Source organism: Amblyomma maculatum, chromosome 8 (genome assembly GCF_055883805.1).
Source record: "Amblyomma maculatum isolate TAMU_Amacu chromosome 8, ASM5588380v1, whole genome shotgun sequence".
NCBI lineage: Eukaryota > Metazoa > Arthropoda > Arachnida > Ixodida > Ixodidae > Amblyomma > Amblyomma maculatum.
In genome coordinates, this window is record NC_139351.1 from 109,314,551 (window position 1) to 109,458,729 (window position 144,179).

The 144,179-nt window shown below is 47.6% G+C and overlaps 1 protein-coding gene across 1 annotated transcript; it reads left to right on the forward strand.

Annotated features, from left to right (window-relative positions):
- The first annotated feature begins 17,207 nt into the window (after positions 1-17,207).
- Hil (peptidase hillarin) lies at positions 17,208-115,588 on the forward strand. Its single transcript, XM_084577169.1, has 7 exons — positions 17,208-18,165; positions 104,883-104,999; positions 106,195-106,482; positions 107,213-107,353; positions 107,605-107,687; positions 112,014-112,157; positions 113,721-115,588. The coding sequence occupies exons 1-7, from the start codon at positions 17,653-17,655 to the stop codon at positions 114,823-114,825; spliced, it is 2,391 nt and encodes a 796-aa protein (XP_084433295.1). The 5' UTR covers positions 17,208-17,652; the 3' UTR covers positions 114,826-115,588.
- Positions 115,589-144,179: the final 28,591 nt, after the last annotated feature.

Here is a 144,179-nt window from a genome sequence, read left to right on the forward strand (position 1 = left end):
CTTTTCAATCACAACTGCTGTGGACATGATTTTGCTGACGCGGCCTGCGGACGCGGTCTGCGGACAGAAATCTGTGAACATAGCCAAGTAATGCTTTCGCATTAGAAACAAAGCTAATATCCCCAGAGAAATCCTAAGGATATTGGGGCTATGGTATTAAGAACTGGTAAGATCAAGTCCCAAATGCAGACACCTACAGGAGACACCTACGTAAATCTGGTACTCAAACACATGCACCACGAGCGGCACTGAGGGCAGGCGGAAACCATAGTCCAAGGTCTCCCAAAATAGCTATCCAAAGAAGCGGTCCGGGGTCTGCGCACAGCAAATCATGTTCACGGTAGCTGCAGTTGATAATCAGAAGAGGCTAATTATCAGAGCTGCAACCTATGATTAGCATCCTACGGAAGCAAAACTCCTGCCATAGCCATCACTATCAAGAATCAAGATACAAGGAGAGTCGGCGAATGTTGTGATGGGCTCGCGACAAGCCTGCGGAAACTACCTGGCTGGAAAACCTCATGGAAGGGTGAGCACACTAATAAATACACTCCCACTATCATACAACATAATCTGGGCACCATGGACACGGAGCCCATGAGAGAAGTGGGGTAGCAAATGATCTAGCCCGAGCTCTTACAAACCAAGTGGGTCCCCATCTACTTCCACCCCTCACTGAACCGTTTGGTGACAGGCTAGAGTCTTAGCCTGGAAAAAAAAATTTTCACCACCACTCAAACAAATATCCTCCTCTGACGCTACCAACTGGAGGCGAATACATTTTTTATAGTCCTATTTTAAACAAAATCAGTCTAACAAAATACGCCAGTCACAGCCCCTGCTGCGGGGCACGCCCTGCACTCTATCATACTTCTTGGGAATGCCAGGACCAACCTGGCAAAGTTTTGCCACATCTGACACTTCATTTTCACTCCTACCTTCCTCCCTTCTATTATGGCGCGATTCAGGTGTCCACATAAACAAGTGCGACAGATACTGCCCCCTTCCCTACCTGTGAACCAACGATTAATACTGTTACGGGGAACATTATTATTATTATTATTATTATTATTATTATTATTATTATTATTATTATTATTATTATTATTATTATTATTATTATTATTATTATTATTATTATTATTATTATTATTAATATTATTATTATTATTATTATTATTATTATTATTATTATTATTCGACACACGAGCAGTGAGAAACAATCTGGACCAGCAAGCCTCGATCATCCAGCTAGTCCGTAAGTCAGCTGCCGCCAGCGGAGCCCTCGATTAGGGGTGTGGTTCATCTAGCTGATGCTAATTATTATATTTAATAAAAGTTTCCTCTCTCTTTCTCTTTCCCTCCGCTGTAGCCACCCCAGGTTCTTCCTGTGGTTGGTACCACAAGAAGAACCGCTCATACCTTCGCCCTCGCCATGACCTCCTCTTTCTTCCTCGGTAGCCACCCTCCGGGCTCTTCCCGTGGCACGCAACCGCCGTCACCGCTCTTGCCACAACCTCCTCTTTGCCCAGAAGCCACTTTCGGTGTCCTCGTTGGCCAACCCCCAAGTTGCGCATTCCTCCACATGTCGCCGTGGATTTCTCCTTCAACAGTAGCCACCCTCGGGTTCTTCCAGTGGTGCCATTCTCAGTTTGCATATTCGTTCGCCCTCATCATGACGTTTTCCTTCCAGTGTAGCCAAAGCTAGTCGCCGCTCTTGCCGTAATCTTCCCCTTTCACAGTAGCCACTTTCGGTTATTTTTTCTCGTGAACCAACCCCCGGTTAAGCATTCCTGTGATCTCGCCATGACTCTTCCTGCACGGCAACCACCCTCCGGGCTCTTCCCGTGGCACCACCTTCATAGTGCGCATTCCTCAGCTCTCGTCGTGACCTCCTCTTGTTCCACGGTAGACAGCGTCCGGATTTTTCCCGTGGAACGTAAAAACCCTATGGTATCGCGGTCTATTGCTCTTAGCATAACCTCATTTTTCCCAGTGGTCACTTTCGGGCAGTAATATACGTGCACAAAAAGACGAGACAAAGAGGAGAAGTGGACAACGACGGCGCAGAACTGACAACTCATTTAATCGAAGAACGGAAGAGCCTATATATGTACACACACTTGTACCCACATCATGGTTCACCAACTCGCCCAAACAGCCGTTCTGCCGCTTTCGGGGTTCCCGTTGACCAACCTCTGTTCGCGCATTCCTGTGATCTCTCGCCATGACTTTCTCCTCCCACTTTAGCCGCCATCCGGGTTCTTCCCAGGGCACCACCATCAGTCCGCGCATTCTTCCGCCATTGTCATGACCTCCTCTCTGTTCGGTAGCCATAATCATTGTTTTTTGTCTGTGGCAGCCGTCCGCTCTTGGCGTAACATTCTCCTTCCATGACAGCCACTTTCCGGGTTCTCATGCAGCAACTCCGGCAACGCTTTCTTCCGCTCTTGCATAACTTCCCAATCCACTATATTCCGTCTCAGAAGCGGTTCGCAGCACTGTGAAAGGCAGAGGCGAGCTGTCCCGGTCAAGATTATTGACACTATATTAGTTAATTGTGATCCTATGCGCATCCCCCCGCCGAATTGGAGGGGCGACAGTCGGGGCACAATTTTCTATAATAGTGCGCATTGGCGAAAGGCGCCACGATTCGGCCAGGTCGCCCCTGCTTTAAACAGTGCTCCAGACAGCTTCTGAAATAGAATATAGCTAGGCCCATCTCGTTTCCCACACTCATTCTATTTTCTCTTCAAATAGCTGACCACCACTTCCTTACAAGCGGCAAGAAGGGTTTCCTTTTTATTCCTTGACACGTGCCTACGGACGCGCGGACGCCGACAACGAAGGTGCTAAACTGGAAAAGGAGCTAGGAAGCTAGGAAGAGGTAAGACTCGGAAGAACTCAACTGTTCCTCAGCAACACTGGATATTGAAGGTTGTAGCAATTCTATGACGTTGGGGTAACTAAGCGCCACTCTAATTAGACAGCATTCAGCGATGCCACTTTCAAGCACCACGGCAACGCGTCGTTGATGGGGCTGGGACAGGTCGGTCACCGCCACTTGCGGCGGGGGCTGGCCTGCCACCGAATGTTTATCTGTTGTAGGCCGTCATTGCACCCGCCACCGCTTTGGTGGTGGACGATGGCCGTTGTTGCGGCGCGCGTCTTTCTCCCCGTGTTGTGCGATGTCAGCGCACGTTAAAGATCCCCAGGTGGTCGAAATTACTCCGTAGCCCTCCACTACGGCTCCTCTTTCTCTGTTTCCACTTTCACTCCCACCGTCCTCCCTTCCCTTACGGTGCGGTTCAGGTGTCCACAGAAAACAAGTGAGACAGTACCGCGCCTTTCCCTTCCTATAAAGCAATCAGTTTTTTTTTTAAATCTCTTCTATCTGCACGAGGTAGCGGAGGTGGCTCAGCTACAGAGCCAGTAGTAGGCCCGTGCATTTTCTTTTCCGAATTCTTCATACAGCCACAACAACAACGGCAACGCGTCGCGTAACACTGAACTGTCTCCAAGCAGTGTCTTCGTGAGTGTCTCTTCAACAAAGTAACGTTCCACGCTGAAACGTCTGAAAACAGTGACGTCAAAAGCGCCAGCATGAAGATGTGACATAAAGTCTGGCCGGGGAGAAGACAAACGGTAACGGTTATATGTTGTAGTACTAGTATAAAACATTTGAGTTACATGAGTTATGGGTTAAGGGCGGCGTTGGTCGGGTCCTTATAGTCTGGGAATCTGTTGGCTGAGGCCGCTGCCCGAGCTCTCGCCAGCAAGGTCATTTGTGCCGCAGGGTCGGAGCTGGACAGGGCCACCTCCCAATTCGCCCACGCCGGGTTTTCTTTGCTAGGTATGGCTTGGCTTTCTTGGTAAGATGTCATATGGCAAAGGTCTGCTTCCTGGACGCAAAATGTGCATTCAGGTGAGAAAGTAATAATAATAGTGGGTTCACAGGAGGGAAAGGGGCATTACCTGTGACACTTGTTTCTGTGGGTTGGTTGGTTCATAGGAAGGGAAAGGCGCAGTATCTGTCACACTTGCTCTGTGGACACCTGAACCGCGCCGTAGGGGAAGGGATGAAGGTGGGAGTGAAAGTGGATAGAGAGAAAGGGGGGCCGTAGTGGAGGGCTACGGAGTAATTTCGACCACCTGGGGATCTTTAACGTGCGCTGACATCGCACAGCACACGACGCCTCTTCGTTTCGCCTCCATCGAAACGCACTGATTTATTTATAGGAAGGGAAAGGCGCGGTAACTGTCTCACTAGTTTTTCTGTGGACACCGCAACCGCGCCATAAGGGAAGGGAGGAAGATGGGAGTGAAAGTGGAAAGAGAGAAAGAGGAGCCGTAGTGGAGGGCTACGGAGTAATTTCGACCACCATCGCACAGCACACGACGCCTCTTCGTTTCGCCTCCATCGAAACGCAGCCGCCGAGGTCGGGTTCGAACCCGGGTACTCCGGCACAGTGGTCGGGCGTCTTACCACTGCACCACCCCGGCGGGGCACTCTGTGGGCACCCACCTGAACCGCGCCGTAAGGGAAGGGAGGAAGGTGGGAGTTAAAGTGGAAAGAGGAGCCATAGTGGAGGGCTACGGAGTAATTTCGACCACCTTGGGATCTTTAACGTACGCTTCATAGGACTGGGACAGGTAGGTCACCGCCGCTAGCAGCGGGGGCTATCCTGCCACCGAATGTTTATCTGTTGTAGGCCGTGGCCACCGCTTCGGTGGTGGACGACGGCTGTTGTTGCGGCGCGCGTCTTTCTTTCCCTCTTCCTTTTCTTTCTTCTCTATTTTCTCCTCTGTCTGCACGAGGCAGTGGGCCCCGCCGGGGTGGTGCAGTGGTAAGACGCCCGACCACTGTGCCGGAGTACCCGGGTTCGAACCCGACCTTGGCGGCTGCGTTTCGATGGAGGCGAAACGAAGAGGCGTCGTGTGCTGTGCGATGTCAGCGCACGTTAAAGATCCCCAGGTGGTCGAAATTACTCCGTAGCCCTCCACTACGGCTCCTCTTTCTCTCTTTCCACTTTCACTCCTTCCTCCCTTCCCTTACGGCGCGGTTGCGGTGTCCACAGAAAAACAAGTGAGACAGTTACCGCGCCTTTCCCTTCCTATAAATAAATCAGGCAGCGGAGGTGGCTCAGCTGCAGAGCCAGTAGCAGGCCCGTGCATTTCCTTTTCCTTCTTCCTACAGCCACAACAACAACAACAACGCTGACATCGCACAGTGCATACGGACGCCTCTTCGTTTCGCCTCCATCGAGGCGCAGCCGCCGAGGTCGGGTTCGAACCCGGGCACTCCGGACAGTAGTCGGGCGTCTTACCACTGCACCACCCCGGCGGGGCAAGGTGAGAAAGTACCCGGACTAATTGTCTTACAACAGCCCATGCAGCTAGACTGCATAAAATTAGTCCGGGTGAGAAAGTACCCGGACTAATTTTGTGCAGTCTAGCTGGGCTGTTGCGGACAATTTTGTAAACCCCTGATTGATTGAGTTATAGTAAGGGAAAGGCGCGGTAACTGTCTCACTTGTTTTCTGTGGACACCTCAACCACAGAAAACAAGTTGAGGTTATATGCAGCATTCTTTCCGCGCTTGGAATGCTGTTCCAATAAGCTAGTGCTTGCCAGATATTTCCGTATAACGTAGGTTAAATGCACTTCCCCTGCACTCCGGCAACGGAGTATTACGTGGATTGTATGGGTGGGGGAGTGCTTTCATAACGCGTTGGCTGAACACGGCAATTCATCTACCGTGCGTGCCTTTGACTGGCGGCTATGGATTGTCATTAGCGTTCCATCGATCGCCATCGAGGAACGCGTTCGGTTCTATCGGGCGAGCTTTGCGCGGAAGTGCGTGCTCATTTGTACCGAGCTGCAGCCGCATAATGAGGGAAGAGAGGCATTCGCTGTACATGTATTTGCTGTCTGCGTGCTCGCCCGTATGCTTTGTTCCCACGGGGAATGCGCGCGCGTGCAGCACCCGGCGCACGCACTCGTCAAGGTTGTACGGCACCGGACCTTTCGCCATCGGCACGGAACGCTCCCAAACAATGAGAAACGCGGTAGGCGACTTCTGATCGGAAATCGTGTATCGCGCGCTGTAGCCGACGCGACGGTGGGACGTACGTCCGCAACCAGCGTTCGGGGATTGAAATCCGCGCGCTGGTGCCGGTGGTCGAAAATAACCAGGAGCCCTCCAGAACGAAGTATCTTGGTAGTCTACATTGTTTAATTATCTCACAAGGCTCGTTCGACAGGGCTGGATGCGTGAAAAAGAGACGCCGAGAACAAATTGAAGTTGATATCATGATGGTGGTGATTTGGGGTTGTGCCTTTTGTACTGCGTGAGTGCACGACCCGTATTCCGAGTTTGTGTCGTTTTCAGAAGTGTCTTTTTTTTTTTTGCAGTTTTCGCCCGCATCTTATTGGTGAAAGCGCTGTAAGCGGAAGTGTGGCAACCGAACAGACATCCGGTTCCGGTGTTTGCACCAGTCAGGGTCTCTTAGATGTCTTTTGAGAGGGGAATGACAAAAGCTTACCCTTCCTCTCTTGTCATTTGTCTCTCATTGTTTGCCTTTTATCGGCGTTCGTTGCAGTGCTACATATATTTATAATTTGTTTACAGGAAAGGAAAGGCGCTGTATTGGCAGTATCTGTCACACTTTCTCCGACAAGCGTGCATTTGGACGGTATACACCATCGCTCCTGTCGCGTGGCGTTCCTTGGCTCGCGTTCAAAGTGTGGGATTGCAGATGGCAGGAACGCTAGACAAGGAGAGACTTCTGGTTGGTCACTTCGAATTTGGCGGCTGGTGACGTCACTTCTCTGTCGACCAATCAGGTGCGCCGCTCACGCGGACAGCTTTTGTCGACGACAGTATCAACCATTAAAGGCTTTCGCCTTAATATGCATGGTTGCTGTGTCTTTTAATGCAGCAGAAATCCGGGAAGGCTCTTTTTTCCATTCCTAGCGGCAAGAATGACGACAAGCGGCGAGCCATTAAACTTCAAAGCCTGCAAGTTTGCACCATCTTTCAATAAACTGTGTAGTGTCCGGTTAGATTTCGTACATTTTGGCACTCTGTACATGAAAGAAAAAAATAATGGCGGGATCACAGAAAGGGGGCTGCATAGTCTATTGTAGGCAGTGAACGCTGTAGATATGTAGGGTTGTTCGTTTTCGGGTAAAACCCGATTTTACCCGCTTTTTGCACGCCGAACATGTTTCTAAAATATCGGGTAAAACTCGATTTTTCCCAGTGTTTGGAGCAACTGTTCCCACGGAACTTGTTGAAAGCTCGTATGAAAGTATGAGAGCACCAAAGCAGAATCTATTCGAGCGATACTTTCTTAAAGAGAGATTCTTTATGCGGAGGCTGTCTTAATGAGAGGTGCACTCGAGCCACTGTTATAGATGTCCAGAAAACGCCTGAAAGCAGAAAACTTTTGATGCCAAGCTTCGATCACCTCGTAAACGTCAAGCTACAGCAGACTGTCAAAGAGTTTTCCACGGTGATTGGTAAAAGCGACCGAACAAAAGGTGTTGAATGCATACATTTCTTCCACAATACATTCATATGGATTTCTTTCTTCGTCTGATAATTTTTATTTAGAAATGTTCCCCGAAGATTCTCGAAAAGACAGGTGTCCGTGATCAGCGTTTCGAAGTCAACGGCCGTGCAGGCTAGCCTCAGAGCTTCGTGCCGAACGAAAGATCTCAACACGCCGTAGTTTGTTTGCGATAATGACAGCTAGAGGCGACGCCTGTATATTTCATTAATCTGCCTTGAGTGGAGCATAGCCAATTAGTGGCTATAACGCGGTAATCTAGCGATTGTAGCAAATTTGTTGTTATAAAGCGGCGATCTAGCGACACAGCCGCCCTTCAATTCGTTCTAGTGCCTGCTTTGACATACATTCGTTTCGGGAGGATTTCCTCGTTATCTGAGTCGGGTATCACCGAAACATCTGACTGACTTTTTTTGAGATCCACATCAGGAGCACCGTATAAATGTTGCTGTTGTGTAAACGCGTAATTAAAGTGATTGCAGCGTATATCAGATTATCAGGCGATTAAATTAAATGTAGTTACACTTGCCAAGGCGGCACATGACTGGTGCGAGACGTCACTGCGTTTGTTCGGAGCAGGACATGTAGTGCGAAGAGAGGATAACCGATGGTCGCTTAGGGTAACAAACTGGATTCCAAGGCAAGGAAAGCGTAGCAGTGGGCGGCAGAAATTTAGGTGGGCGGATGAGGTTAAGAAGTTCGCAGGGGTCAAGTGGATGCAGCTAGCACAGAACCGGGTTAAGTGGAGAAATATGGGAGAGGCTTTCGCCCTGCAGTGGGTATAGTCAGGCTGATGATGATGGTGATGATGATGATGATGATGATGTTCGGGGTTGATTCATTCCTTCAGTGCACACAAATCGTCCAGCGACACTTGGTTTAGGATAGAGGTGGGATGGTTCAGCGGAATATTAATGTATACCATAAGCACTTTTGCAGCACATAAAATAAAGAAAGCAGACCTTGGCAGGAATGGAGACGTGAGGCATTCAGAAGGACAGTGAAACACACTAACACGTACTATAACAAACATACACATGTCAATTCTATGCGAGACGGTAAAGCTGGAATGAGGGAAGTGTGCAGGAAAATAAAGCAATGTACTATTGCAATTATTTTCACTTTGCTTTATGTTGATGTAACTATTGGGTTTAGGAGGATGCTGTACTCAATGCTTTGAACGTAAAAAAAAACACATACAAAAATGGGATACCTGAAACACACGTCGTTGACAGCAAATGTTCAGTATTATAAGAATGTAGTCTCTTCTGGAAAACGTGCAGAAGTTTTATTTTATTTTTATTTCCGCAATACTGCAGACCCTCATTTCGGTTCAGTCAGGGAGTGCAGAAAAAATATATTTACTCAATACAAGAGCAGCTGCATCGTAAAACAAAGAGAACAATAAAATTGTCTAATGTAGTACAAGTATATTCTAAAATAGCCGACAAAGTGCTTTGCCAAAATCAGTAGCCGATATCACTCGTAGAGGCAGGGATTCCAATCATCAATCGTTCCTGAAAAAACAAAAAAAGGAAGAAAATGTAAAAGCGTTAGTATGCACGAAGTATGGCACGAAGGTGCGACTATGATAACGAGGAGTTCTACGCGTTTCTTAAAACTGCACATAAGGAGCTGGAGAGATGTTTAGTTTTCCATGAATTAGTGATGAAGGGAGGATAGGCGGGCTATCTTACGTTTGACGTGGAGAGGTTTAATATTGTTTGCTGCCATTAAATAAGATGGGGAATACGTTCTATTGTACCTATTAAGTATAAAACGTACTGCGTCTATGTAAAGCTCATGCTAAGTGCCAGGCTTAAACCGTCGTTTATAAACGTTACACCAATTTTTGTGGTCTGAACACAAGTCTCAACTTACGGACGCTGCTGCACTTCGCTTGCATCCCCCCCGCCCCCTTCCCCTGTGCTTCTGTTGTAAATGTCATACTTTCCTGTAGTACTTCATTTGTTGTCTAGTTTCTGCATGTTCTTCTGTTGTAACTACACAAAATTCTGATGTTAATCATAGGTCGGAAAAATCACGTGTGCTCACTAAGGCTCACTCAGAAAATTTTGGTCCATCTGCGGGCTCACTCTCACTCACGAACTCAAACTCACGCAAGCTGGTGACTCACTCGGGCTCACTCAGACTCATGAACTCAAACTCGGGCATGATGACGACTCACTCGGGCTCACTCAGACTCATAACTAATCTGGGCTCATTTACTCATTTCAACTCACGACTCATTTGAACTCACTCATCTCGACTCACTCATTTTTGACACGCGACTCATCTGCGCTCACACACTTCGACTCACGACTCATCTGAACTCAGTTATCTTGACTCACTCGTATTTGACTCACGACTCATCTGAACTCAGACTCATCTGGACACACTCCTTTCAACTCACGACCCATTTGAGCTCGCTCATTTCGACTCATCGGCACTCACTCATCATGGACTCACTCATTTCCACTCTCGACAAGCAGCGAGTGATAGTCCTAAAGCTTTTATAGATAGGCGGAAGCAGTACAGAGAAAAACGCGGGAAATAAATAGAAAAAAGTGTAACATTACATGATTACACTGTTTTCTTCAGTAATGAACGAGTTGAAAGGTTACAGGAAAAGAAAAAAAATATAGTAGGGATTATCTCTTTTAAGCTGACTATAGTGCGAAAGCACGGTCTTTTAGTTACATCACGGGCCAAATTTTGGAAATGCCTATGGCCGATTTGGTGTTTGCCGTCTTGTCGGGCACAGTCAATAATGGTTCGTCACCAATTGTAAAGGTGAAACTTCGAATGTGGCCTGTGCCAAATTCTGGAAATGGTCATGCCCAACTTTAGAGGTAACCATAGTGTCGAGGATGGTCAGTGCAATTAGGAACTGATCGGTTTTGTTGCAAATTGCCCACACTCAAATTTCGAGCGTTGATAAACAGTGTGTGCCCAGAACCAAAATTTGGAGGTCACCATCGTGTTCGCCATAATCGAATTGTGTTGTACGTTCATCTTGGTCCGAAATCGGCCGAGGTCAATCTACTGGGGTGAGTGGACCAAATTTGAGGGTGGGCCGGTCATATTTGGAGGTCACCATCTTGTTCGCCATGGTCATATTAAATTGAACAGATTTTTGCCAAACTCAGTCGGGTTCAAATTTCGGCGGTGGGTGGATAAAATTTAAGGCGGCCCTAGAGGTCACCACCGTGGTCGCCGTAGGTGAATTATGTTGGACAGGTTTCGGACCAAATCGACCGAAGCAAAATTTCAGCTATACCGGAATGCGTTTAAATTACCCACGTACATAGCCACGTATTTGTGACCTCAAGTAGCCTACCCAATTAGAGCAATGGCACACAAAAAGAAATATCGGACGAGATTCTTGGTCTGCGGTGGTGAGCCTATGACTTCTTTCGCAATAAGAACATTTAAAAATGTGGTTACACAATGGTCTCTTCGAACTTCATTAGCCTGATATAATTAGTTACGCACTGCTAGCCTGGCTCGCTCGCATCGCTGTGTACCAATGAGCAGCTAACCTGTGAAATCATTTGCGAGATATTCCGAAATAAATAAACAGCAAAGGAAGAACTATATAGCCACCGCAATACAACATGCCAACGAGAACAAATGTTCGATTGACCTGCATTAATCGCCATAGTCAAAATAATTGCGTAGCAAAAAACAACGAAATTGATCTACATCATCAGCTCACCAAGAAGCTTATTCATTATTAGAACTACATAGGAAATTAGAGTTCAGTTCACTTCAGTCGTTCAGTCGTGTCCGACTCTTCGTGACCCTATGGACCATGTCACGCCACGCTTTCCGGTCTCTCACTATCTTCCTAACATCGCATAACTTCATCTGCAGTGCCTCGAGGATGCCATCTAACCATCGCGTTCGCTGCTTACTCCTTCTCCGGCGACCCTCAACCTTTCCCAGCATCAAATCTTTCTCCAGCGACTCCTCTCTTCTCATCAGATGACCAAAGTAGCTGAGCTTTAACTTTAGAATTTGACCCTCCAATGAGCAGTCAGGGTTTATGGTCGACAATATCGACTGATTTGATCTTCTGGCAGTCCAAGGAACTCTCAAGAGTCTTCGCCAGCACCACAATTCAAACGCGTCAATTCTTCGGCGGTCAGCCTTTTTCACAGTCCAACTCTCGCATCCATACATCACAACTGGAAAGACCATAGCACGAGTTATACGGATCTTGGTTGGCAGACTAATGTCTCTGCTCTTTACTAGGCGGTCAAGGCTAACCATTGCTCTCTTTCCCAGAAGCAGGCGTCTCCTAATTTTATGGCTGCAGTCTCCTTCCGAGGTAATCTTGGAGCCCAAGAAGATAAAATCTGTCACCGCTTCCACTTCTTCTCCCTTGATGCTTTAGGACTTGATAGGGCAAGACTTCATGATCTTTGTCTTTTTAATGTTCAGTTTAATCCCAAACTTCTCACTCTCTTCTTGAACGCGCATCAGACGTCTCTTGAGTTCCACTTCACTTTCTGCCATTAAAGTGGTACCATCCGCATATCTAAGGTTGTTGATACGTTTTCCAGCAATCTTCACTCCAGCTGAAGACTCGTCCAGACCGGACTTCCTCATGATGCACTCTGCGTATAGGTTAAATAGGCAGGGCGACATTATGCAGCCTTGCCTCACTCCTTTCTCAATCGGAAACCAATCAGCAAGACCATGCCTCTTGCCCTTCATACAGGTTCCTGAGGAGACAGATGAGGTGAATTGGAACTCCCATCTCTTGGAGAGCTTGCCACAATCTGCTGTGATCTACGCAGTCAAACGCTTTCGCATAATCAATAAAGCAGAAGTAGATGGGTTTCTGGAACTATCTTGCTTTTTCCATGATCCACCGAAGGTTGACAATTTGGTCTCTAGTTCCTCTGCCCTTGCGAAACCCAGCTTGCACGTCCGGAAGCTCCCGATCCACATACTGCTGCAGCCTACCTTGGAGGATTTTCAACCTCACCTTGCTAGCATGCGAAATAAGCGCGATCGTGCGGTAGTTGGAACAATCTTTGGCACTGCCTTTCTTTGGAATGGGGATGTAAACTGACCTCCTCCAATCCTGTGGCCACTGCAGGGTTGCCCAAATTTGCTGAGATAATGTATGCAGAATGTTAACAGCGTCATGGTTGAGGTTTTGAAGCAACTCAGCTGGAATGCCATCAATTCCGCTAGCTTTGTTCTTAGCAAGGCTGGCTAAGACCCATTCAACTTCACTCTTCAGGATGCCTGGCTCGAGATCAGTAATCACAACCGTCTTAAGTTGGGTTTGCACATTCGGGTCCTTCTTGTACAGTTCTTCTGTGTATTCCTGCCACCTCTTCTCTATCTCTGAGGCTTCAGTGAGGTCCTTGCCTTGCTTGTCCTTTATCACGCCCAGCTTAGCACAGAAGCTTCCTTTGATATCTTTGATTGTCTTATACAGAGCTCTTGTGTTCCTTAATTGGCTGTTGTCCTCAACTGCTTGGCACTGCATGTTCAGGAAGGCATTCTTATCTCTCCTTGCTATTTTCTGAAAATCCGCATTGAGAACCTTCTATCTTTCTCTTTTCCCCATAGCTTTGCCATCCTCCTTTCCTCAGCTATTTGCAAAGCCTCTTCAGATAATCAGTTTGCTTTCTTGCATTTCTTTTGCTTTGGAACTACCTTAGTAGCAACTTCTTGTATTATATCACGAATATCAGTCCACATGTCTTCGGGCTCTTTGTCTTCTAGATCTAATTCTTTAAATCGATTCCTCACTTCCACAGCATATTCTAATGGAATTCGATCCAGCTCATACCTGAAAGGCCTTCTAGTTTTCTGTGTTTTCCTCAATCGAAGCTTAATTTTGACAACAAGAAGCTTATGATCGGTGCCACAATCGGCCCCAGGCCTTGTTTTTACTGCTTGTATAGCGCTTCTCCATCTCTGCCGGCAAAGAATATAATCGATCTGATTTCTGTACAGACCGTCGGGTGAAGTCCATGTGTACAGGCGCCTCTTGTGCTGTTGAAAATGAGTATTCGCTATGGCCAGGTTGTTTTCTTGACAAAACTCTACTAGCCTCTGCCCAGCTTCATTTGGCTCACCAAGACCGAACTTGCCTGTAATTCCGGATATTTCTTCACTCCTCACCTTAGCATTCCAGTCTCCTATGAGAAAAAGGACGTCTGATGATGGGATACGGTCTAAAAGGCATTGTAGGTCCGCATAAAATCTCTTAACGTCAGCTTCTTCAGCAGTAGTGGTCGGTGCATAGACTTGGATAACTGTTATGTTGAAAGGGTGACCTTGGATCCGAAGTGAAATCATTCGGTCGTTTATGGGGTTGTACCCTAGCACTGCTTTGCCCATTCTTCTGTTTACTATGAGAGCGACCCCATTCCTTCTTTTGGATTCGTGCCCACAATAAAAGACATAATGGTCGCCGGAGTTAAATTCTCCCATTCCGGTCCCCTTGAGCTCGCTGATACCCAAGATATCAATGTTCAATCTGTCCATTTCTCGTTTGACGACATCCAGTTTACCTTACGTCATAGAACTTACATTCCATGTTGCTATGTGATATATCTCCTTGCAACATCGGACTTTCCGGTCGCTTCCCAACACATCCACAACTGAGCGTCCTTTTGGCTTTAGCCCAGCCGCTTCATTCGTCCTGGAGCTACTAGGAACCGCCCTTTGTTCATCCCCAGTAACATGTGGGACGCCTTCCAGCCTGGGGGGCTCATCTTCCGGCGCCATATCATTAATGGTATTGTGACGGGCCATAGGGTTTTCTTGGCAGGAAATACTGGAGTAGGTTGCCATTACCTTCTCCAGTGAATCACATTTTGTCAGAACTCTCTGCCGCGACCTGTCTATCTTGGGTGGCCCTACACAGCAGAGCTCACGACTTCATCGAGTTTCGCAAGCCCCTCCACCACAAGGCAGTAATTCATGAAGGGGAATTAGAGTTCGCTAGGATCTAATTAGCGACTTGTGCCCATCACTTACTCGATCACATCAGATCATGATTCTTCAACCTCTGAGCAAGAATTCGTTTGATTTCTTAGGAACTTTCTAGGTCGGACTCAGCACGACTCAGATCATAATCTGAATGCGAGTCCGGACTCACGACTCAGATCATGATCTAGCTGAGTCTTAGTCAAGACTCACTCATGACTCAGATCATGATCTGAGTGTGAGTCCGCAGACTGACTCACGACTCAAATCATGATCTGAGTGTGAGTCCGGGCTCACTTACAACTCAGATCATGATCTGATTGTGAGTCCGGACTCACTCACGACTCAGATCATGATCTGAATGTGAGTCGAGACTCACTCACGACTCAGATCATGATCTGAGTGTGAGTCCGGATTCACTCACGACTCAGATCCTGATCTGAGTGTGAGCCTGAGTGAGCCCGAGTGGGTCGACTCATGAGTTAGTTCGCCGACCTATGATGTTAATACAGAAAGTTCTGTTGTCCAACAGGTTTGCTGTCTAAAGCCGCACAGCAATCCTGTCGTAACAACAGAAAAATTATCTGCAATTTTTTTCAATTGGACCACCTTAACAAAGTCGTGCGAACATTCCTACGTAGCCTGTTGGAGCAGCGACGTGCATGACTCGGAATCAAAAAGCCCCGTTTAGATTCGATTCCCACTTCAAATGTGGGGCCCATGTTGGCAGCCTTGCAAATTTTCTGTCACGTGGCTTTATGACGTCACAGAAAACGCCGACCAATCAGTGTTCGGCCTGTCACCTGCCAACTACCACCTGCCAAAATCATGCTCGTGATGTTCATAGCTTGCGTGGGATGCCGGATTTCCTACCTTGGGGGACTTTGTTTTCGCATTGATTCAACGAATTCGTAGGTGGTGGTTGGCATGGAGTGTTAGTGACGCCGAGTTTCCTCTGTATGACGAGGCTTTTAACGCTTTCGCAATAGATTTATTCAATTGGCCCCCAACCCCATCCGGCGCCCCTATCATTACCCTCTTTTATTTCCTCCTTCTACTCATTGCCTCCTTGTTTCCGTCACCGCATGCTCAGCTGCCTCCGAAAGCGATCGCAGATACCGAAGATGCACAAAACTTTTCCTTCCTTATTTTCGTCATTTTCTATAAAACACTTGATGATGTCTGTCTGTGTTGGTCTGCCTCTCTATATGCCTGTCTCTCGGTCCGTCCGTCCATCAGCTCCTTCCGACAAGCATGTATCTGGCAGGCGGTAGCTGGAAGGTGAAATGGCCACACCCCCATGCCTGCAATCCATGCACGCCATCGACCGGAGGACGTCTGCTGGAAGCATGCTCTTGAGTTTCGTGCCATAGACGCCGTGCGGCGCCAGAAGTCGTGCTAATGGGGCACATCGCTTTTTCTTTATTAAGCCTTCAACGCTTTTGACAGAGAAGTACGGTGTCTGTCTTTTACATTCCGTGAAGACATATTGTGAAAGGGCCAAGGTAACTGACCCCACACTCCATGCGGCAGTTTCGACACCAGGAGCGCATCGTCAGGCGGTACCGCGTGCTGTGCGGCATATAAGCGCGGCAGCGGCATTTGAATACCTGGGGAAGGGAGAATGGGGGCAGTTACTTTTGTCCTGAATTGTACCATCTGGGTATTTACGAGTGACAGTGCGAAGCGTCGGTTTAAAGCTGTACCTCTGCTGTAGAAGCTCTTCCAAAGAAAAAATTGAGACCTGGACTTCATTATCTCGCACAGCGGTAGCGTTCCTTGATACGTGACTTGGCGGCATGAATATTGCTATATAGGTTGATTTAAATAAGCAAATTCGTGAGGCGCCCCTCCAGCTGTCTATACAGAGTTCCAATTTCGTGTTGTGCTTCGGTGTAGATCCATGACAGCTGCTCACGTTCGTTTCAAAGCTCGTCATTATAGTAGTCGACGTACACTATATAATTTCGTCACAACTAGTCGGTGGTTCTTGAGCGTTGCGCAAGCACTTAGAGTACGTTAGTCGTGACTCATCTGTCCCGACTCGCATTAGGCTTTCAACAGCGTTGTCGTTCCTGGCTCGTCTATGTGCGCACTCACTGCATTTTTTCTAATCATTATGAGTCATTACGGTATGGCCCCTGATTGCTTACCGGCCTTGCGCAAGCTAAGGACCTCATGCGTTGAAAACAAAACCTGACATACCCCTTCACCCTTGCGCCGATTGTAATGAATGTAACCTGCATAAGAGGAAAATATTTCCTTTCAATATAAGTAAGCATTTGTTTGCAGTGCTCTAGAAGGCTTCTAGAAATTCGTTGAAACAGTCTATTTCGTTATAAAAGAAATTTTACACGGGCAGCCACGGCTGTATTGCGATGGGTAGAAGGGGTAAGTACATCCACCTGCCCATGTTTTAACCCTTTCCACTGTACCGTATGCGGTCGTGTAGGCCGTGACTGCTTGTGACAAAACCCGTTGTCCTACGATGCTTCCGTTTTAAGCCGCCCCGTAGCGCGACGATCGAAGTGCGTGTGGCAACTTTCCGTCCTGTACGCGGTGAAGGCGGCGGCCCCCCGCTTTCCATTCGCGAATGGTTCCGAGTGGACTCGTCCATGGTCGTATACCAGCGGCGAGGAGGGTGCCCAGGTGAGGGGAGAGGGAAAGAGGCCGTGACGTCAGCGGTAATCATTCCGGCTGCGGGCGGCTGGCCGGAGGAGGCGACCGCTGCGGCGGCGAGGGGTGTGCGAGCGAAGCGAACTCGCAAGCCAAGCGCAGCAGTAGCGGCAGCAGCGGCGGCTAACTCTCGTCGTGCTCGGGCACATACACACACACGCCGGTGCGTCGGCCCGAGAAAGCGGCGGCGAACAGGTTTGGCAATATGGCCGCCTAGGCCGCTCGGCTCGAAAACGCGGATGCGAATCTGCTCTCTTTCGGTTTTTCTACCCGTTGTCCAAGGATGCTGCTGCCGTCGTCCCGTGGCCGCCCTGTGCGTCTCGACGAGTGATTGTTCGGGCACGCACGCGGTGTTGTTGTGCCGCCCGGAGTGCGTCGTGCCGTAGTTGCAGCGTGTGTGCACTCTCCTCTCTGGAGGGGAGTGTCTGACCGACCGGCAACCATGAATTCCTACGAGAACACCTGCCTCCGATGCGGCCAGACTGTGTACCAGGTGGACAAAGTCGGACCGCTCAAGGATTTCACCTTTTACCACCAGGGATGCTTCAAGTGTCTGGTGTGCGGCACGAAGCTAACTCTGAAGACATACTTCAACAACCAGCAGAGCCAAGAGGACAAGGAGGTGTACTGCCAGAACCACGTGCCCAAGACCGGCCCGGGCCATCTGGACGGCATGTCGGTGGGCATCAAGGCAGCCCTGAGCGTGCCCCGTACCAACAACCTGGTGAACGACCAGATCCGCGGCTCTGGCAAGGGCACGTTCGACGCCGACGCCCTGGGAATCAAGTCGGCGCTGACCAGGAACCACCACCACCACCAAGAACAGGAGTACAAGCATGCGGTGAACAAGGCGGGTCGCTTTGACGCCAGCGCCTTGCACATCACTCACGCGCTGAACGCCACCAAAGTTCACCGTGGCAAGATCACCTACGAGAGGAACATGGACGACTACCTGGTGAGTGGTGATCCTTATCGCACTTTCACTTAGCGACATTGCTGCGTTAACCCTTCAAGAGCTTCTGCTGTCCTACCAGTGCTAGTTCATCTTGAACTTTCACTGGCGCATGCACTGAGACGCGCATAGCTCAACAGGTGGACGCAGTGGAAAACACGGCTGACCCGCGTTAGTTAGTGTGCCCCTTCCTGCGACAGATGCAAAGCCGGCCTCTCCGTCTTCGACACCGCTGAGAGCGTGAGAAAGTGGTGTTATGTCAGGTTCTGAAAAGTTAGTTTCACATCGGCCTGCCGACTGTAAACCGGTCGTCATACGCTCTTTGAATATCGCGCAGACTCCGCATGAACTCAGATATCGGGCATCTTAGTGATTCTGAAATACACATGATTAAACAGAAAGGTGGTTAATCATGGCGGTGCATTAGAAATTATAGTTTGCAGTTGTAAATTTCACCTGAAACAAGTTCGGTTTCTAAAGGGAGATGTGACGTACTCATGAAGACCATTCATTGAAAAAGAAGTGAGCTGGAAAGGACCTATAGCATACTACGTTCCTCTAACTAAGGTTCCGGGCTCAAGGCATCTAGGGCCGGGCAGCAATAGTAAAAACGTAAGAGCATTACGTCACCGTATACGTTATTCTGTCATTAGAAAACGCATTACAAGACATGACTGGGAGTGGTCCGGCTGCTATAAAAGTGCGTGCGCAGTAATTTGGACAAGGACAGGCACAGGCTGTGCAAAGGCGCTGTGTGCGTTTTCATCCAGGAAACATACAGTTTCCTTTTAAGTCGCGCTATATTATTTGACCCGGCAAGAGGGCCTTTACCGGTCATTTTGTGCTGAACGTGTCCGCGTGGGGCATAAATTTGTCCGAGTGCGTCTCGTCATGATGACAGGCCGCGCCAGCGCGCTCTTTTCTTGGAACTGTGACCTTGACCAGTGCGGCGCTGTCCGGAAGTGCTCCTCCTCTCGTAGGCACGGTCGCTGTGGCGGAAGCAGCCGAAGTGAACTGGCCGCCGCTACGTCACGTGGGCCGTTTGCACTTTGGGTCGTCGAATTCCGCCCGCGGCGGTTGCTCAACCCTTTCTCACCTCACGCCGTTCGCGATGATGAAACGGCACTTATCGATCCGATGGGGGGAATGCAGATCACTACCCTCAGCAATACGAATGGACCACTAGGGGTCTCCCTGGACTCAGCGGGTAGTTCTCATGTCCCCCTTTTTTTCTGTCGTGGTTGCTGTATAACTTGGAGGGCTGCGTGCATTAGTACACATGAGACAATAAAGCCACGTTATTAACTGGTAATGAAACAGAAGGGTCTGCAACTCGGGGCAACGAAGACGTGTAGTATATTTCGTCTTGTCGTGACGCTGGGGCTATGTCGACCCGGCCTTCACTTGGTAGCGTGCAGAGACTCGGGGTTGAAGTAGGATTGAATCTTCGAAGTTGGTGAAATATGTACAAGCAGGTTTAATGGCACTTTGAGAAAACTTATTTACAATATTTACACGAAAAAGAAGGGTACATCAGCAAAATGGCAAGCGTTAAAAGTTCATAGCGAGAAGCGACTGGATGAGCCGTTTACCCAGGGCCCAGAGCGACATTTCGTGCTCTGCAGCGTCCTTAAAAACCCCCTATGTCCAGCCCCTCTCTGAAGATGCTGACCAACCAAATCCAGGGTACGCCCCTCAGGTATCGGCATCCAATCGAACACATCACTGCACTGATGATCTGAAGCACTGACTGGTCCGGCATTCATTCGTTGGGCGTGATCACTTGTTGGCGGGAAAAGCTTGGAAACGGCGAGGAGAGGAGGTACATTTCTATTCTTCAGCAAAGAAACCACAGGCTGGTTCTGACAAGGGGTTTTACTTCTCAGAAACCCGAGTGCACGTGGCGCCGCATAGGGCTCCCAACATTGTCCCTTTTCGACAATTGCAAATCTTTCCTGCATTCCCGGGAAATCACTTAATGGCCGTATGAGTCATGCTCCTTTCTTGTCCTGCACGTCAGTGGACATGTCACTCTGTCGTCTCCTTTGGATAGGAGGCATTCATCACTGGAGGATAGCACTTCTCGACTGGAAGGGTGAACAAAAGAAAGAAAGCACTTCCTGCTAATTCCCTCAGGGGGACGTTTCTTTGTGTTTTTCCAGACGTTCTCTTGACAGGGTCAATTTGGCATTTGCAGGTTGTCCACAAAGCAAAACATGCTTACAAAACAGGATTCCTGGAAACAGGCTCACTTAGAGCCATTGGACCATCACCACATATTCACAAAACTTATCCATGCCCACAGGCGAACAATAGAGTGCGCAATTGCGGATGCTTGGTCGTAACAGCCTCCTCCCCCGCCAGAAGAGTCTCGGAGGGCAGCAGTCCCAGCTGCTGCATGAAGAGACGACTTAATGGCCTGCACGTGAACGCTTGAAGCTCGCTGTTGCTTGTCGCGTTGTCTTGATTGTTGTAGGCCAAATTGTTCGAGCTGTCTGAAACTCAACCACATGTCGAAGCAAGCACTCGGCTCCCGTCTGAAGAGACCAGGTCAAAAGAAAACTGCCATTGTTGTTCGAGAAAAGCCCACTCTCAAGACGTTCAGGACCCACGTATTCCTAGAAAACCAAACGTGCTGCTTTACATAGTCACACATATACAAGCGCACGAAAAAAAAAAAAACCTGATTATCAATTTGGATACATGGTGAGGAACATCTCGGACCGCTTAGAAAGAGCGGCTAAGCGCGTCCGCATTCCCATTTAACTTCCCCTTTTTGTATCTTATTTCAAAATTGTACTGCTGTAAAATCAAGCTCCACCTAAGAAGGCGACTGTTCTTCGATGTCGCAGTTTGCAGCCAAGCCAGGGGACAATGGTCCGTCTCTACGGTGAATTTGGCCCCTCCAAGATAGCACTGCAATTTTTGAATGGCCCATACAATGCAAGCGCATTCTTTCTCTGACGCGCAATAAGCCCTCTCTCTAGAACTCAGTTTTCTGCTCAAGTAGAGCACGGGGTGCTCATTACCGTCGTCATCTCTCTGGCAGAGAACAGCACCTAACCCTCGATCACTGGCATCACACTGGACCGTGAATTCTCGGCCATAGTCTGGAGCTCGCAATACCGGACGGCTAATCAGCACAGCCTTCAGGTTTACGAAGGAGGCTTCCTTTTGTTCGTCCCAGACTACATTTGTCGGTTCTGTCTTGCGGAGAGCGTCGGTCAGAGGGCTAGCCAAAGCTGAATAGTTAGGGATGTAGTGATTGTAGTACCCAGTCAGACCTAGGAATGCTCGAATTTCCGTCTTCGTGCTCGGCCGCGGATAGTCTGCTACCGCAGAAATCTTAATCTCGCTGGGTTTCCTGAAACCCTGACCTACATTGTGACCCAAGTAGTCCACGGTCGCCCTTGCCAGGCAACAATTCTCGGCCTTTACGGTTAGTCCAGCTTGACGCAAAAGGCTCAGTACAGCTCTTAGATGTACCATATGGTCCGCCCATGAGTCGGAAAAAACCGCAATGTCGTCTAAATAAGGCACCGCGAATGTTTCACACCCCTTTAAAACCCTATCCATGAGTCGGGAAAAACAAAATGGAGCATTTTTGAGCCCGAAACTCATCATTGTTGGCTGGTAGCTGCCCGTCGGAGTGACGAAAGCCGCGTATCTGCTGGCGCGTTCAGTGAGCGGTACTTGCCAGTATCCTCGAGTAAGGTCCAGCGTAGTCACATATGCCGCTCTACTGACCTGTTCTACTCTCTCCTCAATATTCGGAATAGGATACACTTGATCCCTGGTGAGAGAATTTAGCTTTCGGTAGTCTACCACAGGCCTAGGGTCTTTACCTGGAGCTTCTACTAAGATCATAGGCGAAGCATAATCGCTTTCCGAGGGTTTAATTACTCCCAATTCCAGCATGCGAGTTACTTCCCTATCCAGAATTTCTCTTTGCCTTGGAGAGAATCGGTAGCACCTTGATCGCACTGGCACGTCTGAAGTCAGCTCAATATCGTGCTCAGTCAAATCAGTTCTGCCTGGCCTGTCCACGAAGCAGGCCTCAAACTCTGTTATTATCTCGCCCAGATCGGACAGCTGGGATTTCTTTAGTTCTCCTCTCTGCTCTGTCTTTTTGAGAAGCTCCTGAGCGTTGCTTCCTTTTCCGCTGAGGCAAATCAAGTTATCCCCCATCTCCTCGGGAAGGTTTAACGTTAGATTTACCACAGCTTCCCTCTGCACATAAGGCTTCATAAGATTGCAATGATAAATGCGCACTGCTTTACGCCTATCGGGGACTTTCACTGCGTAGTTAGTGTCAGAAAGCTCTGCAACGACTTTAGCAGGTCCTTCCCCCTGTACTTCGAGCTTATTCTTGGGATCATTGGCTTGCTCCATAGCTAAGTCCTCTCGGGTTCCACTTAGAAGTCTCGTGAGATTATTAGACACTGGCGGCAAGAGGTTACTTTCAAGAACGTCCTCATTCCGCGTCTCATCAAGCTCCCTTTCAAGTTGACTTATCTGAGATGCCTCGCTCTCAAAGTTTTCTGACCTGCTATCTTCCGCATCGACCACTGTTTTAACTGCTGTTTCCTCCGCTGTGGATTTTTCTGGAATGAGCAGTGTAGCTAGTTCTCGCGCCTTTGAACGTGTTAGGGCTTGCACAACTCTGTCTCCGAAAAGGATGCCCCTCTTTCTCAGTAGCATGTCCGATTTGTTGGAAAACAAATACGGATAGCACTTAGGAAGCTTTCCTGAAACGGCAGCCTCGGTTGTTAACTCGCCGAAAGGGCCCTCGATGACCACGTTCGCGATTGGCAAGCACACACTCTGTTCCTCCACTACCTGGCGGATCCATGCACGCTGTCCTGTATAGTCGGAAGGCGACACATACGCCGGATGGACAACATCCATCGTTGCGGCCGAATCGCGCAGTACCTTGCAAGGCTTCCCGTTGACTACTAGGTCATGCATGTAAGGTTCCAAAAGCTGCATATTTTCATCGCAGTCACTGACATACGAGAAAACAAACTTTTCTTTCCGGCAGTTGACGGCAATGTGACCCTGCTCATTACACCTAAAGCATATGAGCGGCTTCCTAGCCCCAAGCTTGATCTTTGTGTTCTGCGCGTTGGTCACTTCCCCACTTTTCTCACTGCCGTCCTTTCTAGGGCGTTTGCCTGAAGAAACCTTCATTTCTTCGTTTCCAACTCTAGCAAAGTGCCTTTCCTGACGGTTATTCACCCTCAACTTGGGATCGCGGGGCCTATCCACTGCTGGGTTGCTGAATTGTCGGCGCGAAGCATACTCCTCAATAAGTTCGGCAGCTTCAGTTGCCGACTTAATTTCGCCTCGGTCCTGTAACCAATTTCTTTCTTTTTCTGGGAGGCAGTTATAAAACTGCTCCAAAAGAATTCGCTCGACTACAGCGTCCCTATCACTGTAGGAATCAGTGCTCTTTAGCCACTCGCCCAAATTAACTCTTAAATTGTACAGGAATTCAGGGTAACTCTCGTCCCTGGACTTAGTAGCGTTCCGAAAACGTTGTCTGAACGCCTCGGCGCTAAGCCTATACTTTCTCAGAAGGCAAGCTTTGACCTTCTCGTAGTTGTCCGCGTCCTCCTTGCTTAGCCGCGCGACAACCTCCGCTGCCTCGCAGGGCAGAACCGTCAATAATCTCTGAGACCACGTGTCTCGCTGGAAGGACAGTTTTTCGCAAGTTCGCTCAAAGTTAGCCAGGTACAGACCGATATCCCCTGATATCACATATGGCTGCATGTACTTTGACATCTTGAAATCTGCCTCCTTGTTGAGACGAGGTACCGCTAGCTGGGGACAATCGCCCGACCTCTTGCTCAACTCTAGTTCTAATTTCCGGAGCTCAATGTCTAGCTTCTTTGCCTCTCTTTCCCTCTCACGTTCGCGCTCCTTTTCCTCTTTTTCCCGCTCCTTTTCCTCTTTTTCCCGCTCTTTCTGCTGTCTGAGCTGCTCCTTTTTTTGACCGATGAGGTTCCATGCTTCACTGAGCTCCTCATCATCGGTTCCCAAATCTGTGATTGCCTTTATAATCAAAGGTTTTCGTGCCAAACCACTTGTATCAATTCCCAATTCCTCACACAATTGCAACAGTTCCGGTTTCTGCAGCTTTTGTAGGTCCATGATCGCTCCGAGTGTCGGCTACTTCCAAAACAACAGTGCAAACTACCAAACCTAAAGGCGTTTCAACACTTTTTACCAGTTCTAAAATCTAACCCTGTTCTAGAACCTGGTCCACATCAGAAGAAAAGCCAAGCACTCACCCACACATGCGATCGATGTTCCGAGCTGCTCTCTTGTTGGCCGATTGTTGCTCCTGCTTGTTGCTTGAGATGCCACCTCCGATCACCAGATGTTGTGGCTTGCAGATTCTGATCCACCTCCAATCACCAGATGTTGTGGCTTGTAGATTCAGATGCCACCTCCGATCATTAGATGTTGTGGCTTGTAGATTCAGATCCCACCGCTGCCACCAGTTGTCGTGACGCTGGGGCTATGTCGACCCGGCCTTCACTTGGTAGCGTGCAGAGACTCGGGGTTGAAGTAGGATTGAATCTTCGAAGTTGGTGAAATATGTACAAGCAGGTTTAATGGCACTTTGAGAAAACTTATTTACAATATTTACACGAAAAAGAAGGGTACATCAGCAAAATGGCAAGCGTTAAAAGTTCATAGCGAGAAGCGACTGGATGAGCCGTTTACCCAGGGCCCAGAGCGACATTTCGTGCTCTGCAGCGTCCTTAAAAACCCCCTATGTCCAGCCCCTCTCTGAAGATGCTGACCAACCAAATCCAGGGTACGCCCCTCAGGTATCGGCATCCAATCGAACACATCACTGCACTGATGATCTGAAGCACTGACTGGTCCGGCATTCATTCGTTGGGCGTGATCACTTGTTGGCGGGAAAAGCTTGGAAACGGCGAGGAGAGGAGGTACATTTCTATTCTTCAGCAAAGAAACCACAGGCTGGTTCTGACAAGGGGTTTTACTTCTCAGAAACCCGAGTGCACGTGGCGCCGCATAGGGCTCCCAACATTGTCCCTTTTCGACAATTGCAAATCTTTCCTGCATTCCCGGGAAATCACTTAATGGCCGTATGAGTCATGCTCCTTTCTTGTCCTGCACGTCAGCGGACATGTCACTCTGTCGTCTCCTTTGGATAGGAGGCATTCATCACTGGAGGATAGCACTTCTCGACTGGAAGGGTGAACAAAAGAAAGAAAGCACTTCCTGCTAATTCCCTCAGGGGGACGTTTCTTTGTGTTTTTCCAGACGTTCTCTTGACAGGGTCAATTTGGCATTTGCAGGTTGTCCACAAAGCAAAACATGCTTACAAAACAGGATTCCTGGAAACAGGCTCACTTAGAGCCATTGGACCATCACCACATCTTCACAAAACTTATCCATGCCCACAGGCGAACAATAGAGTGCGCAATTGCGGATGCTTGGTCGTAACAGTCTCATGTCTCTTGTGCCATGGTCGTCTTTTGCTGTGCAACCGCGCAAGCACCTGATTGCTTCTTTGCTGTCGCATATTAGTCTATTTTCTGACCTGGTTAAAAAGTTTCTACACCAGTTATATCATTGCCTTCTACTAAAAGTTACGCAAACTTATGGCGTATTTCAATCGGCAATTCGGAGGAAGTTTTGTTTCTCCCCCAAAAATGTGTGTTTCAGTGGTCGATTCGAATTTAGATCTTAAGTTCTGATAGGGCCATGGCGAATGTTGTGCTTCTTTGCGGATTCAAGGCGGTGTTTTGAATCGTGGATGGAATGTGCCATAAGAGCTTGATTGAGGCGATATCTCTTTAGTCGAAACAATTTGTTTTAGTTGATGAGATCACTCAAATGAAGGCAGTTGGTTGTTTATTCGCATCAGGTTAATCTCTACCGGCTTGGGATACCAAATATTTATTCGATGCTTTCTTTGTTTTTTGCGGTAAGGCCAGTGACGGCCAGTTTAATTTGTTCGTTCGTTAACTTTTTTTTTTTCCTGTAACAAATGGTTCGCCCGCTTGCATATTAATAATGCGTGTATAGATTCTGACAGGCGTTTACCTCTAGCCTCATTTCGTACTAGTTATGTAAACTGCCACTATGATCTGACCGACCACAAAATTAAGCAGGAAGCTTGCAGGTAAAATGGTAGGGGCTAGACACTTTCGTTGTGTGTGGAGCTTAGTATATGCAGGCACTCGAATATTGGCATCGCTTGGTGCAATACGAAGCGAAAGAATGAAATCTAATTGGGAAAGGAATCAAACCCTGTGCACTGAGCGGAGCTGAAAAGTTATCCCGTTTTCCTTTATCAGCAGATATGTTTAGTCCTGACGATCTCTTTTCTGTTCGTGATCGGACGACTTGTGAAGATATCTGCGGGTCACGGGTCTTTCGTTGCCGGCTGACATGGAGTAATCAACGAGGAATTGCACAACTCAGCTGGCTCACAGTTCCGCAATGTGTGATGGCTGGAGTGATTTTCCTGTACTCGGTGCGATTACAGCTCCTGTAACAGTAATAATAAATGATGGGTATCTCGTGCAAAAGGTCATTATTAATTTCAATCGCCGTAGATTCATCAGTGTCTGCATATAAGGGCGTTTGTGCATTTCATCTTTATCCAATGCCACTAATCTCGGCAGCATGGATCTAATCTCCAATCTAGTGCTTTTCAAAAGCGGAACTGCTCATGTCCAAGGGCTCCAGACCGTCGTGTAGGCGGGTAGGTTGACGCCTACCCTGTATCTGTTGGAAATTAAAGTTTTTACCACCACCACCACCTGCTTATCCACGGAGCCAGCGAGGTGGGGGGATCTCATCTGTCACGAGTTAGTTACTGTGCAGGATAAGGTTAAAAGAATGCGTTTATATCATTAGTTTCGGTTTCACCGATATACAGTATATAACGGCGAATAACGGGCATTGTCAAGCCTGTGCTCATGCAACGTCTTTATCGAAATTGTCATAATTTACCACTGGAATACGGTCATAAATTTTCTTTCAAGGGAATGCTTGCACAAGAGGACACAGCAAGTTTAAGGTTTACTGTTTCATTGAGTGCTGAAATGTTTTTGAAGCGAATATTTTCCTCCTCCTAATTCAAAAGTCAAAGAGTGGCCCAATGTCAAAAAGAAAGAAAAAGCAAGGCTCAGAAATAAGGTCTTCAGGTTCGTTTCGTGGTGCACCGTCATGATCGCAGTTAATCACACAAGATAGGGGCCACGTTCTTTGCTTTGCATAGGAACGATGAGCTGCCAGATTGGGTTATATATATATATATATATATATATATATATATATATATATATATATAGTGCCATCGAGTAGGGAGGGAGCGCATCGGAAAGAACGGTTGCCGCTTTCGCCCGAGAATTATGTGAAGTCAGTAACATAAATTAAGTGGAATGTCGTCGGCTCTGGCACGCGCCAATCGCGTGCTGGCTGTCGTAGTTGGCCAAATTGAACGCGTTACGCCGGCTGATGCCACCTGGCTCGGACCGTCGACTGAACGAGAACGCATTTCAAGGACGCTCTCCTTCCGATAACGGCATTGGGGGCAGCTACGTGTTTCACTTTCGCCCAGTGACTTCCAAGAACTGAAGGAGGAAGGGTTGTTACCTTATAGCTCCGCTTGGCGGCCCAACAACCTCCTCGCCTTCGAGCACAGCAAAAATTGAAAACAGTGTCACTGCTTCCAAAGCAGTTGGTCCTCCCAGTTGCTGCAAATACGTCCGCGAAGAGAAAATGCAAGCGTCGTAAGGACTGATTTGCCGCAAACTTTTTGTTCTCCGGAGCTGGCGGGCGCGAGTGCTTTCACCCTTATCATCTGCTCTTAAGACTTCTCCGCCCAGATCGCGAACGCCGCCTCTAGTCCCAACATGTGCACGACGGTCTCGCTGTCGATGTACGCTGCACGGAGTGGCCTCGTCTCTCGTGCCAACATCAGACGCAAAACGGTTCTTTTTTCATCACTAAGTGCGCTCTCGTTCAGCAAGCGAGGAACGAATCGGATTTATTGTTTTTTTTTTTTTTTTTTTTTTTTTTCTTGTAGGAAGATGTTACATGTGCGAGGTTCATTCCTTGGGGTATGCTGTTCTACGTGGTTATATGTGTCTACACTGCTTCTATCCCACTTACGTGCCCGTTTTCTCACCGCCCTTTGGCCTCCTCTCCTTTTTTTCAAAACTTTCCTCAAGATCAGATTGAGTGCTCGGCGAAAGCGAGACAGCTGTGCAGCGTTCACTGCAGTACATCCCGCAATTTATTACCATTCGTAGGCTGTAAACTGTCACCTCGGCGAGAGGAAATTTTCCTTCTGAATGCAGTTTCGCCGCAATCGGGGATGCGGTAACGAGGACATTTAAGTGTCGTTAGGCGTCATTCTTCGTGCGTGTAAGTCGGAAAACCGGTGTTAACTCCGTGGGGGGAGGGGGGGGGGGGAGGGGGGGGGGAGCACCTAGTTTGTACGCGACTAAACCTGCACATATACGTAAGAGCTAGTTCTTAATAATGGATCAAGAGAAGGAAGGAAACTTCAGCATGCGTCCAGCATCCAGCAACGCCGAGCGGACATCGATTTTATCGCCACGCCGCGGGTCCCTTCTTGCGGCCAGTGCTCGGTGGTGCGGTCTTTAAATCGTCGTCATCGGAGCGTAATAGGGCCAATACGGCCTCCCCCGTTCACGGGGCACGCGTCGGCGCGGGAGGTAAAAGAAGCGCGGTCAGGCGACGTGTGTGCCCACACACACGAGATGTTCTGCACCACTGGGTCGGCGCACACCGGTGCGGTCTCGGCCTGTTGCGGATTTCGCAAAGGATCTGTTTGACTCAGACAACAGCAAGACACTTTGAATAACCGCCGGCAAGTAACCAGTGCTTGTACAGTCTTTGTCAAAAGTTTAGAACCCAAATGGTTTACTTCTGAGCTGTACCGTACGATTCGTGATGCATTTCCAGCCTTCCAAATAGGATGGACTTCTATGAGTGCTAAAACAGCGCCACTACATGGCTTAGAGGCAGACTCCCTGGGTTCCAAACTTTTGACGAAGGCTGCGCTTACGTATAGCACCGGCCTTCCATCTGGAAGAAGATACATAATAGCTTTAATTTACTGGCCTTTTATTTGACAGAAACTGGAAGTTAACGCGAAAGTTTAAACGTAAATTGACATGACGGCGAGCTGTGGAGAGGAGAATGACGGGTTGCAGCGTTAAGAGATTGGAAGAGGCGAGGGTGGGTCAGGGAGAAAACGCACGATACCCTATAGCGCATTTGGCAAGCACTTGCAGATCATGACTAGCAGCTTACCGGTATCGCTCAAGAGGAAAGTATACAACAGTTGCATCTTACCTGTACTCACCTATGGGGCTGAAACGTGGAGGCTAACCAAGAGAGTTCTACTTAAGTTGAGGACAACCCAGAGGGCTATGGAATGAAAAATGGGAGGGGTAACATTAAGAGATAGGAAGCGTGCAGAGTGGGTCAGAGAAATAACTCAAGTTACCTATATTCTAGTGGATCAAGCAGAAGAAATGGGCATGGGCAGGACATGTAGTTCGAAGAGAGGATAACCGATGGTCGCTTAGGGTAACAAACTGGATTCCACGGGAAGGAAAGCGTAGCAGGGGGCGGCAGAAAGTTAGGTGGGCTGATGAGATTAAGAAGTTCGTAGGGGTCAAGTGGATGCAGCTAGCACAGAACCGGGTTAAGTGTAGAAATATGGGAGAGGCCTTCGCCCTGCAGTGGGTATAGTCAGGCTGATGATGATGATGACCCTATAGCCGAAATCAATAATGAATGCTGTTAGCCAGATAATACTAAATGAACTCAATTGATGCAGGGGACGGCTGGCAGCGATCCAAGTAGGCGGGTGTGGTTAGGAAATTTACGGAGGTATAGCGGCTGCAGACGGTGCACGACAGGCAGGAATACGAGAGATACATTTCACTGTTAAGAAAGGGATAAGCAACGCTGGTAAAGGTAACACTGAAAGAAAAAAAAAAAAACGGAATTTATAGACTAGAAAATATAAAGAAAAATTAAGCACAGGCACCGCCATTACTGGTTGTTTGCGCAAGCGATCTGCAGTAACGCCGAGAGCTTTGAGGGTATACTCACTTTGAAACGCTAATCACCGGAGTAAATTTCTCTCTTAAAGTCACGAGTTTGAGTCCAGTAATGAGGGGAAAAATAAATTTCCCAGACTTTTTTTTTTTTTAAGAAAAATTTCAGCAACAAATGCGCTAAGAAACATCGGCGTAGTAACAAACCACCATCAGCAACCAATTTCTACAAGGATCAGAAATTGGAATCGTTGGCATTATTAACTTAAGAACTATTTTTTTTTTCGGCTTCATAGATGAGTTTTCCCGCTGAGCCCCGCCGCGGTGTCTCAGTGGATAGGGCGCTCGACTGCTGCATACCCACGGATGCGGGATAGAAGCCGTGCCGCGGCGGCCGCTTTTCGATGGAGGCGAAAAGCAAGGCACCCGTATGCTGTGCGATGTCAATGCACGTTAAAGAACCTCAGGTGGTCGAAACTACCGGAACCCTACGTTACGCTGTGTTTCATAGCCTGTGTCGATTTTGGACGTTAAACCCAATAAACCAAACAAATGTCTCCAAGCTTAGCATCTTTTCCTTTCTTAATCACTTTTTAAGTATTACATCCAAATTTACTCTGAGAAACCGATTCCAACTGCCTTTAGGTCATACCGACTTTTGGAGTACTGGAATCGGCGATTCAGAGCATGCTTTCTTGCTCTGGGCGAGTTAGATTTAAGTCGTGAGTACATATATTGGCCGATAGGGGTTCTGTTCTCCATGACAGATTCAGGGCTCTGCTCCGGATCGCCGATTGGAATATGTCGTTTGCATCGCTACTTTCTAGCGGCGAAAAAGAGCAAGCAAGTGTCAAGAGAAACAACAGCTGTTAGCGGGCAAAGCAGTCGCGCTCACCAGCAACAAGGGAAGAGGGAGCTGATGAAAAATTGTTCCCCGCGACGCAAGCGCATTTCCCTTGCCGCTGCCTTTGGCGCAGCCGCCGTCCGAATCGGTGAAAAGAACGCGATACGCATGGATGCCCAATTGGCAGCAGTGGCTGTGCCATTATATATAATGCCGCTTTTTGTCCCCCTTGCTGTATACAGAAATGTGAACAGAATGGGCGACTAAGCAATACTGTGCGTGGTATCCTGTTGTCTTTTTTACGAATGCAGCTGCACACTTCGTGAATCGCGAATCAGTTCCGCTGCACCATAAAATGACCGAAGGCCGCCGCACTTACGAATATAGCGTTCATATGCAGTTAATTGAGTAAAAACTTGAAGGTTAGAGTAGAGGAAAGCCTTAAAGTTACTTTGGGGACAGCGCAACGGACTATGGGAAGGTTAAGCGAGAGGGTTTGGGTGACACTGAGGGCTAGAAAGAAAATAGTATAGATTACAGACTCTACTCTTGCAGGAAACAACGCAACCATGGATTTTCACGTCAGTCATAGTCGGATTTAGGGCGGAGAGCCGCAAGCTGATGACTCATTGCCATGATATATGGTGGATTCCTAGCAAAGGGAGGTGGCTGCTGGTGTGCTTGAGCGTTAGACAGAATGGATCTGAGTTTAGCATGTTCGCTTGGGGTGTGGATTATGCAGACAAGGCTAATCGAGGATGGTTTGGGGAGATCATCATCGCGCTATATCTGATGATAGTGTTGCTTTAGTGTTGGCTTTTTATGCGATGAAATTCACACGTGCAGTGCACGCTGCGCTTTCCATTATCTCTGACCTGATCACATCTGTGCAATTGTAAGAGTGTCGACGCTGGTTTCGAAAGATGAAATAATCATAACTTTCATGGAGGTTACGTAACGTACTGTGCTTATAATATACCGTATGAGGTTGTTATTCAAGAGCTCATTGCCACGCCTCGATGGTGCAGTAGTTTCGACCCTAGGCCGTCGAAATTTCCGAAGTCCCCCTCTACGGCGTCTCTCATAGCCTGAGTTGCTTTGGTACGTTAAACTCTATAAACCAAACCAAACCAAACCAAGAGCTCATGTGCAGTTCACAGCACTTCGTTACGGCGCCGGTGCGACGCCTTTGTTTTGACACCTCTTGTCTTATGTGGTTGGTGGAATATAAGTAGTATCAGAAACAAAAAGTAATAAAAAAAAAAAACTCCTTCGTAAAACTCGCAAGTGTGGAAGAACGGGCTAGTTGGTAAATCATCTTGGAAAGCAAGCTAGCGCACTTCAAAACACGGACACAGGAAGGGAACGATAACACAGCGCTGACTTCAACTGGTTTTTTATTAGAGAGTGACACAATATATATGTACGAAAAGTGGGCGCGAAAGAATTGATAACAACTGCTGAGTTTGCACGTGGCGTAAAACACCGAACGTAGGGTTAAAAGTCGCACGATAACAATATAGGTCAAAGCAAGGCAGAACGGCAGGGCTATGAAAAATAATGAAGCGAAAAAGGGGGAGGCCAATAGGTAAAAACAATTAAAGATGGCACGATCCGAAGATACGTAAACTAAAATCAAAAAAAAAAAAAGCCAAAAGGGGCGTTAAGAGCGATAAAAGCTAAAGGGGGCATTAAGAGCGATAAAAAACACAAAACGGGCATTAAGAGCGATAGAAGAACCAAAAGGACAATTAAGAGCATTACAAGACCAAAAGGGCATTAAAAACAGCGCTGTATTATCGTTCCCTTCCTGTGTCCGTGTTTTGAAGTGCGCTAGTTTGCTTTCCAAGATTCTGCCCCCCCCCCCCCCCCTTCTATTTTTTTTTCTTTCACCCTCTGCGTCCAAGTATAGGTAGGCTTGACTACAAACTTAAGCTACTGACTCGCTCTCGCTACTTGTTCAAGCATCCCGTGTTTGTCATGCTTCTTATGAAGAACGCATCGAGCCGAGAGCGGTTCGCTGACGGTTCGCTGACGGTTCAGTGACGGTTCACTGAGGCACGGGCAGACAGGCATTCGAGGTGCGATGCTTCGGTGTACGAGTACTTATACATCCTAACGATGTTGACAAAACCTATCTGATGACGTCGCTCAGGTCCTGTATAGCTTAGTCATAACTTCATGAATATCTTATCAGCACCTACAAGTTTCCTTTCTAAGCATCTACTCTTCAGCGAATGTGTTTCTCGTCAGTCAAGCATACGAGCAACCAGTCAGCCATGTCGTATAAACGCGCCAGTATATACGGCATGCAAAAGTATCCCACTCGTGACGTGATGCTTCAGACTCGGTCATCGTCCCGCGCGCCTATAAGCGCAAGATATTTTCACGTAATACGTTCTGAAGTTTCCTTCCAGTTTACAAACACTGCCACCCTTATGACGTTTTGTTTGTACTAAGGCAATAAATATTTTTGATTTTATATCAAAACTGGGTCTGGTCCTATAAGCAGCATGCTGAACAGGTAGGCTTTGCATACTCTACAAGCGGTCTAGATTAGCAACGTCTAGCCGGACCAAGATCACATGTAGCCGTGTTAAAAATGTACCTGAACCTTTTTGGCGCAGGGGCAGAAAACTAGAAAGTGCAGAAAAGCTTAAGTTCTTGTTATTTTTTGTTTTTTACCTAAGCGCACACGGTGTTTAAGTAAACATGCCTTATGGAAGCTCAGTTGAAATTTATTGAACATTATCATTGTCAGCGGTGATGACAGCAAATTCTATAGGGAAAATAACCAAAAAACGGCAAATAATAATCACAATGAAAACAACGATGACAGTGATAATAACATTGATGTAACCAAGTTACTTTGTCTTTCTCAAATGGCCCAAGTAAATGGCGTCGCTCCTGCGCCGTGCATTTCAGAACTACTGGAGCCATAGAAAAATAAAATAAAAAAAGACCGGCTAAGTTACACTTCTGCAGAATCGGTAACGAAAAGAGTTCAACTTAAATTGCGGACCACGCAGAGTGCTATGGAAAGGAAAAATGGCAGGTGTAACGTTACGATACAGGCCTATGGGTGTACGTCGGCAGAGGGGTGCAAAAGAGACACTTGCCTCCTCTCCTTCCCTTCCCTGAGACAAAATATTACCAACGCCATTGGATACAGGATGCTTGGCGAATTGACCAGAGAACAAACGAGAGTTAATGACATTCTAGTTGAAATCAACAAGAAATGGGCATGCACAGGTCGTGCAGTGCGAAGACAAGGTAACCGATGTTCTCTAATGGTGAAATACTGGATTCCGAGGCAGCGCAAGCGTACCAGGGGTCTGCAGAAAATAGGTGGGCGGATGAGGTTAATGAGTTTTTAGGGACCAAGTTGATTGGTCTAGCACAGAACCCGGTTAATTAGGCGGATATGAGGCCTTCGCCCCGCAATGGTGGTGGGAACGAAGAAGATAGTAAGTTTGCGGCTTATCTTGGTTTAAATTCAGCGCGAGGAGAAGCTCAACCAATCATTCGCCTAGCTGTGAGGCGCCAAACGGGTCTATGAGGCAGCACTGCCGACCTGAACTTTATATGTCCTTCAGAAGAACGGGAAAAGGCGCAAACGCAAAAATCTTGCGCACAACTCTTCGAGCAACGCCTTCGACCCTTTTGATACGGATACCGAACCCAATCCGGCCCTCACTTTTTGAGAAATTACTGAATTATTTCAATTTGGCCATGTAATTTATCCCAAGCCTTGTATAAGGGCCTTACAAAGGCGGAGGAACGCACACTCCCTCGTCTTTACACCAAAACGCTGCTGTGCCCGGCAGTTTTAAAACACTTTGACCCTGCATGTACAGGAAAATGCCCGCACTGTGCGGAGAAGTCTTCGGACATCTTCCACATGGTGTGGGCATGCCAGTCAACCCTGAATCTCGTCCCCAAAAGCAGCCCTACTCGGGAGGAATGGGAGGCAGCCCTGCTCGGCTGCTCCAACCTGGCAAGTCCGAGTCGCGGCGATCGCCAGTGGGCTCCTGTGATGAGGAGCCCACGCACATAGTGATTGCGAGAGGTTGCCCCGGCTACCTCAAGCTGCCTTCTTGAAATAAAATTTCACACACACACACACACACACACACACACACACACACACACACACACACACACACACACACACACACACACACACACACACACACACACACACACACACACACACACACACACACACACACACACACACACACACACACACACACACACACACACACACACACACACACACACACACACACACACACACACACACACACACACACACACACACACACACACACACACACACACACACACACACACACACACACACACACACACACACACACACACACACACACACACACACACACACACACACACACACACACACACACACACACACACACACACACACACACACACACACACACACACACACACACACACACACACACACACACACACACACACACACACACACACACACACACACACACACACACACACACACACACACACACACACACACACACACACACACACACACACACACACACACACACACACACACACACACACACACACACACACACACACACACACACACACACACACACACACACACACACACTCTAGTTCAAATATCGATCCCATTTCGAGGTGGGCAGTGGTAAAACAGGCTCTTAATAAGATAACTCCACAGTTGGTTGAAATTCTTTTTTCACCATTTGTGCGAATAAGCAACGTAAAGACAAAACCACCGGCTGCGCGCTCCGGCCGCAGGTGCTGACAGTCGTATAGCGGACACTTCGGTCTCTCAGCGTCAGTAAACGTACCGCAGATCTCGCAGTAAAAGTAGGACAATTCTAAGCTGTCTGTAAAAATACTGCACGTTAAAAGGCCTGCGTGGAAGCTGGCGCCCTGCAAAGTTTTTCTGGCACGAAACCCCAAACGCGGAAACTGTAGCTGCGGGCGAGACCTGTGCAAAGTACACCGACCTCGACGTTGGATCAGTGACAGTGAAAGCCTAAGTAAGCATCGACAGCCGTTAAAAATAAGAAAAAAAAAAAGAATCACGAGAAGGGGAAGTGTGAGCGTCAACGTTGGCGGCGCCCGTACTCTCCGCTGCTGTCTGCAGCGAAAGTGTGCTCCGTACCACCTTTTTGTCTCTAGCTCCTCGTCACGTCCCCACCGTGGTCCAGACACGGCGAACTCGGCCGGTTGAGTGCGACAGTCGCGGGAGCGTGAAATATGCAAATTGACTCCCGAGCGTCTTCTACGCCCCGACCGATGTCTGGCGCCTTGTCCTTTCCCCTTTCTATTGCTGGCGGCAAGCAACGTCCCGCGCCACTGGACGAACGCTTTTCCGGGCTCGTTAGCGTCGATGACAATCGGCCAGACGCTATATGCTTGGCTTGGCTTGGCTATATCGCTTGGCTTGGAAAGGGGCCCAGACTGTCGGCTTGTTCCCACCGCAAGTTGCCCAGTCCGTAAAAGTCGTGTGCGATCCGCATACGTAAGTCGTGCTGGACCCCTAATCTTCGTTTACTCATTCATGCCAGTGGTCTGGCCTAAATAAATTGCGTAGAGTTGATGACCGGGCTCGTTTATCGTTTTTTTTTTATTTTTTTTTTTTTTATGGCGCAATAAAAATTCGCCCATAAATCGGTATCGTGCTAAAGCTCCTTTTGCGATATTGCTTTCGTAAAACTTCCCGCACGAATTGGCACACGTCAGGTTTGGAAGGGATCTACTGCAGTCCCTGATGCACAAATGATGCACTAGCCAGATGGAAACGAGGAATAGGAAGCTCGGACTATCAGCGCAATCGCTTTCCTAGAATGGTGGCGGTGGCAAAACTTAAATCTCCAGTAGATACAGGATAGGCGCCAACCTATCCGTCTATACAGCGGCCTGGAACCCTTGGACCCGGGCGGCCTGTTCGGCAAGTCGGATTACATCAAGCTGAGTGTCAGGGTGTTAGCTCAAGAGTATAGTCTCCCAAAATTCTTCAGATTTTGTCTGGTGATTTATATTTTCGATTTCTGGACACGTCCATATCATATAAACCAGATCCGCCTTATCCTAGACATAGTTTGCACCTATCTGAGAACTGTTCCGGGCACCACTGGCTTAGGGTAGCTGGATTCCGTTAAAGTCCTTAATTGTAAGCGCCTTCAAATGCTTTCTTCGATCTTGTTTAGTTTGGTTTGGTTTGTGGAGTTTAACGTCCCAAAGCGACTCAGGCTATGAGAGACGCCGTAGTGGAGGACTCTGGAAATTTCGACCACCTGGGGTTCTTTAACGTGCACTGACATCGCACAGCACACGGACGCCACTCCGTTTCGCCTCCATCGAAAGCGGCCGCCGAGGCCGGGATTCGATCCCGCGTCCTTGGGAACAGTAGTCGAGCCGCCGTAACCACTGCGCCACCCCGAAGCCGGTGCGGTGGGTATCGAATAGTTAAAGAAAAATGCCGAGTTCTTTACTTTCGTGGTCTTCTTAAAACATGGCGGCAGGCATGTTTTCCGCTTTACATAAGGTGCTCTTCACACAAGCGCTGATCAATCATAAGCGTAGCTTAGCCGAGAGTATAACGTAGCTCCATGGCATCTCCGCGGCGACATCAGTTGACCTTAATCTGACCTGAATAATTTACAACGGATTCACGGTAACAGAAACAACTTGTGCAGAAATTATTTATCTCCGCTGCCTGCAACACGATAACTCTGAGGAATGCAGTGAATTAATTGTTTTTTCGTCATGAAATTCTCCCGTCACTCCGCCGCCATTCTGAAGCTCCTCCTCAAAGCGGTTATGGGGTTATGGGCGGTTATGGAGTTCGGCGGGATTCTCCATGACAGTTCAACATCGTGTGCAAAGAGAGTCTGTTCCAAGCTAACAATGTTCAAGAAACGGTCTTAGTGCTCCAAACATTGTATCCGAAGTTCGATCAACGAATCCAACGGCAACAAAGACGCAATCGAGTTTGAGACATTGCGCAAAAGACACTATATTGCTTGCTGTGATCTGTAGGCGTACAAGATGCACGCTTTTTCAGAGATTTGTTTGTGGCCTTTCGAAGGCCCCGACGTGTGCTGTCAAGAAACTGCACATTGTATAATTATAGCTATTATAACTGATGATCTAGGGCAGTTGAGGGTAGAAGATGTAGGTTTACTGTTGGTACCAACAGTCACCCCCTAATTCGTATAGCTGGATGGTGACGGGGTTGCCGTCACGTTAGGCGTCTTATTGGTTTCTTTTTGTGGTACAGAACTCAAAGGAACGCTGCATATGCATTACGTAACACTTCGGGTTTGCTTAGCAAGCTGCTTAAACCGGGCGTACCACGTAGCCCCCCCCCCCCCCCCCCCCCCCAATAAAATATAAATAAAACGAGCGGTGGTGATCTCAGCTCTTTCCTAGGCTGCGCAATCGACCTTGGTTCACCTCCACTGCATGAAAAGCAGCCCATAATTCACATCTTGTCATCGAACGTCTTAATTCAACTCATCTGGCATCTCTAGCGAGTTTTACCGAAGGGCGCTAAGCTCGACACCGCAGACTCGTTTCTTTTCGCAGCTCCGGACGGCATCTATATTTGTTGGCGCTTGCCAGATGCAGAAGCCAAGTCGCGACATCCTATATCCGCCGGCGGTCGGCGGCGGCGAGCTTAGCGTAAACACGGCCTGGCTTGCCCGCGGCCCTCGCAGCTGTTTCCACTTGCTAGTGTCCGTCTCCAACCTGCTCGGAGACTCGACCGGGGGGTGGACTTTGTTCCGGCCCGTTGGCAGCATGTTTTTCAGGCCGGCGTTGAGCCGTTTCGTTTGTCGGGCGTCGCGAACGTCAGACTAGAAACTTGAAGCTGGCGTTACGGCTTCGATATCAAGCTCTTTCTAAGCATAAATGGCGGGAGGAGGGAGCATGTTTTGCCGGTTGTTGCAACTTCCAACTTGTCACCAGTTTACAGTTCGAGGTGTCACTTATCTGGATAGTATACATACCGTGTTTCAGGTAGCTACGATGGGAAACAAATCAAAGGTCTTCCGTGACGGCTACCACAATGGCGACCGCTAGGAAAGCGTTACTGTTGTACCTTATGCATAAACAAAACCGGCCACACCACGATGTTCTTGCACATTATTTTGATGGCTCACTGGCCGTGTGTGAAACGAAAGCATCCGCCTTATAATCATGTTAACACCGTTGTGAGGCTATGTATGGACTGCAAGGCTGCCTCGCTAAACGCAGCAGACGCGTCACGATTAGGGGACACTGTCGATGAAGAGTCGAAGACTCGTTCCTCTGGCTGTCGACGCTCGTCAACCATGCGAAAAGCGAATTCGCAGCGCTCTTCTTCGTAAGCTGGGCGGTGTACAGTATAACCCGGATATATCTAGCTCGAAGGAAATCGCGAAGTAGTTCTCTGTGTCGATCCTCGATACTTAAAACAGCGATATATAAGCTTATCCGTATCATAGAAGTTAGAATGTATATTATAAGTTTACCGTTTTAAGCCAGTGCCGCGCGTCTTGCGACATGTGCTGCACGGCGGCGTGCTGGCCGCAGCACACCACTTAGTATGCGTCTATAGTTACCAGTACACTATATATAGAATCATATATAAAAATACTTTTAATTACATTTAATTAATTAATCACGTTAATTTAAGGCCTCAGCTACAGTTATGTAATGCCTTCCTCAGCGAAACATCTCAGTCGACGGCCGCCACATAGGCTTAGGTTCGCTTCGTCCAATGAGAGCGACGCGGCTCCAAAGGAGTACAGGCACCAGAAAGGCGCGCACCTTCGAGCCCTCCGCGTAAACCTCGTCAGGCTGTTCCAGAGCGCTATATTTCCGCCAGCAGGTTACCAAGGCCGGCCTGCCTACACGTGCGAAACGTGATTGCAGAGTGCCATTAGGAGAAGCAGCACTTGCAAGGGCGCGCCGCGCTGATCTGTATATCGAATGTTACGCTGAACGAGAGTTCGATGGACCCCAGAAATAGTATACTTTCTCACAGGATTCTGAAGGGCATGATCTGACTTTTCGATATAAACAATAATTCGATATATCGGGGCTCGCCTGTAGCCGTTCCATGCTGGCACACTTGAATTTTGGCAGGTCATCACGCCTGTGGTAAGAACAGACTCCGCTGCGGGAGTGCCGTCCAATCGCAGCCTCCGGCTCAAGTGAAGCGCCTAGGGCTCGGTCGTCCTTCAGTAATTTGTTGCAGCAAATATGGCTGGGTTTATAGCTCAGGGCCTCGCTGCAGTGTCTAGGTCGGGGATGATCCATCAGAAAGCTGCTCCATGTGCCTAGTTATTGGAGACAGCTCAGAACAACATTGCAGCTGCAGTCTTCTGGGCTTGGTGATCCTCCAGAACACCTCCGCGGTGCCTGAGGCTAGGTCATCCCTCGCAACGCCCGAGTGCGTCGCATGTGTGTGTTTGCTTTCGCGTGAGATGTGCGGAGGGAGAGAGAGAGAGGAGGGGAGAAAGGCGCCGCCGCATTCCTCGGCCGGCGCAAGTGCCCGGTCCGGACGTGTAGCCCGGGGGCACAGCGCGGCCCTCCTTCCTGGATAAGCGCCGCGGATGTATGTATGCCCCGTGTGTGCTGTGCGGAGTTGACGCGGAAAAGAGGGACGGTGTGTTTGGCCGTTGCTCTGCGGGTGCCCCCTTTGAGCGTGGGCCCCTGCCGGTAGAGATGGGAGCCGAAAACCGTTAGACTGCTGCATTTTGATTGGTTGCCTGATATCCCGCCGAAAGGAACCCTGAACTGGTGAAGCATTAAAAACAAGACTGGAGATGATATCAACCAGTTTTATATAATTCGTTACAAGTTTTGCATCTAGCCATTCCTGCAGGATGCGAAAATAAATTAAGTAAATGCAGCAGCCACAGATGCGGCGCGCTCGCAAAACGACACAATTGATAAATACAGGACAGCTACAAGTCACGTGCGCTCCAAGATGATGACAGAACAAAATAAAAAAATTGTTTTACGAGTGCATGTCCCCTGTTTACCGATATTTGATGTCACAGATACTCAAGTCGAGATTCAGCGCTGTTACGAGCTGTTTAAAACACACTGTGGTGTCAGAGCCCGCAGAAGCCGAAAACGAAGCTCTATAAGCGGAGGTCGGCACTGTTACGAACTGTTTAAAACGCATTGAGGCATATTAATTGTCATGTAGTTCTCAAACTAAGATAAGATACCGTGAACACTTGTACGCGCTTCTTTATAAAGCTTATTTTTTTTTTTAAGCAAACAATGTCTGATAACATCGAAATGTTTTGTATTGACGTAGTCTAACTCGCCGTCAAAATGTTCGGTCTATTGAAACATTTTCGTAAAGTTGTGCACGGTGCCAGCTCATTGTCAGCGAGACTGTGTAGTGACAGCTAAGAAGTGAACATCTAAAATAGTACTGAGTAATAATCATAATAAAAAAAAGTTCTGCTTTTAATGAATGCGTGAATCAAATTTTGGCAAGCAGTCCTGAAGTAAGCACGACTGTGTCCAAAAAAAAAAATGATAGTAGTCGAAAGAAAACGCTTACAGTGCGAGCGCTGATATGCTTAGAACAGTGAATTGGAAAGCAGCACTCGCTCAGAAACCTCGAAGCTGTGCACCGATGACCACATCTTGTGCAGGGGCGCACCCTCTGTCAAGGTTGTCAACATTCTTTTGAAGCTAGAAGCTTCAGTAGGTTCTCAGTATGTGCAGGCAGAGGGGTATTCTGAACCATATAATATGGGGGTGTTTGCATTCCCCAGGCAGGGCAAACAAAATTGATAGTAGAGAAGCCTGGGAGGCTTTGCCGGAAAGCCCAACCCCGGAACACCAGATACTAGCTGTTCGACTGGCTGAAGAGGCCGCCGAGATCCAGGGGATTTTGGCCAGCATCTGAAGCGGACTCTCACCTTCCCCAAGGCGCCTTTCCTCTAGAGAGGAGGACCTGGGGTAGAAAAGAGCCTTTTCTGTCGGACAATAAAGTTGAGTCACTCACTCACTTCACTAGGCTCGTCAACACAGCGCTTCGCGTGAGCCGGAGCCCTAGGTTTGCAACTTCTGCGCATGCGCGAAGCCGAGTGACGTCATGCATTTCGCTGGTGGCCGCCGCCGCTGCGTGCTACTGCGCATGTACATCGCCGCTTCTCCTCCTCGATAAGGCACGCTTGGTCATAGAGCAGGCGCACACACTCGCCATTGGAGGAGAAGAAGGAACAGTCGGACGGTGCAGAAACACTGATCCAGAAGTGGTAGTTTGGTAGTTGGCTAAAAAGCAGCGAAGATATGAAAAGCGCAATGCTAGACGAGTGGCTGAAACGCCAGAAGTACGAGAACGCTTTTCGCTTCGAGATATCCAGGTTAACCTTAGCTCAGTCACAGTTAATTTATTGGCTTAGCTCCTGACATCCGTGTGGTGTCAGATAAAGCTGACTTGACTTTATAAGAGGAATATACGCCGGAGCGTTTTCCGTTGATCTAAAACCTTTTAAATTAGCAACATGCTAACGGCTGCTCTCACGTTTTTATCTGACCGCAAAATGTCCGTCCGCTCACCTGGGTCGTTTGCAGTATGGCGCGGTGTGAGCGAATTCCGCCAGCTTTTGTGTGTGTGTGTGTGTGTGTGTGTGTGTGTGTGTGTGTGTGTGTGTGTGTGTGTGTGTGTGTGTGTGTGTGTGTGTGTGTGTGTGTGTGTGTGTGTGTGTGTGTGTGTGTGTGTGTGTGTGTGTGTGTGTGTGTGTGTGTGTGTGTGTGTGTGTGTGTGTGAGAGAGAGAGAGAGAGAGAGAGAGAGAGAGAGAGTATTTCTCCGCCTCAATTTTGTCTTCCGCCGTTTCGATAAAATATCCTGCTTATAACGTTATGTAATGGTAGACGTCCCGCATGAACAACATGCGGGAACAACAAGATAAAAAAAATCCTCCTGAGCTTTTGTCGACTTATGTCTGATACATGTTTAGGGAACATTTTTTCAGGGTCTGTTACGGTGAACTTGAGCAAGCAGCAGCTAGCATCAATGAGTAAAATCGGCTGGAGACAAGCGCAGTGAAGACTACAGACAGCGTTCTAAACGGCGATTCCGCGCGAGCTCCCGGAAAAGCCTCCCCTGGCGACCAAAGCGCATTGGTTGCGAGGACACGCGGGCGTCCCAGAGAGCGTGCTCTCGTTCCTCATAAGCGATCGCTTACGCTCACCGGAACACTTCCCCCTCGCTGCAAGTTTGTGCCTTTAGGCTGGGCAGCCTTCCAGTAGCAACAGCGGCGGCGCTGACCGCCGAAACCAGCAGGAGCCTCCTCGTCACTCGGTCATTAAGAGGGAGAGCCGCCTTTTAGTAGTTTTTTTGCTTTAATTTTTACTTACTCATGAAGCGGGCATCTCTAAACCGGTATTCTGGCTAATCCCTGCGCCACTCCTCTATACCTCTTCGCGCATTCTTTGCAGCCCCTCATGGGAGCGGCATACCTTCACTACTTGCTATGCTTTCTTTGTTCCCGCGGAGGTTTTCTTGGTTATCAAAGCACTGTTTGCTACCGATGAGGGCTAGGCAGGCTCAGCGATGGTTTTTATTAGGGGGACAAACGTTTTTGGGGTATTTCATGAGTTTCAACCGAAGCTAACTGCGCTACAGGCCTTCAGTTGGGGCTCACGTGACTGCATCAGTGATAACAAACCTATAGGTCTATCGTCTGCAGGCAGCGCTCTTTCAGCCTGGACACGTGTTTTTCGTGGACAATTTACATAAAAACAGTGTAACATCATATTTGCCCGCCGTTACAATAGATACACTGCATGAGGTGCAGCCCTCCGCACCGGTTGCTCGCCGTGGTTTCTTGGAGGTATTGGGTTAATATAAATTTGCTGATGCAAATATTTTTTTTAATCGTTAGAGACGTTGCAAAAAACGAACTCGAGCATAGCGATGCAAATAAAACCACGAATAGTCATGGTAATAAAACACCTTTGGTATCCATCATGGCCAATTCTCCGCCGTGTGCTTTTTCGGTCTCGTGCTGTTGCAGTTAGACATTGGGCAACCGGGTTTGAGTTGAGGGAGGTAGAAGGAGGAAGGGACGCTGGAAGTTGTAGGTTGTACAGAGCGAAGCTGCGCTGCTATTTCAGCCATTATTCGAGCGTTTCCATGGCATCTTCGTGACGTCTCAGCAAAAGAACACTTTTCCACTGATGTGATTTTTATGCTTTAATATTTATCCCAAAAAGACTCATGGTAGGAGGGACAGGTTCGTCATTCTGGCTGGCGGACTGAAATAAATTAAAGCCAGACATACAAACAAACAAGAAAATTCTTTTTTGCTTTTCACCTGCCTTTTCCAATAACGGCATGTGTGAGGTGTCTCACAATTGACAGGGACGTCCGCAATTTGCAGGGCCGGCTTGCACGATAAAGTCCGAGCTAAGTCCAGACTTAAACGGTGTCTTTATAAAGACGGCTCGGGTTCCGAACGCTTAGGTTTGTCTCGTGTTCAATAGAGTGGCTTCCCTGAATGCCTTCAGCAACCACTTGGTGCATTTTAACTTTTTACCTCATAACACAATCTTACGCCGCAAAAAGCAGTGACAGGGATTTTACACAGTGCAAGACTGACGGAATATTTACACCTTACAGCGGGGACAGGGCCAGCGCATCCCTATATTTTCCTATTTTCTCTAATTAGGTACCTGGCGTCCTTGTGTTTCAACTAGGATGGCACTAGAGTCGTAATCGTGCCAGCAACTTATTCAAGTCAGGACACTGAAGCCCAGGCCCGACTCCAGTCTTAAGCGGCCATGTTAGCGGCCTATCTTTTAGACTCATTTAAGTCTGGACTTAGCGAAGACAGTCTTAAGATCGTTTCGTGCAAGCGGGCCCTGTTCTTTGCAATACTGCGCTTTACAAGGCCCTTAAAATCGACTACTGTATCCAAGGACGCGGGATCGGATCCCGGCATCGGCGGCCGCTTTTCGATGAAGGGGAAAAGCAAGGTGCCCGTGTACTGTGCGGTGTCGGTGAACATTAAAGAACCCCAGGTGGTCGAAATTTCCGGAGTCTCCACTACGGCGTCTCTCATAGTCTGAGTCGCTTTGGGACGTTAAACCACCCCACAAACCCACAAACAGACAAGGTCCTTAAAGGGTAGCCGTTCACACACACATCCGGACTAAGAGTGGTATGACGTGATGTGCGAGATGTAGCTTGTATTCCAGTGGAACACTGAAGCGTTTATTGACGCAACGGGTCTTTATCCCTAAGGCAAGGAGAATGACCTTTTCCACCAGCGAATACATATTTATTTTTAGCGTGTGCCGCGATTATTCAGCCATCCAGCTTGAACGCAAACAGCGTGGCCGGAAGGCGTTTGAGCGGGCCTTCTGTTGCACTCTTTAGTTTTCACTACGTTCGTCCCTTCCCTTACGGTACAGATGCTGTGTCCAGCCGCAGTAAGACAATTAGTACACGTTTTTAGCCTCCTCAGGACTCGGCGGCTCTTGTCACCGGTTAAGCTTCAGACGCGGTACGTGTTTACGGAAGCGCAAACCGACAGCAGCAGCGCGCTAGAAGGAAACGCCTTTTCCCGCTTCGTTCTGTCTTATCTCGGGTGGCACATCGCGTCGTTTCTGGGGCTTTCTCAGTGCCGGTTACGACGACTATGTGAGACAGTCGCCTCACTTCTGTGGCGAGCTACGCCTTCCCTCGGACTACACATGCAGCGCTGTCTCCATTCTCCGCGCGTAGGCGCCGCCTTCGTCGGGGGCGCGTGAAGAAGAAAGCCGCCAGCGCCGCTAGAGTTGACAGATCGATGTGTATTCGCGTCGCACGAGCTCTTGCATACTGACGCTCACACGCACGCGGGCAGCGTTGGCTCGGGCCCTCCGCAGCGTAAAGTGGTCCACGTTGGCTCTCCCCCGCGCCAGACGGATCTCTATCTCCGAGCACGCACCACGCGGGCTGCATTCGAGCAAGCCGCTCACGCAACTTCCGCAGCTGCGACAAAAAGTTTGGCACTCGTGCTGCCTAGTTTCGTGCAGCGAGTGCGAATGCCAGGAGCCTGGTTTAATGAGGCAGTGAGGGGCGCTCGCTATTATCGCCTTCCGTGTGCGGCCGTCGGGAAGGATAATTAGAATTTTAAAGTGAAAAGTAAACGCTGGAGCACTCGGCAACTGTCATAAACTTCAGCGCGGCAGCTGATATTCGAAGTGTGATTATGTCACTTACCGCGTTACCGAAGGAAAGAAGCCAACAGTCGGCGAGGCCAAGGAAAGCATTGGGGATTGTACTTTGTCTTTTTTTTTTAATTTTTACCTGATAATCACATAAATTAGTAATGTAATGTGTTTTAGGGGAAAGATAAATAAACATAAAGTAGACGGAAAAACAACGTGCCGATGGTGGGAACCGAACCCACAACCTCCGAATATCGCGTTCGGTGCTCTTCCAACTGAGCTACATCGGCCGCTGTCCCCCTGCTACTTTCTTGGGTATTAATGTTGTCTGTATACGAACCTTGAGAGTGTTCACCAGCGCCACCCTCAAATATAGCGGTGGACGTGGAACGTCCTGTGTTACCGCCAGCGTCACGTAGAACGTGGTCAAGTTCTGGCAGTCTTGAAGCCATAGGTAGCGTAAGAGGGTTCTAGCACAGCTTTCGCCCTCGCTCTTGATCACGTTCTACGTGACGCTGGCGGTAACACAGGACGTTCCACGTCCACCGCTATGGTTGAGGATGGCGCTGGTGAACACTCTCAAGGTTCTTATACAGACAACATTAATACCCAAGAAAGTAGCAGGGGGGACAGCGGCCGATGTAGCTCAGTTGGAAGAGCACCGGACGCGATATTCGGAGGTTGTGGGTTCGGTTCCCACCATCGGCACGTTGTTTTTCCGTCTACTTTATGCTTATTTATCTTTCCCCTAAAACACATTGCATTACTAATTTATGTGATTATCAAGTAAAAATTAAAAAAAAAAAGACAAAGTACAATCCCCAATGCTTTCCTTGGCCTCGGCGACTGTTAGCTTCTTTCGTTCATGTAATATAACGAACACCCTCATTTCCCTTTCATATATCTGCTCACCGCGTTACCGGTATGATAGCTGCGCTTAGAATATGCGGGGCTATCGATTACGACCTAAGAAAGGCTCATTTGCTTTAGGTATAAAAAGAGACTTCTGCGTAAAACTTCAACAATATTTTCAGCAGAGGAAAATTTGCGGCACCGCGAGCACTCTTGGTGAGCTATGGGGCAGATGATGCATTGTATGAAGCCTTGAATCAGTCATGATCAAGAAACTGTGCTCAGTGATCCTGATCGCCGCGCCAGCATCCATCAACATGCGCGGAGCTCTAGGATGCGACCACAGAACGTATATAGTCTCTGGTCGTATGTGGCTTGCACTCTTCGATTTTTATCCAGCTCGCAATGAGTGATGCTTCTGGTGCTTAACGTTAGAATTTACTAAGCTGTCTGCTGTCTTAGCTGTGCTCTTTGTCGTGAGAAAATATAAAGAAGCAGATGCCCGCGGTAAGTCGTTTACTTGTAATGAGAAATCCAGTGAACTGGACCCGTATTCAGAGTTTGCGTCGTTATCGAAGTGTCGCTATCTCACGTGACCTCGAGTCATCTGATTGGTCGAAACGCCGGAACCGGGTGTTGCCACTACGGCACCGGAAGAGGTGGCAACAAAACATCATATTCCGACGTTTCCACCAATCAGATGACTCGAAATTGGGGAGATCGCGACACTTTCGATAACGACGCAAACTCGGAATACGGGCCCTGATCAGTATTTGTGTGTGAAAACAAATTCTCAAGTAATTGCTCCGCTCGCTTAGTTTGGTAATGAGTCCTATAGTAAGCGGTGCCGGCTTCCGTATCAGTGTACGGAACTGTCTCAGCTGCCGATAGAAAAACGAAACGTCATGAAGTAACGTGGGCGTCTCACGAAGGCGGCGTCGTCACGGACGTTGCCTATGCATGCAAGCGACCGGCTTTATCTTCATCCTTTCTGCGGTCTGGCTGGATTAAGGCTTAGCCTTGCGCAAGCCAGTGTGCGTAGCCGGAGGGAAGGCTGAGTTCTTAATCGTTGTCGCTAACGGGATGTGCCTGAATGAAAATTGAAATTGAATTCATTTCAGCGATGGCGCGGAATGAACACAAATGATGAAGACAAGCATCTATTGAAATGTTTGCCACGATTATTGTAAGTTGATGCTGGCTAAGTTGTATTCCCGATGTTTTTTTTTATCATTATTTTCGCTGCTTTCCACTCTACTATTCGTTCCTTTAACATGTTTCAGTCTTGGATTTCTTCGTTCCATTAAACCTACCTAGCCTCGTACCTATGAGACCACACATTTTAAGCACTTATTGGGAAAACTGCGACGGGATTCCTCAGTGCAGAAAAGTTCATAATTTTCGTTGAAGACTTGGTACCTACTGTATCCGTAGAGTGCAATAGTACTAGCTGAGTGAAATGCAACTGGCAGTCTTTCATTTATGCTCGTACAAAAAGCTCAGATTGGAAGCACAGCAACAACAACGCGATAAACCACTGCTGTAACCTTCGCGGCTGACTGAAGCGTTATGTTCACGGCGACTGGAAACGCTCTCTAACCAAATAAAGATTTATGGCAGCGTTCCGAGAGGCGGGCGGGCGGAAGAGGGGGGGGGGGGGGGCGGTGATTTGGGACACCGTTTTCCTACCAGGACGAGATTAAGAATGTGATCCCAGGGCTAAAGCGCATGTAACCCCCCCCCCCCCCCCCCCTTCCTTTCCTCCCTTGGCGGTCCTTCCTCACTACCGTACCACACTTCTAGAATGTAACACTCTTCATTTTAACTACACGAAACTAAAAAAAAAAAAAGGAACAGGTTGTTTCTCATTAGTGCTGTATGATGCATTATTTTCGCTTTAGTGTACTAGAATATTCTAGTACACTGTAGGGTGTGAGCACACACAACACAAGCGCAGCCATCAACGCTCAGACGAGGAGATAACAATTAGGGACTATATATAGACTCACTCTGAGTCTCCGACAGGACCTATTTTCTTCCCCGAAAGTGGGAGAAAAGCAGCGAGAGAACGTTTTGAGATTCAAGGCCATGGTAAAGGAGGAAAAAGATTTTCATCCTTTCATCTGTTCTTTGAGTAACTTTTTTTTTTTTCGATATTGTCCGCCGCCGCAGGACGAAATGATTGACAGGAAACTAATAAAAGCTCATATTCGAAAGATCACCACAGAGGGACCTCCTAGATTGCCGGGGAAATTGTTTTTTGTAGCTGGACGCTCCCTCCCCACATCTAAAGTCCGATTAAGTGGGGCCTCCGTCGGCTCGTTCTGGCTTTTTTCTGCCTTCGTACCTGTTGCTCAATGTTCTGTTTTTTTTTTTTTTTTTTTTTTTTCTTTTTTTTTTGTTCCTTATGTGAAGGAGGTTTGAATAAATGGATCCCCTCCCTCCACCCTCGGAGACGAAGCACTGAGCTGCAGCCTCCTTAGCCCCCCACCTTAATGCAGCGCTGCTCCCTACCCCTTTCGCCGCTTCCAATCTTTAAACATGCCACTGTTCGCTTCTAGGTCACAACATAGGAGCAATCGCCGAGTATCGCGCGCTGCTCACGACTTGCTGTGTCCTTCTCTCACCACGCATCATCACGTGCGCGACTCGCCGCGGTGACAGATCATCACACAGTGCCTTGTTCCGCGTCGCCGTGTGACAAGCGCCGGGAAAAGAGCCCCCGCTACGTCAGCACATATATCGAGTATAGTGCGCGAACACATACGTAGTACGTACACTCTCGGTGTACCAGGAAGAGAAGAAGAGTTGTTTGTGTACACGCTGTGGCGGGGTGCGGTGGGTCCATTGTTCTGTTTATAGACGGCGGCGGCGGTGGTTCCCCGCTGTGCAGGCCGTCGTCGCGAGATGTCGATCGCGTGCCGCCAAACGAGACCGCGCGGAACGAGTTGTGGGTTATTATTGTAACGAACGTGGGAGCCCCGTCGCCTGGCTGCTGCTTTAGCCGAGACGCATCGCATCGCTTTACAGACAGGAGCGGCGGCGAGCGACTGTGGCTCATCTTGCCTCCTCCATAGTACGTAGTCTATGCACCCGTGGGAGATTGTTTCACGAGTGGTTTGCGGAGAAAATGGCTGCCATATTACCGCAGTGCGATGGCACTCGAGCGGCGTCGTTTTCTGGCTCGCTACAGCGGTGCTTAATGAGCGTGGGATGTGCAAAATGGCGGGGATATTGTATCCTCAACATAATCTTCAGCGGCACTCACTGGAGTCGGTGCAGCACTCTGCAACTCTGCACTCCCTTTGCAGCCCATCCCGAAGGAAAAAGTTGTTGAAAGAAATGATGCTGTGGACTAGAAAGCAGAGTAAAGCGCTGCCTTCTAGGACTGATAGCTCCAGATATTCACTATGGTAAACGCCTCCCACTTTTAGGCCGAAAATATAGTTGGCCATTCGTATGGACTGAGTGGCCCAGTCGAGGCGGTTTAAATAGTAACGTCATTTTTTTGTCTCCGCATCTAGATTTTTTTTTTTCAGAAACCTTTGCAGAATAGTTAGTGTTCACTAAACCTAAAAATAGTGCATGGTGAAGCGTTTTCCTGCGGCTTGAAGGACGGGCGATGTGGGCAGTTAATCGCGTGGTTTATACCATGGAAAGAAGTCATCCTGTATGCAGAACCGGGCATAGGTGCGGCCATACCGCGATTCAAAATCTTTGAAGTACACTCGCGTAAGTATTCATTAAGGTGCATACTTGAATACGTTGAGTACGCACGCAAAGCACCCCTACGATTATATTATAATTAATAAATACGTGCTTGCCAAGCAGGAATTCTTGAATGCGTCTCTAGAAGGGCGACTGTGTAGTATATAAAGCAGCTTCTTCGCTTCCGTCACCCGATCATGAGCCGTGCAGAGCTCGGCCTTCGAGTAAACATGAACAGCGTCTCGACGTCTTCGGTCAAGGCGATACGGGTCATCCATAACCGGCAAGAGGCACGCGAGGGCTTGGCGCTTGACCAGAACAGCTCCACACGCTCCGTCAGAGCAAACGAATCATTTAACGCAGTAGCCGGGTAGATCCGTGGTTCTCAGCGATCCTCACAGCGTTCCTTACGCTCGCAGCACGGATCGTGCGCCCAATATTGGTACTACGTTGGCAATGTTCGGACCTAAATAAGGCCAGTGGATTTCCAACTAACTTCCAATACTGGACCAGTGGTTTGTGCTATCTGGGTAGGGAACACGTATTTGCTAATCTCTATATACGGTCAGATGTTCTGCCTTGCCCCAACGGAGATGGTGCAACGCCTATTTGACGTTGCACGAGAATAGAGAGATTTAGCACACCGTGATCCGCGATCCGCTACCGTGATCCGCCACCGCGCACTCCACTGCGCATGCCCAGATCAATTTGATGCCGATAGATGGCGCCGCATACCGGATGTCGGCACATAGATCTGCCGCATTGGAACCAATTAGTTTGTACGCCCCGCCCACGAGCGGTAGAGGGTCACGGTGGCGGATCGCGGAACACGGTATGCTAAATCTCTCTAATAACTCCACGCTCCGTCAGAGAAACTCCGTCAGTTACTGGAGTAGTTTTTCCCAACGATCCTCGCACGTCCGGAAGTAGATACGGTTCGTCGTCTGAACGGTCACCACCGAGGCCTCGGCTTCTGACGCAGCGGCGTCAAGACAAGCACGCGTACTCTCGGAGACACGGAGCGAAGATTTCGCAGACGTGCTCTGCGTAGCCCACTCTGTATCTCGCAAAGACCTCTTCTTTTTCGTCCGGAGCGTGTAGCCGCGTGATTGCATACACAACGGCGAAACGATCGGCGTGTGCGCTTATACCCGCATGCATTCTCTATAGCTGCGAACTAGCTGGGCCTCAGCGGGAACACACGTGGGAAAACAACTTGTGGGCTGACGCTCGCAGGAACGAGGTCAGCCTCGCTAGGGGCGCACATACTTCGAGGAGGGTGTAGTACGTGCCTATGTGCGCGACCGGGCTCTCTAAGTCATTCTTCCAACGAAAAAGCACATACACACACATGCCACGTGTTTGTGAATTAGTGCGGTGCGTAGTACTACCCTCAAGGGCACGTAGCTCGTGTGTATGTGTGCTGTGCGTGCTCCCTCGCTTTGGGGTTGGGTAGGTGGCCCGGTGAATGTCGCGACGACGCTCCCACGCTTATATAAGTGTGCAGCGGTGCCGGCGCGCGCCAGGAAAGTGCGAGCGCACCACCGCACCCTTGGCTCGTTGGGAACGATGTCGTTTCGCGCGCGTCCTTGCCTGTTTCTCTTTTGGGCGCGTTCCGGTGTGAATGGAGCGGTGTCATTACTGCGCAGGGAGTCGTTAGGCCACAGTGTAGGGACAGACTGTCAGGAAAAAGAAAAACACCGACGCTGACAATGATCTCTGATAAGGTCGCACACGGCGCTCTGTTTCCATGATAGCACATGTGGGATTCGTGCCGTGTGCAGTTAGCAGGGGTGCGTTAAGTGCTAGCAATCTGTGTCATTCTCAGGAATAAGACTAATTAGGTTATTATCGCTGCATTTTATAACTGCATGATCCATACCTCAGTGGAGGAGGATTTGCATAAAGCATACTTGAATGGAAGGAAAAGTGTTAGTTAAAGCGAAGTATGTATACAGGCCGCAAATAAGTTTCTTATGGTTCTCTCTGGAAAGTAGCGTTTAGCTTCGCGTTAGTTTTTCAATTTCTTTATTTCAGTTGATACCGCACTCAGTAAATGAATTCAATAGCCAATGGCGAATTGTTTTTAACATATTTTGTTCCTGTTCTCAGTTAGGGACAGCGACATTGTCCTTTAAATCTCTCTCTCTCTCTCTCTCTTAGATGCTTAATTCATACTGCATTCTCTATCTGGCATAATTTACTTTGCTTATATTTTGTTTTAAAGGGACACTAAAGAGAGAAAGGAAGTGGGTTTGCATCGATAGAATGCCAGTTCCTGATTACAAAAAGACCACTCTTACTGAAAACAGAGCTGTTATAAGGTAGTAAAGAAGAATTACAGAAATACAGGTATCGCCACCACAGCCAAACGGCCGAGGCTCGCAACTACAAATCACGTGACGCGCTAGAGATCCCGGAGGCTGACAAATGCGAATTACGTTGAATGTTTGAATGCGGTAGTACGTTTTTTCTCAAACATGATAACACGCTTTTATCATACGTAAACAACGGCGAAAAGACAACGTAAACGTTGCAAGGCAAATACAAAAATATACTTGGAGGCGCCACAGGCGCCCACTTCAGTTTTGGTTATGTTTCGGCTCAGGCATTTCATGCGCACTCGGATAGTTTGTTTGAACCTGCAGCGCCTGAATTACGAGCTTGGAGCAGCAGATGCGTCTTGATGGTTCCCATTTGAGCATTCGGAGGCACGAGCTAGCGAAATCCGCTACCGCCGACACACTCCTTCGTTCACACTTCTGCGCCAACAAATCGCCGCCGTTGCCGCTTCGACTGCGACCTGACCGCTTGACTGCAGCTACGTACGCCACGAAAAGCATACATATGCTAAGTACCGAAGGAAAAACGCATTATCATTCAATTGTTCACTAAATCATGGCACATCTGACCAACATATACTGCGTCAACAAGACCTTCAACGTGCTATTTGCAGGCGTCGTAAACAAAAGGGGCATACTTGCCGCTCATACCAAGGAGAGCGTCGATATATTGCGCTCGTCGCCCGGCGAAAAAAAGGGCCTCGGGTAAAAAGTAAAAACTAAAAATAACGAAGCACCAGAAATACATTACAAAAGGTTAAAAAAAATCAATTTGCAAAAATAAAAAAATAAACCGCCAGAAGCGGTGAGACCTTGAACTCGCTACTGCTTGCTCCGTAACGTTCGGCGCTAACCGCTCGGCTACGCCGCGCCACAAGAACCTTGGAAATATTTTTAGTTTTTATGTCATGGCCCCATTTACAATAAAGTGTTTCTGCTGCCGGTCTAAAAATTACAACTTCTTGATCATCGGCGCATGCTGCCTGCTCTCACGTCTTGCAACTAATGTTCTCGATGCCTATGCGCACTATATTGTGCACTGGATCCATTTTAACATGTGGAATTTCACAGCGCTGGCAAATGTAGTGGCGCCGGCACTTCGGTCATGTTCTGCTACCGTGGACGTAATTTTCGCTGAACACGGAGCTGTAGCACAAACCTTGAAGGAAAAAAGTGCGACGAAGCTTCAAAACTTACAAGCGCAGCAGCGAGGACACTATTCTGCTGGTAACTAAATCTTATTTGTATGTAAACATGTCAGGAAGCGTTGCGATGACCGAGGGCTCGGTTTGTTTATACACAGTGCAAGAAGGAGCGCAAAAGCTTGAGAAACATGTAAAGTATTGTGCATTACAAGCCCCCTATGTTTTTTTTTCTTCCTTTATGGGCCCATCGCTCGGTAAATTACTCTCTTCATCGTTTTATTTATTTCGGCTGAGGCCGTCATTGCGAGCACGCTGTTGCCAAGTTGGCCCTTGAGGGATGCGACGCCGCGGGCCGCGCCGGCTCGCTAGCTATCACGGAGTCTCCGCTTACGTCATAGTGTGCGTCACTCAACTCCAACTACGTAGTTGGAGGCCACAGTTTGAATTCGACCGGCGGGAACAAGAAAAAACCTCAACTTCTTATCGCAATATCTCAGCAATTATTCGATTTTTTGCTGCCGGATTTGCGGCGACAGTGTCACCAAATGTAGTTTATTAGATTTTCATACCATCTTTGGCTGTCTTTAGTGTCCCTTTAAGACATCTGTGCGTAAGAAGGGTCAGTCGATTTCGCTGACAAAATTCATTTGGAAGCGTACAGCCTCTTTAGTCCTTGTCATTCATCTTCGTTTTTCACTCTCGATCCAACATATATGCTCCAACAAACCATCCTGTCTCAAGAGCCTTATTTCAATTCAGCTCTCGGTAGAAACCCACTGTTCGAGGAATTCAAGAACTTCGTTGGCGGTTCTCGCCTATACAGCGTTAGCTCCTCTGCTTGGATAACGACGCACTCACGTCAGCCGGGTTTCTCGGGATGGACATGCACTACCTGTGCCGCCTACAAAGGAAGACGAACATTCAAAGTGTAGCGCGCATTCAACACCATCCACCCGGACACACAAGATGGGAAGACTGCAAGTGTGGGAAGATAACCGTGCTTCCGTACAAGTAAACCCCGCACACTTTTCATCCTGCGCAGCTCGCCCACCCCGTAACCAAGATCGACGCCTGTTCTCGATCCTCTGCGCCGATTCCAGGCGGCCTCGGTCTCCGCATGCCGTGTCCGGTCTCGGCAGTTACGTGCAGTGTTGTGGTTGCTCCTATGTATGGTTCTGTGTTTGTATATGGTTCTTCACTCTGTGGATACCTGTGCCTTCAGTGACGTGGTTCTTTCCGTGGTTGAGCCGAGGGTGATTCTTCATTCTGTATTTCTTCTGTCTTTTGTAGATGGTTCTTTCCGTGGACGCATGGTCCTTCTGAGAATTGTGACTCCAGAGGTTGGGCTATTCGTCAGATCTTTCTCTTGAAATGATGTTTGTGTCTCCTGGGTATGGTTGTATCGTTTGGGGATGGTAGTGCATCATGTATGGTTATACCTGCGTACATTACCGTGCTCTTTGGGTGGTTGTGCCTTTTTCAGAGCGTTATTCTTTCTGTGGATGCTGTGCTGTTCCGACGGAGAGTCGGAGAGGCCGCATGGGACTATTTATTTGAATCTGCGGTTTTCAGTATCCGGTGTGTCTATTATCTTGGGTGATACGTCAGGGAACAGTGAAATGCCTGGAATGCTCGGGTATGTCTCGGTATAAAGCGTCGTGACAAAATCGGACGTAGCGTACGGGACCAAGTTTAAATTTCTTGAAAGTGGCGTTCGACAGGTAAAGAGAACGCGAACAAGGCGAACCGCACAGCACTTTAAAGGTGGCAGTACGGTTTAAGTGCAAGAATGTATTGCTTGATTTCTTTATGGCGAACTCTTAAACCGCAGATTTTTACAAAGATCATGTACAGCCACGCTTGCGCGCACTTGCGGCTTCCACGCAATGATTTGTTGATGAGGGCGCTATTGTGCATATCATTTTCTGTACTGTATTGCTTTGTGCTGCAGTGCAGTCTATTTTTCGGTGCCTTTTATAGTAATATACAGTGCAATTTATACTGCAGACGCGGAATTGCTCACTTGCTTGGTGCAACTGTGTGTAGCGCTATGTTTTACTGTAGTGTACGTTTTTTTTTTCTTCCTTTATTACAGTATTTAGGGGAATTTCCTAGACGCAGTGCATTTCGGTAAGTAGTGGATGCCCATTAAGTATGTAGTGTTATGTGTTAGGTAATCTATAACTTATTAGAGAGATTTAGCTTACCGTGATCCGCGATCCGCCACCGTGACCCGCTACCGTGCGTGGGCGGGGCGCACAAGCTGATTGGTCCCGACGCGGCAGGTCTATGTGCCGACATCATGTGGCGCCATCTATCGGCGTCAAGGGGATCTGGGCATGCTCAGTGGAACGCGCGGTGGCAGATCACGGTAGCGGATCGTGGATCACGGTAAGCTAAATCTCTCTATTATAGCGCATAGCAAGAGCTGTATATACTGTCAGCCGTACAGCCACGACATTGTGCACCGTTCTATGGAAGAGACGGAGGCGCAGAGTTTGACTGCTTCGTCTCGCCCCCTTCGTGTACACATACATTTGGGCGCCGTGCCCGCGCAAATGATTGGGATGCAAAGGGAACAATGGCCGTCTCCGCCACAGGGACACCCCACGCTCCGCCTCGTTGAGCTCGCGCCACATCGCCTCCAAATTGCGCAATAACAACGTCGCGCGCCCCCACCTGGCGTTGCTTTTTATTATTTCTTTTCTCTTATGCGCACCTGATCTCGTCGCGACGAAATCGGGGGCATCCGGTAATTGGATTCCAACGAGTCCGCCATCTGTCGACAGGGCGTGAGACTGGCGCTGATATACACCCTGGCTCATGGCAAACGTGTCGGGCGTTTGCAATGAAGGAGGGGTTTGGTGAGAATCGTTAAATTCTTCATTTTTTCCGGACGCAATAGTACTGTGGAACGCCCTGCCAAACACCATCGTATCATGCACTGATCGCAAATCATTCAGGATAAAATTAAACGACCATCTTTCGTGAAGAAATCGCTGATGACGTCGGCAGAATTGTGGGAACGCGGGAGAGGCAGCGCTTACCTTGTCTTGACTTTTTTTTGCGTGTGTATGTAGTTCTGCTGACGTTGCCATCGATGACGTACCAACCGGCTCAAGTTTCACCAGTTTCGTGAAAGCGTTTTTCTCATGCAGATCTGTATAACATTTTCGGCGTCATTTACTTACGGTATATTGTTCTTTTTGTTTTTGTTTTTTTTAAATTATTTCGTCTAACCCTTGCATTATTTCTCTTGTTTATGTTTTCTTTTCATGTTATTTTAATGTTTTCCTGTTCTTGTTCGCATTGTATATTGAGTTTGCTCCCCCCTTATGTAATGCCCTCGGGCCTTTAAGGGAAAAATAAATGAAATGAAACGAACCAGTCCTGCTCGGAGACCCTTCAAGTAACTTCAGGGGTGCCACAAGGCTCAGTATTGGGGCCAATTTTATTTCTTATTTATGTTAACGATTTCGTAAAAACTCTACGCAGTGATGTTACTGAAGCCAAGGTTTTAAGTTGTGGTTCAATTTCAATGCCGCTATTAGTGCATCGATGCCTTCCATCACTCATTCGTCTTAACTTCTTAAAGAGATAGTTAAGTAATAACCACGTCTGAAGTTGTTCTCTGGTTGATAAACTGGAGTGGACACAACACACACAAACACATTGAGCAGCGGTTTCGTAGAATTTGGGACGTGCAGTTAATCCAGGGGAACATGACAGCGCAATTACCTTCACCACTGCGTTTGGGTACTTCTTGGCTTTTCTTTTAGCTTGGCAGTGTATTTGTGCCTTTTGAAGATTAATGCACCCCAGTGTTTTGATCAGGTAATTATGGCGAATTACTTTGTTTTCCAGAAAGAACACTCTACACGCGATCCGCATTGTAATATAGGCCATAGTGATAAATTTTCAATGTTATGAATGCGGATCACTGTGGTCGCCTAGTCGGTATTGAATCGAAGCCAGCCGTTAATCGGCTACGAGTTCCGAAGCTTCTGAAGTCGTGAGGTATGTCTTCAACTTTATAGTGTCTGGGTTTCTGGGTGAATAAAGATCCGAAAGACTTATCAGTGCCTCCAAGGCACTATAGCGCAATATTGCATGTGCTCGTTACGTCTTTCGTGCTGCTGGAGTACAAAGTAAATGGTACCGAAAAGAACTTTCTGTACGTACAGCCTTTATCAAAAGTTTACAGCCCAGGGGATTTGCTTTCAAGCCGTATAATATGACTCCTGTAACAATCGTGGAAGTCCTATCCATTGGAGAGGGTAGGACGAAAAAAATCTTCTTGCCTTCAGCAAGTATGGAACCTCGGAATGCATTACGAGCCACATATTATCGCTCAGAATTAAGTAGACCCCCTGGGCTGTAAACTTTTGATAAAGGCTGTACGTCCTGGCCGGTCGCAACAGCCGGTAACCAAAAGACATCCGAGCCGTGGTCGACTTAGCACGTCAAAATCTTCACCAACGTGTCTAACCGACCTCCTCAAATTGCCGTCGCGTGATAACTTCTATTACCTATATTACCCGCGCGCTTTTTCCGCTTCCTCCATTCCTTCCGTCTCCATCCCCACGTAGATCGTTTCCGTGTAGACGGTAGCTCCAGCATCGAGGCCTCGCGTTACCGTAAGGCGTGCGGCGCACATTTTTCCTCTCCTATACCACCTACACCACCTGATGTCTACACCGACACCCCGAGAGGAGTAGCCGGAAGCCGGTGTCGTAATGTACCTGCCTCCCTTTGCGGGTGGTGGTAACAGGCTAACGGACATAATGATGCAAAGTGGAATGGGCGACCTCCACCCATTGTTTCCGTGCCCGGCGATGCCTGGGTGACCGACGACGCCCCGGCCCCCCAAACAGCACGGGCGGTGTTGTCGCTGTGACAATGACTGCTGCCTCCCTGACCGCCTTAGTTGCGTCATTAGCACCCGACTGCGATATGTGCCACGCCGCGGCCCTCCCCATCGTGATACGTGTCTCGAGTTACGACATCGTAAGTTCGAAGACCTCGCTAGCTTGCATAGCTTTTGTTTTTATAGTGGGACTCCCCGAGCGCCTCGGTAGGGGAAGGCTGACGTCTAATTGAGTCATATCGGGCATGAAATCGAGCGTGAAGCTGTGGCATGGTTAGGCTTATCTAACCGCCGTGTGGTTCTCGAACTCGCGCGAGGTAAGACGTTAGTGATAACATTATACCGAGTTTCACCTTGGGGATTGAGGCAAATCTGGACCAAAGTAAACTGCTACTGTGCTTGAGAAACTCACTGTCAGGATCTATAAAAAATATTAATGGAAGGAAAGCGTGGCTGTGCCTTTTGAGAGGTATAGTAACGTTGTGCTGACTGGACGAGGTCGCATTTGTTATGAACAGGGCGCGGCAGCACCGGAGTTCCCCTGTGACAAGGGTGCCGACCGAGCCAGTTGGCGGTGATACGTGCAATCTCGGGAGCGTCACAGTTTGGTGGTGAAGCAGGGCCGGAGGCATGGACTAGCGCTACTTCCACACAATTTATTCAGTGAAACCCGTTCGTTTTTTCCTTATGCGCTTTCACAAGCACTACAATGACATTAACAAGAAAACAAGTGAAATTATTAGGCCGCACAAATTAATTCAAGCCGTGTACTCGATAATGAGCGGTTAACTAACGCAGTTTATGCTAATCTCTGTGTGTGCTTGTTATTTCTCGCGTCTGTCGACGAGGACTTCAAACTAACGATATATGCACTGATTTGGAAACGGAACACATCACAGCGGTACTTTTTTTCAATGAATGGCTGTAATTGCCTGAGTGGTCGAATTTTTCACGTTGATCTGTTCGCTCCACTGGTGGTTGGTACAGTACAGTCTTTACCATATCTCGCCTTAAGAAGTGAGCGATTAAAGGCTAAGATTTTCATATTAGTTGATTTCTTTAAAGATGTTCACTGACAGGGATCAGAACGTCCTTCAACAGGAAATTAGCAAGAGTTTAGCGACAGTTTCAAAGTCAGTACGTTATTATTGGCCCACAAACTATTACGCGGTGGAAAAATACGTTTTTCTGGGTTGTTTTTTTTCGACAACTTAAAACAGTGCTTGCCGGAGCTCCTAAAACGGCAGTAAGTCTTTCTTAATGCTTCGTTCCGACAACTTAACGTTAACGAATCGAGGAGTCGCACATTGCTTTCGTAACGCACCAAAAAGGTTTCTCCACCACCTTAGGAGCCCCCCGCCAGGATAGCGCTGTGGGTAGGGCCCAAGGAAGCAGGACCACTGTGCCCAAAGGAAGCAGGATCGAATCACGGCCTCGGCGGCAGCTTTTCGATGGAGGCGAAAAGCAAGGCGCCCGTGTGCTGTGCGATGTCAGTGCACGTTAAAGAACCCCAGGTGGTCGAAATTTCCGGAGTCCTCCACTACGGCGTCTCTCATAGGCTGACTCGCTTCTGGACGTTAAACCCCACAAACTAAACCCTGCCGTTTGGTTAAATGACAGTTCAGCTTTTCAACTGACGTTGAACTGAATGGCAGTCATCTGAATTACAGGGAACATATCGCGAAAGTCAGTTGTCTCAGAATCACGTGATCCCACCGCGTGCAGGCGATTTTGACAAAAAAAAGTGCTTTATTTTTCGTTATAAATAAAAACTTGTATAATTTTTTTCCAAGCAAGTAGAAGTTGCACAAATCACTACCATTGGTGTCACTTCTGGTATCGGTAGTAGAACGCATTCTTATGTGCTTCTGTGCTCGTGATGTAAAGGATATATCCCCAAACAGCGAGCGAAAATAAATGATCGACGGTGATTCCTCAGACCATTTCGAACAACTTGAGGAAGTCACACAGCCTTCCTCAAGTTTTGTGAAACGGGAAAAGCTGAAATGAAATTCGGGCTCACTACTCATTTAAGCTTTTCAAACTTTACAAGTTCATGAAGGCCAACTTTTCTATAAAACGAGCATGCACACAACAGTATACACTGAGTGCACAGACTGCGTTGTTTATTGTCCTCCTGCTGCCTTTAGAAATATGTGAGTCAAGCTGGGTGGGCGCTGTGTCGAACAACGCAAGTAATTAGACCCGTGGTTTTCTGGAAATTGCTGCCTAAAGTGGCACTGTGTTGCGTTTCTAAATCAGTAATGCATCATTGGAAGAAGTCGTGATTAACCTGGTCATTTCACCATCCATTGTCAAGAAAACAGCTCGCATTGGAGTGGCTATAGTGGTCTAAATTTTTTTTACTGATAACGCTATTGTCTAGTTCTTGATGACGACCATACCCCGCTGGCGAATTTCACTGAATAAATCTGTTGGCAGTAGCGTTCGTGCATGTGCGTCTTTGCATGTTCCGTGCCAAATTTTTAGTGCTTCTGAGATAACCTCGGCGGTGACATTTGTCGGCCCTGTAACGGGCGCTACAATTTTTCAAGAAATATTGCTCTCGCCTATACTATTTCGGGGACGAACTGCAATTCTGCAAATACAACATACACCTAAAATGACAATTAAAACATTTATTAATTTAGTTAATTAGTGAACGAATTGGAGCCCTTCGCCTCGTACCTGGAGCGCGCCGTAGCCCCCAATATAGCTGCAGGGCTAAAATAGACCTCATGGTCAGTTACCTTTTCCTTAAAATTTTAGGCTTAAAAAAAAAAGTTCGGTATATGTATACGCATCACAAAAGGCATATCCTGACAGGACAGTGGTTGTCAGCTGCATTTTTGAAAGCGTTGACGGGGAGGCACCTGGACATCGCACGGTGTCTGAACCGACTGATGCAGAGAGCCTCTTGAAATTTCGGCAAGGAAGTGAAGACATGTATATTTATTAGGCAGGATGCATTCTGGTACAAGAGACCTTCGCTAAGATGCGTACGGCACGCGAAAGGAGCAGAGAGAGCTAGGGGCAATCTTGGAGGGAGCCCTAAACCAGAGCGCGCTGTCCATTGGCATTCCGGCTCATCAGTGGCGCTCTAGATGATAACACGCAGTGCGCGGCAAGTGCCGTACTCGCTTGCACGCACGTGGTCCATTCTAAACAGTTCCATTGTTCCCGAACTCACTTACCCCACTTTCGGCAAAGTTTCAACGAAGAGAAAGATCAGGGGAAAGTGGGCGAGGAAGCCTCTGCCTCCGTTACCAGGCAACGTCCTCCGCTCGGGCGCAGCGCGTTCCAATCATAGCAGGGGCTGTTTCTTAAACGGGAAGTTGTGCCGCGCTTTTTTTTTTGTTCTTCTTTCTGTCCCTGCATAAATATGCATTGGCAGTAGCTGTGCGGTACCTCTGAAGGTTCACCTTCGCAAACAATGGCGAGACGAGGACCAAACAAAGCAGCGAATGATTTTTTTTTTTTTTTTGTTTTTGTGCACGCGCGTCCCATTTTGTATGCGGCCTCCGGAGTCTGTGTGTTCTAGTGCCGACACACCTGATACCGCTTCCGAGGGAGACGCATTTTTCTTTGGTGGTTTGTCTTACCTAGGAGCGAGGTAAAGTTAACGACTGTATTCTATCCCTATCCGTTTCGCCTATGGCCTTCGAATGAGGCAAAATATGTCGCAGATATATGCTTGATTCGAAATAAGTGATAAGACTGGAACAAAATTGTAGTGGAGCAATTCCTTTCTTATGCAGGTGCAGAGTTCTTTTTCCGGATTAGCCACAGCAAATCCGGATTAGCCACAGCAATGCCATGTCCTGAGGCCTAGTTTAATAGCCGGTCCTGACCGGCTATCAGACTAACTTTTCTGCAGAGCCTAACTGCGTACGTTTCACGCTAGGTCCCTACTTCTAAAAACAATTAGACAAATTACCTCGCCGCAGGGCCTTTAAGATGGACTCATACTGTATAACTGGCCCAGTGAACTCAGTCAGTTCAGTTCGGTCGTTCAGTCTTGTCCGACTCTTCGTGACCCTATGGACCATATCACGCCACGCTTTCCGGTCCCTCACTATCTTCCTAACATCACATAACTTCATCTGCAGCGCCTCGAGGATGCCATCTAACCATCGCGTTCGCTGCCTACCCCTTCTCCGGCGACCCTCAACCTTTCTCAACATCAAATCTTTCTCCAGCGACTCCTCTCTTGTCATCAGATGACCAAAGTAGCTGAGCTTTAACTTTAGAATTTGACCCTCCAATGAGCAGTCAGGGTTTATGGTCGACAGTGAACTAGTTGTATGCAATTCAAGTGGCAATTATTAAGTGCCAATCACATCACCAATCACATTAAGTGCCAATCAACATCACAGACCGTTGGTGTGATATGAAGCCGTTTGCGCCTTTTTATTTCAAATTGCTATTTATCCACAGCCTCGGGGCCTTAGTCTCCTGGCATGGATTCTTTGGGTTTTCTCTGTGATAGCTACCTCTCTAACCAGTTATACAAGGGCAAATGCAAGCATCTCAAATTTTAAATACTACGTTATAAACACATTACCGATGTTCATGTACATGCAGTACAAGCGTATACACCCTCCATAACAACGCATCGCGAAGATAGAAGCAGAAAACGAACAAAAAAAGCAGTGTTTTCCGCATGTATGCCTGCCAGCCTGCTCACTCCCGCCTCTCCGTGTCGAGCCAGTGAAACCCGTCTATTTATGTGTCCTTATTGTGGGCATTATCACTGCTTCCCGTTTTCAAAACACGGGGCCGACTGCCACTTGTTCGCTGCTGGCTCTGCTTCTACAAGAAAGGCTCGCTGCCGCGGCGGCTTCCGTGGTTCGGGTTGAAATCCGGTTTCTCTCTCCTAGTGCCGCGTGCGCGCCTTCTGTGCCTGTTTTGATATCCGCGCCCGCGCCGACTGTCTACTTATTTAGGGTCCCAATATCCTTGTTTTTCGGTTTCTGTTTTCTGCTGGGCGCCCGTTTCCTTTGTCTGAGTCGTCGGCGGGGGGGGGGGGGGGGGAGATCGCATTTTGGAGGTCACGTGCGTGGCGATTTGACGACAGAAAACAAGATCGTCGCATGCACGCACACGAGAGAGAGAGGTCATTGTCGTCGACATTTTTGTGCTTCTCTCCTTTCTCTCCCCTCCCTCACCCAGTGCGTTCTCTTCCGCACGCCCTGTCTGTCATGTGCGACTGCGGTCTCGATTCTCGCGGAGCAGTTGACGAGCGGTGCCAGTAAAAAAGAGCCCTGGCAAAGCGTTACGTACACTGCTATATATCTACAGCCGCCAACACCGTATACGCTTATAGACGGCTCGGTCGTTTGTACGGTCACAACTGGCTTTTCGGGCTTGCCTGCGCATGCGCTTTTAGCGGTAGCAGTTTACTGCTTAGTTTTGCCAGTAACTGGAGTCGGTTACGGCGTAGATAATGTACACGAGAAATTGATAATATTCGTCATTATAATTACTAATAGCAGCTAGATTGCTACTGCAGGACATATACCTGTCAGAATCGACCGCGTTGACTGCGAGGCATGTCCGAACCGCCTGATGCAGAGACCCTCTAGAAACTCTCTCAAGGTAGGGATGACGTATACTTGTCAGGTAGGAGACGTTCTGGCGAAAAGGGAGGCTATTGCAGAGACGCATACGTCTCGCGGGAGAAAGAATTGGGAAGGGAAGGGACGATTTTGGTGCTTTAAACCTTAAAGTGGGGTGGTACTTCAGGAATTGTTTTGATATGTTGGCTCTACAGTAGCCGCTATAACTTTTATACCTGCTAGAAATATTTTGAGCCGCTGTATAGCATCAGAGCACAAAGTAGATTGAAATTCTGTCTGGTATTGTTACCAATTTTCGCAATTACTCGAATTTTTCTTTATATGTACGGATTGCAGAGTCTTGAATTTTTTTTTTAATAGAAAGAGTTATGTTACACAGAAATAACTAGCATTATGTGCTTTGAGAAACAAACAGCTTTGGTATGTTTCTCCTCATTGCTATGGCCCCGCCGGGGTGGTGCAGTGGTAAGACGCCCGACTACTGTGCCGGAGTACTCGGGTTCGAACCCGACCTCGGCAGCTGCGTTTCGATGGAGGCGAAACGGAGTGGTGTCCTTGTGCTGTGCGATGTCAGTGCATGTTAAAGAACCCCAGGTGGCTGAAATTTTCGAAGTCCTCCACTACGGCGTCTCTCATAGCCTGAGTTGCTTTGGGACGTTAAACCCCACAAACCAAACCAAACCAAACCAAACCAAACCAAACCAAACCAAACCAAACCAAACCATGCTCATTGCTATGAAAATTCCTACGAGTATTCTTTCTTGGTTCTGAAAAAGATAGAAATATTGACTGAGGTTATTTATTCCAGTCCTAGTCATATAAAATTCATTGAGTGTAATCTTGCTGTAGAAAACTTTGGGCTTATAGCTTATAGTTTAGAAAACCAAGGGTGCACATACTTCGACAACCTGTCTGATAACCTCTTTTGTTTTGAAATTCAAGAGGCGGATAAAGCCTCTTAAAACTAGCACCTTTTCCTCGGCCTTACCAAGAAAAATACGAAACGCGAGGGTGCTAACAGAACTGCAATATGTTTTCTGAAAGCCAAATTCAAATATTAGAATATTTTAGAGCGAATTCTAATTTGAATACAATCCACTTGGTCGTCTAATAATCGTTAGCCATGACCCGGTTTTCCCTTTACTGCCTGCATATATATATATATATATATATATATATATATATAATGCCACCTAGCGTTGCCAGGTGGCGCATGACTGAGTGAAGAACGACGAAGTGTCGCTTGCGGGTTTTGCGTCTGTGCTGCTCACCGCTGTTGTATCGGAGCTAACCCCTTTGCTATTCTTTATATCCTCAATCACCTTGTACGTGACATTCTGGTGGAGGTGCTGGGTAAGATCACCTATGCAAGAGTCTCCATCTGAAAGACGTCCCGCCCGGAAGTACTCAGTAGATGCTGTGTGGTACCTAACTGCATGCATGTTGCCGTTCCTTTGACAACGCTGGAAACTAGTAGCCTTTATTTTGAATATCATATCATGTCAGTACTTGCCATATTTGTCTTCGTTGTATACCCCGCCTTGGTGGCGCAGTGCTTAAGATGCGCGACTATACTGTACCGGAGTACCCGGGTTCGAGCCGCACTACTGGCGGCTTAATTTCGGTGTAGGCGAAACGAAGGGGCATCCGTGTGCTGTGCGATGTCAGTGCACGTTAAAGATCCCTAGGTGGTCGAAATTACTCCGTAGCCCTTCGCTACGGCTAATTTTTATCGTTTTCTGCTTTAATTCACTCCCACCTTCCTTCCTTCCCTCACGGTGTGGTTCAGATGTTCACGAAACACACATGGCAGATACTGCGCCTTTACGTTCCTGTGAACCAATTATTATTTGTTGAATCTGTTCTTTTCTCGCTTATTGAACTTTCCTTCGACACACCTGAAAGAGGTGGAGTCATAAAGCCAAAGTCATGAAGTCATGACAAGCCAGCCGGGGTGGCGCAGTGGTTATGGCGCTCGACTACTGTTCCCAAGAATGAGGGATCGATTCCCGGCCTCGGCGGCCGCTTTTCGATGGAAGCGAAAAGCAAGGTGCCCGTGTGCTGTGCGATGTCAGTGCACGTTAAAGAACCCCAGGTGGTCGAAATTTCCGGAGTCCTCCACTACGGCGTCTCTCATAGCCTGAGTCACTTTGGGACGTTAAACGTACTCTACGAATCACAACACTGGAGGTTTGCAGCAGATATATTTTCATAATTCACTGCAGTGAGAGATGAATAGAACACTAATAATAAAAGGAAGAGTTGGTGTACTAGTTAAACAGGAATGTAGAGTGAGTGGCGTTACATCAGCCTAAATGCATTTTTTTTAATGCTTTGTGTCACCGCGTACATAGTGCTAATATAAGGGAAATGTCAAAGAACGAATTCTGATCCTCTTCTGCACACAGGTTGTGAAGCGAAGCATAAATGAAGAAAGGGTGTAAATTTCAAAAATTAAGTTTCAAAATTATTTTCTTCTGATCACATGAAGTGTTGGTCATTGCCAGAAGCTCCATCTAAAGCGTTTTGTGACGAATGTCCACATTGGAAAAAATCAGTTGGAACCTCTAAATTCGCTGTAACTTCAAGTATTAAAATAGATATATGGACTTGTTCGAAGCAATTTTCCTGCCTGTATATTGACGTATTTTGTTTTCACTCTGGCAGGACACGTGATATGCAACAGTGAAAAGAAAAGCCGCTGTAAACCCTAGCGCTGATTTCGCATGCAAATCAAACGTTTTTCGTTTTTCTTTATGGCACAAGCATCCGTGCTTAGAAGCTCAACTTCAAGTTCCGGGTAGTCATTAACTCGTATACTGACTCCACGGGACACACCATCTTAGTGCTCCTCCGCGATCGATGCTCTGGATTCGCGCACGACGTCAATCCTTTTGTTGCACGTTCACGCGTCGTTCAAGAAACCGATGGACCCTCTCTATTCGCGCCCGCGGCAGAACTGATCCATCGCTCAAACAAAATTAGGCCGAGGCGAGCCAAAACCACCACAGCGGCGCGACGCCCGTAACATATGATATAGCCCGCTCACGTCGAACTCGGGCTCGTGTATAGGCTTGGCTCGGTTCGCTTCGGCTCCCTGACTGCTTTCTTTGGTACAGGCATATATAAATACTTGCGTCGCCCCACCTGGCCAGGTTGGTGCCGACCGTCGCACGCTTCTTGTCGTGATCGCCAAATCGGGAGCGGTCTGAACAGTCATAATAGACGCTCTGGCCAGGTTCGACTCTGCCGTTTCCCCTTTCCAATTCTCTCACTCCACCCTCTTGCCTCCACGAGTGGCGGAGAGTCTTTAGGAAGCCTCGGAGTTGAACCGGCACGTGAATGTGTCGATAGGAGGACCGGCTTGGCCTGCGTTATTTGAAGCGGTCATCGATATTCGTGATGGCTTTCTCTCTCGGAATCGCGGTCGTGCACGCATCAGTTGAGGTAGACCGCTACACGGGAAGAAAATTGCTGTATAGATGGGATCTGCAACTAACCGGGATTTTATGTAGGTCCTCGTAAATTATGCGCTCGCCCATATAGTTAAGCGAAACCAGTCGAACTCTTAGTCGGGAACAAATTAAAGCAGCCTGCTGGCGCGGTCATCGCTTGCAAGTTGTTGTTATTGTCATCCATTTTCGATTAATTTTTTTTTTCGTATGAAACCGCAGCATATATGGTCGACCATACACGTTCCCAGGCAGTATGTGAACGACTAAATCATCAGAATGACCGGTGACTACGGCTGTGTGGATGGTATATATGGGTCACTCTGCAATAGAACCTAGTATACACATGGTTGGCGATACTGATGGCACCGCCTTTGAAATTGTCCCGCGTCTACCTAAATTTCGGTGATTCTTACGAGAACAAAAATTGGTTGGAGGCACTTAGGTTTGTCTTAAGTGCAGTGAGGACGTTCCTGCGACTTTTTTCACTCATTTGCTTCTTTTTTCTTTCCTTCCTTTTGCTATTTTTTTTTCTTTATTCCCGCGTTGTTTGCACAATTTCGACGTGCGTGGCTGCTTTGACGTCTGCACACTATATCGACGTCATTGGCTATTTTGACGTATAATTGACTGTTTTGGCTCTAATTAATTAACTAAATACTATACTCCACATCAGCGAAATTTTACACGCTCATTTTTTCACCCTCTACTTCATACAACCATTCTTCTACTCATCAGTCATTTACGCACAAATCCTGTCCACACTCTTGAGCTTATAAAGACTTCCGCTTGAATAGTGAAGTAAAATCGTCTGTTTAAGCTTGAGTGTTATGAACTGCATGCTTAACACAAGCCGCGACCGGTAAAAAAGACCGTGTCGTTGCTGTTGGTGGTTTAGTTGTCCTTCTGTCTGTAACATTTGCAAAGCGTTAGCCGACAGTCGAGCGCGATTGAGTGCGCACGCCCAGTGCGTCTGCAGTACGTGATTACGGTTGTTCGTTTTGCTGCTGGGTAGCGAGCAATAAATACGGGTTTTTCTTTCTATATTCTCTCGCGAGAGTGTGCACAGCGCTTGTTTTCGTGCGGAACTGGCAACCGCACGAAACACGGCGGAAGTGTCCGTGCAGACTATACTCTAAACAGCGTCCCTCACAGAAGGGTCCTCGTGTGCGCTCAATAAACTGTCACGGGGCATATCGCGTGAACAGATTTATAGCCCCGTTCTCGCGTGTGTGAATTTCATCGCGTCGAAATTCCATGGCGGTCATAATTTTTCTCTTCTAACTTGTGAAAAAAAGAAAACTTAGTGGGCAAACTTTTCACTTGCTTGTTTCTTCCGTTTCTGCTGGGCTGTCGAAGTGAGCCGATGCTGAATTCTGTGAGTATAGCTAAATCAGACATCTTTCGAGAAAGCTACTGTTCTCTGCAGTGTATCATTACGTTCTCTATCATTGCGACCGAACGTGTTCAAGGATCGTTTGATATACTAATTAGTTGCATGATATGTAACATTTTAGAAAGTCGCAAAGTGGTGCAGCTGTCTGAGGGACCTCCTAGTGCAAAGGTAGTGACCATCTTACGAAGTAGTTGCATAACGTGAGCAGATTTATCCATAATACTTCTCTGTACGCAACATATTGCAATTGTGCTAAAGTGGTTGCACTGATAAATGTGGGAGAAGCTATTCGGACACTGTACAAACTGACAGCAGGAATAGGAATCGCTAAATTATCAAACTTATGTGGTTCAATAGGAATGGACGGGCGGTTGGCATGGACATCAGATGCCGCAACATTAAGGTGACTGGACGCCGGCAGTCTTATGTACTGGCCAAAAAGGAAAACAAAGTTGACATGGACGGCAAATTCCGACTTATGGTCTGTGAGGAAACGTAATAAATTTATTTTCCATTCGCTGCAGCTTCCGGGGCTGACGAAAGACTTTCTTTGGCAGCAAGAACGACTAAAAATAACCACTTTGCATAAGTGCTCGATCGAAATACCTGCAAGGCTCATTCGTATGTGCAATCTGCCCGGTTCGTTGCATCCGCACCTTACGTATAGGTCCCGATTCTTTATTTTTCTTTGTTTATTTTTCGATGGCAGTGTCCTACAAGGAAACTTAAGGCTGCCGGCAGTCTCCGACTTGCTCAGCGGCCATTTTCGCTTGGCGTGCATTAGCGTGTTGTGTGTACGGGGAAACTGCGAATGGCACGCAGCGGCACGCGCCCACCGGCGACGCGAGTTGCGTCCGTCGTGGCGGTGCGGCTTTCCATTGCGTCGGCCTGGCCCCATGCATAACACCACGCTTGCGTTGGCAGGCGGCGCGCGTCTGGCGCAGGCAGGCGAGGCCTCTCTCCTTCCTTCCGGGATACACCTGTAGCAGAAATGGCTGCAGAGGCCTCGAGCGGAATGTGTATGGGCACACGGACGAATGTGCGCAGCAACTCCCACCACCGGGTGTCATTAGCGGGTGCCTTGCGGTGTTGGCTCCGACGACGAGTTCACTCCCACGTATAGTTTCGTTTTCTTTTTTTTTTGTACTTGCATTTTGTTTCCTCCAAATTGTTGTCTTGGGGCCGCCGGTTCGGCCAGCCAACCATATATGTACCACGCACTTTTTTTTTTTCTCTTTTTTTTTTGGTGGGTGCGGTGCATAGAACCGATTTTCCGGTTAGGCACTGATTTTTCGCCACTGGCCCAATTACTATAGGCTGTGCGCACACATCGGTGAGCAGCGGAGGCCGCGTTACTAAAGCGCAACTTTCCTCAAGCAGTGTTAACGCTTGCAAACGCGAGCTGCAAACGCGAGCTGCAAAACGCCGTGCCGAACGGTCTCGCTCGCGACGAGAATTATCGAGACTTACGTAGCCACAAAATTGAGGTTACGGAAGTAGAGTGAGCAGCGCTGAGTCACTTCCGGTTTGCCGTTGATTGGAATATTGGTTCAATGGCTTCGCGATGCAAATCGCACTCGGAAATCGGGGAGTTGTCGCGCTTGGACCATACCTGCGCGGAACGTTTACCTAGGATGCGGCAGGGACGTACAGTAAATTTGCGACAATGTATGAAAAGATTTCGCCTCCAGACGCAGCTAAAAGACGAAACTAATGGCGACTTGAATGCAAAAGCGCAGCGTGCGAAGGGGACGGTCCAGCATATATGAAAGTGTACGCCTCATGCGTATTGCACGGAATGCTCTGCAACCATCTGGATGGCCAGCTCAACTCTGAACAGTAGCGTTATTCTGGAACTGCTAGAAATGTGTGGCCTCGTTGAAACGCTATTGGGACTCTCGTGAATGTCGCCAGCGGCTCTGCTGAACGGTTCGTGATAGCCAATTCTAGCGTTTCCGGCCACTCGACACGTTTGACGTGCCTCGCGTGTATTTACTCAGCGCTTGCGTAAATAAGGAAAAAAATCGTGACATCGTACTAGTGAGGCACCCTTCGCCCCTTTATAGAGGCAGGAAGCCAAATATTGTCACACCCTGCCGCGGCCACCAGCACCCTACTTTCTTTTGAAAACGCAGGAAGCCAAATATTGTCACATTCTGGAGGATCACAACGCACCCTTCCCCTTTTTTAAACGCAGGGAGTTAAATATTGTCAAGCACCGCCGCGGCCATCATGCGCCCTTGCTCTTTTTGTTGTAATCGCAGGAAACAAATATTACGTCTTGCCACGGCTACCATATGTTGGCTTAAAGTCAAAGTTCAGCCCGCGCTACGCGCTGCTGCATTTTGTGCGCTCCGCGTGTGCACAGCTGGTGTATAAACACATCCAGCCGCCATTTGGCGAGGACCCCAGCAGGGAGCATCACCGAACAAGCAACTCGCTGAAAAAAAAATATATATATATAAACTAGAGAGACTGAGGGAATAGGAGAGAGTCAGCAGAGCGCCTTCATAGTTTCCGAGTCGTTAGTTCGAATTATGTCCACTTAAGTACGAACCGTAAGTGACGACCGCGTAGGACGCAGGAAAAGGGGAGTGGAGGCGCGCTAGAATTTTGGATTTCGGCGAAGACCGCCCACGCTGCAGATCATGATGAGGACGCGGCGGCGGTCCTATTCGAGCCCGGGGTGGCTGTGTGCGCATACATGTGCGAAAACTTCGCCTCGTTGACCGGCGCGCATCGAGTTATGTGGGATTCATGCACGAAGCAAGCCACGAGCTGTTTGTTGTCTGCCGTCTTTCCCTTCCTTGCTCCCCTCTCTTTCTCTCTTTCGTTCCGACTTCTCAAGGCTAATGAATGCACGTCGGCCCCGCATGCGACGTCCTTGGCGCTTGCCGCAACGTCGCTTCCTCTCTGTGTGCAGCTTGATCGTGTGCGCTTGCGTTGCGTCATTCTTCACGACGCGCCGGAGTCGAGACGGGAGGTTTCCTTTTTAGCGTCCCTTTCCTCCCCTGCTGTTTGTTTAAACAACCTGCTGGTTGGTTAACGATGCGTCAGCGTTGAAAGTGCCTGAAGTTTGTCAATCATCGGTGTCGGCATCGGGTTACGTTGAAAGGTGCGCGGTGAAGCAACACGCGATCCTTGTATAACCTTTTTAGAACCATGTGTCGACACTGGCTCACTGGTCGGCACCACTGCTGTGGTTGGCCTGTTGTAGCTGCAGAGCACTGGTGCTCTGCCACACAACTCAGGAGGTGGCGGATAGGTTCTATTCTCGGCTATGACAGCTGCAATGCGATAGAGGCGAAATACAGAAATGGTTAAAAGACCTACCACTGTGACACATGCGGCAGCTGTGTCCGAGGACACGAATTGCAGCCTGGCCGCTGCAGACTCTGTTCGATGGAGACGGAATTCAAGACGACTTACACAGGGCGACCTGAGCACCTGTTAAAGAATCCTAAGTGGCCTAAAGCCCTCCACTGCGACGTGCCTTATAGCCCCGTGTGTTTGGGACGCTCAACCTTAAAGATGATATTGAACTGCATCATATATAGTACTGGACCATACCATACCATACCATACCATACCATACCATACCATACCATACCATACCATACCATACCATACCATACCATACCATACCATACCATACCATACCATACCATACCATACCATACCATACCCAGTGAAAAAGCTACGATTCACAATAATGTCGTAAAATTTTCTTATACCAAACTCCCACAAATGTCATAAAATCGCATATATTTCTGATACGTTAAATTGCACTGTGCATGAGACGTGAGATTTGTACGAGTTTAGCACGAGAACTCATGCATGAAGCTATTGATGCCTCGTAGCTTTCTCATAGCTTTTTCGGTAGGTACACCGTACGATACCGTACCGTACCATACCAAAAGAACGTTAAACCCCAAAAGAAAGCTAAAGAATGAACGTTGAAGTTAAGAAGCACGTTAAAGATTGTGAGGTGCTCGAAATAAGGAGTCCTCTATTGTGGCATCCCCAGAAGGCAAAAAAAAAAAAAAAAGAAAAAAAAAAGAGAGAGATCGTAAATCAGGGCTTATCGATGGCTACTGGTGAACACAGAAGTCGCAACGTTATAAAACTTTCCACAGGGTTGAATTCGTCACTCGTTCAGAACGCGAATAATAATTCGTCTCGGAACGTGAGGTGGTTCAACTGTTTTTTATCACGGACTTCTTTGAAGGTATACGATTATAGCAGGCATACAGCGCTTAGCATCAGGCGTTTATTTCTGTTCCCTGCATATCCAAATTGAGACCAGAATATTTTATTGACTACGAAGAACGCGCGTAAGAACTTTGAGGAGGGTGTGGACAAGAATGCACGTCGTTTCATTGTATGCCGGTAAAAGAAATGATGGAAATTCCTTCCTCTCAACCAAAGAGACCGAGGGTTTCATTCTGGGAGGCTATACGTGGCTCATTTTGCATCGACGACATTGTAAATTTCTTGGCCAGTTGAATATGACCAAATTAGCACTCTTCGACACTCTGTATGGTTATTCAAATGTCTGTGCGCATTCGCCGTCGTATACGGCTACACTTAGCAATTTATGGCTGCATATACGGTATTTCCGGGCCATGCCTATCCTTATTTGGCGTCATATATAACCATATATGACCGTATATACTACCAGGGTAGAATGAGAGTAAAACGATAACTACAGAGTATGAAATAGAACCGAGCAAGGGTTGAGGGGGAGCCTCGATCAACTCGCAAGCCGAGCCAACGTTTCGACAACGTTTCGTCTTCGCCCAGACGAAGATGTCGCCCCTTGTCGAAACGTTGGCTCGGCTTGTGAACTGATTTTCTCCCTCAACCTTAGTTCAATTCTTTCATAATACGTGGGACGCTGGCGCATCACCGGTTGCACAAAACTAAGGATGTTGCGCAAAGCAGGACTATATTTGCGTCTTCGTGAGCCACGACAGGGGACGTGTTATTTATTTTAATTTTTTTTTTTGTTGCTCGCTTTCACCGGCGACTTTCTCGCCCACACACGCCCGCAGGAACGTCTCGCTCGGTCTTCGGTCAGCCTTTCATTCTCGTTCAAAAAGCGGCACACGGAATAACGAAGCCCGGGGAAAAGATGGAAGGGACAAGGAACGTGAGGCGAATGTCCAGGTGTCGCTTTTTTCTTCTTTCTTTTTGCTCCTTAAGTTTCCGGCGGTGGCGGCGGCAGCGGCGTTGGTGGTAGGATAAATATAAGTGCTAGCTCTGAGAAGGCACAGTGAACCAGTTTCGGCCCGTTGGCCGCGTACACGCGTATCGGGGACCCGTTGCGTGCCGACACACATTCCATCTGCTGCCCAGCTTTGGCGTGTACGCGTGGAGACAAGCGCGCGCCAATGTACAGAAACAACAAAAGGACGGGAAAGCCTTTAAACCCACGCTGACGTGCCCCGCGTACTCCTACCCAGCCTTCTTTGTTTCTTTTTTTTTGGGTTTTCTTCCCCCAACCACTGCGTCTCCTTTCGTTGCATAGCCATTGGAATCCGCTCGCAGCGGCGTTCGTGGCGCGCCGACACCTCTTGACCCGCAGCGCGCGCGCTGAGCCGGTCATTTTTCCTCCGCCTGGCATGGTGTGCGGACTGCGCGCGGCGGGCTATTGCGAAGGCCGCTTCGGTTATTGTGACACTCGTTTATATCGTATTTTATGGCTCTTCTTTTTGCATACCGTCCGAATCACCGCTAGCCAAACAGGAGCCGTCTGTTTGTGCGTTACGTGCTTTGTGCCACTGTTACTGCGTAGATTGCGTAAACTTATATGAAGGGATATACGTCCTATTGTATGCTAGCATCTTATTTAATTCAAATTGCACTGCACTGTATGACTGCGCGTGCAGTGTATAACTGACTTGCATCTTGCTTGGAGTTTCCCGTCGTTTTCACGGCGAGGACAGAAAATACGGCGTATACCTCATGGCGACATGTCCGCCCGAAAACACACCGGATACAATCGAGCACTGCAGCACAGCCTGCCGTTTCGACACATGGTAGTGACCACTGACAACCGACTACTTCCAGCCATTGTGAGAGTTCGACTATACTTACGGTGGTCAGCTCTGAATGATGTCAGTAACCGAGTAGATGATGCTTCTATATGCCTGCACCCCTGCCGTTCCTAATTCTTGAACAGCGGCCGAGAGCCATCCCTATTCCATTGCAAGAAATAGTTATTTGTTAATTTGATATTGTTTAAACTTGTGGGAACAAGGCCCCCTTTCAAGCGCGACGTTGTGACTATTTGCCAACGTTTGCTACCAAACTCCTTTTCACTAAGCAGGTTGTGTCACAGTAAACGAACTGTGATTATATGTTGAGAACAGTGATAATGAGCGGAGCGCCATGCACGCGAAGCTGTTACGTTGAGGATGATGCATGTGGTACGCGTTCGCTTGATGGCCGTGGTCGTTTCTACGGCCGCGCTGTCTTTATGGTCGAGCATATCTTTCTTTTTGCCCATGAATCCAGGTCGACCGGCTAGCTGTCAGGGATTGCGGTACGTCGGCGGTGGCGAGCACGAGATTGAAGGTCGCATCGCGTTGTTTGTTCCTCTCCCGTGAGGTCAAAGTTATATTTTGATAATGTACATTCATGGGAAGAAGTGGGAGTGTGCGACTTTGTCAGCTCGGGTCAAGATCGCATAGCCTTCTAGTAATGGGCGGTATGTGAAGGTGAGTGGTCAAGTGTATACGGCTGCCGTTGGTCGAGTAAACAATGCTGCAGCTTAGAGAGATGAATACTGACCATGACCCGTCTTCTTGGGTATGTCTTAATCTTGTCATCTTCCTTTAACACTGCAGCGCTTATGGTATGCCAAAAAAGTATGAAATGGCGATAAACTTATAATGGCGTCTTAAGTGTGGTTGAAATAGGTGGTTTCGTATAAAGGAGAACGGTCTGGGAAAAAAAAAAAAAAAAAAAAACGAACTTACTTTGAGGACGAAATTATGGCCAAGAGCTCTCGAGAGCGTCGAAGTTGACTGCGCGTGGGCGCAGCCAGCAAAATGCTACTCTTGCGCCCCCTAGAGACAACGCAGTGAACTTAGAAATCACGAGAACCACAAAATTCAGCATTTCATAAAAATTCTGTGATGACTTCGTTGATTGAACTGAAAACAGGCCCCAAACCGACACAGCGTACCATCCAGTGATCAGCCTCATGATGATTCATACGCAGTCTCCAAGACTAGACGGCGCGTTGAGGCTTAAGCAAGTTTAGCAACTATACCTTCGTGCCCGATCTCAGAGACCGTGGATCAGACGTGTTGTCGCCCGGTTCATTTCCTGAGTTGTGGATCTGATTTATCCTCTTTCGCTATCAGTAAGAAACGGTTGCTTTTCTACAAGGTTGACCCTTATAGAGCTAACATACTGAATTCGTGTTGCGGCCCCTTAGTGGAGTTTATATAGTGTTGCACCTTTTAACCGCTTTAGCTTTGACTCCACAAGTTAACAAGCACTGCAGCTGGTGGCTGGTTGTTTCACACAATGGCTCGTTTTTTGATGTTATTCGAATAAGTAGCGAATAGTAGCTCATATATTCGATTATTATTCGATTTGGTGCTATACCACTAATAGTTACGTGTTTGACTCGGTAGGTAAGCTACACCATTCGCGTTCGATTCGGCAGTGGAGGTACCGTCTTTGCCAAAAGTAACCAGTCTGCCCGATTTGCTCCTTAGCCCTGTAGTTAAGCGTTTTACAGGACATGCTGAATTATTAATCACCTGTGCGGGAAAAAAAGCCCACCACTCTTATCTGTAAAGACTTTTTTTTTTTTTTTTGCCTTTTGAAATAGACCAAGGGCTCCAAACACGGTTGAGAAAAAAACCTCGCTGCCTGGTTACTTTTGGTAAAGACGGTGCATTATTCGTATCCGATTTAGAAGCGGAAGTGCCCTGTTCATATTGGATTCGGCTTGGGAAAAGTGCTATTTGCACACTCTTGGGCTTTTATCCTGCACTGCATTTAACGGGAAGGGCTGCTGCTGATAATGATGGCTGACTTTCCTTTCTTCGACCCATAAATATCCATTATTCTGTTTTCTTATGTTATTTTTAATAAAATGCGCACAAATGCATACCAAAGCAGCCAATGACTCTCATAAATACGCGTCACCTTAAGGGACGCTCATATGATTATAGACGTGATTAGATAAAAAACTGTCACTTGATGACATACCTTCCATTTGAAGCGCCGAAAGAGTCTTGTAATCAAATTAGCCAATCAGAAAAGACGTTTTACAAATTGATTTTCAACAACAATCTGCATAGAACCTTCCTGCTCCCGCTTTTGCGACAACCTTAACTATATAATGCGCGTGTGAACGAATACATAACGAATGCATTCAGTACAGAACAAGAAACTTGTCTGAAGCCCTCATAAACGCGTAAAAACATTTTCAGGTTCGGAAAATCGGGCTCCAAGAATGAACAGGGCCCAAGAGACCAAATTTATATTTAGGCGCCCATTGCTCCACAATTCGCTGTCACGTTTCTAGTACTATATCGAGAGTCAGGCGTTATGGAGCAACCGAACGTAGCTGGCCAAACCACGATGCATGGTCACTTACAGGCGGGAACACGGTCACGAGGCGCCCCCCGAGAAAACACGAGCGCTCGCCCGAATGCGCGGAGTACGAATCCATTCCGTTTCAATCACGATCGATTATGCCCGCCGAGGGTCTCTCCAGCGGTGTGAGACAAAAGAGCAGCGTCTGTTCGTGATTCGACCTCGCGCAAAAGATGCACAGCGGCTGTTCGAGGTCAGCGCACATCAGGATGAATTTCTTCCGCTGTCTGACGATCCCCGCATGTCCTTGTACTAGACGGCCTCGTCCTTTCTTCTTCGATTTCTTTCTTTCTTTCTTTCTTTCTTTCTTTCTTTCTTTCTTTCTTTCTTTCTTTCTTTCTTTCTTTCTTTCTTTCTTTCTTTCTTTCTTTCTTTCTTTCTTTCTTTCTTTCTTTCTTTCTTTCTTTCTTTCTTTCTTTCTTTCTTTCTTTCTTTCTTTCTTTCTTTCTTTCTTTCTTTCTTTCTTTCTTTCTTTCTTTCTTTCTTTCTTTCTAGCAGTGGAATAATCAGTGCATGGCTGTTTATTTCTCTGTATCTTCATTCCTTCGTCTTCTTTTCTTTTTCTTTTTGAGCTCTTGTACACGTTGCTATATGAAAAATAATTACTTTGTCACGTGACTATTATTGAAAAGTATTAACGAATGGAGGATATTTAGTTACATGAAAATCAGTCTACACAAGGTCCTAATATAATAAGTGCAATTGAACCCTCACTGAGAAGCGTTATCCGCAACGCAGAAAAAAACTGGAACACAGTAACATGTGATGCGATTTTTCTTCGCCCCAGGCCATGTTGGAATTGGCGGTGATCGAGTTGTCGACGTCTGCGCTGCGCAAGCTGGCAAGAAGATAAAGTATACATTCCCTGCAAATATTGACTCTATTTAACGTGCTTTAAGCTATAGGATATCAGTGGCTGACTAAATTGAATAATGAATCAAATAATGAGATAACAACCCAGCTTACTAGCATGCAATTAGTGCGCACACACACACACACACACACACACACACACACACACACACACACACACACACACACACACACACACACACACACACACACACACACACACACACACACACACACACACACACACACACACACACACACACTTTGCTTTTAAGCCGTGACTTCCTAAAAAATGTGGAATTCCTAACCATAGGAGAGGGTAGGACGAAAATTCTTGCCTTCAGCAAGTTTGGAAACCTGGCAATGCTTATGAGCCACGTAAAATGGCCAGAAGTAGACCCCCTGGGCTCTAATCTTCTGACAAAGGATGTGCGTGCGTATTTCTGATACATAACGTTTTTTTAACAAAACACAACAAACCTCTTCTGAGAAAATTGGCTTATTGTAAGTGCACCTCTACTTTTTTATGCACTGAACTCGAACTGAGGAAAAATATAATTTACTTCATTTCACAATGAACACACTCCTTTCCACCTCGGCTTACCCTGCAAGACGAATTACTGACATATCTTGTGTTTTTAGGTTTCTAAATGAAGGAACGATCCCGCACAAGTACTAATATCTTAACCGCTCTGTTTCTTAGGCACTGAATAAACCCATTGAAATGTTGAGTTTTGCGCATGATGGCCTTAGTTTCTTTACGTGCCATGAAAACCAACACAGCACGTCAACTACACGAGAAATTATTTCAAAGTTACTGGGGTTACTGGAAGCAAAGCCTATATTACAGTTTGCCGGCGTCCCTATCTCTACATACAGCGATCGGTAACTAGGGGAAAAAAAAAGAAAAAAAAAAAGGAAGAAGAAACGTTCTCTTGTCCTATCCTGCCGGACTTTCTGAACCCGAATTATTATTTTTCTTGCAGGCGCGCCTGAGGATCGGAAGCTGTGGAATAGCCAGTAATGTACGCACATGAGTATTATGACCGCATGTTTAAAAACCCATTTCCTTGTCAGTGCTACCGCCGTTCGTCCCGATCAGTTCCTTTCGGTATTATGCCATTGAAAATTTGGCGCTTTGGTTCTCCCCTGAAATGTGGCTTTCTTTTTTCTCCCGTTACTTGGATAACATAGTACCCAGGTACACGCTACAGTGAACGTAAGAAATTCGTGTGGATCGATCATTTATATGGGCCTCTTTTAAAAAGACTGGGATAAGGCCTAGGTCCGAAACTTGGACAGATTCGAAAACCATTCTCGTTTCCTGCGGTCATGCGCTCCAAAAAAAGGCAGAGATTACCGAGTGAGCTATGTCTGGAGCAAGTTGGGTAGATTCGTGTTGATGCAGTACATGTGGAGTTAGCGGAACCGTTAATTTTAGCTATCGTAAGGGCTGTTACAGACCCCTAAAGATAAAACAAGCACAGCAGTAGACGAAGTAACTGGGCGGGGAGACTTCCTAGGAGACTCCGAAAGCTTGCAAGCTCTCGAGACTGCGCGGCCCTCCTCCAACCACCATATAACTGCTTTCTCTGGCCACCAGCGTCCCGTCAACGCCGGCTCTCGAGAGGGAACCGAGGAGCGTCTGGTCCGAAAGTGGCTGCGTCGGAGGTCGCAGCAACAAGCAATGAAAAGAGCGCAGCCGTTTTCCTTTCTCGAGCCGCGGTCGCTTTGTTGGGGCCGAATGAATGCCGGAAGAGTGCACAACCCCCCCCCCCCCCCCCCTCCCCCCCTTTTCCTCGCACAACACAGCCACGTCTTGGCGGCGGCGGCGATGGTTGCAGTCTTTGTTGGGCTGCGTTCGCTGGCGGCACACGCGCCATTCTTGGCGGCACTCTCTCGGCTAACTCCGCGGCTGCCGGACAGTTCTTTTTCGGTTTTGTTTCACATTTGAACTTTTCTTCCCCCTTTATCTTATTTTTTCTTGCCCCGGCTTGTTTCCTCGTGGCTGCGCGCATTCAACGTGCGCTCGAAATTCCAAGGGCTGCTGTTGGAGGTGATCTCGTTGATCACTCCGCCCCTCCCATGATTCACGCCTGATTTAGAACGCCCTTCCTGTGTTCATAAGCTGCAATCGAAGTATCGGAGACTACTGTTTGCACCGCTCAATATTTCCGCGTGCAAATATCGAACGATGCGTTAATTCTGCTGCTTGTCGATTGCAGTGTTTCCCAGAAAGCGAGCGCGAAGTTCGCCTCTCCTGATGTGGTCAAAACTCTAGTAATTCCTTCTCCATTCAGTTAATGAACGTCACTTACATCTGATGAAATGGACACCAAAGAGGGAGCCTCCTGCCTGGGTGGTTATAGAATTGAGCTGTGTCCAAGAACCTTGTACAGTAAAACTGCATGGCGCTTAAGAGAGCGAAAAAAAAAATTATATCGCAGTCTACGTCGTTGTCGTGTTTGTGCCACATGTACACGTAAAAGCACAAGTAGATGTAAATAAAATAATGTGCAATGTGATGTTTCATAGACGACGTATATTTTAACCAGGGCAATAATCAATGCTGGGATAGTAGTATACATATAATATAGGTGTGGCAAGGAGCTAAGTTTTGAGGGCTATACAGCTAGTACAACAAGTCAGACCACTCGCCTTTTGCTGCACAATATTTCACCAATGGGTCACATAAGTATTCTCGGGGATGCATGAATGGCCTCTCGCAATAGCGTCCGCTAATTCCTACCCTGCGCGAGCCACATTCACGTTATTCCAGCAGACTAATTTCGTCTTTCCACCTGACCGTTCACCACCCGGCTTTCACTGACTTTATTTTCATGGTTTCCACTAAAATTCTATTACAGACCACCTGTGGTCCCCGCCGCGGTGGTGCAGTGATTAGGGCACTCGACTGCTGTGCCCCAGGATGCGGGTTGGAATCTCAGCCGCGGCGGCTGTTTTTCGATAGAGGCGGACAGCAAGACGCCCGTGTGCACGATGGTAGTGCAGGTTAAAAAGAACACCAAATGGTTGAAATTTTGGGAGCCCTCCACTACGGCGTCTCTCATAGCCAGAGTCACTTTGGGACGTTAAACCCGTCCAACCAAATCAAGACCATCTGTGGTCAGTTGCGCGCTTTACAGTGTTCTAATGAAGTCTGTTTCATGTTGTTAATTTCAGCTGTAAGATTCTGAGATCGCATTACTTTTCTCTCTAAGATACCATTCTTATAACTTTCGATGGAGGCGAAACAGAGTGGCGTCCGTGTGCTGTGCGATGTCAGTGCACGTTAAAGAACCCCAGGTGGTCGAAATTTCCCGAGTCCTCCACTACGGCGTCTCTCATAGCCTGAGTCGCTTTGGGACGTTAAACCCCACAAAACAAAACAAACAAATATTCTTATAACTTTACACGTTTCATGCTTTCTTTCATTATCGTTTATCAACTGGTACACGTCTATAGCTTCCAGTCTTTTTCCATATACCCTGCATGGCTCGGAGTCGGTTCTCCCTCTGCGCGCGGACACACATAGGCCAAAAACTTTTGCCAGCATGAAAGAGACCACAAGACCAAATAGTATTTATGACCACGTGTTCAAATACCCCCCCCCCCCCCCCCCCTCTTCCCCGCGTTTTAACTCTCGTTTTCATTTTTTCCTCTTCTGTAGCGGTCTTATCGTGAAGTAGTCGGGGCAGCTAGCTTACAGAGGCTAAAAATAAGACCTCCTATATCTGAATGAAAACGCCGGGCTGACCGCATTAAAATTATGTACACGGGCAGTGCCATTGTCAGTTTTTTTTTTTAACCGGACACGCAAAAAAAAAAAAACAAGAAAAAAAAAAACAGGAAGAAGCCCTGTGCATGTTCGCTTCATGCCCACCCCACTAGACCGGCAGCTCCATCCGACGTCGTCGGCCTAGGGTTATATTCGTCCTCTAGATTATAGGAGACAACTTCAGCGGGCAGAACGCGGCGCTCCATTGCTGCACTTCACGATGGCTGCTCATGGGGCGTAACTCGGGCCGCGTGTTTTACACTCATGTTCCGCGTATGCTAAGCCCGTGGCACGTGTAATCCCGCCAGATCAGAGCGGCCAGGAAAGGCTCTGTGGCGTGGTCCGGAATGCAAAGCAGCTTGGGGTGGGCTGGACGAGGAGATGACGCGCCGGACAATATGTAAATGTTGTCGGCGACTGCCGCATACGCCCTCCTCGTCTTGCGTCGTGTGCCGACGCTTGAAGATGTCGGTGACCAGCGAGTTGTTTGTTGACAATAATAGCCCTGTGCCGGCAGAAGAAGGTGGTTTTATCTGCTGTGTTTTAAATACTGGGCAACCCAGAGTTAGAGACACCTCGGCGGCTCCTTTCTTCAGACCTTCGCGCGAAAACAAAGGTAAAGGGTAGCAGTGAAAGAAAAGGGAATGGGCGAAGAAAAGGAGGTAAAATGAGGGCCACTGCGATTGCTGCCATGGTACATCCACTAGCATTCGACCAGAGAGTCCGTTAGGTCAGAACACAGCTTTGAAAAACGCGGCCAAGTTAATGACATTATTTTTACATTGGTACCACATCCGCGTTAGTGCATGTGGTGGGATCTTACTCCTAAATAGAGCTAAGACATTCTACCACATCTATAGGAATCCAGGCTGCGTAAATCGTGCGATTTGTCTTCTGGCGCGTGCATTCCGGCACACTAGATTTTCCAGGTGGAGTACAATTACAACAGAACAGTGCGATGTCTGAAATTAAAGAAAATTTGTTTCAAAGGTTAACGAAGGTGATGAGGTATTTCAACGAATAATTGTGAAGTTGAAATAAAAAAGTAGTGGAGAAAGCAGTCAGAGGTTGTGGGCGGCGTGGGTGCCGGTTTGTGTATTAACTTCGCAATTCTTGACCGCGGGAACGGCAGCAGGAAAACGAAAGGGGATTTTTTTTCTGTTAATTGGTCGTAGTATAATCGTTAGCACGAACTGAGCGAATTGCTAAACGTCAAGTGCCTGTAAAGATCCGTTCCCAAGGTCACTAATAGTGACAGTTAGCTTAAGTTAAAGGCGCGAGGACACTAACGAGCTAAAGAGAGGTAACAGAGTTGAGGCCCTCAGTACAGTTCTCTTCCTTGTGTTCGTGTAAATTTTCGCGCCTTTAACTTAAAATGAAATGCCTCTAACTAACGCAGTAATGCGTTCTTTCAGATTACCTTATCACTGCTCGCAGACTGCGAAGCTTAAGTGCTACTGCTGCAAGCATTGTAATCAAACGAATTTTTAACAGCTGCGTGTTGTACCCTGTGCGGAAATAGCGACCGTTTCCTCAAATCTGCCTCGATAGCGGGCGCGTGCCTATAGGCATGATCTGCTGCGCTGGGCTTTGCCGACACTTGATAAGCATGCCTATCGATAAGTATCGTTGAGTATGATAAGTATCGATAAGTATCGATGGATAAGTCCAAGTGTCGACATAAGTATAAAATATGGTACCGTTTTAACGCGCCAAATATAGACGTGCGAATGTGTGTTGTGCACAGATGAAATCTGATCGAGACGACGATTTGCAATGAACAGGGGCAGCGTGTGGGCAGCAATCTGCACGCAAGGTGATCGGCTACGGTGATAGCTATACGACGGGGGGTCAAGTGGATGCAGCTGGCACAGAACCGGGTTAATTGGAGAAATGTGGGAGAGGCCTTCGCCCTGCAGGGGTATAGTCAGGCTGACGACGACGACGACGACGATGATGATGATTATGATGATGATGATACGACGTTCAGTACTCGCTTCTCACGACTGACGAGTAATACCCGGGCTCGAATCCGCTCCGCTCCAAAGGTTTTCTCTTGGTCCGAGCTCGCCATATGCAAGTCACTATATTCTTGTTTGGGTTTGGCCGTGGGAAGTTGTGCTTTCTCGTTAAGATATCCGTTGTTGTCAATGTTTAGACCATTGATACTGTGTGAAAACGCAGCTTGAATTACTCTCCAGGACACGTGACATCACGATCTGGCAGGTCGATCAGAAGTCGGGCATCACCAAGATGATCCTATGAGTGCTTTCGCATTAATAGGCTGCGTCGGCTATCAACAGACTTTCCAGTTTCGCGGAGCTTGATCATATCAGAAAACACTTTGGGAATTTTCAAAGCCTCTGCTATACGCTAGAGTACTCAAACTGCTCTACAAGCCTATATTCCGAGCTTATACAAGGCGGGACACTGCAATATATGGAGAGGTGCTGTATGCAGCCTTCACGGTGATTACCAGTCCCGACGCACTATATGTGAGAGTCTTCACGGTGATTACCATTCCCGACACACTATATGTGAGAGGCCGCCACGCTCCTGTAATGATGGGATTTAATAGAATCCTGGACCTTTGGAGCCCTGATTGGTTTATATGGCTTAGCGTCCCAAATCGACATCAGGTATGTTTGAGCGTCGCCTTGTACCAATGCTCTAAAGCGTTTACAAGGCGCGAACTGCATGTGATCACTCGCGAATTGACCTGCGTGATTAGACCTTGGATATATAGCGTTCGGCAGCCCTGCGCCAAGTTGGCTTCACCACTCTGCACTGACCCATACAACGCAGGCGTCAAGTTCCCTTTGCCGCAGGTTCCTCTCGAGAGAGACAATGAGGTCGTTCGTCGGCGCGCGAGTCGTTTCCCACAAACGAAAAGCGCACCTGTCTCAAGTCATTGTCCCTGCACTTTGTTTTGGCTCTTTCTATCCACCGCGGTACAAATGGGGACAGGTCTCTCGCTCCACTGACGACGACGTCGTCCAGCGCGAGACGCGAGCTCCAACGCATGACTCATTCTCTGTCTCGCTCGGAAAACCAGAAAATGAACACTCGCTTAACAGCTATAGGGCCCCGTTCTGGGCTCTCCGTGCAGTGCTTCGAGGGCGGCTCGCGTCAAGCTAATCGCCGCGCGAGCGCTTTCGAACTGTCCACTTTTCCGAAACGATCCATTCGTCTCCCGCATTTCGGCTGGAGCTGTTGGGGGCTCTCTCATAGCTGGGCGCGCAGCCCAGCGGCCTTACCCCGTTTTCACGCATATTAAAAAGGACCGCACACGGTAGCCGCTTAGGTTGAAGCGTCGCTCGAAGGCTTTGGGTGCGGCGCCGGTTTCTTTATCTATGTAACCGAGACAGATGACAGCTTATACGGCAGGTAGCCGCATTCCTTTGTAAATTCGCAGTTCTCGCTATACCCTGTTAGACGTCGAATGACTTTCAGCGCCAGGTTTCATTGCTACAAAACAGGCTTTTACGAGGATAGTGTGGTCCGCTAAAGTTCGTTTATTTTTCTCGTGAAGGTATAGTCGCTTTTTTGAAATAAGGTGTGTGTGCTCCCTGCCACGCTTATAGGAAGAATGAATGATCATTGCCTATCATTTCTAGGCTACTTTCAACTCGGGCTCTTCTATGCAAAATCACGTTGTTTTATGTTCAGTACACTAGCTATAGTCGCGAAAACACTGACAAGTCATGGTCTGAAGCGGAGTCTGACTGAAAACTCGGGTCATAATCTGAATATCAATATGGACTCACAGTTCAGATCACGATGTAAAGCATGTCGGCTCTCACGACTGAGATCGTGGTCTGAAGGAGTCTGGACTCACGACTCGGATTGTGATCTGAATCCTGGTCGGGGCTCATGATTGAGGCAATGATCTGAATGTCAACCTCACCGTTCTTGAGTATGTCGATTCGCGACTGTCTCCGCCTGTCACTGCCTATCTGTGTTACAAGAGAGAGGTGAACAGATTAATTTCACGCTGTTTTTCTAGATGAAGCGTTTGAGCAAGTTGTATTTAAGTCTTATCTCAACGTTCATTTAGCCATACGTTCTGTCACTGTTTGTGCGGGGCAGCACCTCTTCGTATGCTCCGTGGCCCTACATCCTCCACCGGTCTCAACTACCTGAAGGTTCTTTGTTGGCTTCGTTTGTAAGAGTTTTGTGAGTTATAGCATCTCCCGGTCAAGGGTACAACAACAGATATAGCTAGGGGTCTGAGCTCCCGGTTTAAAAAGGGAAAAGAAAAAGACAATGTGTGCCGAATTCAATTTCAGACATTCGGTTTTAATCGAAAAATGTCTGCATTATTTAGAAGCATCGTCTATCATAGCGTAACTCTTTCTTCAAGACTGTTATTACCTTATCCTGTTCAGTACTTAGTTTTCTCACGGCACGCAACGGTCGACACTATAATGTTGGTTAAGCCTATGAAACCACCCCTAACTCGAAACCACGCACAACCGTCAGGAAAATACCTTTTGTCTACCGCAAGGGTGCCAGGTGATTCCGTCGCTGCCATCATCATGTAGACGTGTCTCATCGGAGACCCTTATGTTCCTTCCGGATTCATACAGCGGCCATTTGTTCTTTTGTTTCCAATTCGAAACTTTGTTTGTGCAACGCTTGCTTTGAACAGTTTGTCTCGAATTAAGGATCCAGCTATGCTGGACCAGCAGTGCCTCGCCAGCAACAAGCCTATTTGATTTTTTAATGCGTTTAGAAAAAAAATTCATTGGTTCACTTAAATAGGCCAGGCTTTCGTTTCATAATGCTTTCGTTTCACTTTTATTATTTAGTTTCCTGCCCAACCCAGTTTTAGAATTACACTTGTGTATAATTTTTTTGTGTTGCGGCATAATGACTTGACTTCCTCGTTACTACTCTTTTCTTTTTTTACTGCTATAATGTTTCATATTGCAAACACTGCTGTAGACATGCTCATTTGTGCGGTAATTACTGACGCATAAATTTGTGTTCCTTACACACAATCCAGGATCAATGATACGGGACTTTTTAACGCAGAGGATTATGTGATTTAGCGCCGATAAGATAAGGGCAATTCTTCCGAGAGGTGCAACAATCGCTGAAAAGAAAGACTCAAACACCGAAAAAGCATACGTACCTTATTTTCAAAAATGAAGAGGACTGAAAATTCCATCGCCTAGATGTAACGCGTGACTCTTTATTCGCGAAAATAAACAGCCTAAATGTCGCGTAGCGGTGCTCACTGGGCATAAAACATGTAGGCTCACTATTGGATAAGTGCTTCGAGCGCGGCACCTATTGAGACACTGGACAACTTCAGCGGCGAGGAAAAAAAAAAAAAAGAAAAAGAAACGCGCCCTCCGCGATTTCAACGGAGGCTCCAAAGGCCAGCCTGCCCATGAATGGTCTTCCCCTGGAGATCTCCGCGGCCTTCGCTTCTCACACCTCGCACGAGAGTACCTCGGCCTCTCTGGGGCGTTTGTCTCTTGGCTTTCGCTACCGCAGCGCGCGCGCTCCGGCCCACGCTCGAATCGACGTCCCAGGAGTCCTTCTACTCTGTCTGTTTCGTTTTTTTAATCAGTGCTTGCGTCTTCCTTGCTTCGGAGGAGCGCTCCGGCGTCCCCGCCCATATGCGTGGTTGCAGCGGCAGCTGCTTTCTTGTCTTCGCGCGCCAGCAAGTCTCGCGGGGATCTCGAGAACCAAGCAGTATATCGTTCGTGGACGCGTCTGTTCATTTATGCGCGTACGGTAGCGGTTGCGAGGGCAGCGCATCAAGAATTTGCACGCGGAACGTTGCTTCTGGGTGAAAGGGAAAGGTCGGCCACCATGGAGGTCTTGGTCGTGAGTACACGGACACTTTCTTTGCCTCCGGCGGTTCTCTTTTAGGCTTAGCTATATATGTCTGCGAGCGTTTCTTACGTGGGCTTATAAATATGCGCCTCCAGCCTTTGGCCGGGATAAGATGGTTGTCGTTGTTCTTCGTGTCTTCGATAAAGTTGTTGGCTCTGGTTCAGTTTTCAAAAACTGTTGCTTACTTATGGGGATCGTAAATTAAATGAAGACGTGTTGCTTTAGCCACTAGACAGTCCGTGTCACGCTCTTTCAGGTGCAATGCACCTGACGACGCCGAATGCTTCTTCATAAAGTTTCATTTAATGGCCAAAGCGGGTGACTGGGAAACGAGAACACATGTTGGAGCCTGGTCCATAATAAGCCCTCACTATATAAGCAACCGTTAAAATACCTTAACTAAACGACCTGATTAACCGTTAGTTCAGGAACGACGACGCATGGAGATGTTTCTGGCCGTTAGATGTGTATATCATCAAGCCCATTGCGTGGCGTAAAAAAGAGGAGAGACTCTCCCTAAACTTACACAGCGTATACAAACCTAACACGCAGCTCTACCTGCACACCCCCATCATGATATGCACCAGCCAATCTGCTCAGCGATCCAGGCCGATGCAAAGTTTATCTTGCAGCCGTTTTACAAGGGCTTGGCATCGATCTAGACTTTCGAAAGAATCGGCCGCCGCCGCCGACGAAAGTCCTGGCGCCCGGCAGAGCTAGACGCGACGCTTTCTATGTATAGAAAGCGCTCCCTAGCCAACCTTGACGCCACTCCCTCGTCCCTACTGCAAGGTGTATCTCGCCGATCACGGCAAGGCTGCGCGGCAAGCTATATAGCCAGTTTCTTTTGTGGGTCGCCGCAGCAATTAATAAGTCCCGCTGACTAGACAACACGCTGCGACCGAAGGGAGAGAAGGCCGTGAATGAAGAAAAACACCCGTGGTCTCGCTGGAATGTGTGGCCGTGTACGCGTGTGCGTTTTTGGGGGTGGGCGTCTCTGGATCGCGAAGCTCAGTGCGTATGTGTGAGGAGGACCTCCTACGGAGACGAAGCACTTTGCCACGTTCTGGTATGGGAGTCGCGTTCTCTTTATTGGGTCACCGCGTGGAATGGTGGCTGCCATAACTGCCGCTCATCCACCGAAGATGGATTGCATAGGAGCGGTTTGGACGCTAACTCGACAGCGTCTATATATAAGCAGGCATCGCAGCGTTCATACACGACCCGTTTCAGTTGGCGTATAGTATTTCGTGTTGCCGTGAGATGAAACAGGAGAAAGAAGTGATGGGGGAGGGTGGTTGGGAGGTCGCCGTTCATAGCTACAGATATGCTCGTGACACCTTCGCGATAAGCTGTAGGTTCGTGTAGGTCCATTTGCAGTAGGTCCGCGATTGATTCCTGATGCGCGTTTGAAAGAAGACTGCGGATACACAGTCCTTGTTAGGCCCCAGTGTGCGCGGTAGGCTGCAAGTGGACTGTCGAAACGGTGTTGTAGCTGTATGCAATCTCAGCTACTGTATTGCTAGTGTAAAAGGGAACACGGCGGAAATTAAGAACGCGTTTGTGAGGTTATCAGTGGGCATTTGTGTAAAAAGATAATCAAAATTAATCAGTTGTTTTGTGATTTTGTTGTTAGCTTTTTTATTCTTTCAGTTTTTTTATTGATCTCGTTGGGCATGATCCACAATACGATGATGCGAACAGTTGAAGCGAACAGTTGAAGCGAACAGCTGAAGCAAACAGTTGAAGCGAACAGTTGAAGCGAACAGTTGAAGCAAACAGTTGAAGCAAACAGTTGAAGCGAACAGTTGATGCGAACAGGTGAAGCCAACAGGTGAAGCCAACAGGGGATACGAACTGTTGGTGATGCGAACTGTTGGTGATGCGAACTGTTGGTGATGCGAACTGTTGGTGATGCGAACTGTTGGTGATGCGAACTGTTGGTGATGCGAACTGTTGGTGATGCGAACTGTTGGTGATGCGAGCAGTTGGTGATGCGAGCAGTTGGTGATGCGAGCAGTTGGTGATGCGAGCAGTTGGTGATGCGAGCAGTTGGTGATGCGCTCAGGTGACGACAGCAGGTGATACTGTTAGCTGTCGCGAATCGAGGATAAGAACCGATGCAGCACTTAGTGTTTTCTGCACAGCGATCCCTGTTCGCACTCTCTGGCGTCCCAGTGGGAAGCACCGGTATCGAAAAAGTTTGTTTTGCTTCCAGAATCGCGCATTTCTTTTTTGTTTTTCACAAAATCGAAAAAATCAGCACAAGGAAGGCGCACAGGTTGAAGTGTCGGGCAAGTGATTGCCAGGCTGTCGCTATAGGACACACAGCGGTAATTTCCAGTCGACACGCAACGGTTTACATGAGGTGATTCATCGTCACAAAAGGTCGTCGGGTAACCTCGACCGTGTCTATAGTCTTCACCTCTCCGCCTTGCATCGCGCCATATCTGTTGACAGAAGCCGGCGGGCGGCTTCGTGCGAACGTGTCGGCGGCACAATGAATTTGAAACGCGTTTCTCTGGCGAGTTCGCTTCGTGGCCCTCTTGCATACTTATTTATTTGTGATACAAAGGAATCCTGGGTTGCCGCCTGTGTGACAAGCGTCACGGATTTCGGTGCACTCTTTGCACCCGGGGCGTTCGTCCAAGCGCTGTCAAAGAGCTGCTCTGCGCGCGTGAGCGAACACACGCGCTGTGTTGTTCAGCGCGACACTTCAAGGTTCCGGAGTGTTTCCGCATATCCTCTCCTTCCCCGTTCCGTCTGGCCTATTCTTTTCTGGCTTGCTTTCGTCAGCCCAGTGCTCGGCCCGTGCATTCAGGGTCGGTCGCTGTCGACCGGTTGGAACCTCTTTGATTCCGCTCTCTTGGAACCAACGCCGAGGGGAGGGACCCTAGTGTGTGCGCCCGAACCTAACGGGCGACCGACACGGTCGCCAAGTTCAACGTGTCGTGAGGCTCTAGAGTCGAGTGTTGAAGATCTTGGGCGAATCGTCATTGCTCGCTTGAGTGAACCTGCCCTTGTTTTTGCGACATAGTTCGTCACAGATTTCGGAAAGCCACTCGCGATTTGATTCCTGACAGCTGCTGTGCGCCATAAAATTTTCTTTGACTGCATTCGTGTCCCCCTCTATTCCGCCGCAGTGCGTTGCGTATGTGCGCTCGTAGGTACACGAGCCTAGCGCGAGTGTCGTAGCTGTCCAACTATTTAGTTTATCTGCCCACTCTCTTCTGGAATTGCTTAGAAGTTTGGGTACAAAAAACAATAAAATTTAGGATTGCCAACATCCTGCCCACTTCTTACCTAGGCACACTTTTGGCTGGTGCCTTGCAGTGCCCTACTGGAAAAATTGTATGAGGCAATAACCTCGCATTTTCTCACAAAATCTCACTCAATTCACATAAATCACATACAAGTCGGCATATAATTGCATAAGGTCTCATAGTTCGTTCTACATGATCATGAATTATGTACGATATTTTATGATAATGATGGGCACCGTATGAGAGTCTATGCAATTAGATGAGATTTTATGAGGTTATTGCGCCGTAGAACTTTTGGTTTTTCAGTAGGGTGGGCTTGCATCTATAGGTTCCTGCGTTCAAAAATACAAGTATACAAATAGCTTGCATTCTGTAAGAAACGGTAGTTTCATGTGATAGAAAATGCCGCAACATGAAATGCAGAGGCTGTCTCCCCTGGCCGTTTTCACAAGCAAACTTCTATGACTTCAAGACAACGTCTGACTAAATACAGTTAAAACTCGATGTAATAAAGTTGAGGGGAGTCACGAAATATTTTGTTTAATCGGGAACTTCATTAAATGGAGGGAGGCATTTATCGGTCACCTAATCCGATACAATCGATTATTATATGATGTCACGGCATCAAGGATGTGACGCGGCATCATATTTGGGAAGCGTAAATGCGTTGAAAATGAAATCATGTTTTGAAAGGACGTGACTTAACAGCGCAACTTAGACGAGGGCCCAGGGAAATTGTACTGTTACGTCATCTTCAAATACAATATTGACTTGTCCACTATGTTATGCTGCTGCAATGAAGTCTCTACTCGCGCAACCACCTACATCGATAGCGCGCGTATGAAAAGAAGCATCGAAAATTTCACCTTTGCAAGAAGGGTACATTCTTGAGCTTCTTGTGCAAAGTAGACCAAAAACGGACTTTTTCACCTTCATTTTAACCAAAAGTTCGTTAAATCGGAACAGATAGAGAAATTAGTTTCGTTATTTCGAGTTATCTGAAGCATTGGACGATATGGGCGTCCATATAGGAACCCATATGGGCGTCCATATGGTCCATATGGGACCATATGGGAATCGGGATATCTTCGTTAAACCGACAATTTCGTTAAATCGAGGTTTAGCTCCTGAGGGAACGCTACAATGCCGTTCATTTTCAAGTGCAATTACGGAATCATTTTCAGCCTTGGCACTCAGGAGTATTGTCTCATCAGCAAGTGCGTCTTATGGTGCTGAATACTGACATTATGGTGCTGAAAAATATTACGGTGCGGAATAGTGTATTATGCTGCGGAATAGTGACATTTTGGTGCTGAACAGTGATCCTGTGGTGCTCAACTCTTACGCTATGATGCTGAACTCTGACACTATGATGCTGAACTCTGACATTGTGGTGCTGAACTCTAACATTGTGGTGCTGAACTCTGACATTGTGGTGCTGGACTCTGATGTTGTGATGAACATTAACATAGCTTTGAAGAACCTATAGTGCCGCCGCTATGGCTCAGAGGTCAGGACTCTCGATTACTCAGCCAGGCGACCCGGTTTCGAATCCGGCTGCAGCGGTACATAGAGACGAAACGTAAGGCGACCATGTACTGGGCGACGTCCTCGCAGGTTAAAGGTTCCCAGGTAGCTGAAATTACCCTTAGCCCTCCACTTCGGCGTCCCTCGTGGCATGTGTCGCTTCTGGACGTTAAACCTTGTAAACGAAACCAAATTCATATAGGAATAAATTAGATGCTGTTAAGTGTTCCTTAAAGAACCTGAGATGTTATTTCAGATTACCAGTCGGTGCGTTATCCCAGTGTGGTAAGTCCAGGTTTCGCAACATTAGAGCGGCACTAAAATTTGCCGTGAGTGATCAGACAGAGCCTGTAGAAGCGAGCGACAGTCTCCTTTCCACTTTGTACTCGAAGGCCACTATACTCAGCAATGCAATCCGCGCTCTCTTTAAGCCCTGTTAGACTAGCGGACGGTGATTAGATGGCTCGATGACTAATTAGCCAAGACAAAGGCCGAAAGCGAGCGACCTCCGCCACGAACACGGGTGACGCGCAGCCACTCTCGGCCGTTTACCAAGTCTATGCACATGCCTCATATGTAGACCCGTACCCATTGAGACAGCGCAGAACGTACATAGTCACGATCTCACGCCCGCGTGTGCGCGCTTATGACCGCCCCTCGCGTCTCTCTCTCGCTTCTGCCTCCTATCGTATACATGCACCTGTTATAAGCGTATATATATCGAGTGACAAAAAGCGGATTAGCCGCTGCGCTACGAAGGGCATGCATCATTTGCAGCGGCCACTACAATTATTGTTGCGTTTTCTTTTATTTTGCCGAACCTTTCCTTTTTCTCGCTGTCTTCGTTTCATCTCGAGCTTCTTTGTTAGAGACAAATGGCAGGCGGCCAATGCACGGCGCTTCGTTCGCTTGTCCGTCGGAAGGGTCATCGTGTACTTCCGAGTTTTCCCGCACAGAGAGCAGCGCCCCCTGGTTCACCGATGGTGGGGCTCAAGTACCCGAAAAAGGCGACTTGCAGCAAGTCTTGTCTGTGTGTTTGTGTGAATGCGCGTGCCTGGCGGTCGTTTTCGTGCCCTCCCACATTCGGTCTCTTTTTCGTTTGGTGTATTTCTATAAATTGTTTTTTCGCTGCACCTGATAGTGTCGTCACGCATGGAGATCACGCCACGCGCACGCCAAAACCATCTTGATGGAGGGTCTGTCCACAGCTGCGGCCCGCCTCCCGAAGCGAACCTGGTGTGAGTCCTGTTGCACGCACCATGCAGAGCCTTGTAGTAGTTGTCTGTCGTTCTAGTTTTTGGTCACTCACTTCCGGAAATACTGCGCGTGATTTGGTGGAGAAAGAAGCAGAAAAGAGCTATAATGGCAACGGTAACGAACCGCTGCTGGAGCACAAGTCTTGTTCTGAAAAAGAAAATACATTGAAGAAATAAAGCATCGAGATGTGGCCACCTTCTTTTTCTCAGGTTAAGGATGACGTCTCCCTGGCCTTTCCGTCTAGATGGTGGGCTGGTTGCGACTAGGCACAGCAAGCGTGGGGATGTATAACTGTCCGTTTTCTTTTCGCTTGTTGCCCTTTTTGTCCCTTGCGTGTGAGGGGCGGTGCTGGGAGTAAGTCGTTAAGGTGCACCCTGAGCATGTTCCGTCATGTTCTTTTTCGCGCCTTGTCATGTAGTATGCGCAAGGATCAGTGTTTTCCGCTCGCGGGTCATGACTGCGATCTGCGGCGAGGATGTCGACACGTGAGCGCCCGTTGCGCTCGTTTGTGTCTCGGAGGTGTGGGCCAGACACGCGAGCGTACTCAAGCAGGCACTCACTGACGCTTGCGCAATGCCTTACAAGCACCTCATTTGTATTATGGAGTTAACTGCTATGCTGCTTGTTCTGAAAATTCGCAAAATAAAGAGGACTGCAGCGCACTAACAATACAAAGTCAAATTGGCGACAGTACTTCGTGGTACTGTAAACAAATGAGCGGAAAGGGAGAACAGCAATAAAGAAAATGAGCAAAGCGAGAAAACACTATTTCCAGTCGCGGCGGCCGCTTTTCGATGGAGATGAAAAGCTAGGCGCTCGTGCGCTGTGCGATGTCAGTGCACGTTAAAGAACCCCAGGCGGTCGAAATTTCCGGAGTCCACCACTACGGCGTCTCTCATAGCCTGAGTTGCTTTGGGATGTTAAACTCTACAAACCAAATCAAACCAAACCAAACCAAACCGAACCAAACCAAACCAGAAAACATCATTTGGATGAAGGGTTTGCAAGTAAAGACAAGCAAGCATAGAGAAATAACACAAAATGTTGAAGGCAACCCAGTTTAGAACGAAACACGGAAGAAGCAGCGAAATGTTCGCACAGATCAGGTGAACAAATTTGGTTTTTTTATTTTTCCTCAACAGATTTTCACTGCATTCCGGCATCTTAATTTGGAGAACAGAATACCTAAATAATAAAACTTCTATGAGACAGCAAAAGTAAAACCTTCCTTTCTGCTCCCCTCATAACAGATGACAGGGTTGTTTGTGTTCCCATTAATAGGGGTTATCTTAAATGGAAAACACACAAGTCCTGCGTGCGTACGCGGGCGCGCGCGTGTGTGCGTGCGTACGTGCGTGCGCGCGCGTGCGTGCGTGTGTGTGTGTGTGTGTGTGTGTGCGTGCGTGCGTGTGTGTGTGTATGAAAGAAATAGATCGCAATTAATTGTAAAGCTGTCCCATTTAGGGGAAAAACAGGAACAAAGACACATAAATAAATGATCCCTATTGCTCATATTTGTACTTACTAATGCGTCCATATAAAAAACGACGCCGTAACAAAGGCCCTGAAAAGGTGTGCCCGCATGCGCGCAACATATTTAACAGCGCAGGAAGTTTAAAGTCGATGAGTTCTAACGGCCTCCTTTTTCAAATAATAATGCTCGTGGCTGTTACTTTAGCTAGAGTAGACCGTAAAGTCTAGGATTTAACTTTTCGATGTTACACACGTTGCATGAGGTACGCCTCGGAATTCCTTGTAGTCAAACCAGCAACCTTGGGATCTCCATTTTGTACGAGCCGGCACAAAGAAGTGGAATAGCATTCTTCCTGTGGACTCCGCCAGGAACATGCAGCTTTGAGAGACCTGTTGGGCTTCCGATGTGGTATGCTCGGAGGTATCGAAGCGCGCCCTGTTAAATGTGTTTGATCTCACAACATACACCGCTACCTGCCTTGGTGCTGGAATAATGCAGGCCGTGGTCGTCGATATTTTTGTCCCCTTTCTTCGCTCCTTCCTTCGCTCTCTTCCCCGCTTCCTGTCATTCTGCAGCTTGCTCCTTTTCGTGGTCTTTCACCGCAGACAGGCAATGCCGATGCCACTGGTCGTCTCTGAGTGAGGTAGCATCGGCTTCTCTCTGTGTGCTGGTGCGGTCTGTAGGAAGTCGCTGCTCTGTGCTTATGTATAATTCGTTTTGCTTGTGATCGTTGTTTTGAGACAAACTATTTGGCGAAGTGGCTCCCAAGGAACGCTTGGTGCACATGGGCAAGGGCACGCCTGCCCTTGGACCCGCCTCTGGTCAGAACTGCATTTATTTCAGTTTGCATCCAGTCCGAATCTATCCTGTCTCTGAAGTGGCAGCAAGTTTCGTAAAGAATTGGACGGTTAGTGGTAGTGGGTGCGCCAATGACCTTGGCTAAGCAGGGTCGGTAGAAGATGCCCTGTACCGCGCATGCAACTTTGGTTGCTTTAGAGTCGGGTCACCTTTGCAGACAGTGGTGTTCGTTTCGAGAACTGCTAGCTCGCCTCCTAGGAAGTTACAAAATATGGAAGCGGTCCCGGTGCAAACAAGTCGCGAGCCTCGTCGTTTAGAAAGAAGTAATCTCGAAGCCAGCTCAGAGCATAGCAAGAGAGGCCGCTGCTGGAACAACAAACAGCCCGATTAGTTCTTGCATTCTGCTTTTGTTGTACTTCTGCAGGCATGAAGACGCGAAACCGGGCCGCGCACTAGCCGGTTCTGGTTATATAGGCGTATAACCCGCCTCCCCCATCCCGGCGCTCCTCTTGAACTGCTCCTTAGCTTTGAATGCGCTGAACGTAGCCCGGTCTCTCTCGGGCGAGCGCACCCTGTCTACAGATGCTTGTTTTATATTCCAAAAGCGCAACTCCATTTAAATCGCGTGCGCTATAGCGAGCGAGCGCATGCGGACTAATCTCCGCACGGACGACGGGAGATTTCGCATGCGCGAAAGACACGCTGTTGTGGAATAAACTCTTTGTGTATAGAACCTATTTCACATGCAGTGCCTCGGCAAAAACACAGGCGCACAAACGAAGAAAGAAAGGAGACGCGGCCGCCGACACCAAGATGCGACTCGTAGCGATTATTTTCGTATGCAAAGAAGCCACGGTGCGTAATTTCTGTCTCTGGGCCGCGCAAGGTCACCTGACTGTGAGAGCTCCGAGCACCCTGACATTGTGCAGATTGGATGCAAGCCCCGTTTGTTTGCCGAGTTTTGTTGGGTTGGTTTTTATTTTATTTAACGTAGGTCAATTCCCTCGACGGTAATTTGAGCTCCTGTTACAAGACACTCAGCGGTAACTTAGAAATACAACGGAAAAATTAGTGCAGGTTTGAAACTGAAATAAGTACTTGTTGTGTCGCATGTTCATACAGGCACAGGAAACAAGTTCCAAAAGGTTTTGACGTCGACATTCATGCATGGACATCTTCGTAAAAGGGACTTCCATCAAAATTCGTAGGCTGACGTTTTAGTTTGACGTCACAGAATAAAACTGGAGTAATTGTTGAAGAGTCAAGAGTAATTCGTCGACTTGGAATAAGTGTAGACTTGTATTTTATTGTTTTAATTTATTTATGAATTTACCAGTACCTTCACAGCCGGGCACCTCTAGCATAATAGCAAAAATCGTTAAACTTTAATACAAGGAGAGAACACATGCTAGCAACATTTTCAGTTCTAGTTATAACGCTTAGCATTCTTTACCGAGGTTGTAACAGGAAGGCTAAACAATATTTCAGGTTGCCAATTTGAAACGCCCCGCTGGGGTGGCGCAGTGGTTAGGGCGTTCGACTACTGTGCTGCTGTGGTGAAAAGCTAGGCGCCCGTGTGCTGTTTGATGTCGGTGCATGTTCAAGAAGCCCAGGTGGTTAAACTTTCCGGAGACCTCCACTACGGCGTCTCTCATAGCCTGAGTCGCGTTCAGACGTTAAGTCCCATAAACCAAACCAAACCAAATCAATTTGAAACGGCAGAACCACAGGTTGAACGCTGAGGCAGTCCATCGCCGGTAAACCGAAAGAGAGAGATTGGGAGAAACATGTATGACAAAGTGGGCGTTTTCTCCCCCTCAGTAGTTTAAAGTTGAGCTGTAAGTTCGCAAGCCAAAGCGTTGATACGTGTCTTGTTCTTTGCATAAAAATGAAAGGCTTCCAAAGGAAAGTAAAATCGATTACAAAGACATTTTGTTATTTTTCCACTGGAATTAGACATTTTTACAGGGTCATTATTTCCTGATCTGGGAACTAAATCGGACAACGCATGGTCTGCCACTCGTTTGCCACTCTTAGTAACGAATCGACCATTCGCAGATTATTTGATATACTTTATATATGGATGCTACCTAGACCAAGGTGTTCAATGCAATCGCCCAAGGGGGAGATAGTTGTAAAAATGAAACAATTTGTAATGTACACCCGCCCAAGCGGCAGCCGTATGCGGCTGCAAAGGACTTCCTCAGAAACGTCGCAGTTGAAAAGTTTGTCCTGGCTCGTGAAAATTTGTGAAAAGTATGTCCCTGGGCCATCGTCTATCCTGGAAGAATTTTTCTTCAATTGCGAAGTTCCGAGAGGGGTGTGTACTTATCGTTTGTAGCCGCCTGGCTGCGCTTGGGAGGCTGCTAATGAGTGCTTGATCCCTAATTATTAGCTCCACTTGTGTGTCGAAGTGCCGGCGTGGGTCACATCAATCGTTTCCCGGTTCGCACGGTCCAAACATAAACAAAGACTAGGGAACTTTGTGAGGCGTTTTTTGTCAATACTGGAATTGACAGAATTTCCTCAGGTATCAGAGCCCACGGTTTGGCCTCGGGTAGGCGCGCACCCTTTGTTGAAGATTTGGACCCCAAGGGCTTTGTTTCTGAGCTGCACTGTGTGACTCGTAATGCATTGCCAGTGTTGTAAATTCCGTAAAGGCAAAGCATTTTTGATTTTGCCCCTCTAATGTGCAGGACTTCGTCAGTGCTGCAGGAGCCCGGCTTAACCTAACATAACCTTAACCTAACCTAACATGGCCTAGAAGCAAAACCAGTGTGCTCTAAACTTTTGACGAAGAGTGTACTTGTACGTTTGCGTTGCGCTTTCACGGAAACTTCAATGCGCCTGGCGTAGAGACACATGGTGCCGATCTAGTTGCTTGGACACCGGAAGACTTCTTCTTCTCTTTTTTTTTTTTTTTTTTTTTTTTTTTTTTTTTTTTTTTTAAGCAAGGTGGCACCGTTTAAAAGGTGCACTGAATGCTAGTATGTTCGAACCCTAGGCGCTTCTAGAAACTTCGCTGCTGTTGCATAAATATACTTCGACTCTTGAACAAAAACTGTGGTAAGTGATATAGGAAGTAATGTGCACTCTGCACATTTCGAAACTCTGAAACTGCGATGTCTATAGCTTCCTGTCGGCCCGAAGATGTTCATTAACGCATTTAATTAGTTACTGCATATTGGTAATTCGACAACGCTAACTTCTACCTACTCTGCACATTGAAATGTTCTCAGTGCAACTTTTTGAATGCTTTTCGAAGTGCGCCTTATAGTAAATATTTGGACATTTGCTCGCTTCATGGGATGCGGTTTTAACTTGTGTCGAGTTCGTGGTTTTATACTGTTATCAAAAAGCATTCGGTTCTGCACTTTTTTGGGATCTCCATACCACTCTTCTAAAGCTAGGAAACAAAAGCTTTATAGGCGCAACAGATAAAGACGTTTTCGAATTATAAACCTACGCGGTGACGGCACGACAGTTCCAAAATGGAATTGACCTAACATTCGCCTTCAGAGAGAGACTAATCATTTTCGCGTTTTTTAACGGAGCAGCCCGAAGACAATGGCTAAACCCGCCTATTCGCCAACACGTATGCGAGCTATTGCCAGACGCCGTATTTGGCGTTTCGTGTGTGACTGGCGTTACGCAAGGACTTACTAGGTCAACCATTCTGCTACTTGGAACGAGAACAAGCTAGAGCTACTACCTACGTGGATAATTTTTTTTTTTTTTTTTTTGCATCTGAGGTGGGAGCAGCAAGGGGCCTCGTTTCAAGACAACGCACCGAAGACGTTCACTACGCATAATGCGGCTAAGAGCCCCGCTAATGGCCTTGCGTGTCTGCCCAGCCTTCTTTGCGCCGGAGCAGTAGGCCAGGCGCGGCCGCAGAGCCCGTGCGCCATGCTCGGTCAAGAGCAGAGGAGCCGCTGCGCGCTCGCCTGACGTCACCACGGTCTGGTGCACGACTTAATCGCTCGAACCCGTCGGCGGACGTCAGCTGGGACGCGTTGGCGCGCTGCAGACAGCAACGCCTTGACTTGCTACCAGACCCCTTTTATTCCAGACCAGTGTTCCTTGATTCCCTGCTGTGCGCGATCTTGGTCGCCCTCGCGCATTGCACCTTTAGTTGCGACTTTTATTTGTATGTATATGTTCCTGTGGTTCAACGCCACGAGCTATTGGGGCTGTGAGAGGAGCCGTAGTGGAGGGCTCCGATTAATTAACCGAAATTAGCTAACCACTGAGCCACTGCGGCAGGTCTTTACATCTTTCACGGTGCACACGCACTGGTGTCTCGATGTGAGTGGGGCTTTATTTATCGACAAGAGACAGTCGCTGGACAGTCGCTCGCTGCTAGATCATTTCGATCCTGTGACTTGCATTGCAAAGAAATCTAAGAAATCAACGCTGCCTCGAAGGCATGCTGCGTTTGTTCTATACTTCTTGTCACCTCTGGTGACGCCAGTCATGACGATGATGGTCTTTCTGAACGAGACCCTACGCGAGACCCTTCGAGTCGTTAAAGAATAACGTGACGTTGTTAGCTTGAGAACGCAGAAACTTCACACCTGTAAGGAGATAGTCGATCTCCACAAGACCTTCTCCAAACATCACACGCTTCCCAAGAATGGAGACTCTATGCTAATACAGCGTTTCAAGATCACAGCGAATCGCTTTTGCTTTAAATATATATATTGTCTCATCGGATTCGGCGAATTTGAAACAAAATGGTGGTGTGTGAGGCTATTAGGGTTTCAGTTAACGGGCCAAAAAGCAATCACTGTATTCTGGGTGCTGTGTATGAATGTTATGACATCAGAATGATTATCGTACCAATATGACGCTAGTATAAAATATAGCAAAGCGTGGAAATGCACTCTTGTCAGCTATGTGGTTTTGCAGGAACACGGAATTCCCCCCTGTGATACCACACTTTGCCTCAAATTTCTTCTTTTTTTTTTTTGTATACATGTCGTGTCATTTATACAGCGCATAATTATCGATTTATTGTTACACTGGCATAGTTATCCGCCAGCGTAGCCTCCTCTAGAACATGTTTGTACCAACATAGTGATGAATGAATGAAAAAAAAAGAATCATTTATTTCCGATTGAAAATGGCTGATCCCCTCTGGCCCCTCGTGGCTCCCAGGACTTCGAAGCATAGGGGGAGGGGGCGCCGCTTCGGATGCTGGCCGCGAGGTCTTGTCCCTGCGGCCTCTTCCGCCGTTAGGATGGTTAGGAGCTGGAGCTCAGGGTCCGAGCTACGCAGCAAGGTCTCTTAGGTTTCTCCACTGTCTATTTTGTGCGCTTCCCGGTGGAGTGCGGACATTCCGAAATTATGTGATCAAGGGTTCCTCTCTCATCATAGTGTTTGCATTTATTATCCCCGGCCTCGGGGAACATGTGGTTGGACATAACCGGGTGCGGGCACAATGATGGACCAAAACCGCCGCGGTCAACGAGAGCAGTACTCAAACAGCGATCAGTCAGAGGCAGTGCCCGGTGTGCACAGCTCCCTGCCAAATCTGTGCTGACTTTGGTCTATGGTCCAGGACTGCGGTCAGCCTTGGCTCAGTTTTCACTCAAGGCTGTGTTCACTCGGTACTGAGCTCTATCCGCACAAGGCTCTCCGAGCTGTTTTAACCGCCATGGTATTCGAACAGTGATCATACGGAGCCCTATCAGGCACAGAAGGGATCGGGAATGAAGGTTTGGTTGTCAGGTATGAGAGATTGTCACGTATTAGAGGCCTTCAGGCATGATGGTGGTCAGGATGATGGTGGTCAGGATGACGGTGGTCAGGCATGATGGTCAGAGATGAGGGGTGGAAATGCATGAGGGATAGACCTGCATGAGGAGTGTTAAGCATTATGAGTTACCATGCAATATTGTGCTCTACCTGCGCACTGATCTGCGATTAGTGTTTAGTCGCCATGAGACCTTCAATTCGGCCGCCTACATCGCATGCAAAAGGTCTTGTAGCATATATGCATTCCTATCACAGCCTCGTCCATCGTAACACGCTGACCGGGGCTACCTGGGTCGAATCCTGCTCTGAAGTTAAAAGAATAGCGTTCCGGCAAGGATCTAGAGCATGGTGCGATCCATGAAGAGTTCCGGATATCTCACTCCATCTTCGCGCGAACGAGCTCACCTCCGCGTGGCGGCGCTACCTCAGTGACGCACTTGCGTCAGTGCGAGTACTGATAGCACGCGCCCGTGCGCAGCGGCTCGTGCTTCATTGTGGTGCTTTCCGCGCGCGCTTTTAGACGGCCGCAGGTAACGCCCTGATTCACCGAAGAAGTCCTTGTCGCAAGTGCGACGCAGGCGCCGACGTTGGTCTCTTTGGGAAGGCGTGTCACACCTCTCCCTAGAGAGCTTTTGTGCGCCACTGGTGGTTGCTTGGATTCACGCCTATTGAAGACCCGTCAACTTTTTTTTTTTTTGTTCTGTGTCCTTTCAGCGTACTTGTGCACTTCAGTGCGAGTACGGCTGGCGCGTGGCTTCCACACAAGTGCGTGGCATCGTCTTTCCACGCTCTGGTGACGAATCGATGAAAGCAGTGAAGTCAGATGCGGTGGCCTTTGTGTGTTGCTGACGTCAACGTTGTGAATGGGTAGAGCGGTGGTTCAGTGAACCGCACTAATAAGTTTAAGTTATTTGAGAGCTCTATCACGAGTAGAAAGCCCGCGCGATGGCGCCACCTGCTTACTTGATGGCATCAATGTGAACTTGCTTTCTCCGTAGTACTAAGCTGTAATGCGGCGAAGCTCACAAGCCCTTCCATGGAGAAGGTGCTGCTGAAGCAAATGGTTAACACTTCAGCTAATGCCCGCTAATTCCCGACTCGCAACGCAGCTTTTAGTTTGTAAAGTTGTATAGGCTGTTAATAACAAAAGCCGCCGAGAAGTGCACAACAATATGCCAGAAGACGCGCCGGTGAAAGCTGCTTTAAGCGCTCAAAAAGTCCCTTTCTGCGCACCTTATTACGCATTAACCAAAAGTGAACATGATATTGCCTCATAATTTGCGATGTTTTCAGATCCTCACACTGAAAATCGTTGTGATGTAGTGCGACAAACACCTAGGACATACCGGCTTACGGCTGTCGATTCACAACTCCTTTCAAGCTGAACTGCGTTTCTTCTTCCTGATTTGGGGATATCCAAGAACTGAATTGAATGAACCTTGCAAGAAAAGAGTGTGAAATTTTCAGAACTGTAATTCAAAATGGTGCTGTAATCTCAGATGAAATTCGAGACGATATGCAGGCTTCTCCTTACAGCGTTGTGTTGTGTGGAGAAGCTCGGCGAGACGTCGCCTCTGAAGATTGAGATTTCAGGATCCCACTGCTTTAGTCAATGCATTGCTATGCTCTATCGAAGGACGCCCAGCAAAACACCGTGTGGCTCATCATCAGTGACATTTTCATTTCGAATAAAGAGTTCCTCCCGTGAAAACGCACTGCCAACCTCTGCGTGCACTGTCGAGAAGCATGCTTCTCGACAGTGGTCATGACCTCTCCATCCCTTATTTAATCCACGATTACGCCGCAGTTTACAATGCTATGCAAGAAGACCTTGCGTGATTTACGTGCGTGTTGTACATGGATTCCTTTAATCTCGCCGAACTCTGTAATCCCTGCAGTTGCCATTTAAGGTTTTGTTTGTTTGCCTTGGGTTTACGTGCGGTAGCACATGTTCGAAGAGAACTGCCGCGTTTATGTTTGTTACGTTAAATGTCTTTTTGTAGAAGGGGCGCCAGTCAAAACACAAATACAAATTGCTGTGCCTTTTGTTTTCCCAGGACCCTGAAACGCAACGGACGTTGGAGATGAGGCATCGGCTTGAAGAAGACGACCTCTACCGGCAGTTCGCCAAGAAACGGGCAGAGGAGGAGCACCACATCACGCACCAAATTCAGGTTTGATATACTCAGCAACATCTTGAACGAAGTTTATAATTTCCGACTACTTGGCGCCCATTGGCCGCAGTTGTCACTATAGTTGATAGAACGGGTTTCCGGATGGAACAGCATTTGCTGCATCTCGGTGATTTGACCTGGAGCATAGCATCGCGGGAACTCAAATATTTAAGGCAAAAGCCTTTTTAGGCTCATAGTGCATCGGCAGAAGTGACCGCTGGACGCGTTATCAGGAAATGTTCGCCGTATGAAGACAGATTAAAGGAGAAAAAATGATTGATAGTGATAGTTAGAGATAATAGATATTGGTAGAGGTTATAATGACTACTAATGCCTTGTAATAAGCCTTAGGCTAACGACGAATTATAACGACTACAATTGACTAGAATTACTAAACCCTTTAGTGTGTAGTAATGATAAAATGAATACTAATGAATTGTAATGAATAGTAACGACTTGTAATGACCAATATATCTAACGATGACTTGTAACGACTACAGTTGATTAAAAATTGATAAGATACCTACTAAGATGAGTAATGACTAAAATGACTACTAATGACTTGTAATGACTGCAAATTACTACAAATGTGTAACGACGACTTGTAACGACTACAATTGATTAAAATGACTAAAATGCTTGGTAATGGCTACTAATGGCTAAATTGAGAGGCCAAGAGAAGGAAGGAAAGAGAAATATGTAAAGAGAAGGAGGCAAAAGAAAGGCGAATGATAAGCGAAGGAAGAGCAGTCTTTCGCCGTTCACCTCTTATGAGATATCTTAGGAGACCCTGTAATTGTTTAATTATACAGGTAACGTAACCAGCTCAATTAGGCTTTTGAAATCATAATCACGAGAATGTGTTCAGACATTCAGACTGTTTCCCAATGTGTGATTTACGCAGGTGTATTGGTAATTAAGCCTTATTAGCTTTGACCTTGATCTTGGCCAAAATCACGGTACTCATCTTAGTCATGTTCACTCATACAAGTCATAGTATACAACCATATTTAGGAAAGTTAGGCTTTACTATAGCAATGCTCGGCTAGGCGACGGAATCCGGAAACCGGCGAAACCCATCGGGACAGGCTGGGAGTGCTTTCACACTAAGAGCGAACTTTTCGAAAAGCCTTGTGCCTATGACCATGGACGCGTACAACGAAATAATCCCGCTACAATGAATTGCCTCTTGCAGGAAGAGTGGGAGAAAGAGCTCGAGCGGCTCACATACCGGTACCAGCAGGAGATGCGGCGCAAGAAGCAGCGGCTCATCACCAGCGAGGAGGAGCGCATGCTCACCGTGAGACACCAGAAGGAGAAGGAGGACCTGGAGAAGAACATGACCATCAAGCTGGACCGCAAGAAGGAGTCGCTGACGCGCAAGCTGCTCGAACAAGAGCGCGCCGCCACCGCCGACCTGGTCGAGAAGCACAGCGAGGAGATGCTCAACCTCATCAACGAAAAGAGGGACGAGCTCATACGGGTGAGTTTCCTTTCTTTCCCTTTATTTCGCCCCGAGTTGGACACTCTGCACTTAGGCCAGGCAGGCGAGTTACGGCATGATAAAGTGAGGGTTAAAATTTGATGTCGGTTGGTCCTTCACATCATGCTGTAGCTTACGACTGTATGCTAATGAGTACATGCTATCTAAGAATATAGATGCACAGATTAAGGGAGAAGTTAAATGATTAAAAAAGTGTTTGTCGGTCAGGGGTGAGGATAATCCAACCAGAATTCCCAATAGCCGCAGGTGGGAGCTATTCATGCTTTCTTGTCAATGTCTTAGAGGGGCATGAGCATCCCCCAATGTTTTTTATTACTCCAGGGGTGCTTGTTTTAGTTCTCTTTGAGAATGCCTGCATCCTATATTTTTGCGCACCATTAGCCCGGTTAATTCTGTAGGGGCACTCCAACGCTGAATTAAAGAACAGCGATGGATCAGGGTGAGCACTAGCGGATAATATTTTTAAAGTGAAGAGAAGAAATGTAGTAAGTGGGCAAGACATATATGTACAGCACGGAACTGAGAACTGGTTGACTATAGGTTACGAAGTCAGTTTAGGTTAGTAACGGTTACGTGCTACGCAGCCGAGAGTAATCGACGATAATTAGTAGGGATACTTACCTTGCCGTCTAATTAGCCTGGATATTGATGATGATAACGATGATGACGACAACTTTAACTGCGGGTTTCGGTCTCTGTTCTGCCGCAGAGAGAAGGCGAAGAGTTCACCAACGAAGACCTCAGCCCCTACCCAAGCCACCCACCTCCACCTACACCGGCGTCCATCTCGAAGACCGATATCTACACGGACCCAGAAGTCTTCTCAGAACTCGATCAGATCGCGATAAACGTGAGTGATCTGTTCCATGCCCCTTTACTTGCGTTCGAGTGTTTTCTGTATTGATGGAAAGTTCAGCATCTAGCCGCCAGGCAGAAGGGGAAGGCGTTGGGCAGTGCGTGTTTCCCGGCGTTTGTGTCAGTTGCTGTTGAAAGTAAATGCCTTGAAACGTCGTAGGGTCGCCGTGGCGCTTCACTTAGCAAATGATTGTAGGTTGGCCACGTTCGTTACGCGAATTGGACTTTTGCTTCTTTTCGTCCCAGGTGGCGCAAGCGGATCAGCAGACGTTCACAGATCTGGTACGGCAGTTGATATGCAGCTGTGTAACAGACGTAGAAAAGGCGAGGTAAGTGTCTGAGCACGTATAGCTAACTTCCGGCTTACCTAAAATGGAGGACCATCCGCGGAGGTGGCTTGGTGGCAGTGGTGTTTGCTGAGCCAGAAGATGCTGTATAATGTCTATGGAGAGGAAATGAGAGAAACTCCAATAATTTCTCACAAACAATTGTTCCTGTTCTCGCCAGGAAGTCTGAGGCGTAGCCGGACCTTTCCAGTGCTGCAGCGATACTCCAAAGTGAACTCCTTTCGAAAGATCGCTTACTGATATGACAGCTAAATTCTGTCCAGACATGCTGGTTACAGCGTACGAACTTGAACCCCTCTGTGAACTTGGTACGTGACACAACGAAGCACCTTTTAGGCTGCGATGTTCGATACTGAGTTCACGTTCACCACCACACGGCCATAGCCGGCTTTGCGGAGCTTGTTCCCCCATGGAAATCCGGAGACCAGCCCGGTCAACATTTGCACACTTTCTTGTCCGGCGACGGGCTTTGACCCATAGCTATCTCCGGCTGCCGAGCCGGCCACTCAAGCCACTATACTCGAAGGCAGTTTTCTGTGGATATGGAGCCAAGGCTACAGGGACAGTTGCTTTGCTTCAATAGCTCAAACGACAAAGTATGTTGTCGAAACAAGCGAATTGCGGCAGCTTAGAGAAACCCGGCGGGGAGACACAGCAGACGCGGCCCATTTGCGCTTTCGTTTCATTCTCCATAGGCTGCGAAGTTATCGGTTTTCTCCATTCTAAGTTATAGTTTAATTTTTATTTCCTCAAAGACCCCCTTGGGGTGTCTTATCTAAGGTGTGATGTTAGTATAACAGAGTAACCTATTTTCATGATGGCAAGTTCGATGTGACTTTCTCTAGAAATGCGGATGGGCAAGCGATGGCTGGTTAATTAGTATAAATAATTGAATAATTCCGTAATGGTACGATATTCCAAAGCCCTCCGCGAAACTTCTGGAGAAACTATATTCTGATGCGCAGTGAGCTTATGCCTGTCGACTTACCTTTATATTGGCTGTGTAGCCATAGAAAGTTGGCCACTTGCCGAGCTTCCTTCTCGACTAAAAGGGGAGAGGAGGATTTCTTCACCATTTTGCTGCCTGGAAACTGAAGAAGTACAGACAGCTATGGATGGCAGTGGCGGCATGAAACTGAGGAACGAAGTAGTGCGAGCCAACGCTCTAGAAACGTCCGAGTCCTATGCGACGTCAGCGCACGATAAAGAGCATGAAGCGATAAATAATAAATTCGTAGCTCTTTTCGGCGGCTAATTATTCCCGTAAGGATACCTTCAAACTTTGTTTCGGAAGTATTTGCGACCGATTCGAGTTGGAGGTTCTGTTTTGGCAGTTTTTACAAAATCGATGCTGGGAGAGGCCTTCGCCCTGCAGTGGGTATAGTCAGGCTGATGATGATGATGATGATGATGATGATGATGATGATGACGACGACGACGACAAAATCGACGCTACGTTGCGGTGCCATCGAGAACTCGTCTGTTAAGAATGGGCATCTTGTGGAACCGTTTCTTCGCTCCTCTGCAAGTGCTTCGTCGGCGCATTTGAACATTGTTGTAATTTTTTTTTTGTTTCCGGAAACATTGACGATTTTTCACAGTATCGAACCTGCCCAGCGGCAGCACTGGGATTCCGTCGATGGAGAAGCCGCTCGCCAAATTCACGCTGCTTGCCCGGAGGAAGGTGCCCATGTGCTGTGCGATGTCAGTGCACGTTAAAGGACCACAGGTGGTCGAAATTATCCCGTAGCCCTTCATTACGGCGTCTCTCATAGCCTTAGTCGTTTTGGGACGTTTACCCTATAAACCAAACCAAAACAAACTTTCGGACGTGGTCCCACCGCCGGCGCGGCTGAAGAGCTCTGCAGCCCTTCTCCATGTCTTTTTGTACGTCCAGGAGATGGAATAGCCAGAAGGTATCATTCCGTTACTTTCCCACTACTCATTGAGAAGAGAGATTTGGGTATACATAATGAGGGTCGGCAAGCCGGTTGCAGCGTTGGTAGACGCCTATTTGCGATTTTTTTTTATTTTTTTTTTAGAGAGACGACCTCGTTCCTCCAGGTAAGCAATCGGTGCCATTATTACTTTGTTTACTTTTAATTCAATGACTGGGGTGATATATTCGTAGCTGGTCAAAGTAACTACGTCCGCAGTGCCCCGGTAGCGCTCGCAAAATTGCAATTCGTTGGAAGCAAACAAGCAGTTAAAGCACCGGCATTTTAGTTTTTCTCATTTGAATTTTGTACATTTCCAATGACAATTAATTCTAAACGCTTGTTTTATGACCCGCAGAATAAAACACAGGAATGAAAGAAACAGGAGCAGCTAAGGCGAAACCATTTGAGAAATGAAAGGTGCCGTCAACCGGGTAAACGAGAAAAAATAATTTGTCGAGGCAGGTAGAAATAATTCGGTTCGGTTAAGGAGCAGGTTTTCACGCTAGACTCAATTGGTGAATGGCGCGTCACCCATTTCACACCTGTAAAAACAGCAGTCCACGTCTACTATTTGCGACGCCACGACTTTGAGGATGTGCTCCGGTTCTCGCGTCCAGCTTGCTGGATTGAAATCCAAGGGGCTAGGCGATGGTCGAAAACGAAACTATCGCGAACCATTTTAGCTTTCAGCATCATGCAATGATTTCGCGGAATTTTTTTACCCCGTAATGGTACAGAATTAAATCCAAAACGCACGTGCTCTCTTTCTTATGTCTTCGTCACGTCATACGCACGCTCGCGATCTTGGTGTCAATAAAAACGCATCTGAATGGAACTATGGTCATGTGGGGTGCCGCTTGTACGCCAGACGTTTGGAGGCAAATGCCGTCGGTCCTCAATTTGTCAACGTTGTTTGCTTTTACACCGACTAAATCAAAGTGCTTATAAAACTAGCTCACCTGCAATGAAAGCAGTGTTTCAATCGTGCAACCGGGGAAACTTGTTACTGCGCCCAAATTGAGTCCTTATTACTGTCCTCATCGTGACTTGACTGCTATGAGGGAAGCCAACGTTGGAGGGCTTCGGGAATTTCGACCACTCGGAATTCTTTAACGTGCAGTGACATCGCACAGCACATGAGCGCCTTGATTTTCGCCTCCATCGAAAAGCGTCCACCACATTCGATCCCGCGTGTTTGGGCACAGCAGCCGAGAGCCGAACCACAAAGCCACGGCGGCGGGCTCTTTGTTTTCAGTAATGTCACTTGATAGTGTTTGGTTGTGCGGAAAAGTATCAGCCTGCGGCGATGATCTTCGCAATCATACTGTATAAGCATAGTCAAAAGTGGTTAGACGTGATTACCTGTTGCTGTTGCTCAACACGAGCAAAGCAGTAAAATCTCTCCCAATAGAGGCGTTCCTGCCGCTGAAGCCGCTCTTGTATCTCACTCCACATCCTCCTCAGCAATGGCCTCTTCTGGTATCGGCCGATGCACCAATCGCTAATGGCTAGTAGAATAGTAGAATCTGCAGAGCAACGCGCGGTGTTCTTTCCAGCTTGCTTGGACTGACTCTTCCTCCCGAAATCGCGCGTACAGGATGCTAGTTAGGGATGGATGGGAGGAGCTCTCCGATGCGGACACGAAAACATGCGAACCTCCAGCGGGACGAGGATAAGGGTTGGGGTAACCTCGAAGCGCAAACACGGAAGACACGCCAGGCTTACCGAAGGCACGACTGCCACTAATTAGGACGAAAACCATTTTCGGGTGACAGAGAGCGGCTGCAACACTGCGAAACTATGGCCGGATCTTTTTGTTAGAAACGGCGCATACGCTGGTTTCGGCTGCTGCGCAGAGGGCTCCATGCATCCGTGCTTTTTTAATGCTTCGTAACGTGCGACAGGCAGTACATTTTTTTTCCCTTCTCACGTGGGCTAGCTGTGCACTTGCATTGTGCGGCCGTGGCAGTAGCCTCAGGTACGCCTGTTGGCCGGGCATGAAAGCTGCGGCGGGTAAGATTTCTAAAACAGGTTTTGCCGTAAAAAAAGAAGCAGGTCGTGTGGCACAGGCTAATAATGTATTTTACTATCCAATTATTAACTTCAGTATATTTAATTCGCGTGCTAATGACGATGGCGACACAAAGTAAGTTAATTCATCTCCCACTGAAAATGAAATCTGAGGAGTGTGGCTACTTCGTAGGGTTTTGATGCAGCCATAGGTGAATTTCGTCGTCCGTTAGAAAATCGGTCCCGTACGCTGGAAACCGTGGATTTTGTGTTTGAAATGAGTACCGGGCAGTAAGTTTATTATATAGCCTCAGGTGACGCCGAGGTACATGCTGAGTACCCCGTTCAACCCTTCCAGGACTATATTCCGATGGATCACCGTCAAGAACCTCAACACGATGCACTTCGACGAGAACGTTATCGCGGACACGCCAATGGGCATCCTCAGAGGGATCAAGCACGGCACCGAGAGCTACCATGTGCTCTTCAAGAGGCTTTGCAGGTAAGCCGCGCATAGATGCACAGTGAATAAGGGCTTGTTGCGATTCGGGTCCGGGTATCAAGGTGAGCAGAACTTGGCGGCAGCCCGAGATGTCCAATCAGTGAACGCGCTGGTTTAACGCTTCAAATAAATCGTGGCACGAGGAGGGGAGGGGAAGGAGATAAAAAAGGGGGAGGGTCCTCCGACAAGGCTGAGCGTGGCTCCGCCACGCTCAGCCTTGTCGGTCGCTTAGGCTTCCTTTCAGTGCGCCGATGCTATGCAACAAAGCACCGAAGCTTGTCAAGGGACGTTAGCTAGAGAAGTTTGGCGTCTGACGCTCGCCGGCACCCACTCGGCATCTGTCATCGACCGGTGAAAGAGCAAGGCGATCCTCGGCTGGAACCCCGGTCATAAAGAGCTGCAGCTCCGTACTACACACCTTGAACGAACGCACATCTTCGAAGGAACGTATTCCTTGGTTACATATAAATCTATAGTGATTAATGAAATTACGCACCATGGAACTTAAGTGCGCCCCCGCCGCCCCCTTCCTTTTGACGTATATTGAGTTGGGGCTTTTTTTTTTTTTTTTTTTTTTTTTTTTTTTTTTTTTTTTTTTTCAGGAAGAACACTGCACATAGAGCCTAAATAGTGTTCAAATTCTAATCTCATTTCCTTCTGCTGCACTGAGGCTAACCCCTTGATGGAGAGTATTACTGGCAGCGTGAAGTGTAATCTGTAGAATAGAGATAATTAATGGTGATAAATACAGAATAAAGGTTTTCATTGCCACGTTTAACAGAGGTGGGGATGCGGCGTGCTTCTTTTGAAAATCAGATTCGTAGTTTATATGGAACTCATAAAGGTCTTGCAGCATTTCACTGATCTTTAAGTTTATTTGCAAGTCTTTGTAGGAGAAAGTCTAGTGAGGTCGTAGGCGTGCAAAAGTGAAGATCTCTCCGTGAAAAGGAGGGGAAGAGAAAATTCATCGCAGTACCTGCTCATATCTTTTGAGTATGGGTCTTATGATTACGGTATTGTGGTGCATCTTTCCTTTCATCTTACCACTAGTTGTTGGGACCAAAACCTCTGTCTTTCTAAAGTGATGCTAGCACCGCATACAATTATTACTGGCAAATCAGCTGATATAGTTTGTTACCATTCGTGTTCGGGACGTTTCACTGCAAGCTTATCAATATATGTTCAGTGCACACACGGCGACAGTTATAAAGTTATGGGAAGGTATGAGATGTAAATTAAGCGATCGAATAGTTCTTTCCTACCAGGACACATAGCTGAATGTTTTGATCGTGCACTGGGTTATTCCCATGCTTAAAATTAAGCTGCGTGGTGGTTCTAGGTTGCATGCGAAAATGGGGATGAAACAGTTTCTTGCCTGATATTGAGTTCCACAGCATTCTACTGCAAGTGATGTTCAATGTCAGATTGATGAGGCCTCTTTTTATGTTACGATCGGTCAAGGGGTTCAAAATTTCAGTGCTGAAATCTTCCATAACAGCGACGTTCCACAAATTTGGCGTCACGGGTCGATTAAAATACTTCGGCGCCATTTTGTGTTTCCAGCTATGCCGGCCTGCACTGCGTGGTGATCAAAGGCTACTCCAAGAGCGCTGGTTACCAGCCTGGCGTCCGATTCGAAGACAACAGGTTCCGAAATTCCTGGAATGCAGTGTACGTTGCTGGCGCTTGGCGGTTTGTCCAATGCAACTGGGGTGCCCGGCACCTCGTCAACGCCAAGGAAGTGCCCAAGCCCGGAAGCAAGGGAAAGTCCGACTCCTTGCGTTACGAGTACGACGACCACTACTTCCTTACGGATGCCCGCGAGTTTATTTACGAGTTCTTCCCACTACAGCCAGAGTGGCAGCTGCTGAAGAGGCCCATATCCCTACGAGAGTTTGAAGAACTTCCATTCGTCCGGTCTCTGTTCTTCAGGTATGGCCTCTACTTCCCGGACGCAGACACCAAAGCCACCCTGTACACCGACAGCACAGGTGCCGCGACAGTTCGCATTGGCATGCCCGAAGACATGTCGCACAGCCTCATCTTTCACTACAACCTGAAGTTCTACGACAGCGACCGCGACTCGTTCGATGGCGTCAGCCTTAAGCGGTTCGTCATGCAGAGTATGGTTGGCAACGTGGTCGCTTTCCGCGTCCATGCTCCATGCTCGGGCGCCTTGCTGCTCGACGTCTTCGCCAACGCCGTCACACCGAGAGAGTACCTCACGGGTGAGCCGATGAAGTTCAAGAGCGTCTGCAAATTCAAGATAGTGTGTGAAGACCTGCAGACGGTCATGGTTCCCCTTCCGGACTGCGCCTCCGGCGAGTGGGGTCCCATGAAGGCAACGCGTCTCTTCGGGCTCGTGCCCGAATCGCACGAAGATGCCCTCATCTTCTCCTCGCGGGAACTGGAAGTGCGTTTCCGCATGACGCGACCCTTGACCGACTTCATGGCGACGCTGCACAAGAATGGTGTCGAAGAAAAGAAGCTGTCCAAGTTTGTCTCGCACACCGTGCACGACGATCTGGTCACGTTCTTTCTCGCTTTCCCCGATGACGGCCAGTACGGCATGGACATCTACACGCGAGAAATGAATGGCGAGATCGAGACGGGCGAAAAGCACCTGTTGACCCACTCGTGCAAATATCTCATAAACGTCTCCAAGTGAGGGTTTACTAAAGATGACACATGAGCCCATCCGACAGCTTTCGGCAAAAGATGGCATGCTTAACTTCAGCGAGGCTGCCATTTCCAACGTCTAGAAGCATCCGATTCCAGTTGCTGTTTGTGCAAGGCCCTTGCTGCACATCTAGGAGACATACATCTTCGCTCTGTGTCCATCAGCTGAAACACGGCTGCATTTGCCCGCGGATCTTCCCGTTTTCGTGCACAAGAAGTTCGGCGCTTTGCTGCTTCAGACTAATATGGCTTCAGCAGTGAAACCTTTTCAGAATGCATTCCATTGGGAGCTGAATGCTCCGCCGCCATGTTCATAACGCGAATTTTTTTTCCTCTTACATGTTTTGTATGTGACCTTACAAAACTTCCTTATACATGTGCTGAAATGCTACTATAGTTGACCAGTTTTAAAGGTCATGTTGTGCTGATACTTATTTAAATTTAACAGAGTGCTTATAATTTGTAAAAACATTACTTCCAAGTGTTTACATCAAACAGCCTCACCGTTTTCGCATATATATATATTCTTGTTTAGGCTGTTGCAATTCAGAAATCTTTCTTCCCCTTCGTGCCTTATGATGCGACGAAAGTTTGCAGAGACCAAAATGTTAGCATCCGCTGCATCCCTTTGGCAGCGGGTTGAAACAAATGATGCATATTTTTCGCTCTGAATATTGCGTTTGATATTTATATGTTGTACTAACTCTTGATTCCCAGTGTAAGTTAATAAAGTTTAATATATTTTTACAATGCATTTGTGCTTTTCATGCTCTTGAACAATGCATGCACATTTTAATACGTGAACACTTATGGCATAATGTGGCACGCCGTAGTCTTCTGTATGGCCCAGTGTCGTGGAAAGGGTGAAGCAGCGGAACGTGAATGAAATGGTGAGTATAGTAAAAACCGAAGATAGGTCAAATTTGAAAGAAAAAAACAGAGCTACAAGTTAGCCCTGCCTAATACAAGTCTTGGTGAAAAAAAATAGTGTTAATCTTGCAACAATGGGCTGCTGAAGTCGGGCATTTCCATTTCCTCTACAAAGGTGCTTTGATATAATAGCGTTAAAGGGCGCCTGTCGCACCGAGGTGGCGCACTTGTTAGGCACTCGACTTTGGCACCTAAAAAGGAGGATTCGTAACCCGGCTGCGGCGGCCGCTTTTCGGTGGAGGCGAGAAGGTGCCCGTATGCAGTACCATGTCAGTGCACGTTGAAGAACCTCAGATGAAATTATCCGCAGCCCTCTACTACGGCGTCTCTCCATAGCCTAAGTCGCTTGGGACGTTAAAGCCCATAAAACAAACATTTTAAGGCTTGTTGTATAGGTAAGCTGGCGTCCGCTTTGTGTTGTCGTGATCGAGAAGTCGCGAGGAACCCTCAAGATGGTGGCATTTGGCAGACTGTCTTCGCAAGCACTGATTAGTCGATGGGTTGTTTGACGTCACGAGGCCACGTGACGTGGCCGAATCGGCGGGAGCTGCAAATTCTGGCGGTTTCACGCTAGCGCATTCGTGCGGCTTTGTTAAAGTTGGACTTATCTGTGAAGTGTCTTTTGACAAAATGTGATAGCTTGCTCCTGTATGTGACTAAATTCGTGCGGGACAGAAATTAATGGGTTAGTGATTAAGCTCATAGCAAAGGTATAAATGCCTTCAAGTATACTCATGTTCGAGTACTATACCGAGGAGCCGGAGATGGAGCTGCTAACGTGGTTGCGACACAGTCTTACAGGCTGAGATAACATACCCTCTTAAGTTTTGTTACTGTGCTTTAGCCGTTCAATCTGAAAACGAGTGGAAGCGTATGGTAATTCACCACAGCTTTCAAGAAGAAAAGGAGAGGAATGAGGCGCTTGGCAACTTGGCGCCTCGGCGTGAACTCGGAACACCAGAGAAAAAGCATTCGATGTTGGCTTAGTCGGATGCAGGACATCATGACTTGCAACAACCATATGAAATCCTCACTTCGTCAGCAGACAGCAGCGTATCCCGAACTAGAAGTGAAAGTTGCGGAATTCGGCCGGGATCTGCGTGAACTATTGCTGTCCGTGACTTCCGAGTACGTCTGCATGAAGAGTGTTGAGACCGCACGTGCCTCTGGACTCACGAGGACACAATTCGAAGGCTAGCCACCGTGGGTACAGCTATTCATGAAACGAAAAGGCTTGGCTCTACTGCAGCGTACATGAAAGGGTATGTCTCAGTACTTTGGCATTGATATTGTTTTCTCTTTAATTATTTAGGCATCTTTAATTGAAAGGGGGGGGGTGTACTTTTATTGCTCAAGCTGAAAAGTAAAAAGGGAGGAATTTGAGCACTTTCGCGAAATAATGGAGGTCGCAAGCTTAGAAGCACTATAGGAGGTGCTAGCACTGTCATTGCTTCGTTACTGTACACTTTGAATGGTAAATTATGCGTGACATTACGGGACGAAAATCGAGAATGGTCAAAGTCTGCCAGGATAAAGTGAGGTAGCACGGCCACGAGAGAAAAGAGTGTCAATCGGTAGCTGTAATGAAAATTTCCTCTCTGCCATGTACTGCAAGCAGAATCACGATTATCTTTACGTGATCACTCGGCTCAAATGCGTGCAGATGCGTTTCGTAAGTCAACGACCATTGAGTTTTGTGTTAGGAAATCGGCGAAAATAATATCGCCACTGTAGCTCACAGGTACCTGCCATTTTATGCCGAGAAGCAGACCAACCCAGACATCACCTGACACCCAGACAAAGTACTGAGTGCTTTGAACCACGTATTCCTCAGGCTGTCAAAGAAAGCGCGCAAGGAAGATTCCTTCACTATATACCACAGCAAATCTCATTGCATATATTGCTTGCGGTATAAATTCGTTGCAGGTATCTAACGAGATCGCTCGGACCGCGTGCAGTTCATTTGGCTTGATGAGCAGTTCAGGGCACAGGGTTCCAGGACTTAATGTGAACATGTCTTCCACTTTGCCATCTGCCCCATCAGCATCGCTAAGTCTGTGATAATGGCTGTATGGTTTACACATTAATGCAAATGTATATGTGGTCGAGATCTGAAAGCATTTATTTGGGATAAATAGACATGTCCTGTATAGGTCTCATGACTCAGATATTTGCATCGTTTGTAATGAAACTATTCAGCGTTCTAGGTTGCGGACTTATATGATTGAGACAATAGAAAGATTTAGCTTACCGTGATCCTCGATCCGCCACCGTGACTCTCTACCGCACGTTTGCGGGGCGCTCAAGCTGATTGGTCCCGACGCGGAAGGTCTGTGTGCCCGACATCCAGTATGTGGCGCCATCTATCGGCGTCAAAGGGGGTCTCTGCATGCGCAGTGGAACGCGCGGTGGCGGATCACGGTAGCGGATCGCGGATCACGGTAAGCTAAAACTCTCTACTATCGCCGTGATGACCCCAAAGCAACAGCCAGCGCTATTTTGGCGTGTACTTCGCCGTGGTGGGAATCTTGGGATAGGGAAAGCGTCGCACCGAAGGCAAACTATCCGCCAAAGTAGATGATAATCGAAAACATCTGCTACGAGTGGAATTGCCTGACGGTGGGGATTGAACGACGCTTGTCGGCAAACAGTCGCAACGGATTTGTACCCACTTGGGTGGCACATACCGTTGGATAAATGGCTATAAGATAAAGATTTCTTTAACGTCAATTAAGACAGATTGTCATGTATTTTGACATGACGCACTAACTCGCACCATGCTGACTGGTTTGTCAAGTTTTCGTTCCTGAATTATGTTTACTCATGCCAGCCTAGTAGCTTATTAGGATGAATATAACAGCTTCAATCTCCGTTACAAAACCATCAGTTAAAGGGAATATGCTGATACCTGCTCCTGTTGTAACGCGATAGCGTTAAAGGCCCCATTCGCCGAAAATCCGGCGTCGGTGGCTGTCAGCCGCCATTGGTGTTGTGCGCGAAAAATCGCGATCATGGCGCTAGCAGACAGTAGCTGGCAGCTGACATGACTGCGCACTAACTGGACGTAGGGCTTCCTGGCATTACGTTTGGCAGGAGCTGGACAGCTTCTTTCACAAGGGAAGGTGGTAAAGAATCAACCTATAGCATTTTAATTCGCGTTACCTCTAGGCTTATAAAGCTGGGCTTTATAAGTGGCCCAAATAAAGCCTACACTATCGCGTCAACCTTAAAGGAGGAAATTAGGTGTCCTCTATATAATTTTTATTCAGCATCTCTTTCCGTTGGCTACTTCAAATAGTAAGTTATTTAATGTTTCGTAGCAAAATGAGTTAGAATCTCACAAGAGAAAAAAAAAAAAAAAGCCACTGTTAAGCATTGTGGGGAAACAAAATAACCAAAACTCCTGATATTAACGATCGAACGTTAAGCATAAGCTTCCAGTAGAGCTTTTCCGGCGTTATATGAGCGCTCTTCGGGGCTTTGTTTTGTAGATTGCTAAGGATGCACACCTGTCTTCATTTCCAAAAAGAGGCCTAAAATGGCTCAGGTATGTTAACATAGATTGGCTGATGAGAGTCTCGTATACATACAACCTTTCATGGGTCTGGGACCCAAGCATTACGCAAGCTTAACCACGAAAATAATATCAGACACTCTGCGAAGTATAAAAACTATAAAATTGCGATCTTTGGAGCATGTGGCAAAAAAAAAAAAAACACATCGCTAGGCACCATTACATCTGACGCTATTTTACTACACCATTGATGAACACGAATTGATCTAACACTCGTTGCAACATTTTATTGAAAGAAGGCGGAAGCCATAGCTTGGCATTGTGCAAAAGACGCCGTGTCGCTTTGGTAAGTATACATCAGGAGGTACACTATAGGAGCCTATAGACATCGATCTCACTGAGGTGTAGTTATAGTAAAAACATCCGCTCCTGCATTAAAAAAATGAGAAAGGAAATGTATGAAACCCTCACAAGCTTACATCGCATGATGATCAGTGATGGCACATCTCGCAGCACAGCAGGCAAAAGCGGCTTGGGAAAGCTGCATCATCATTGCTTAGAAGCTGGTCATGAGACACCGGAGTGACGTGAATACCTTTTCGGTTACTGTCACGGTTACTGTCCGTAGCCAATTCCCCATAAAAACTTGAGGTGACCGATTTGATGGCTGCTCCGCGGGCCATGTGAAAAGACTCGTCATAATCACTTCTTTGACAAAATCAAGCCAAATTCCTTGCATAGACCTTGATGAACACAAGCTCACTTACATCCGCTGCACCGCGACGACGACTAGGTAACGTAAGTCCCTTTATTCCCCTGCTTATGAAAAGTGTCATCATCATCATCAGCAGCATTATCAGCCTGATTATATCCACTGCAGGGCGAAGGCCTCTCCCATATTTCTCCACTTAACCCGGTTCTGTGCTAGCTGCATCCACTTGACCCCTGCGAACTTCTTAATCTCATCCGCCCACCTAACTTTCTGCCGCCCCCTGCTACGCTTTCCTTCCCTTGGAATCCAGTTTGTTACCCTCAGCGACCATCGGTTATCCTCTCTTCGCACTACATGTCCTGCCCATGTCCATTTCTTCTTAATTTCTACTATAATGTCGGTAACTTTAGTTATTTCTCTGACCCACTCTGCACGCTTTCTATCTCTTAATGTTACCCCTACCATTTTTCGTCCCATAGCCCTCTGGGTTGTCCTCAACTTAAGTAGAACTCTCTTGTTTAGCCTCCACGTTTCAGCCCCATAGGTGAGTACAGGTAAGATGCAACTGTTGTATACTTTCCTCTTGAGCGATACCGGTAAGCTGCTAGTCATAATCTGCGAGTGCTTGCCAAATGCGCTCCATCCCAATCTTACTCTTCGTGTTATTTCCTTTTCATGGTCCGGATCTGCGGTTACTACCTGTCCTAAGTAGACATATTCGCCTACTACTTCCAGTACTTCGCTACCTAATGTAAACTGCTGTTCCTTCCCGAGGCTGTTGAACATTACCTTAGTCTTCTGCATATTGATTTTCAAGCCTACCTTTCTACTTTTCCTGTCTAGGTCATCAATCATTATTTGCAGTTCATCCCCCGAGTTGCTTAGCAAGGCAATGTCATGTGAAAAGTGTACCTAAGTACATAGACACCCGGTGAAGACAAGTACACCCTGTGTCAAAAGCTTAGAGAACAGGAGCTGTGTTTTTAAAGCGTGTAGTCGGGCTATGGCAGCACTCTCGGAAGTCTCGTCAGACAGAGAAGGACCACAATTGTTTTTACCTTGAGGAGATTCGCAGCGTTGGTATGCATTACGAGACACACGATGCATCTCAGAAGGGAATATATTGGGCGACGAATGTTTTTACTAAAAGTATACTTTTTAACCTTTATGCCTACGATAAAGACTATTTTGATCTTGAAAAAAGAAAAGCTCTAACATGCCCATTTGCACCTGATGACGGCGAGTCCTTTTGCAGAAAATAATGGTATCCTTATTGGAAACAATGTGTATGATATTTGGTATGATCTCACACAAATCAAGTTGTACGAGGTTATTGCATCACACACATATGATCCCTATGATCCTGAATGATCCATATGAGATCAGACAAAGTGATCCGAATGATCCATATGATACTATACGATCCATATGATACCAGGATCTGTATGAGAGATCAATCATATCGTACACTCATACAAATCCCAACCATATGATGTTACAAATGCAAATTACATTATTCCATATGGTAAATCATGTAGATATGGGACTTTGTCACGCACAGCTCATCCTAGTAACACTTTATGGGACCACTGCAAAAGATACCATGATATCACCGCCACTGCGTTGAGGAAGTATGCAATGGGTATAGGCAATAAGTGCATTGATCTACAATTCTTGCTTCTAGTACAATTTGTCAAATTATTTATTCTGACTCAACATGTGGCGAAGAATGCAAGTAATATGCTTGTAGCAATTGAGGAAGTTAATATCCGGCCATTCTGGGTCTTGGTTCAGGCGTAATTAGTGCTCCCTGAAAGTAGCGGCAAAAGTGAATATAAGCCATATGACGAATAATGCCGCGAAACCTTCAAAACAGTATTTGTTGTTTTTTAACAGCCGCCGGCATACAGGCTTATCACTCTGATTCTGGACCGCGTATCAGTTCCGTAATCTTTGTTTGTTAATGCTCGATGTCGCGAGTCACACCTTTATCAGTTTTGTTGTAGCGCGAGATGCACCGAGATCTGTCTCGAAGGTTCCGGCCACTCGGGTGTCTTTCCACAATGTTCCAGCCCGTGCTGGTAGCTGTTTGCGACGTTATCTAGATTGTTCTGTGCAGCCTTTAAATTGAGCGTTGACGAGTGTGACGGGCATTCTTTGTTCGACGACAGACGAGCACGTTTGTTGCTATCGCCGCCGCCGAGTTGCTTAGTTCTTTTGCGGGCGCAAGTCAGCCCCAATAAAAAGTTATTTCAGTACCATCACGCCTGTGTCTTCTTTGGCGTGTACGGCTTTGTCACCACTACGTGACAATATCAACACAGTTCCACAACCTATACATTTCCTGAGAACCGAGAAAAACTGGCTTTGGTAGTTCTTCCATGTAACGTTAGCAGCATGTGCATGACCCGGTCGTGCCAAATTCTTGCTAAAAAGAAGTTTAGAGCAGCAATTCCTTCCAACTGTTGTTTTCTTTATGAAACAAAAGCAGCAAGCATCATGTACATTTGAAGCAAACTGCTCAGCTACAACTCTTCGATATGCATGCAGAAACAAAGATGTCAACAGTAATTCTTTAACCCGAGGAGAATACTGCTACAGCTGAGAATACGACCTTATGGTGTACGACATCGTATGCAGGCTTGAACGTCCTCAAGGCGACTCAAGCTGACACTGTTCCCTGCATTGCAGATGGGCACCTTTTTCTTTTTGCCTCCACTGAATGCGCAAATGAGTAGCGCAAATCAGAGCAAATGAGTAGCTGAAAGGAGACCTAAATTTAGATTTTCTTTTCCTCCTCAATAATAATGCAATGAACATGCGCATATGGATCAAGCACCTAAAATTCACCACTGGCCACTACTGAATTTGCAGGTGATATACTTCTCATCTACATTTTTCTCTTTGAACAAGTGAACAATGGCTTTGACATCAATGATGCTTAGATCAAGCTAGGCATTAAGAAACTCAGCAAACCCACTCATATATATGGGTGTGCTCAGATAAGAATGGCAATCGGGGTCTCATGACCATTCTTTTGTTTTCGATAGAATTTTTATATGTGGCAGGAAAATGTGGTAGGAAAATCTCTCGAGGCAAATAATGATCCTTAATTATACAAGATCCGGCATAGTTTCCTCGAAAAAAAAAAATCTATATCACTAGGGGTGGAAAACGCCATTTTTGCCATTTCAAGAAATTGCAAGTTTGGAGACCTGCTGCTAGCGGAACAACCTTTCGTCATCCATTATTTTTTACTCACTAAATCTACGTAACTCTACTTTACTAAACACATTTGAAAAATGTAGAAGGACAGGTGATTGTGACGACGTGTGGAAGGCCGTTCCAGTCGACAGCTGATCGGGGAAGGAATGATGCGGCAAATATGCTAGTGCGGTAACGTGGCTATGCAATAGAGAGATTTAGCTTACCGTGATCCGCGTTTCGCCACCGTGACGCTCTACCGCGCGTGGGTGGGGCGTTCAAGATGATTGGTCCCGACGCGGTAGGTTTGTGTGCCGGATGGATGGATGGATGGAATATAGGAGCGTCCCCTTTGAAACGGGGTGGTAGCAGTAGCTATCATGCTCATTTTTCTCCCTATATCCCAATTATTGATTTAGAATGGTTAACTAGACCATCATTCTATTTATTAAATTTTGTTCCTACATTACTAACATTATGTCACTTCTCTGCTTTTAAGCCACCAATCTTCCAGTCGTATTTTGCTAGTTTCCACCGCCGGTTTATTCACTCGGCCACTGTTATCTCTAAACCCCAGAGCTTCAGGAACAGTGATTGCGCCTGCATCAACTTCCGGATGGATACCATTACATTCTAGTATAATATGGTCAATTGTTTCAATGGAGTTTCCACATACAGCCCATGCGTCATCTCCATTGTTAAATTTTTTTGTAGCTGCGTGTTCTAAGGCACCCTGATCTTGCTTCAAAAAGTAGGGCACTGCCTCTTGAGTTATCGAAGAAATCTTCCTTCCTGATCTGCATTTTCCACTTTCGGTATAATTCCACACTCTGTTTCTTTTCCATCGAATTTATCCAGTTTTTACCTTCTGTGTTTTTCACCTGTTGCTTAATGCTCTTTATTTTTCCGTCCTTGTTACTATCATACTTACTTGTTAGTTTCCTAGTTCTTTTCCTCCATTGTGAGTCAACGCTTTTTAGGTACAGGTATTTAAATACTTTAGCTGCCCATCTGTTACTGTCCAATTTCCTCAGGCGTTCCTCATATAATATTTTACTCTGAGCTTCCCGTACTTCGAAAGATGTCCAGCCCATATCTCCCTGTACCGCCTCATTTGTAGTTTTGCCGTGGGCACCTAGTGCTAATCGTCCAACGGATCTCTGATTGGTTTCTAATGTCGACTGTACCTCTGATTTTAGGCACAAAACCGCATTTCCGAAAGTAAGTCCGGACACCATAATTATTTTCCAAATACCCCTCAAAAACCTCATACCTATTGTATCCCCACAATGCCTTATGCTTCATTATCCCGGCATTCCTTCGCCCTTTGGCCTTAAGTGATTGCTCATGCTTTCCTATGTATGCCAATCCTTCGTTTACCCATACCCCCAGATATTTATATTCTGCTACTCTAGGTATTTCAAGGCCTTGTATTTTAAGACCCTGATCAGTTGAGCCGTTGAAAATCATCAGACCCGACTTAGCTGCGCTGAAACTGAAGCCTAGAGCGTCCCCTTCGTCTCCGCAATACTTAACTAGAGTTTGCAATTCTTCTAGACTCTCAGGTAGTAGCACAATATCGTCTGCATACATTAAACCGGGGAGGCGCTGCTCTACCGCCTTTCCACCTAATCTATATGACAGGTTAAAGCCTAGGTTACTGTCTTGTATCCTCCGTTCCAGGTTTATCATATAAAGCATGAACAGCACCGGTGATAGAGGACAGCCTTGTCTTAATCTTTTGCATACTTTGACATCCTCCGTACTTCTTATCCCTTCCCACGTAATTTCTACTTTGTTATCCCGGTATATTTCCTGTAGGAACTCTATTATCTCATAACCGATACCTTCTTCTTTTAATATGTTCCACAGGAGTTTCCTGCTTACGTTGTCGTACGCGCCTTTTATGTCCAGGAAGGCCAAATACAAAGGTCTATTTTCCACTCTAGATATTTCGATGCATTGGGTAGGCACGAACAGGCTATCATCTAAGCGCCTATACCATTTCTAAAGCCGTTCTGAAGTTCTCCGAGTATCTTGTTACTATCAACCCATGCTTGCACCTTTAATTTCACCGCCTGCATGGCTAACCTGTACATAACAGATGTTATGGTAATCGGCCTGTAGGATTTTATGTGCATCCTGTCTCCTTTCCCTTTACAAATCAAATTCATTTTACTCTGCCGCCAGCTGTCCGGAATTTGCTTATTCGTTATGACTGTTTCCAGAGCTTTTAACAACGTTTCCTTACTTTTTGGACCGAGTTCATTAATCAGCTTGATCGGAATTCCATCTATTCCTGTAGATGTGTTTTTAGGAATATTTTTTTCTGCCTTTTTCCAGTTTAGATTGGTGAGTCCTAAGCTGCTTTGTATTCTGCTACCTTGTGTTGCTTCCTGATTTGCGGAGATTACCCTATCGTCGCTCTTAAATGACTCGGCTATAACTGATGTAATGTAGTTCACTGCGTTATCTCCCTTTAAACGTCCTACATCCGACATCCAGTCGGATGTCGGCACTCCAAAAAGCCGACAAAAGCCGACATCCAGTATGTGGCGCCATCTATCGGCGTTAAGGGGGGTCTGGGCATGCGCAGTGGAACGCGCGGTGGCTGATCACGGTAAGCTAAAACTCTCTAATGTGAAGGGGATGACCGATGCGGAGCGAAATGCTTGCGGGAGGGTTGATGTAGGGCGCGAGATGAATTGAACTGTAAAAAAAATACTTTTGAAATAAGCACATACTTGCGATTCGGAGGCGACAAGCTAGGGTTGTTAGTCCAAATTCCCTTTTCAATCGCAATATGTTCGCGTTGTACGAGTAGCATGAATGAATTAATCTAGTGGCTCGCTTCTGAACAATTCTAAGAAATGTGTTAGGTATACTTGGTTAGGGCTCCAGATGGGCGCGGCATATTCAAGCTTAGACCGGACAAGTGATTTGTAAGATAGTAATTTTAGGTTATGTGGCGCATGGCGCGGATGACGTTTTAGGAATCGAAGACTTCTGTTAACAAATTATATTATATTAGTGATATGCGCATTCCTGGTTAGATCGTTGCTTAAGATTACGCCCAGGTATTTCTAAGATTCAGTTAATTCAGTCCCAACGTGTGAAATTACATAAAGAAACATGACAGGACGACGTTTGCGGTTAATTGATACCAGTTTGCATTTACTGGGGTTAAATTCTATTAGCCATTCGTTACACCAACCCTGTATATAATTTAAGTCGTTTTGCAGAGCTATTTGATCGGAGGGGTTATGAATTACGCGTTAGATAACACAGTCATCAGAAAACATACGAATGTTACTGGAAACATACGCGGGTAGGTCGTTAATATATATATTAAATATAGTAGAGGACCAAGGATTGACCCTTGCGGGACCCCTGATATTACTGATAGGAAACTAGAGGCTTCATTGCTAACATAAACAAATTGGATGCGATTAGTTAAACATTATTTTATCCATTGCAGCACGTTGCAGTTTAAGTTTAACCAGAAAGCTTTAGTAGTAAGCGATCGTGAGGTACTTTGTCTAAGGCTTTCGCAAAGTCTAAGAAGATAGTCAGTTTGAAGGTTAGAATCAAGATTAACATGTAAGTAATAGAGAAAAATATCTAGCTGCGTTTCGCTGGATAGGCCCTTAAGGAAACCGTGCTGAGAAGGATGTAAAAAATTATTAGTGTCAAAAAAATTCATTGTGTGAGAATAGATGACCTGTTCCATGATTTTGCATGACACGCTGGCTAATGAAATGGGGCGGTAGTTAAGAGGTGATTCTTTATTACCTGATTTGAAGACTGGAACGACCTTCCCCACCTTCCAATCGTTGGGTATGCATCCTGTGGGCAGTGATTGTGAAAACAGTTACAGTAGATATGCTGAAAAAAATATGCCGAGCATTTTTTAACAGTTTGGTGGTAATTTCATTAGTGCCTGCAGAAGATGACTTAATATTTTCTATCATACAAGATATTCCATGCGCAGAAAATGTAATGGAAAGCATAAATGTCCAAGGGTGAGCAGTTATGACAGATGGTGTCATATCGGTTTCATTTGTGAAGACTGATTCTCGAGTTATCTGTTAGTATCTTTGGCATGCTAGCGAAAAAAGTTCTTTTTGCGTTATGAATGGACTTAAAATAGATATCCCCGGCCGCGTAGTACCTGTTCCATGTGTATGTGCTCGAGTTTCGTTTTGCTGAGTGGAAAGGCCGCTTTTTTTTTTTTTTGTTTCGCAGTGTTTTCAGAGACTTCGAGAACGATGGCTTATTCCGATTGGCATGGAATGTGATGATGGGAATGTGCCCACTTGTTAATTTTGTAATTTTGGTTTTGAAGGCCAGCCAGTTGTCTTCAACTAATCGATCATAGCTGTTTGGAAGTTTTAAAAAAGAGTGAAATTGATGGTTAATTCCACTGTAGTTGCCTTTGTCATAAATGCGAATTGTTTTACTTTATATTTCGCGGGATTCCGGTGTGAGAGTGAATGTTGCGTGAAGAACTTTTCGGTCGCTAATTTCGCGGGGATTAATGAGCGATGACAAACTTTCAGGTTGATTTGTTAGCACGAAATCCAAGACGTTAGAAGATCCACATCTGACGCGTGTCGGTTCTGTTACTAACTGGGTAAGATTGAAATATAGAGAAACATCAATGAAGGCTGTTATTTCTGCGTTTCCTGTTGTGATTAGGTTCTGCCAGTCAATAGTCCGGAAATTGAAATCACCATAATGAAGAATGCGTGCGTTAGGGTGTTTAATAGCGAGTTGATTTAGACTATCGTTAAGGCTACAAGAAAACGTTTTATTGTTCTGGAACTATGTACGCACCATAGTTGAAAAGTTTGTAGGGTCACTGACCACTTGTCAAAATAGATGGTTGACGTTTCGGAACCCCTACGGGTTCCTTGTTCACAATGAAGAACCGGGCGATAGAAGAGGCGCTTAAATAGCTTTAAAAAGGCTATGTAATGATTTTGCGTAAGCCGGGGGAAGGTTTCCCTTTGTTCTGTTGATAGTGTTTGCCGTTGACTGGATAATCAAAGATTCCAGGTGCAGTCGTGCTGACAGGTTTCTTTCGGTAGCGACGATATCCACGTCATCCCAAGCAATTTCGTGGCCTTCCTTTTGCGCATGCTCTGCCACAGCGTTTGACGCGGCTCTTGGCGACATCATTGCGGTGCTCTTTTAGTCACCTGGGCAGATTTCCAGTCTCGCCGATGAACACAGAGCTGCAATCGTCACACGGTATCTTATATATGATACCCGGGAACTCTGAACGGGGCAAAGCGTCTTTTACATTGACGAGATCGCCGCGTAGTTTGCTGATTGGCACGTGGGCAATATGTAGATTGTGCTTCTTGAAAACACGTGCCAAGGCTTCACTTATGTCTGGGATGTACGGGATGGGCGCGCGTTCTGGTCGAGATGACGACGTGGAATTTTGTATGGGCTCCGGCTGGGAATGCTTTTCGATCTGTCGTTTGGTTATGCTTTGAATAAACTTTTTCGGATATCCGTTCTTTTGCAGGTCTGTTGTTATAACTTCCAATTGCTGTTTGAGCATATGCTCATCGGAACACGTGCGTACTGCCCGGTTTACGAGTGATGCTACTACTGAGCGTTTGTGAGCTAATGGGTGCACCGATTTGAAGTCGACGTACCTTCCTGAGTGAGGTACCTTCCTCACAAACGCTCAGTGACCCTACAGATTTTTCAACTATGCTACTACCTGACCAGACGGCGTTCCGTCAAACCTTGGATTACATGTACGCCCCAAAATAAAACACGAGAGCAAGCTTAGGCTATATGGATTAACACCACCCGCCTCTGCACTGATGCCACTAAAACATCTGTTCGACTTCTGTACTGTAATCTTTTTCTGAATTTTTTTTCAGTTGCCTTCATTGTAATTATTTCCTGCCTTCAGTGAGTATATGTTACCTTTAGGTTGCGTTCACTGACATATGACAATGGTTACACTAAGCAGTTACCTTCACCGTAATTATTTCTTGCCTTTAGTGAGTGCATGTTACCTTTAGGCTGCGTTCAGAGACATCTTTCAGGAACAATCGCCTTTTAGCTCGCTGAGAGCGTCGTCTGCTCCAGTGCGCCTACGGGATATGGTTTGGCAATACGCCCCCCGGACAGCTCATAGGCTCACTGTTGACCCACTGTCGATCGGCTCTCTACACTCTAGGTATTTGCATTGATGTTACGCAAGCACGCGAGGCGAAAGTCATCCAAGGTCAGCTACTGGCGAACACCGCTGTGTTCGCGCTAGCACAGATAGCACAGAACTGTTGAAGTGTGCTTATCGTTTTGGTTGCTGACAATTTACACACAAGAAATTAGGATAACGTTTGAAGAGAGAGAGTAAACTTTAATTGTTTAACGGAATAGCGTGGGTGGTTTCCTCAGTCTAGGATACCATTGGCCTGGGCTGTCTCCCGGGCAGGCTGGTGAGCAGGCTGCGCTGCTCAGAGAGACCCGTGTGGGCCAGCTCTGTCTCCCACTCCGCTTGGCGGAGTGCTCGAGCTTTACATTTCTCTAATTTCTCTTTGCAGTTCCTTATAGACGTGACTTGCGGACACACACGCGCGCACACATTCACATCACGTGGGCCCACTAGTTGGTGCTGACACTTTACGGGTTACTCTTGCAGGAACGCCCCAAACTAGACGCGGAAGTCGCCTTCTAGCCTCAGCATTCCAGCCCTAGCAGCCAGAGCTTTGAACCCCAACCCATGATGCGAGAAGTCACCACTGCGGCGGTTTCGGATCTGAGGGGACAAACACGAGTTGCGTACGCTTTATTCTGCCAGGATACACGGTAAAACACAGCACTCAAATGCAACCCTCGGAGCGAGCGAACGTCCCGCTCGCATACGGGGTTGAAAGAATAAACCACCGAAAGGGGAAGCACACGCGGAAAGGTGAGATGAACGTTCTGTTCACCTGGCGTGGCTTCGCACTCATGGCCCACGGCGGTGTCTACGATGACCGGACAGCTCAAGCGACGGCAGCTGTCTCCTCGGCAGAAAGTCTGAGCCACACGCGTGTGCGATCATCCGCGGAAAGATAAAGAATTACGGGAGGCGCGCTCGTCCCAGACTGTGGATCATTTTTGGGGAAATAGGCCTGAAAACCGCGGCGGCGTCGCTGCAGGAGATTGGGAGGCAGTGGGGATTGGCCGTGTGCCCTTCTCTCACCATGCTCACTAACAGCGCGAGTGTAATATCGCGTGATAACTAGGTGGGGCCGTAAAAGCCCTGTTTGCATGGACCGATGGCAGCAGAGGGTCGAGTTGGGGAGTTGAGTGTACTTGACCCTACCGGGTTTACATGGACCCGGCCCGACGAGCGCAGAACCGGCTCTGGACGAGCGTAAAACCCCTCAATAAACTAAAAGTAGCGCCATCTCCTCTCTCCTCCTCCGGCGGCGCCACTCCTCCTCTCGCATTTCGACCTTGGCTCCACCTACGGGGTGCGCGCCTAGCGCGCGCTCTCCGGAGCAGGCGCCCTTCACAGCCGTCTCGATAACGGCGATATGTGCCGGCGATATGTGCCGCGCGCGCGCCGTCCGCCCCGCTGGAAAGGAGGAAGCTGCACGCCCAGCAAAAAAAAAAGCGCGCGCGCGCACGTGACGGCGCTCTGCCAATGAGAGGGTCGAACGACGAAGGAGAGCGCAGGAGAGGAGGCGGGCGGCAAACTTCACATGTTGGCGCTACTTTTAGTTTATTGAGGGGCTTTAGACGAGCGGCCATTACGGCGACACCACGCGTCGAGGCGAGGAACTAGAAGGCGGCACCCGATTCCGGTTTTTCCTCCTGCGCATTTGTAGCGTTTTCCGTACTGTTCTCCTCTCCCACGGTGCCCCGACTCAACCCGACAGCGTTTACATGCTTCCTGCTGCGGGGTCGAATCCAGCCAATACACTTCTTGCACGGGAGTTGACTGGACTCGGCCCGTCGTCTCCTTGACCCGACCCGACGGGGTTTGCATGAACCCGGTAACGGGTTTTCGACCCGATAATTGAACTCAACTCGCTCCTGTCGGGTCCATGTAAACGCCGCTACAATGGGACTGGAGATTCATGTGTATCCTTAGAGACTACACACTCGCCCGGCCTCAGCCAGTGACGTAGGTCACGCACCACACTCACCACAGGGCCAGCGCCTTTTGGGGCGAGTGTGCTGAATTTCACAGTGTAACACTGCGCGAATGACATCAATTACAAATATCACTCGTTGAAAGGGACACTTAATTTTTGATAACGCAAATAACCTTGTAGCGACACAATGGTACAGTGAAAATATATTTGAAAATATTTTGCACCGCCCGAATGGTGGCAAATTGTGGTGCAGGCGCGTCCTCGGAGATTCCGCAGTCTCGCGGTCCCCAAAGAGATAGATCCGGATGGCGGTGCACCAACCAGCACAAAATGACCGTACAGGAGAGCGGCTCTAAAATCTGATTGAAAGAATAGTGTTAAAACCGCCAGGATAGAACGAGAAACCGCATAAGCTATTGGCTGAGGATAACACGAACACCTTTCGAAAGCTGTTATATTTCGGTTCTAGTTTCGCCCAAACCGATACCGCTGGCTCTCCCCTGTTGTGGTGTTTATCCCATGATTTTCCGTATATCATGGGGATATGCGAAAAAGCTTGCAATCTTGTAGTGACCGACATTCATACTGCGTGTGGGAGGCGGTCCTGACAGGTGAAAAGCATAGCACAAAATACAAGCGAGTCCGGCTAGTACGCTAGTTGACTTCTACCAGCATTCCAACCTGATCTGCTCTACAATCCTGCCACTCCAATTTCAATAAAAAAAAAATAAATGTTGCATCATTATTACCATCGTCGTCGAAGTACGACCCTCCAAGCATACGTTGCACGTTTATAGACAGCATGCTTTGATTTCCTCCCGACCTGCTGTAGCGTCATCAGCGCCGTTCCGAAATGATCAAAGTGGTAATTTCTCAAGTTACATTGCTGCTAATCATCTACTGATCTGATCTGATCTATTGGCCTACTGATGTAAGTTCGTTTAGAGCATCGGGAAGGATGGGTATGATTGCTATGACGTATATTTCTGCACTCCCCCCCCCCCCCTCCCCCCCAACTTTTATGTAGTACATACAGTTTTGCGGCGGACTCCGGTATAAAGCGAGATTAAACCGAACATTACGAGGAACCCAAGCAACAAATCCCACCAGCATTCCGTTCTCACCCGTAGTTTCTCTCGCTATGTGCGCCTCTGCATGCGCCATTAAAAACAATATCGAGCGCCTATATGCAATATCAGCAGAGCATGTTCTTCTTAGCTACGGCTCACATTGAAGATTGGTGTGCTCAAGTCAACGCTTGATTCGAGCGTCTACTGCATGCTTTCTTTCACTCATGGTGCTCCTCTGATAACAATGAAGTGTTCAAAACGTTCTCGTCACGTGAAGATACTATCAGCTGCGTTCACGCAATCTGTAATGCGTGCGACCACCACATCACGCTGTACTTGTACAAGCCATGGCCAGTCCAGGAAAAGATAACCTAGCAGTCGAGCTATAATTGATAGGACGCCAGCATGAAACGGTCAGGAACCTGAAAGATTGGCTTCTAAAGATAACAAATGTTTCAGCAGGGGCGTTTGCCGATTAAGATACAAGATTGCGCCACGTGCTTCGTCTGGGATAGGCCAGATTTGCAGAGACTAGGCCTAACCCCAGCAGAATGCAACGGAGCAGCCGAAGCACAGCTTTGCCTTCCCTACCCTGCCCAGGTTACGCTATTGATTCCAAACGTTTCAACTCCGTCCAGGACTAACGAGACTAGCAGAACATTCCTCGCCTTTCTTCTCAGTCCCTGCACTTGTGAACTGTGACGTGTGTTGAAGCCCTGCAATTGCTGAGACCTCGGAATCTACGCCATGCTGCAGGCTTGCCTGTCCACTGCAATCTGCAGTCGACAGCGTTGTGTCTGTGCAAGAAGGTCATCCGAACGTCGCCAACCACTGCTGGGTACTGTTTTCATGGCATTCAAAACTGCATCAGCTGCGCTTCCTGCCAATCTCCGCAGTGGGATGTCATCGGTGCCTCACCGTGTGTCAGCCAGCTTCAGTTCCGCGTGCGAGATCAAAGTTCTTCACCCGCAGGCGCCAGAATGGTAAGTGCGATTGTCAGTTAATGTCCCTTACATCGCCATATATGGCAATGTTGTCCCCCGCTTGGTTTAATATCAGAATCTGGAACGCATTGGACGCTCTTTTGAACACCCCTTTAACGAGGTGATTTTATTCAATCTTTACAGCGCACAGTGTATGTAGAGCTGAAATTAGCAAAAAAAAAAAAAAAAAAAACAGAACAAAAAGAACTATAGCCACGTTATGTTTGTGGAGCGTTAGCGTGTACGTACTTGCAGTTGTTATCAGTGTATATAGAAGTTTTAGCTGATCGCCTTTGCATTAAAGGTTAAAGTAAGGCGCCCGTGTGCTGTGCGATGTCAGTGCACGTTAAGCAACCCCAGGTGGTCGAAATTTCCGGAGTCCTCCACTACGGCGCCTCTCATATCCTGAGTCGCTTTGGGACGTTAAACCCCTCAAACCAAACCAAACCAAACCAAAAGTTAACGACGCTCTCATTTAACTTACCCCATCTGATTTACTTAAAAAACACGACAAAATAAAATTTTATATTCAAAATGACGCCATGGTAACCTACGAGTACCATCTGAAATGTTCATGTATTTACGCCACTGCTGGTGACCTGTCATTCATGATCCGATGGAACTTTCCGAAAGTACTCGTCCCATTCTGATTCTAGTTATTTACGTATATTTCGTGACCTTTATATGCGGCCACAATCCGTCGTAAGTACACGTATTCCATTAATACACCCAGCACCTCGACGCTATCTTTCCGGCACAATGCCGTGTAACTCCCTTAACCACAGATATTTCTTGGCAATGGCGATCATTCCTCGAAACGACGAGCTCGAATGTCTCTGCGATGCAAGTGTTGATTTCATCATCATGCATTGTATCAGGGGATAGCAACACATCAGATTGATATTTTCTTAATGCACGTGCGCTCAGCTCGCCAACGTGCGGCGTCATTTAGCGGCCTTACGTCGATAATTGTGTGAGATTCGCGTACCGCGTGCCACCGATTTGCACGCGATAAGAACTTTGCCACGTTTCTAATAAAACAATATCTCTATGGTGCCGTGTGACTTTCGCAATTCTGTTATTGTAGCTGACAATACAAAATTTTGCTTAACTGGTATGTCTTAAAGTGGATACACAATTAGCTAACACTTAAAGCAAAGGGATCTGCCCCGAATATTGCTAAGTTCACGTTCATTCCATGACTTTGGTCACGTACACAGCTCTTTCAGTCGAAAAGGCATCGCTACCCCCGCATTAAGAAAAACGTGTCGGTAAAGTAGGCGCCGGCATGGGGCGGCCACCGGAACTCATAGAGACCTGCTACGTCGTTTCGGAGACAGATGGCGCCTCCGCGTTCTAAAAGTCTCAAAGCGGCTTTCGCAATGCGAGCTGTGTGTCTACGTCGAATTTTCTCAATGCAGAAACACTCCACTGGTATACCACTGGGCCACAGGCCGCTATCGCGTGATATCTTTGAGGCGGAGCGCAGGTGTCCGTCCATTGTCAAAGCTTCGTGCTTTCAATGTCATATTTAGCGCTCAATACTAGCTACCTTTTCCATTGATTCTGACCAACTTTTAAACCGAATTCCATAATATCATGAAAATGTCATATTCGACGCTGACTTTCGTTTTATGGTGTGATAAGAAAACCAGTGATGTTGTTTGATGATTGGCTTCAATGACACCGAGATGGCTGAATTTCATACGCTAGGATCGGTCTGCGCTTCATTCTAAAGACCCATCTCTCAACACCCGTACCTTGCGCAGACAAAAGCTTCAGTCGAGCCGGGCACATGATGACCAGAATCACCCCTGCAAAATCGCAGCTGCAGGAGGGGGGCCCCGGCAATTCCACACGCTAAGTTCCTCGCTGTTATGAGCGTGTACGCGAAAATGCCATGGCGTCAGGTGAATGACAGGTACACGAAAGGCTGTAGGGGGTGCACCCGCCGTAGCTATGTTTGATAAAGACCCCCCCCCCCCCCCCCCCTAGTTATTTTCAAAACGTGCGAAGGCGGGGAATGGATTAGCTTCCCTATACGGCAGGTATTTCTCGCTGCTTCTTCTGCCTTCGCTCGTACAGAGTGGTGTTGATGACCACCGCTGCGTCCGTGACTCAGCAACACTTGCGGTGCGGACATGAGAACTTCTCTTCTCAGACTGTACATAGTTATTTACACTTTCACAACTTAATTACAATAACGTCGTCAGATGCGACATCAGAACATAGAGGGCTAACTGCAAATGGGTGAACGATCGGAGGTCAGAGGCTAGCAGAATCAGGTCTTGGCCTTCTGCTACACTTTACGCCGGTGTCCCTTGAGACCTCCGTCAGCCAAGCCTCCCTCCTCGAAAATCCATCTGCCCTAGACTCTCGTCCGGACCCAACTCTCCTCCGAGCCCAACTCTCCTCCGAGCCCAACTCTCCTCCGAGCCCAACTCTCCTCTGAGCCCAACTCTCCTTTAAGCCCAACTCTGCTCTGAGCCCCACTGTTCCACCTCGCTTCCTTAGCGTTACCAAAATTCGAGTCTAGTCCGTTGACCAATCAACGATTAGTCACTCTGTGGTCAATGACATGCAGTGTTTCAAAATGGGCTGGCCAATCACTGTGCCACATATACCCCTCTCCTACACATTTCAAGTAAAACAAACGCAAAGAACGCACTCACCAGCGTGTGGTTGCGCACGCAAACGCATACATCTGCGATTTACTCCCTCTCCAAAATCCTCCCACGCAAGGGGTGCCCAGCAGTCACAACGACAAACGGCGTCGACGGTTACATTTCCGAAAACACACACCTATAAACACACACGCGCAGACCTCAGGCTCAAGCATTCCGATCGCTGCCCTTGGTCGGTTGCGCGCGGGGGGCGGATTCAAAGGGATGTCCAGGCGTCTTCCCGAGAAGACATGTCAACAGCGGCTCCATCTGCAGCGCATTCTCCCAGGCCCGTGTTTCGCTGTGTTTCGGGATTTATGGCCTCTACGCCCTCTCCACTCAAACCGAGAGACATAGCAGCGCCAAACCCGCAACCACTGCGCTTAAGCTGTGCTTTCTAACTGCACTGCTTTGCATCCCTCGCGGCACGGTCGAAGCGCAACCTTTCCAAGAATCTGGACGGACAGCACCGGCAGCGTCGCCCGCTGCCACGTGTTCTGGCATCACTTCCGAAAAGCGGCCGCCTGCGCGACCGTCAGAAATCAGCCAGCGTCAAGCTGCCCCTTGACCTTGTCGCCCCTTCGGGATATCCGTCGCTACAGTGTACCCGCGATGAACACTTCGTTTTTGGGCGAAGCCCACAAATTTAACTCCTCCTCATCGAGAATGTTGCGCGTACACTTGCTGTGCGCTCAACATTAAACTCCTCTAACCGGGGGGGGGGGGGGGGGGGACATTGTGGTGTATCATCAGCTTGACTGTACCCACTGCAGAACGAAGGCCTCTCCCATATTTCTCCAATTAACCCGGTTCTGTGCTAGCTGCATCCACTTGGCCCCTGCGGACCTCCTTAACCTCATCCGCCCATCTAACTTTCTGCCGCCCCTTGCTACGCTTTCCTTCCCTTAGAATCCAGTTTGTTACCCTAAGCGACCATCGGTTATCCTCTCTTCGCACTACATGTCCTGCCCATGCCCATTTCTTCTTCTTAATTTTCACTAGAATGTCAGTAACTTGAGTTATTTCTCTGACCCACTCTGCAAGCTTGCTATCTCTTAATGTTACCCCTACCATTTTTCGTTCCATAGCCCTCTCAGTTGTCCTCAACTTAAGTAGAACCCTCTTGGTTAGCCTCCGCGTTTCAGCCCCATAGGTGAGTGCAGGTAAGATGCAACCGTTGTATACTTTCCTCTTGAGCGATACCGGTAAGCTGCTAATCATAATCTGCGAGTGCTTGCCAAATGCGTTCCATCCCAATCTTATTCTTCTTGTTATTTCTTTTTCATGGTCCGGATCTGCGGTTACTATCTGTCCTAAATAGAGATTTTCGCCTTCTACCTCTAGTGCTTCGCTACCTAACGTAAACTGCTGTTCCTTCCCGAGGCTGCTGAACATTACCTTAGCCTTCTGCATATTGCTTTTCAAGCCTACCTTTCTACTTTTCCTGTCTAGGTCATCAATCATTATTTGCAGTTCATCCCCCGAGTTGCTTAGCAAGGCAATGTCATCAGCAAATCGCAGATTACTCAGGTATTCTCCATCTACCCTTATCCCTAACTGCTCCCAATCCAAGTCTCTGAATACCTCCTCTATACAAGATGTAAATAGTACTGGGTAGATTGTGTCTCCTTGCCTAACACCTTTCTTTATGGGAATTTTGTTACTTTCTTTATGCAGAACTATTTCGTCCGTAACCTTCCATAATTCCAGCGTGAATTGGTGCAGAAGTAACTGGAAATGAGGAAGTCCCGCCGTGGAACGGCTGCAGCAGATGAGCGTTGAGGTATACTGCGAGGGATCCGAGCAGGCTGCAGGTAGCACCTCACCTTGGACGCGACAACCGCCTGTTAGGTTGAAACTAAGTTTCTTAGAGAGAGTGTAGAGAACTTTTCATAATGAGACCGACGAACTGTACAGCAGTATGCCAGAAGCAAAGGTAGCATATTTATAGAGCATGAAAAATCATAATTTTGATAATTGCTGTCAGAATGTGTGGGGCCGTGTACCCTAGTAAACTGTAGCGACTTCGTCAGTGGCGGAGAATCGGCGTTACACATTCGCGTGGGAAGTGCGTTTTATTACTGAAACCTTGGAGAAAGTCGTGTTGGAGAAACTGCATACACGCGCGGCCATGGTCGCATGCGATCAGTACTGCTTGTTATTCGTGGCATGTTATAAGAAACTTTGAATTAATTTCATATACCGTAGGTGCTGTTAGACCGGGAAATTTGCGAAGGAAATTGATAAATGCTTCAGTGCTTTCGGAACAGCCGTGGGGGTAAGCCACACGAAACCATACAACATCGTTTTTCTCGTGGCTTCCTCGCCACTACTGTAGACTGCATTTATTTTCATAACAGTGCCTTCTGTATAACGTTACTCGTCGTTTATGTGTGTTCCAGGTCTCTGTTACGGACTGTCCAGAGCAGCAGGAAGTGAACAATTTCACGTGTCTGCAGGAGCGGCAGCCTCCCCATTTCTTGGCGCCTGCACGACAAAGTATGAAAAGGTGATTATTCGTTCAACGTTTGCAGCATGTCTGCCGTGAAATGAGCGTTTTGTTTACCTAAAGCTATTCCTAGATTACGAGGTGGTATTGAAACCGATGTAGGTCTGACTCGGGTAGGGCCATTCACTCACAGAGCAGGAACACGGCTTTCGTTATACCATGGATTTAACAGTTCAATGATCTACACTGTATGACGATGCTGTCAAGCGAAGAGAACTATCTGTGTTAAATTGACACAGACGTCCAGTCCCTGTTCCCAAGGAAGCGGGATCGAATGCCGGCCTCGGCGGCCGCTTTTCGATGGAAGCGAAAAGCAAGGCGCCCGTGTGCTGTGCGATGTCAGTGCACGTTAAAGAACCCCAGGTGGTCGAAATTTCCGGAGTCCTCCCCTACGGCGTCTCTCATAGCCTGAGTTGCTTTGGGACGTTAAACCCCAGAAACCAAACCAAACAGACATCCAGTCCTTCGTCGGCGTCGGAGGGAATGCCCGGTGAGAGAGCGCGCGGGTGGAGGCATCAGCTGCCTCATTTCCCTCAGGTCCCATGTTTGCAGGAGCCTAAATAATCTTGCGAGCAGGGTCCCCGGTATATACGCAGTTTTGTAGAAGGCGGTAGGTTATAGGTACGGCACCCAACCTCGCTCGACGTTCCGACAGGCTCCTCGCGAATAGGAAATTACTGTTTTGGAAGTAGGATGAGATGCAACCAACGCAATGGCGACCTCTTCCGCGTGTGTTATGTCCCGGGCCCGAAAAATCCCACAATTCACTCACTCTTTCAAAGACAACGTTCTTCACTACCAATCTGGCCATGGTCTTTATCCTCGTCCATGTAAAGGCCTCTCAAAGGCGGATGAATGGCTTCTGCTTCGTCTTTATACTAATAGTTTGCTGTGCCCGGGAGCTCTAAAACACTTTGACCCTTCTTTCTTGGGCAGCTGTCCGCACTGTGCGGAGAAGTCTTGCGGAGAAGACAGGCCGTTTAGCTTGCTCCTTTCTCCTGCCTTGATGGCGAGAGGCAGCATGGAATAGCTGATCCTACTGAAAATGAAGGCCTCAACTATCATCAGTGGATTATTTCTTTTAACCCTCGGTCCTTCGTAATCACACGTCTGATGAGTTTCACGGCCTGCGTTGTTTGACATTCGAGTTTCTTCAGGGTCTCTCAGTTATAGCCGTGGTCTTGGCGAAGTATGCTCATGCCGGCGATGCCTGAAGAGCAGAGAGAACAGGGGACTTGAGAGAGGCACAGGACAGGTCGCTAACTTGCAACCCAATTTTATTGGAAGCGCAGAAGTATATACACAGAAGAAAGCGCTCCAAAAAGGAAAAAAAGAAATGAGATGAGATTCATCGCACACTCATGCCACGACCATCGAGGAACGCGGTTTCCTTTTCTAACAGAAAAGGCAAAGGAAATGAGCACTGTATTTGCCACTGTAATGAGGAAGGGGGATGATAGCACCGAGCTCTGCAGTGCACTCCTGCTTCCCAGTCTTATCACACGTGATTTTTAAATTTTAAAATTTATGCAGGTAGTCCTGCCCGACAGAAAGATTTTGATTCACTTGTATGATATTCTTCCCTCCCCCGAGCTAACTGAGGATCGCGTCGTGTTGGACGTTATGAAACGCCTTCGTCGGGTCTGGTCCTATGATTACCTTCGCGTCTTTAGTGTGCGAGCCCACTGTGTTATGTTTGAGCCTGAACACAGATTCCTACGTGTGCAAGTGCGATCAAAACCCGGCCATCTCGCGTGACCACAGGTTGTTTTCCTCCACGAAGTCCGCCAACCTCGTCTGGATGACTTGCTCCATCAATGTTCCTACACATGGCGGTAGTGTAATTGCCCTGCGATTCTCTCTCTGCGGCGGCTTGCCCGGCTTTGAGATGAGTATGATATTTGCCGTCTTCCACTTTTCTGGAAGCTGCCCTCCCTCCCAAACCTCTTGAATGTACTCTGTTAGGTATCTAATGGAGTTATCGTCTAGATTTCAAAGGATCTTATTCGTAACCCCTACAAGCCTGGCGCTGATTTAGTTTTGAGCCTGACCATCTCTGCCCTCACCTCCGCCTCCATGATGTTAGCGTCTGGGGCCTCGTTGGGTGCCCCAACACACTCCGGGAGGGGGGAGCGTTGGGTGCCCGCAATGTACGTCTTCTTATCCATAAACTCCACGCCGCCTCCCTCGATTTTGGCCTGAATTTGGCCAGTCTAACCGGTTGCGATTTCGATTTTGTTCGATCCAGCCAATGCCGGAACATATTCCGCGTCCTGGAGAGAATCATACCTTCCTCCATTTCGTCGCACTTACTGGCCCAGTTCTGTTCGTATAGTTCGAATGCTTATTCCCCATACTCTTTATTCTGTGCCGCAATCCTCTTCCTAAAATGGTGGTTCCATTTTTGCGTCTTTATTCTCCTTTCTATACTTCGCTTGGCCTCCCACATGTGGAGCAGACGACTGTCCGCTATCTCGGGAGCATTCTCCTCTTTTAACGTCTGTGTCGTCTCTCCCATCTGTCTTTTTAGCGCACCAGACACTCCCAGTCGTTTTAGATTGGCCGCAGCTCTCAAGCTCCTCTCAGCGTTCCAAAACGATCTCATTCTGTCAGAGACGTGCTTTGAGCGTTTTGACGACCTTTCAGTGCCGAGACAGTAACGATCGCTACCAAACTTTTGCTCCGAAATGGGCCATTCGAGGCCTCTCGTTTTTACTATAGCTTTGAGTTGAGTAGTACATTGGTATCCTACTTCGCAGGATGCTACATGATGAAAATGCAAACGTGCCAGACTTGATGAGCAAGTTTCTGATTCGTACTATGATTCGGCAGCTGGCGCCCGGCGAACGAGGTGATTTGTAAACATTTGACGTTACAGCTGCCAAGAGAATACCTTTATAAGCCACCGTAACTAATTTGTGCTGGTTATGTATGCAGGCGAGAGCGACTTTGGGTGAGCGAAGGCGCAGAAGTGTTCTTCGGGCAGCTTTGTACGACCGAGCACACCAAGGACTTCTATACGGTGAGCACGTCCATCTCTAATGCCCAGCCGACAGTACCGCAGCATCAACTGTCCAGTGTGTAGCAGCATAAATGCGGAACATAACACTAGGAGAAGGTGCTTGCCCCACAATGTCACAGTTGTGTTGTGGCCACGATGTTCAGGAAGTGTGACAGAGCATCCACATTTGGTATATATAACGGAAACCCCATTTCCACTACTTTAAGCTTAAAGAAAATTATAGGGTCATTGACCAAGTCAAAGTTTAATAATAACGAAATGACGTTTCGGAAGCCCTACAGCTTCCTTGTTCACAATGGGGAAACCAGACATAAAGCATGCGTTTATAGCTTCTTCAAAATGCATCGTAATGATCTTGCATAATCAGATGGTAGATTCCCTTGCGTACGATTGAGCGTGCCATGTATTCCGAAAGTACGGCGTGCAAGTTGCCCACGTTCCAACGAGCAAACTTAGGCACGCGCTTGTCAATGCGAAAGACCCTCTTCCCCTTAAGAGATATCCTGGGGTCGTGTACAAGATTCCGTGCGCAGATTGCGACCGCAGTTATATCGGAGAAACAGGAAACTGGTGCAAACGGATACAGCAGCACAAAAATGATGTGGCGAAAGGACACAGTGCTACTAACGCTCTGGCCGAACATGTGCAAGAAACTGGACACGCTATCAATTGGGACGGGGCACATGTGCTTGCCAGAGAACGGATCGCTGCTAGACGATTGTATCTAGAGCCTTTGATGATTCAGACCACTCATGGCACGCTCAATCGGACGCAAGGGAATCTACCATCTGATTATGCAAGATCATTACGATGCATTTTGAAGAAGCTATAAACGCGTGCTTTATGTCTGGTTTCCCCATTGTGAACAAGGAAGCCGTAGGGCTTCCGAAACGTCATTTCGTTTTTATTAAACTTTGACTTGGTCAGTGACCCTATAATTTTCTTTGTCACCACCTGGCCAGACGATGTTTCGTCGAACTCTTGATTACTACTTTAAGCTACAGGCTGAATTCTGCGATGGCTAAACTGTGTTTTTGGGAAAGATTAACGTTTAGGGATACATATTTTTGAAATTCGCAACGCTACGACGCGAGGACTTAGAAAAGGAACGCTTGAAGAGAGAAACGAGCATAAATTTTCGGGCATTTTCGTGGCATGTGGCCGAGCGATAAGTTCTTCAAACCAAGATGAAGTTCGTAGTGAAGGTAAACTAAAGCAACGCGGATGTAACGGTAATTGTACGAATAGAGAGTTTTAATTTACCGTAATCCGCGATCCGCTGCCGCGATCCGCCACCGTGCGTTCTACTGCGCATGCCCAGATCCCCTTGACGCCGATAGATGGCGCCACATACTCGATGTCGGCACATATACCTGCCGCGTTGGGATCAATGAGCTTGTGCGCCCCGCCCAAGCGCGGTAGAGGGTCGCGGTGGCGGATCGCGGGTCACGGTAAGCTAAATCTCTCTAATACTAAACGGCAGGCTTCATAAGGGGCTTCCACCGGCATGTGGCTTGAAGACACATAAACGGTTTTGAATGTCGCTATCCTACAGTTACAGTATGTATGTAAATTATATAAGATATCTGGAACTTCGAGTTTGTCCGTTACAATACCGCAGTGCAAGTTCTTGTTTCAACCTTCGAAGTTTAACTTAATAAATTAACAGCTAGCGTTGCACCCTGCTTTCGTGTTCCCTTTCCTTCCGCGTGTAGTTTTCGTGCGTGCCGCATTTTCCGTAGAAATCGACCGCCTCCTCAGAGGTGGAAAAAGCCTCCTCGATAGAAATCTACAGGGTCTTGAATATTTGGGGGCTGTGATTTTAAAAATTCCTATGCAAAATATACTACCCCATTCGATTTGGAATAACGTTCACAGAGTAGCAAAATGTTGTCTACGTTATCTGATAAGTGATTCGACATCGGTACTTGCCTAGATTTTCCGAAATCGAGAAAAAACTGCTCTCGGAGGCGTGCACAATTTTCGCAGAAGAGAGTCGAAAAGCTATTTTGACATGGTGCGTCATCTGTCTGGCAGCGAGGCAAGCGCGCCAAGGGCCGGGTTGGGGCTTGTCTCAATGCTCGACAGATGACGCATCATGTCAAAATAGCTTTTCGACTTTCTTCTGCGAACATTGTGCACGCCACCGAGAACAGTTTTTTCTCGATTTCGGGAAGTCTAGGCAAGTACCGATGCTGAATCACTTATCAGATAACGTAGACTATATTTTGCTACTTTGTAAACGTTATTTCAGCTCGAATGGGGCAGTAGATTTTGCATAGGAATTTTTTAAATCCCAACCCCCAAATATTCAAGACCCTGTAGTTCCCAGAAAATCCCCTTATTTTTCCGTTCTCGGGTTATTCCCATGATGACAGATTTCTTGCTTACGTAATAAAATTACATGGCGGTTTGAGTAAACTAGCGGCAAGTTGGGACGACGTTTCCGCAGTGTCGTTCATGCAACACAATTTCGGAAAGACAACGGGCCCGCTATAGCAAGGGCGTAATAGTTGCGAGTTCACTGTGCATTCCTTGTTGCTCAGTACGTGTAAAAGCTGTGACAAAGAATTCCCTAGGACGACAGGCAAACGAGAACAGCTCGCGCTCTGAGCTGCC

What these genes read in the sequence shown, in the direction of transcription:
- Hil (XM_084577169.1), top strand. Translation starts at nt 17,653, where the DNA reads ATGAATTCCTACGAGAACACCTGCCTCCGATGCGGCCAGACTGTGTAC. An exon ending in GGAACATGGACGACTACCTG is followed by an intron (nt 18,166 to 104,882) that starts GTGAGTGGTGAT and finishes TTGTTTTCCCAG; the next exon opens with GACCCTGAAACGCAACGGAC. An exon ending in TCGATCAGATCGCGATAAAC is followed by an intron (nt 107,354 to 107,604) that starts GTGAGTGATCTG and finishes TTTTCGTCCCAG; the next exon opens with GTGGCGCAAGCGGATCAGCA.